Below are 144,179 nucleotides of genomic sequence, written 5' to 3' on the forward strand. Positions count from 1 at the left end.
TTTAATATCCTTTGGACACTTGTACGATTCATGCCGGTCTCATTGGCTAATTTTCTGGTACTCAGCGTACTATCCATGGCAACTTGGCCCAATACGAATACCTCCATAGCTTCATTTACTACAGGATTTTCCCTCTGCCTCTTCACAGCAAGTTCATAACGGAACCAGTTTCGCGAAATTTTGCTACTAACTCGCGAACAATTTTGCCATAAAATTAAAATTTTAAAATAAAGTTCGATTATTTCCACTCTTTCTGCAAGTGGTACACCATAATTGTTAAAAAGTTTAACCATATTGAGAAGAACTTCAACCGTTTCAACGCACAAGTCACAGAACAGCTATAGCAACTATCGCAGCTGATCGTTCAACCTTCTGGCAAGTAAAAAAATGCGTAAACATCTAGAAATAAAAAAAAAACAGCAAATTGGTCGAAGGAATTTATCCTTATCATTTACTCTGATAAATGTTTAAATAAACTTTTTAAATTTCAATCCGAGATTTTTTCGAAAAAAGAGAGAATTTTCTGAAAAAAATACCCTGGCCGTCATGCCTTGCGGAACTTTTTCGATATGCCACCCTGTATATATAAGTGGTATAATATAATTTAAATTATAAAAAGAAATCATATTTTTACACCATATTTCATTTAATATTGATAGGTTAGTTAAATTCCAATACAATAAAAAATGTTACAAATCAAAAACATAATAATTTTTAACATCAGATTTTATTGGTATATACTTAAAAAAAAATATTTAAACAAATTAAATATGTTTTTATATGCGCGTTTTTTGCATATATTGTTTTGTTCATACAGCCCATAATATTTTCTACAATTTATATTATTTAACACAAATTCAAATAATCTAAGAATATACTAATATTTCAAGCCATTTTTTTTCCAGAAAATTTCAATTTAAAATCTTTAAACCTAAACTATTCTAATAATAAAAGTTTTTAATAAAAAAAGTTTTTCTTTTAAATTATGCGAACTTTATTTTTAATAAGGATCTGTTCACCTAATAATAATTAAATCATATAAACTGTAATTATACGAGACTATAAAAGTTAATCTCAGAATTCCCTCAAAATAACCGCATTTTGTCGGATATGAAAATATGTCACACACCTTGAAAAACTTTCCTCAGTATATTTTCCAGATTTATATCTGCTTCTTATCTAAACAAAACACATCAATAAACATGATTTATTTCAATAAAATTTAAAAAACAAATTCTCTTTAGACCGATAAAAATAAAATCGTCTTTATCTCCATCTATTAGCCAGTAGATCAACCGAAGAAAGGTAGAATTCTTTAAAACTCTTACTTTTTTGACAAAACTGTCAAATGAAATGAGGTTATATTTATATTTTTATTTTGAATTTTGATGTGGCATAATTTTAATCAAAGTTTTCATATTGTTTAGTAAATTTGACGACTGTTTTCACAAATATTATTACTAGTCAATACAGATTATGTCACTAAATGCAAATGCACCTACGAAATTTCTGTGTTTTGTTTAGTTTTAGACGACTACATTCCATAAAAAACATCCCCAGAGGTTTGTATAAACAAAGGTATTGATAATGGTTATGTAACATTACACGATTATTAGAATTTTATCGTCTAATATTTCAGTTATTGCGTTCAACTTCGAACATTAGTAAAAATGAGCTGTGCTGCGAACGTTTCTGATGTGTTTGAAGGCAAAATCGACAGATATGAAGGGGTAACAATACATTCAGATAAAGAAACATGTAGCCTCGAAGAATTTAGTGTTAAACTCAAAAGTAATTACGAAAATGTTTGTAAATTAATGTATTATTAAACAAGAAAGCAATTTATTTGGTTTTAGGATCACTAGAAGCATGGATATCTAGTGGTAAAAGGGGTGTATGGTTTAGAGTACATTTAAATCAATGTGATTGGGTTCCGATTTTAGTGAAAGTATTTAACTGTTGTTAGCAAACGTAGTTATTCTTTATATAAATTTATTAGTTTTAGAATGGATTTAAATATCACCACGCAAAGGGAGATTACGTTATGCTGTATCACTGGTTGCCTAAGCACGAGACCAATAACGTACCAAATTATGCACATACGATGGTCGGTGTTGGTGGTGTAGTTGTTAACGATAAAGACCAGCTTCTTGTTGTACAAGAGAAGCATTTTTATAAACTTCCCATGTGGAAATTACCGGGAGGTTACGTAGAGCCAGGTATTTATTTATTTTTTATGTTTGTGTGTTTTTTTTCAGTATATTATAAATAATGATTTTAGGAGAAAATTTACTTGATGCGGCTGCAAGGGAAGTTTTTGAAGAAACTGGCATAAACACCGAATTTGAGTCACTTCTAACCATAAGGCAGACGCACAATGGCATGTTTGAATGTACTGACTTGTATATTGTTATGAATCTTAGGGCTTTGAATACTGATATAAAGAAATGTGAAATGGAGATTGCCGAATGCAGGTGGATGGATATTGAGGAATATCTAAGTCATCCGAATGTACATGATCTAAATAGGTTGAATTTTATTTGAGAAATATAACTGAAAGTGTAAAATTTAAAAAATCATTTGCAGGTTTTTTGTTGAAAAAATGTTGCATCACAGGAAACACAATATTAAGATTGACTGTCATCATGGTACCCATCAGCTATTGAAAAGGCCATATACTGTATATTATGCCTCGAAAATAGAAGAAGAATTATTACATGATGACCAAAATAGTTAAAAATTGTTAAATTTTTTTGTTATTATTATGTAAAATAAAGGTTTATTGTTAAGCTCTTTTTATTAAAAAAATCCAACAATCATTTTCCTAGTAGTTAGAATCGTTTTCTGCGAAACAGCAACTGGGGTTTCCAAAATGTTTCCAAAAAGGATAAATTCCTTCGACCAATTTGCCGTTTTTTCTTATTTTATTTTTCAACATAGTCCCCTTGTAACTCTACACACTTTTCCCAGCGATGCTCCCATCTCTGTAACCCGTCCAAATAGTACTCGGCGTTTTTCTCTACAAAATAGTGGTTCACGAAGATGATTGCCTCTTCATTTGACGAAAATCTCTGTCCTCCCAGCGCAATTTTTAAATGAGGGAACAAAAAGAAGTCGCTAGGGGCTAGATCTGGTGAGTAAGGCGGATGGTCAAACAGTTCAAACCGTAATTCGTGGATTTTCGCCATGGCAACCGCTGAGGTGTGAGACGGTGCGTTATCTTGGTGAAACAGGATTTTCTTTTTCTATAAATGTGGCCGTTTTTCCGTAAGTTCTGCTTTTAGCTTGTCAAGTAATGATGCGTAGTATGCTCCTGTGATGGTTTTTCCTGTTTGAAGATAATCAATTAAAATAACTCCATGACTATCCCAAAAAACAGTCGCCATCACTTTCCCAGCCGAAATAACAGTTTTTGCTTTTTTTGGAGCCGGTTCTCCCTTTGCCGTCCACTGTTTGGACTGTATTTTTGTTTCTGGTGTATAGTCTGTATAGTGGTGTATCCAAGTTTCTTCTACAGTAATTAATCGACGCAAAACTCGGATTTATTGGGCCTAAACTGCGCTAACATAGCGTTGGAAATGTTCATACGAACACGCTTTTGGTCTAACGTGAGCAAACGCGGTACCCAAGGCGCAGACAGCTTTCTCATGCCTAAATCTTGATTTAATATGTGACAAACACGTTCTTTTGATATGTTCATAACCTCTGCTATCTCTCTCACTTTAATTCGGCGGTCGTCTAGCACCATTTGGTGAACTTTGGCGATGTTAACGTCGGTAGTTGCAGTTTTTGGACGTCCCGAACGTTCATCGTCTCCCAAGCTTTTACGGCAACCTTTAAATTCAGCTGCCCAAAATTTCACTGTGGTAAATGATGGTGCAGAGTCCCCATACACAGAATCCAACTCATGTTTAATTCATATACAAACTAAAATATATGGGAAACTGAAATTGAGATCTTTGAAAGGACTTTTTCACCGCAACCAGTTATACACAAATTTGTTAGTTCCGTGACGAACCACCGGTCGCGCTTAAGGCGAAGTTTTTTTGGCACTTCAAATCAAATCAAGTCAGTTCTAATCAAATAATATGCACCGTCAAAAATCGAAAAAAGTTTTACTGAAATTTTAGTGATTGTTTAAGCTTTTTATTAAAAATAATGATGGAATCAGGCCGTAAACCCTTTCACGAGCCCTTTCATAAGTATGTTGTGCCGGCGTCGGCGTGCATGGATTTGTTTTCCAAAAGACATACATTCTCGAAGAACGATCCTACATTATTCCAAAAGTGATATCAAGTGCGAAACCTTAAAATGGAAAATACAACCCAGCAAGATATTTAAAAGAAGAACTTATTTATATGAAGAAGTTAAGTAGAGCAGTGCCGTGCGAGCTACGTCTGAAGAAGAAATTTTATTTATTGTATAATTTGTATTATTTCCTTTTTTTATAAAGTTATTACTAATAATTATTATTAAACATATCCAGTTAATTATTTTTATTTTATTAACTATAGCTGTTTTTTCTATCTATTTCATATTTTTTGATGAGGATAAGTTAATTCTAAATGAAACGCCACCTGCTTGAGAACAATACAATATAATGGAGTGATGTAGCATTTAGAGTAACTTATTCTTATTAAAAAATAAGAAATAGAAGAAAAATTACCTATTTCTGTACAAAAAAAATAAATTACGTTCCAAAAAATTGATAATAGATGGCGCTAGAGTGGACAAAACAACATAGTTACCTGTAGTTAAAATGTAAAGTTTCCTGTAAAATAAAATAAAATTATATCATAAGTTCTGTAACGACCCGATGCATGGCGCCACTGAATTCTCCAACAGACGGTATCATTTCAGTTTCCTACATATTTTAGTTTGTATATGTTAACCAATTGACAGCTAAGGTGGCTGAATTGAAAAAAACATGTAGTATACAGGGTGTGAATGAAGACTTGAACCCACTGTAACCAAGAAACAAGTCAGAATCTATCTATGTTGATATAAAAAATAAATCTTATTTTTAAGTGAGAAATCTGCCCACGAGAGATGACACATGTTTTTTGAAACACACCGTATAAATTAGAAAAACCTGGCTCCTCAAAAAATTGCAGAAATTCCATTCAAACATTGGAATTGCGTATGAAATAAAATAATAATAATAATTTAACATAATATATATGTACATTTCACTTGAGTGTAGATAATATTTAAGTGATAAGAGTGTAGATAGATATTTTAGTTTGTATATGGTTTAATTTGTGTCGGCGTATTGCCTTTCAAAACCAGATATTTAATGACAGCTCGATACTCGATTTTGTATATTTTCACAAAAACACTGACATCAACTCGCTCAAACGACTGTTACATAACCACTGCGCATCCAAAATGGCTGAAACTTTGGTGAATAATTGTCAACAGATGAACAATGAAAATTCACTAGCTTTTATCTGCTTTTATCTACGAGTGCTGCCATCTTCACGTTGAGGTAGGAAACTTTTCAGACCATCCTCGTAGAAGAAGACCAAACTTAAGATGGGACTATGATATCAAGAAATTAGCAGGGATAACTTGGGCTCGCAAATCCAACAATAGACAATAAGGAGGTTATACCAAGAACAGTTAACATGGTTATACCTACTATAATTGGAAATGTTTGCTGGGGATAATGATGATGATATATGGTAGATGCGACTTTCCCCTACTTGGTTTTCATATACTGTCTGAAAAAAAGAGGTAGATATAGAAATAAAACACATTTTTACTTTGCTACCAACAATTTGACAATGATATATTTAAGTAGATAATCTTATACATCAAATTTAAACGAATTCAATAGTATTTGTCGTTTTTTTTTCTATCCGTATTAATCGATATAATGTATACATTTTCTTTTAATAATTTGAATATAAGAATACAATGCTTAACTTTTAATAGACACATCATAAAATATATATATTTTATATATAATTTATCAACTAAAAAACTCGTCAAAGTTTTTACTACTATCACATTTTTGTTTTGGATCGCTCCAAGATTCGTTTCAAACTATTTTATTATACCAAATGCATCAAAAGATATTCGTATTATTGTTTTTTATTCATTTGATCTTTATATCAAGTATATGCTCGGTTGTTTTCTTATAATTATGAAATTAATAAGTGCATTTTTAGGACATTGTTTTAAACACAATCCACATATAGACCCAAGTAGCATTTTCACGACTTGCGACCACATGTTTACTAAACACAACGCTGGATTAGTTACAAAAAATAGTTAGCTCCGTACCTTGGGTATTAAAATAAATGTAAACGTTGTTGTAACGTTGTGCCGACGTTGAACTAGTACTACAACAAAGTAAAAGCTTCTGCGACGTCGAATAAACGTTGTCTTGTAAAATTTTTTGCTTAAGTGATCTAGGTGATTCGGACAACGTAGTTACAATGTTGGGCAATAAAGAGTTTTCCGACGTCACTTTCAGGACCTATTCCAACGTTATGCAAACGTCGTCTGTTTTACTAATTCCAACGTTGTTTAGATTTCCTTATTCTTACGTTGGTAGGACGTCGAGCCACTACCTTTTTGCAACTGTTTTGAACCATAACCAGTTCAATGCTGTTTTTGTCTTTATAAAAAAAACTCAATTAAAATGGGACATAAGAAAGGTACATATAAAACTAAAATTTAAATATACATCGACATATTACGGCTACTTTATCCACTCCCTCGTTTGTTTAGGATATAGAGGGCGGCACAAGCTAGACTCTAGGATGACTAAATTAGATAATCTTGCGACTAGTATACTACCTGTTAAGGCTGAACTGCGACTTTATTAGTCCAGTATGCGACTACTCGGTCTACTCCATCTTAATCTCCAAAACAACAAAGTAAAAGCCGCCATGTTGTTGAATAAGAAAATGTTTCGTTCCTAAAATGGCAATTCCTGCTTTTTGAATAAATTAACTTGAAATATTTGACCATAAACAATACGCGGAAACAATTTTTTCGACTGCGAATAAATTATTCTCATTTTACTAAAAAAAAATCAAGAAATTTTTTAAAACTTCTTTAATTTTAAGGCCCATTGGTATTTTTCAAAGTAGAAACAATACATTTATCAATAAAGTTGTTTGCGTTTAACTTTTTTGCCTTGGGTAACGAGTTACAGAGTCGGTTAAAGTGTTTCAATAATTATGATCTTCAAACATCCTCCACACTTAAATACTTTTGTTTTGTTTTCCTTTACCGCCATCTGGCATATGTCTCTAACTAAATCATAAAAATAATATTTTTACTATAATTATCCCAATTTAGGATAAAACGCGACTTAGACGCCATATTATTATAGTTTTGTATTTCTGTGAATTAGGATTTTAAACAACGTTGCAGTTTGTACTAAATTAGGCTGCTAGCCAACGTCGGTATCCAACGTCGTTTCGACCCAAAAATTATTCTCCAAACTAGTGCACGAGGTTGGGCCGACGTTGCGCCCCGACGTTTGGTCGCGTGACACAACGTTGTCCCGACGTCCAAATGCTGCTTGGGGAACCAAAATGCTACATAGAGTCCCGAATTTCGTAGATTCTCATATGTATATCTGTGCTCAAGACACAACATGTAATTCAGGTGACGTCACGATGTCCATAAAGCACGTTGGTTATATGTGTCGTGGTTTCAAGTAACAGAATTGACATTTTATTTCATGCAGTGACTTTAACAATAAAAAAAATAGATTATCGAGACTAGGCTTGTATACTCTTACCCAAATGGGTAAAACAAGTTAACTCCAAAGTCACATGAAATTAAATCTACTAAATCTAGGGTTGTATATTGTTATTCTATTTTGAAGAAAAGTTTAACAAAATGCCACAAAATAATCTATTTTACCCAGCCCTTTTAAATACGATATATCTTTTGACACATTTATTTTCTACTTAACACTTGAGCTGTAAACGTGAGTATTCGTAGGATACCCTACAATAATTCATTTCAGGTAACTTCACAAGGTATGTCTCATTAAAATACATTTTTCATTAAACTACCTAGGTAACTTAAAACTAAACTTCTTTTAAATAATAACTAAAATACCTCATATAAACACTTTTATGTACAATATTTTTGTGTTTATATTTTTCGGTATTCTATCTAGTAATCTCTTCGTCTAACTGTATATAGGCATTTATAGAATATATTTTAATCCAAACGAAAATATAACAAACAAAAAATAATTAACGTAAAATATACAAAAATAAATAAATAAAAATTTTGATTTTTTTATAATATATTATAAATTCAATTTGTTTTAACAAAACGTAAACTTATACAAAGCGTTAATAAAATTTAATAATATATATTTTATATACACAATATTTTCACACGACTTAACATTTTATAAAAATGACTTAGCGATATATACTATATGGACACCTTTTTTATACAAAAAAATAAAAACTATTTAACTGGTTGTTTTATCTTTATCTAGTAAGTGAATACATCTCTGCATCTAAATTCTACTGCATAGAATATCAGACTTTTTCCGTTCTTTTTGGCAAGGTAAACTATTAAGGTGCGTTCACCCCGGCTGCGCCGCTCTGCTGTACTTTTGAAGTGTATTTTTTTAGCGCGCACAAAAGTATATGTTAAAAAAATGATTTGCGCGGCGCGACGCAGAGCGGCGCAGCCGGTGTGAACGCACCTTTATGATGCATACTTTTTTTCAAGACTATATGCGATATGTGACGTCTCTGGTCCATATATCAAATATATGTTATCTATTATATATGTATTTATACATACAGGGTAGAAAACTCTACGATGTTCTCTATGGGTATTTCGGAAACTACTGGAAATAAAGAGTTGGCTAAATGGGGAAAGAATTGCAGTTTTGTAAGGTCATAAATATGAGCCTTTCAGATTTTTGAAAAAGTTCATGGCTTACTAGATATTTCGAAAATAACAAATTTCTGCTATTTTAAAAATTGTCCTTATTCCATTAGAAGCTATTTTAGACAAAAAGTTTTCAGATAAAAGTTGTAGATAATCACATCCTTAATAAGTCTGTGTCCATCGTTTTTTTGTAAAGCCTGTAATTTTTGACATATGACACAAACATAAGTTTTTTTAAATGGAAACCATAGTTGGCCATGATTTCATAAAAAGCGCCATTTTTTAAACTTTTCAGCGATATAAACTATAGCATGTTTTCTTCGAAAAATTACTGAGTTATAGCCAATTCTTATCATTTTTTAACAATTTCACTTAGTTAGCCATGGAAACAAGTTTAATCTTCTTTGCTCTCAGAAATGTGAAGCTGTCACATCCAAACTTAGTAAATTAAAATAAGCAAAAATTGTAAATATGAATTTTTCAAATGAAGAAAAACGTGTAGGATTATTGGTTCAACTTTTCTTGACCATACATTTTCAATGATACGTTGACCGGTAAATGTTACGTTTTTTAGAAAACGGTTTTCATGACATGTTAGAAAAGTTAAATTTAGTTATAGCCAATTCTTATCTCTCTTGACTAATTTCATTTAGATTGCATGTTATTCTTATTCTGTTATGATTTATAACTTATAAAAAGTCAGAATATATTACTAAACGGTTCCTTACAATTTACCATTATACAAACTAAAACTTAAAAAAATAATATCACTACATACACTTTAAGTTATTTTAGAAAATGCTCAAAAAATCCGCCATTGTTTTGAGTTGCATCTTTTTAAAACTGAAATATTACGACCTATTCTCACAGAAGGACCTGTCGACTTAATTAAACTTCTCCTGCACCGCCTCTTCGAGTGCCTCTCTTAACTGATAAGTTCTTTTGCAAACCTTATTGTTAACCATACCGCTTAAAAAATCTAAAATGGATAGGTCCGGTGATCGAGGAGGCACATACAATTGGTCCACCTCTTCCTATCCCTGAGTTTGCATAATTAGATATGAACAATTTTTAACATTTCTTTCATTATGGGGCGGGGGGACCATATTGGAACTACTCTATTGATGCGCGAGTATCTACACGCTTTTCTTAATTTGAAACATTCATATTTACATTTTTTGTTTATTTTAATTTACAAAGTTTGGATATGACAGCTTCGCATTTCTGAGAGCAACGGCGATTGAACTTGTTTCCATGGCTAACTAAGTGAAATTGTTTAAAAATGATAATAATTGGCTATAACTCAGTAATTTTTCGAATAAACATATTATAGCTTATATCGCTAAAAAGCTTAAAAAATTGCGCTTTTTATGAAATCATAGCCAACTATGGTTTCCATTTAAAAAAACATATGTTGAATGTGACAGGCTTCAAAAATGACAGGCTTTAGAAAAAAACGGATGACACAGACTTATTAAGGATGTGATTATCTACAACTTTTATTTGAAAACTTTTTGTCTAAAATAGCTTATAGTGGAATTAGGGACAATTTTTAAAATAGCCGAAATTTGTTTTTTTTTGGAGTATCTAGTAAGCCATGAACTTTTTCAAAAATCTGACAAGCGCATATTTATGACCCCACAAAACTGCAATTCTTTCCCCGAAACCAAACCAAACCGACTCTCTATCTACAGTAGTTTCCGAGATACCAATGGAGAACATCGTAGGAAACTCACCCTGTATATACTTTATTTTATACTAAAGGTACTTTTTATTTACTCAAGCTGTTTTTGTAATTGTTTATATTCTTTTGATATAGAGGAAGCGTATATAATAAACACCAGACTTGAGATCAGATATACTTGGACAAATGTGAATACAATGTACTATACTAGATAGTTAATTTTTTTCATTAAAAATACAACAATGGCGATCAGAAAAAGATGCTTATGAACAAAACATTTTTTAATTAAATTTTAGTCTTCGAGTTTGTGAAGTAGTCATTTCCGAATCTGAGAATTGAAAAAGAAGGCAGTACAGTACTGCACATGAAAGAACTGGCACAGCTTATTTAATACCAAGGTCTACAGTGTTTCTTTTATGAGCAAGAGCAAATATCTCGACAGATATACAGGGTGATTCAGATTTTACTAGAATAACTTCAAGTATCGATAGAACTAACCGAAATAATTATAATTTGTATTATAAACCATACTCCAAAAACGCTTCCGCTTGGAGTAAAATGGCGCCAAAATTTGATTTAAGTTCTCCAAGGCATGCTGCTAATTAAGTAACATTTTTCGAACGCAGCTGAGCTATGTCCGGAATTTTGTGGAATATCTCGAAAACTAAGCGACATATCAAAAAAATTTTAGAACAAGAAAAGTTAGTAAAAAGACGGAAAGTATCAGAAAAAATACAAAATTATCCAGTGGCGTGAGACAAAAAAGTTCTACAAGGTTCCGTAAATTGACACTCACAAAAACAACACCCTGTATAGCAATTAATCCAATTTTTTTCACACATATCGGCCACGTCGCCCTTAGCATTTAACCAAACACTTGCGTATTTAGATCCTCTGGCTTACGAGTAATAAAATAAAAACCGAAAAATAATTCAAATTTTAGCGCCATTTTACTCCAAGCGGAAGCGTTTTTGGAGTATGGTTTATAATACAAACTATCATTATTTCGGTTAGTTCTTCGATACCTGAAGTTATTCTAGTAAAATCTGAATCACCCTGTATATTCGATACCAATTAAACTTTTAGTTACGTAATCGAGGGCGCGATTTTTTTGATTCATTGTTGCCAAACCTGGACATATTCGGCGCCGAGCTAACTAACTGGAATTTAAATTTCCCGCTGGGGATTCTACTGTAAAAATGGTCAAGTTAGAACCTCTTTTAGCGCGAAGTGTACAATATAGCTTAATAGCCGTAAAAAAACCATCGCAACTTTTTAGAATATCTCGAATGAGAGAGCGGTAGTAATGGTCATTTATGTCCCTTAAGTGCTGTTAAGAAAGTAAGTTTTGCTGATGTAAATAATAACTGTTTATATATTTATAATTAATTTATTTTTGTTTCCTAAGATATTTTGATTAAAAGAAAATATGTAAAAATGGGCAACGCTGTGCCGGTCAATCACGTGACTGAAAGTTTATTTGATATGAACTATAGTTTATATCTACTGACATATTCTTGTCTCTCTCTCTCTCTCTCTTATACTACAATCTATCTAGGACGAGAATATTCATATGCGCAGTAAGTGACAAGAAAATTCTAGAAAATATGCGCTATTCAATTATCTTGCTGTGAATTGAGTAAGCTGTGTTATATTGATTTAGATATGCAAATTACTTTAAATTTTGGTTAAAATTTGCTTGAAATATGTAAAGCTTTGGACATTCGCGATGCCTTAAATTGACGTTTCAAACAAAAATATATTTTGACACATATGAAACTGATATAATTTTCTGCCTAGATCATAGTATGGTCTGTTCGACAAGAAAATACGTGATAGTGACAGTTGTTCCCTGTCATTTTAATTCATAGATAAGTTAAATTTTCTGTCATTATGTTCGATAGACTTTAGGTATACTATCGTAGAATTGTAGATATCTATATAATTTTATAAGTTTTCATACTACTGTGTACCTATATTTGAGGGTTATAGTAGATATTATACACAAAATTATACAATAATATGATCTACGTTGTTATGGCAATATTATAAATTTTATATAGTGAAATGTAACTATCGAATATGGCTGTCAGTTAATATCAAAGCTATAGAATGTTCAACCTGTGGTTCAGTCATCTTTTAACGTCACGTCATATATTGCCGAACTCTCTCAATCACTTGCCAACCAGATGAAAGAGATTGGTGACGTCATTACGGCATTTCGTAAATTACTGCGTATACTTTTTAGTAATTGACATTGTCATTTGATTTGGGGTTATAATTTTACTGACGGACATCGATCAATGTCCAAATTAAAATTTAATTGTTGCTGTAAAACAAAATTCAGTTTTTTTTATTGGAAAACTACCTCAAAAATTTAACCAAAATGAACAAGAGTTTATTGCTAAGCTTATAAATTATTTTACCCGAAAAAGAAACGCTGGTACAATCTTGGTAATGCAAAGGTGTAATATTCCTACATAAAATACAAATTTATAGCGTTTTTAAATTTTTAAAAATTTTTCATTTCAACAGTATAAAAGATTGGAACTAAAGGGTTCGTAACTGATGAAGAGTTCAAGAAAAAATGAATAAATTCCGAAAAAGAAACGGAACTCGCCCAATCAATAATATCGGAACGTACTTAAAATTTTCTGAACTGATCTCAGACACACCCTAAAACTCATATTTGACAAATAATGATGACGTAGCACTGAACGATGGCTGATCAGTCTATAGTTTAGATATCTTAGTGCCAAAATAGTTTTATCCTATTAGAGGTATAATAATATGTCAAATATTCAAGATAAAAATTTATATTAACATGATATATAGCCAGTTGTTCCTCCTCTATTATAATTCATGATCTATTAATACATTTATTCATACATACAACCAAACAAAAAAATCTTAAAGCTTTCAACGCTTTTACATAATAATGATTGTACATAAGCTTTCTTTCTCCATTAATTCATAACATACAATATTTACCCTGTTATATAATTATATATTTCCTGTCTACTTGATGGGTGGGGTGTTGGGGGATGTGTCGGAGAGGTAGTACCTTTTGTCAAGAACGGTCACTCCAAGCGACATAGTCGGGCGGAGGTTCTTGCAACTGGGCCTCACGAGACACCCAACTCTCACTTGTTGGCTCCAAGCGCCACACCCCGGTAAACCGTATTGACCTACGGGCTAAACCAAGTGAGGGTACCCAGATATGGGGAAAATGGGCACTCTTTTGTCCTTAAGTAGAGAAATCGACTCAAAAGGCGGATGAACTAAATAAATTTAGTCAACGGCATAAGGATGGGACGGCAACGGAAACCCGTCACATTAAAGATCCCAGTGATATTCCTAGTAGATCATCATGACTATGTTCAGATCAAATTATTCCGGAGCTAAAAGCTCCTCATTCGGATCTCCGGGAGGAGCGATGTTGAACAGAAACATGAGCAATTTCAAACTTAAGACGAAAAAGATAAAAAGAATAGGCACATGGAATGTGAGAACTATGGCCCAAGCTGGCAAAATACAATGTGCTTTACAAGAAATGGACAGAATGCACATAGAGATTATGGGAGTGTCTGAAATGAGATGGCCTAATGCAAGCTACTGTGACATTGATGAATATCGAGTGTACTACTCTGGATCAACAAATAATCGATATGAAAATGGAGTGGGGATAATCGTGCATCAGAATGTGAGCAGAAGTGTAACTAACTTTGTGCCAGTGAACGAACGTATCATTCTGTTACAAATATCAGCAACACCAGTGAACATGAATATCGTACAGGTCTACGCGCCGACTACAGATCACAGCGACGAAGAAATAATAGAGTTTTATTCTGAAATAAACAACGTTATTAAGAACTTACCAAAACACGAGATGCTAATTCTACTAGGAGACTTCAACGCTAAAATAGGAAGAGGAAAAGAAGGAAGTCATATTGGACCGTATGGACTGGGCGACAGAAATGAACGAGGTGACCTGTTAAGCCTATTTGCTCTTGAACAAAATCTAGTGATCCTAAACACATTCTACAAACTACCGGCTAGACGACTGTATACTTGGAAATCACCAGGAGATGAAGAAAGTAACACAAGGAACCAAATAGACTTCATCCTTGTCAACCACAGATACAGAAACAGTTTTACTAGTGTGAAAACATACCCAGGGGCAGATATTCATTCAGATCACAACCCAGTAGTTGGAGAATACAGAATAAAACTAAAGAAAATCAGAAGAAAAAACACGAGAAGATACAAACTGAGAATACTCAAAGACAAGGAAATCAAAGAAAAAGCCAAGAAAATAATAAACGACCAGATCAACCTGTTGATAGAGAAGGACAGCAACACTGAAGAAACAATACAAACCATCAATAGGACAGTAGAAAACATCAAAGAAGAACTCCTGAAACCAAGCGACGCCAAGAACAAAACATGGATGACCAATGAAATTCTAAAATTAATGGAAGAGAGAAGAAAGCACAAAAATAATAACCCAGTATACAAGCAGATACAACGAGAACTGCAGAGGAAAATCAGGGAGGCCAAACAAAAAGAACTAGAAGAAAAATGCCAAGAAATCGAAGACCTACAAAGAAAATATGACGAGTTCAACGTACACAAAAAAGTGCGAGAGATAACAGGAAAACATAAGAAAAAAGTAGTGGGCAAGCTTCTCAACGATAAAGGAGAATTAATTATTGACCGAAGGAAAATCCAAGAAACGTGGAAAAAATATATTGAAGACCTGTTCTATGACGAAAGAGTAGATCCACCAAGCGTAGAAACAGAAACTGGACCAGAAATAATACCGGTAGAAGTAAAAGCGGCAATATTTGAAACACGAGATGGAAAAGCCGCGGGACCAGACGGGATCCAATCGGAATTTCTCAAACTACTCGACGAAGACTCAATAAAATTCTTATGTAAAATCTTCAACAACATATACAACACTGGAAATATACCAAGAGAATGGCTGTTGTCGGAGTTCGTCATGCTTCCAAAGAAACAAGGTGCCAAAAAATGCGAAGACTATAGAGGCATAAGCCTCATGAGCCATCTACTAAAAATCTTCCTAAAGATCATCCACAAAAGAATATACAAAATATGCGAAGAACGGATATCAGACACGCAGTTTGGTTTCATGAAAGGAGTCGGAACGAGAGATGCGCTATTTAGTATACAAGTCCTGTTTCAGAGGTGCCGAGACGTGAACTGTGATATATTTGCCTGTTTTATAGATTACGAGAAGGCATTCGACAAAATTCAACACGAAAAAATGATGCAAATACTGAAAGACACTGGAATAGATGGCAAAAATCTCAGAATAATTAGAAACCTATACTGGAACCAGTCAGCATCCATTAGATTGAACTCGGAAGAATGCACAGACGAAGTAAATATCCGGAGGGGAGTACGACAGGGTTGCATCCTGTCACCACTCATTTTCAACTTATATTCAGAGGAAATCTTTAATGAAGCACTAGAAGGAGAAGAACATGGAATCCTGGTAAACGGAGAACGCCTGAATAATATCAGATATGCAGATGACACGGTCGTATTTGCTGACAACATCATCAGCATGCAGCGGCTCATAGACAAAATAAGTGAAGCGAGTGAAAGATATGGGCTGAAAGTAAACATCAATAAAACCAAATTTATGATAATAAGCAAGAATACGAACACGCGAGGCCAACTTTTCATTAGAAACATACCAATACAACGGGTATCAGAATTCACATACCTAGGCACAGTAGTCAATGAACAGTGGGACCACTCACAGGAAATTAAAGTTAGAATCGAAAAGGCAAGAAGTGCATTCAAAAGTATGGACAAACTCTTTAAGAGCCACAATCTAAACCTAGAAATAAAAATCAGACTCCTCCGATGCTACATTCTGTCCATACTATACTATGGGGTAGAGTCGTGGACATTAACAAAAGCGACCGAAAAACGACTAGAAGCGTTCGAAATGTGGCTATACCGACGCATCTTGAAAATACCATGGGTTGATAAAGTATCAAACAGAGCGGTACTAGAAAGAATAGAGAAACAAAAAGAAATAATGAACACAATAAAAAGAAGAAAGCTTGAATATCTAGGCCATATAATGAGGAATGAAGGAAAATACCACCTCCTAATCTCCATCCTTCAAGGGAAAGTCTTTGGCAAAAGAGGACCCGGAAGACGAAGAATCTCATGGCTGAAAAATCTCAGAACTTGGTTCACTACAACAACGAAAAATCTATTCAGAGCAGCGGCAAACAAAATAATAATAGCCAGGATGATTGCCAATATTCGAAACGAATAGGCACCTTAAGAAGAAGACTTGATGGGTTCGGGTCGACTTGGATTTCCAAAAATATATTTAATACTATAATATCTAGATTTCATTCAAATAAATTTATATTTTAAATTGACCTAGTCATACACTACAAACTACCGGTAAAATGGAATAAATAGTCTTTTCTTTTAATAATTTCTAAGTATACATAATATATGGAATGTTCAAGTATTTGTGTGTTTATTTATACATATAAATGATGGTTGTAGAGAATAAGTCATTATATTAAATAAGTCTTCATTTGTGTTAAACTTTTTACTACCTTACTAATTACATCTAAAATTATTATATTTTATCGTCGTGTATAAAACAATATTTTTTCCATAGCGAGTTATGTTTTAAAAAATATTCAAAAATTATTATTTCAAGGAATTTATAACGAGTAGAAAAAATATTGTGCTGGGTTGTCGTCGGTTTCTAAGTAATTTGACAAATAAATTAAGCTGTCTCTTTAGTTGTCAGTTTGGAGTCAATATTTTTTAATTCTCTTTCGTGTCGATTGCTGATTGAATTGGAGCCAGAAATGGCTCAAACCCAAATAAGTAAATTACCAACAGATATTCAGGCTAAGGCGACAAACGCCATATCCAAACTACTTCCATTTAAATCCTGAATAACTTATGAAAAGGAATACAAAAATTTTCAAAAATGGAAGCAATTAAAAAACGTGCGAGAAGAAATAAAGTTTTTAACCTATCCTCGCTGTTAAAGTATCATTTAATCTACCTTTGCGGTTAAACTTTGAATAAGAAGACTAAGGAAGGAGCATATCAAAAATCTTAGGTCCACCGCGATGGGCCTCAAATATGGCCGACTTAAATTCCGGTTTATGAGTGCCGTTCTAATTTTATTTAAAAAATGTAAAACTATGATGTAGGGTAGACGTCGGGTAGACTCAATAATTTGTTAGTTTATTTTACGTTGTGAATAAATGTTGGTAGTTAGGATATAAAATTCTAATAAAAATAGTTATAAGTTGTAATAATTATTTATAACCATAAACATCCGATACGCTACTGAAGCAGGTAAGTCAAATTGACGTATCTAAATTCTTTGACATCTAATCTTTGACAAGTAGTAAATAAAAGCAAAAATGCAAGAAAAAATATATAATTAGTTAATTTAAGTGAATTTCATAAATGATCGGTTTACTACACGTATGTAGTGATGTGAGCATGGTCATTTAACATGGTCACGTAACAGTCATAATGAAAATGACCGTCACGTCATTATGCAATGTGACGTTAAAATGACAAAACGGTCATTTTACAGTCAAATATTAAAATGACCACAGCCATTTTCATTATGACTGTCATTTTGATTCAATCAATTAAAAAAAAATAAAGCTCCGGTTCTTTGGACGCCAATAAGTTGGTCCCAACACACAAACTTATCGGTAAGTTAAATTAAAAACCTTGTTAGCATCAATAGCAGTCTACAACAAAACATTGTTTCTTCGAGCTGCAGAAGAGCTGCAAGGGAGTGTCAATGCAATGCTACCACCTTCACATCAGGAACCATTATCAGAAGCTGGTCCTTCTACCTCAGCAGGAGCATCGACAATAATCCTCCATAGTAGCAGCGAGGATTGGTCAAGTGAGTCTACCGATGAAGAAATTGAAATGTGGTCGGAGTCGGACAATAAAGTTGAAACGGATGAGACTCAGGATGACGAGAGCGAAAACGAACTTAGTTAATTAATTTTTTTTTCAGTAATGTTTTGAGTTTCTTTTTAATGTTTATTTGCTCATAATTGTACATATAACGTTATTTTTAAGCGCTGTTTTTACTTGTTTTGAGTTTATTTTCAATGTTTATTTGTTATTTGCCATGAATGTTTTTTTCTTACTTAGTCTACATAATATATTATAATAATTAGAAGAATAAAGTTTTTTTGTCATTACTTTGTTTAAAACTTTATTAAATGTTCGTTTTAAACGTATTTTAGAATTTTATAGTGTGAATTAGCGAGTAAAAGCAAAATGACCCAAAATGACACATTATGACCGTTAAATGACCGTCATATGTCACGAATTATAAATGACGGTCATTTTACATCACTTCACGTATGTATATTATATAGTCACTTACTAGCGAAAAGTTGTTTCATTATTTCACTCGATTTTTGCCGAGATCTACCGCACGCTACACAACCAACAATTTTAGAGTCTTTTTCGATAAATCGCGATAGTGTCACTGTTAATTTAAGTTCTGCCACAATTTCCATCTAGATTTACTACCTTTATACAACTATCAGTAGTAGAATAAATAATAAATAACATAAAATAAGCTCCGTAAAGACTGACAAATCCACAAAATTTCAAATCAAATTCAAATGTGTCAAATGAATCGTCAAACAGAACTGTCAAGGATCCCCACCCTAGAGTGCTTTTTCCGCCCACCATGCATGAATGCATGGATATCATTATGCTCCTTCCTTAGTCTTCTTATTCAAAGCGGTTAAAGTACTATTTTTGATAGATACCTATAAGGCAATTTTAACAGTTGCTATGGAAGAAAGGAACAAACTTCTAGGCTAATTAAAAACACTAATTTATTCCATTAATTGCGAGGCTCTGAATGAAGCTTAAGACAAAAATACTGTGCGATCAAATATTTAAAGCGTATGTAATTTACAATAAAAATGAAAACACAATCTTTCACGAGATAATATTTTGGAAAGATAATCAATTTAACACTTTTTGTTGCTAGATTTTAACCCACTGGTTTAAAAATATCTTTTCTTATCATTATATTTTTATTTGTGCGTTTTTTATACATATAACAACTCATTCTCTACAACCACTTTATTATGCATGTACTGAATAGTTAATTAAGTCATGCCAGCAGGATTGCTCGAGCTGAAAAAAATACAATTTTGGAATGTCTTAGGATAGATACACGTAGACTATCCCCGAAAAAATAAAAAAATACATATATTTCTACATTTTGACACGTATAAATCTTTAATCTTAGTACATTTAATAGGCGCAGAGTCACAACCAAAAACAAAACAACATCGCAGAGCCTACAAATAGGCGTACATTTCCTTAGAAGTCTCACTCTCGATCAAGAACTTCTTTCGTAAAATTAGTTAAGTATATCGAGTTAACTAAGAAAAAAATAGTTAACCGTTTGTATAATATACATACACGTATAGGCTCGTAAGTTCTGAAGTTAGGCCCGTCTTCAGATTTCTTCGTCTAGCGTCATTTTAACTAATTCACTACACGGTTTTCTGGAAAAGTCTCTAAATTTTGTTGGTACATACTGTTGTTGTTGGCCTCTTCTGTCGATTCTACTTCTATGTTGCTATCGCTTTCCGCATCTTGGAATCTAGAAATAAAAACAAATTATAAAAATAACAAAAAAAAAAAAAAAAAATAAAAAAAAATTAAATTATTAAAATCAAATTAAAAATAATCATACACAGAGTTTGAAGCTTTTTGGTTTTACCTTATTAAGTAATTGTTAATTTTGAAGTTTACCTTGATATAAAGTCACTTCAACAGAACGTCAATGGTTTTTGTAGACGTATCTGTTAAAAAAAAAAGTGTTCTGGAATAGTTGTATTTAAGTATCTTAAATAGTTTTTTTCATTATTTTTTGTATTTTTTTTTGCTTCCGACGACGGAAAGAGACACTTTCCTAAACGTTAAGCATATTTATCAAAATAGTAAACGGAAGTTTTGATTATACGTTTGTCAACAATTATGTGTGTATCTATTTCTAGCTATTTAAATTTTTAAAGCGATTACATTAAAGTAAATGTATTAATATACATATACAGGGTGGTCCGAACTGTATTCCGGAAACTTCGGCAGCATATTCTGCAGATAGAAATAAGTAAAAAAGTTCGTATAAATGTTTGTTCTAAAATGCTTAGTTTCGGAGATACTGGGTGTACATGTTTCATTTTTATTTCGATTTTTCCCCCATAGTTTTTGAAGTAACGACAATATTTGAATAAAAATTTGTATCTGGGAGTTTTTTGTCTATTATGTGTAGGGGGCGCCGCATACATGTGTTTTAACTGTTTTGAAGAGTAATAACTTTTTGTCCGTACCTGTATAAAAATAATGGGTGAAAAAATATACATTTTCGTGATTTTCTACCTAAAAAAGTCTCGTTGTAAAAATAGCAACCGTTTTCAAGATATTATACTGAATGACAGAATGGCCATAATAATTCGCAACAACGTACCCCATGGCAGAAGACCTACTGGACGACCACCTAAACGTTGGCAAGACAGTTGGCAGTCAACCTCGCAAGAGTTGCTTAGACGAGGAGGAAACCGGAACTAAACAGACGATACGCCTTCCAAAAGAAGAAGAAGAAGAAGAAGAAGATACTGAATACATGTCATTATTGACAAAAAATAAACATGCTCACTAGATAGTTATTTGATTGAAATGACTGGGAACTTTCTAATTATTTAAATTAGTCATAAATTTTTCTTCGAAAAAATGACGATAAAACAGTTTCTGTTGAACTTTTAGCACCAAAACATTTCAAATTTATTTCAGTCTAATAACTATCTAGTCAACATGTTTAATTTATGTCAATGATGACATAAATATGATGATAATTTAGATTCCAAATATACCCAGAGCCATTACTCGAAGCGATTTTTACCAAGAAACCTTTTTTTACGTAAAAAAAGACGTAAGTAAATTTAAATTTTTTTACTCATTAGTTTTATACAGGTTCGAACAAAAAATTAATAATCTTCAAACCAATTAAAATAAATATAGTTAAAATAAATGTATATAATAAACGAATGTTTGGGAGTGATTCATCGCTTGATGAAGTTAGAATCGACACGCGCGCTATAATTTTTACATTAAAAACGTAAATTTTTACCGCAGACGTAGGTTTTTAAAGGTCCGGTCTAATCATTTGCCTGCGCTCCTCCTACTTATTCTAAAATGTTACCATGATTGACAAAGACGATACTATATCGCGTTTCTTTGATTGATTCGTTTTTGTGTGTCAGTCCATTGGTGTGCTTGCAGTGCGACCAATGGGGCATTCCAGTTTATATTTATAACCAAAAATATATGTTTTGACAAGACTTTGACAGTTATAACAACAAATTAGAACAGATTATATATTGATTATTATATGACTTGAAACACCACGGCACTGGAATTAAGTTTTATGTGACCTTGAACAGATTAGTTCACATGGTAGCGACCGATGCGTCACTCCCAAACATTCGTGGCGTTTACTATAGTCATATTGACCAGGGGGGTGACAGTGAAATAGGAAAATTGGAAACAGTCATTAGTGTCATTCCTGTCATTCTCCTCACGACAAGTATGGCCGCCGAGACAAGGACAGCAATGTTTCTGTCTAACTATTGTCTAACTTCACAGTGTTTAGAATTGACAGAATTCAGTTTCAGAGACAACTTCAGATTTGTTCTAGGAACAATTAGAAAATATTCGACGCCATATTAATTCATTCCGTTTAGTTTCGTTTTGGAAGTTCAATTTAATATTTCGGCTGAAATTTATAAATATAAAGGTAATAAAGTATATAAAATATATATTACATGAAGAATCCCGGAGAAAATGACGTTTCTGCAGTAGTAGGTATGTCCCATGTATATGAAAAATAGGTAGTAAATAAACACGGTTTTTACATTTTTTAGATGCAAGAAAATGGTGTTATAATCTCTTTGATCGGCGATTTTTTTGAAAATGGAAACAATTTACAGCAAGGTAAGATCATTTTTAACTATAGCCAACATTTAGCATTTATTGTCAATAATGCAATAAATCGGACTGATGAATCTGATTATGTTATTCGACTAAAAGTCTCTTTTTGCTTCTTTTTGATTTATAAGCCAGGTCTCTTTGGGAATAATGGACGCTTTTTTAAACAGTATATTTATATTTTATACCTATTGATATTTTTACATTGTTAATTTTAGTATAAAAAAATTTGTTTTTCTGTTTTCAGGTTTTTGTATAAGGCTCCCGTTTTCATGTTCCTGTGTCCGTTTTCTGTCCTTGAAGTCTGCGAATACGTGTGTTTATTTACAAATTACTGTAAGTCATGCTTATACCTTAACTAATTATTTACGTTAAAAGTGCATATAATTAACTAATTGGTATTGAAGCAATACAATCCTCTATATTTTTATATTTATTTAGTCACGTTGTTCCATATTTCAAATAAATATATGTGAATAAATTATTTTTTGGTTTTATTTATGAAAAAGAAAAAATACAAAATACATTTGAACTGAAAGAGGGCCCGCCATTGAATAACCGGAAACGGAAATGAAATTGAAGCCATCATGTCCTTATCATGTCAACCTGTCAATTGGAAAATTAGTTCTCCAGACGACAATGAAGGCTTTCGGTGGCGTATCGTGTTTCCACGATTTAACACAGAGTTGACACTTCTTTCTAGTTAATTATTTTATGATATTGACATTGAAATTAATTTTCGCATGTTAGAAAACCCTAACCAAATTAAGTTCAGAAATTATTAGGAAAAAATCGAAATACAAATGAAACTTCTACACCCTGTATCTCCGAAACGAGGTATTTTAAGACATAAGTTTATACGAAATTTTTTACTTATTTTTATATGCCGAATAAGCCAGAATACAGTTCGGACCGCCCTGTATTATGGGAAAAAATATATTTCTTTTATTCATTATTTTCTATTAATAAGACCAAATTTAAACTAATGTTGTCATTCGACTCATCAGTTCCACAGCAATTTTTTTTATTATTCAACTTTTTGTTGTTTTTTTCATATCAATTACACAGGTAATTATAATTTCCTGTATGACATAACAATAAATCGATGATTTACGCTACTGCAAAAAACAAACATTCGTCAAATACAGTGTAAAGTGCGAATTTGCAACAAATCCCACAATAAAATGAGCGATATTCGTTTAATTGCCCTTTGTAGATTAAGCGGCACAAAATATATTTAGTTATAAAGGCCCTAAAGACCGTTTATTGCTCATAAAATGGATCAATTACGACTGGATGGCTAATAAAAATTAGCCTTCTATATCGCGTAATATACTACACATATACTTCGATATGGCTTTGGAATTAGACAGTAATTGCTTTATTGCATCAAGAAAATAGCCATTATTTATTATTTTATTAAACAAAAATTAGTACCAAATTTTTGTTACAAAAATATACCTGGTGGCCCACTCCTATAACTTTTTTATTTTTTTAGATAAAAAAAATAAAGATATGGTATTCACGATCCTGCTCAAATCACTCAATGTAAGAAGCTCAATTTTAGCATACAGGTTGAATCTAGGGTGTAAAGGTTCGACAAGAAGGGATTTTTCAAAATTCCAGTTCCAAGGGGGTGAAACCACCCCTCAAATATTACAATATTTTTTATTTAAAAAAACGGTGAAGTTTCCGAAAAAACGCTTAAACACGTATATTTTATTTTGTTTTTTTTACATATTTTAAGATTTTTTAAAAATGTATACAGGGTGTTTCGAAAAATCTGCTTATTGATTAATCACGATACTGCTTAAAGCGCTTGACGTAAAAAGCTGATTTTTTGAAAACGGATTGACTTTAGGGTGTAGAGGTTCGATAAGAAGGGATTTTTCGAAACTCGAATTCTAAGGGGGTGAAACGCCCCTCAAATATTAAAATATTTGTTATTTAAAAAACGGTTAGTCTTTCCGGAAAACGCTTGGACACGCATAATTTATTTTGTTTTTATACATATTTTGAAATTTTTTAAAAAATCATACAGGGTGTTCCAAAAAGTTGGGTTATTGATTAACCACGATTCTGCTTAAACTGCTTGACGTAAAAAGCTTATTTTCGGCAAACGGATTTTTCGAAAGTCAAATTACAACGAGATGAAACTACCTCTCAAATATTATTAAGTTATATAATAATATCGCCATGCTGACATAAATGTGAGAAAATTTTATCCAGTTTGTATGTTAATGGAAATTCTTGCTTTGCTTTATCATCACCAGTACAAATGATTAATTCGACGCGAACGAAGTCCCGGGTACACGCTATTTATGTATATGACATAAATCAGGATTGACACATATACACATGGTATATGTCTAGAAATCTTGTCTTAAGAAAAACTCTATCATACGTTTTAAGAATATTTCAATTTATTTAGCTTTAATAGTGTTTCACTCACTTAAAACTGTTATAGAATTATACAAGGTGTGTCTTAAATAAGTGCAAATATTTTCAGGGCTTGTAGATCTCTATAAAAGAAACATATTTTTTCTTTACCGTTTATCAAATTCTAAAAGTCTAAAATAACCGAATTATTTTACTTTGAAAATTTCCAAAAAAAATGATTTTTTGCTTGAATTTTGAGAATCACTGGGTCTTTTCTGGGTTCTCTTTCTTGTAAATTTAATCTACCATATGATCGAAAAAAAACGGCGTCAGCCATGGCTATGAAATGAACATCATTTTATATGTAAAATTATATGGGGAACGTCATCGATCGTCATTTCCAAGCCAACTGGACGCCGTTTTTTTTCGATCATACGGTACTACCTAAAACACTCGTGTGTTGCCATATTATTAAAAAATTCTGTTTTTTAACTAAAATCTAAAAAAAAATTCCAAAATTCTTTATAAAAAAAATCAAAATTACAATCGTGTTTCTGGGGTCGAAATATACTACCCGTAAAATATTTACACTTATTTAAGACTCATCCTGTATAGAAAGGTGATTAACTTACGTGTAGTGTTTTTCTTCACCTCTCATCTCGCATATGACATTCGTTAGTGCCATTATGTAATTTTTTGCTAACGTGAGGGTTTCTATTTTGGATAACTTCCTCTCCATTTTTATGTGTGGGATAACTTCTCTGAGTTGCTGCAAAAGTAAGGAAAAATTAAGGCTGTACTTAAACTGCCGTTAAACGGTAGCTTACTAAAATGCCGTTAATAGGTATGACGTCGTTGATGTGACGCATTTGAGGGCTTTATGAAATATAGGAATTTTATAAGGATTAACCAACGCTATCCACCCCACCAAATAACCAACTTAACCAACGCAACTAACCTCGACACTGATAAAAAAATATAAAAAACAAATATAAATTAGTAAAAACCAATCAACCCCACCAAATAAACAACCAACCAATGAATTAACACCCTCCAAATAATTACGCTAACCAACCCGCCAAATAACTAAACCAATCCAACCAAAAAGAGTGAAAACAATGCAATAAGATATATAAAAAAGTCTTGGTCGGCGTGAGATTTGAACCGCGGACCATTCGCTCACGAAGCCATGGAGCCACAGGTGCTCTTGCAAAATGCTTATAGGCAGGCATTACTTACCGCCGACATGAACGACGTCACATATCTATTAACGGCATTTTAGTAGGCTACCGTTTAACGGCTGTTTAAGTACATCGAAAAATTAATCAATATCATATAAATATAGCTACAGAATTTTATTTAAATAGTTAGTTATTAATAGACCAAGGGTGACAGTAGGACGATAATGCCCGTAGAGCATTAACACGAATGACATTATTGTATACTAATGCCTAAGTACATTACTTTGTTGGCATTGTCGTATACCAATGCCTAATATGTTTGTTTACGCATTTAGTATCTTAAGAATAATGCTGAAATAATGATATACTAAAAAATAAGAAGAAATTTATATTTCTCTTGTTTTATTATTTATTTACTTTATTTTTAAGTCGTTCTTCTCCAATTTATTTTCCCTTATAAATATAAATACATATTATACCAGGTGCGTCTCAAAAGTGGCTCAGCTCTGTAACTTTTTTATTTTTACATATAAAAAAACTACATTTAGTATGTTAGTATATGATATAAATTAGTATTGACTGAGTATTGAATTGTTTTTGGTCACTTCCTGTTTCACCGGAAATGACACTTCTTCTTCTTATCACGCCCTCTCCTGTCGAAGGTTGGCGATCCAAATGGCAATTGTGGCTCTGGAAACTGCACCCCGGAAGATTTCCCCAGACGAACGTTCAAACCATCTCCTTAAATCTTTTAGCCATGAGTTCTGGCGTCTTCCTACTGATCTTTTCCCTTGCACTTTGTTATGAGTTTTACTTTCCTCTATTATGAGGCGCAGTATTTCGTATCTACCACCTCTCACCACATGACCCAGGTATTGCATTTTTCTTTCCTTGATGGTGTTCAGTATCTCTTTTTGTTTCAACATGCGCTGGAGTACTTCATCGTTGGTGATCCGTTGTACCCATGAGATTCACAGCACCCGTCTGTACACATAGGAAATGACACTTTGAATAGAATACCATATCATATGTCAATTTTTGACATTTTTGCTTAAAAAATTTTTTAATCAAGGAGCCTTGGAAAAATAGATTTGATCGTCTAAAGTTTTTCGTGTCTTGTCCTGGCTGGTTAAAAGATGCCCAAATTATATTTTTAATCATATATCACCTTTTTCAAATGGGGCAAGGGTGGCTCATTAGCATATTTGAAAAAAACGATTTTTTACGAATAATTTGGTACCACACACTTGGTATTTCGAGTCAAATTGTCGTTATGAACGTCATGTTACTATTTCAAATAAACCATATCCGAAAATGTCAAAAGTTGACATACGATATGTAGTTCTACTCAGAATGTCAGTTTCTGTCAAATAAAGTACAAAAATACCGCGGGTGCCGTTTAAAAATCAAAACTAGTAGTCATTTCCGGTGAAACAGGAAGTGCTCGAAAATAATTGAATACGTCAATCAATTCTAATTTATGTCGTATACCAACACACCAAATCTCGTATAATTTTATCTGAAAAATTAAAAAAGTTACAGGGGTGAGCCACTTTTGAGACGCACCCGGTATATACTAACTATTTCAGTCTATTAAAACAGTATTACAGAGTATTACATTTCTTTCTGTTTTCTGTTTTTAAATTAATAGAAACTGATTGATATGTATCATTAATATGCATTAGGTAATCATTAGCAATATTTGTTTGTTTTGTAACACTTGTTTCTGACATATATTACTATATACTCGATACGAGTATTAGTGGATTAGATATCAACAAACTATTTTTAGTATATTCGGGAAATGCTAGTTTCCATATTATATTTTTGATCAGGTAAGATTGACAGGTAAAACGTCGTTATGTGTAGAGTGAGCTTAATAAAATTAATTCAATCAAAAGTTTAGGTATTATACAGATGTGGTACTTATTTCATTTTGCTGATAAAAATGTCGCTATGACTTCGGACCTTTAATAGAGCTACGGCGTTGTCAGACTTCATTTTTTTTCTGAATTGCATTGTTGCCTTTTATAAAAGGTGTATTCCCAATTGAAATAATACTTAATATTTTACAGGGCTTTGTATTCGGTCCCTTTAAATAGGATATTAAAGGGTATCGAATGCCTCCTTGTTTTAATTATGTTTCTCCGTCTTACTCATAAATTTGGGGCCTTACCTCGAACGCATCGTTTAGCGAATGCATTCTCATTCTTTCTCTCTCGTTGCTTTCCAGTCTTCGTAGGTTTCTCTCTCTCGCACTTATGCAGGTTTTCCGCCGTCTGTAAGTGGCTGTCGTGCTGGAGGCACTTCCACTTGAGGCACTTCCTGAAAACCAAAACCCGCTGTTAAATAAATAAATAATTGTCAAAAAAATTTACAATTTGTAGACAAAGGTAAACTACATAAAATACAAACAAAGTAACAAGTAACAAAACAAGTAAACAAACAAAAGAGAATACAAAACAAGTATACAAATTACATTATCAGTCTTATTGTTTAAAATAAACATTTATAAATGTTTACAATGTCAAAGAATAAAAAAATAAAAATAGGATTCAAAAATAGTAATAGCAAATATTAGACCAGTGTTTACAAGATCAAATTCGATTATCAAAATATAAGTCATTTACGGCGTAGAAAGCCTGGTCTAGTTTTGTTAAATAAGATTTCAATGCTTTGCGAAATGAAGAAAATGATGTTATGGATTTGATTTCAAGTGGCAGGTGATTGTGCATTTTTTTCAAGTTGTATAATATTGAACTTTTAACTAACTCTGAGCGTGGGGTAGGTAGATAAAGATTTTGCTCCGCGTTCCTGAGTGGATAAGTGTGAGATGGCCTTTCTTGAGAAGCTGATACATGCTTACGTATTAGGCAAACGGATTCAAATATAAATAAGGAAGGAAAAGTTAATATTTTTAATTTAATAAAAAATCCTCGCAATGAGTTTTGCTGGTTAGTCCCAGTGAATATCGAACAGCTCTCTTCTGGAGCTTAAAAATACGGTCAAATTGAGTCGCACAACACGTACCCCAGAATGGAAGGGCATACCTGAGGTGCGACTCAAAAAGTGCATAATAAACAGTTCTAGCCACTGACAAGTTAAGCTCCTTAGAAACAGATCTTAATGCAAAACAGGCAGAGCTTTATTTTTTCGACAAAGCTTCGATATGCATGTCCTATTTTAGAGAATTGTCTACAACAAGCCCTAAGAATTTTACAGATTTTACGACGTCAATGGTGGTGTTGTTAAGTACAAAAGGCTGCAGCGAGTTTTTATACGACAAAGCTTGAGTTTTAGAAATGTTGAGATTCAGGAGGTTCGAATCGCATCAAGATTTAATGGTGATTAAGTCATTTGATATAATCCTATGAAGTGCCGTGACGTCCTTGTTGCCCCAAGTGAAGCTAGTGTCGTCCGCAAAAAGACATATTTTACCACTGATGTCTATATTAGCAATGTCGTTAATGAAAAGAAGAAATAAAGTAGGGCCTAGTACTGAGCCTTGTGGTATTCCCACAAAATTCCCACAGATACGATTGTTTGAATTGTTTTTCAAAAAAGTCATAGAAATAACATAAAAATAAAATAAAATAATAACGATATACTCTTAATAAATTGATTCCTTTAGTATTCCATTAGAATCTAAAGCATTAATTATTAATTAGTAATCTAAAATGGCAATTAGTACGAAAAACCACAAATCAATTCCTATAAAATAATTCCACGAAATAAAACATATTGCTTTCAGAGCTTATGCTAATCTCTGTCATAATAATCATTATTTCTAATAATTTCAGTAGGAATATAATTAAAATATTTCGTATAAATTAGAGCTGTTTAACCATTATACTCATTAATACCCGGCTGTTGAGAGAATATATTTATACTATCCGATATTCAGGCAATGCTATTTAATTTAAATTAGCTATTATAATGTCATTTAGGGAAATTTTGTCACAATTTAGCTTTTTGTTATTACTGGTTTGTTACGATATGGCGATATACAAAATGTTAAATTGCAATTTCTAGAGACATATTATTTTCGTTGTTATGTTATACAGGGTCGCTTTTATGTATGAAAGCGGTCGATTATTAGGTAAAATATAGGAGGTACCGCAAAAAGTTAAATATAAAAGTCATAGGGTTTATAAATATCTATTAGCGGGTAATAAATTTAAGTATACAGAGTCGGTCATAAAGTCGTGGCACATCAAAGTGTCATTTTTTTAAACGGAACCCCCTGTATATTATTGCATATTTCGGTTCTTCCTTCAATTCTAAGCAAAAATCGTAATACACACAATGTACCTCATACTAACTGTTTCCGAGTTATTGACTTTTGAAAATATGACTTAAACAATTTGATTTAATTAATTTCGATATGCTCAGTTTCATTTATATCCCCCGTATAACATAAGCACCCGTGTGGTTGAACAGCCACCACACAAATCTCGTAGACAGACAGCTGAACAACACCATGCGGCTGATTACAGGGACAATCAGATCAACACCTAGTTACTGGCTTCCAGTTCTGAGAATATTCTTCACTTCTCAATCTCTAGCCTATTATGCCCTTTTTGAGTCACATCTTCGTTATGCCCTTCCATTCTGGGGTACTTGCTGCGCAACAAAATTTGATCGTGTTTTCAGACTTCAAAAGAGAGCAGTTCGATATTTATTGGGACTGAACAGTAGAACTCACTGCCAGAATTTCTTTAAAAATTTGAAAATGCTGACTCTTCCTTCTTTATTCAGTTTTGAATCCGTTTGCTTAATCCGCAAGCACATATCTGCTATTCCCGAAAGGCCATCTCATAACTATCCACTTAGGAATGCAAAGCACGATCTTTATCTGCCAACCCCGAGCTCAGAACTAAAGGTTCAATACTGTACAATGCCAAGAAAATGTACAATCATCTGCCTTTGAATATCAAGTCGCTTTCATTCTTTCCCGCATTTCGCAAAGCTTTAAAATCATACCTACTGGAGAGAGCCCTATATGCGGTAAACGACTTTTTTGTTGATGTTTAATTATGAACAATTTTGAATTTTAAAATTTTGATCATCTCATAGTCTGGTCAAATGTCAAGTATTTAATAATTTATAACTCTAAAATTATATCTATTTACTGCGTACTGTTCTAAAATTGTCCATGTATATTCTTTTTGTAATTTTAAAGACTTAAATTTTTTTGAATTGTATTATTTGTATTGTGTATTTTTTGTGATTTTGTTGTTTGTGAGTGCTTTGTCGATGAAGCTGTTTTGGCTTTTTGTACAATAAAGCGTTGTTTGTTTGTTGTTTGTTTGTATTCTACCTCCAAATCTACGCAGAAACGAGGCTCTTCTTAGAGAATTTGATAAAATAATAGCTACCCCAACGCTCCCTGTTCATGAAACACTTCCTGCTTTACAGGTGACAAGACTGAAGTCGAGAAACCCACCTTTGCGAACAGCTGAACAGCTAAAAAGCAGTAACTACAATTCTCGAGAACAGTGGCTAGAACGATTCGCACCTATACTCCTGGTTCGAAAATAACTATTTCCAGTTACCGTGTACCGTCTAAACCGGAAAACATGGTCAACTTTGAATAGGATACGCTCTGGCCATGGAAGATGTGCGGATTCCCTTTATAAGTGGGGAAAAATACCCTCCCCAGAATGTGATTTCGGATCCCCTCACCAAACCATCCACCACATAACTAGAGAGTGCAACCTACGCGCTTATGGTGAAGTCTGGGGGGACTTTCTGGAGGCGTCTCCAGCAGCTTTGGAATGGATGGGGCATCTAGATGGTCTAGATGTCAATATATAGTGTCCGTAAATACGTTTTTTATGTTGTCTTTTTATCACATACTTGTTTTTTTTTATATTTACATTGTAATGTTTTCGTTTACATTGTAGTTTATTTTATGTCTATGTATAAAATTCTTTTTTTTTTGCATGTATGCATGACAAGACTGAACAAAGACAAGACAGTTAACACGTTGCCAAACGTATGAAATAAACCGAGAAACTGTGCACATCGCTAAGAGACGTGGAAGGGGATATAGCAGATTTGTCGCAGTTGACCGGTCGACCCAATCAATACCTCTGTCAGTACTTAAAGTTCTAGGGAAAGGTGTACGTCATGCGTTCAGCTTCACGATTTAATTACGTCTCGTGATACTTAATTTGTTATGCTTACATGCATAAGATAAATAAAATAAATAAAGGCTTACCTCCATGTTTTCGCCTTTTTTTACCCGACGTTTCGTCACTACTCGATTCGGTGAGATCATCAGCTCTTCCATCCAGATTGTGCTTGCCCAACTCCATCTCCTCCACCTCTACGTCTTCCTCTTCGTCTTGCCACGGCGCTGTCATTTCCAATGATCGCATTCTATAACTTCCGTCCTGGAAAGACAAGAAAAAAAAACTTGTTGTTCATTCACAGTCAGTAAGGTCAAATAGAATTTTACATGGATTAATACCACTAGTTAATAGTTATTTATGGTCTTAGTGTGTTATCTTACATATAAGTCACGCTGGGAAATGTTTATTATTTAGTTAATTTTCTCAAGTGACTTATATGTTATAACACGCGAGTGCAATACAAAATTTTATCGAACAGCAGAACTGTTTCATGTCCCATCTCTAAAGAATAATTGATTTAAAAGAATCTACCAGTTCTACTTTCATTGTTGCCAATTAATAAATTATCAGGGTGCGTTTATGTCACTATGCAATATAGATCTGCGTTTTTTGTAAATAATAAATAGCACTGACATTAAGACGTCATTTAGATAAATCGCGATTTTCTAATGATAAAATAGAGAATTATCAACCAGGAAGTCAGATTTAAAAAAAAATGATTCGGGAAGATCTTCCGCAAGAAATTATTAACCAGGCAGAGGCGGCTACAGCACAAATACTGCCAGAAAAGTCTCGTGGCGTACAGTTCGTCTGCTGGATATGTGTCTATGAAAGGAATGCGGACAAAAAACATTTAAATAAACAACAATATATTTTATACGTCGACTTGACGAGTACGTCACCGCAAATCGCTCCGCCCACTCATTTTATTGGCTACTTGCAAATTTGTCGAATTTTTATTGATGGGACGCGACGTCTAATTTTTTACGAAAAACATGGAGAGAATATCGTTTCCCCTTTCACGGATACCCCATAGCTACAGAACGGATAGACGTACTTTATACTAAGGGCTGGCAAAGGTTAGTCATGGGTCGAAATTTTCGTATGTAAGAAGAGTACAATGCGTTTATAATGTACTGAACAAAGACAAGACAGTAAACACGTTGCCAAACGTATGAAATAAACCGAGAAACTGTGCACATCGCTAATAGACGTGGAAGGGGATATAGCAGATTTGTCGCAGTTGACCGGTCGACCCAATCAATACCTCTGTCAGTACTTAAAGTTCTAGGGAAAGATAAACGTCATGCGTTCAGCTTCACGATTTAATTACGTCTCGTGATACTTAATTTGTTTATTTATTAACGAGTCGTTGTAATTTTCCCTATAGCTTGATTTTTTTTTAAGTGCAACCTAGAAACCATAGAATAACTAACTGAAAGAAATGAAAACTCCTATGTTAAAGCCTGGAAACACGCGCTCGACGCGATCCAAGCGGGCTACTGGCAGAACTAAAAGTTCGCGCCATATTTTTAAATGGACCTTTACTGCCAGTTCATAAGTTTTTTACTTATATTTGGTAATTTCAATCTAGATTATGAACTTATTTGTAACAAAACATTTTACAAAATAAAAGTAATGTATTTTGATACAAATAAATTAATAATCTAGGTTGAAATTATCCCTGAAATTAGAATAAAACACGAAACATTTGTAACTTGATTATTTTATTATAACATTGTTAATAAAATTACATATAACACATTCAACACTATACAAGTATATATAAAAGTTATCAGAATTTATACAATCAGTTATAAGTAATTATAAAAAAGGTTATAAATTATAAATAAATAATTCATTATATAAAAGACATATAGTTACCGTGAATATAATTTGGTATAACTTTAATCTCAACTTTAATGACCTATTCAAATAGAAACATCTTACAATTCACATTATATAATACACAAAGCCAAGGGACAAAATTGTTATTAAATCTATTCTCGATGACTCGAAGCATTTTTTTTTCAAATAAAACAGGACATATAGGGCTTATAAATAATACAAGGGTATAGAAAATATATAAATAAGTAAATACAAATATATTTTCAACCTAATGATTAATGATTATACTCGTTTAAATAAATAAATGATCTTTTTAAAATTACTTGTTTGTCTTTGCAAATTTGTATATTTAATATTTATCTAAAAGCGTACACTTACATAAATTACTGCACAACCTTTAAAATTAAGCTTTTAATATGTTATACAAATTCTTGATTCGAATAAATACACTTAAATAAAACTTTAAAATTAATGATCTTCCAAATTTCTGAGACAGCCATTTTGTTGAAAGAATTTGTTTTGATTATGAGAAATTTCATAAAAATTATCACAGGGATTAATTAATCTTATATATGAAACTACTTGGCTTTTAAATTTCACAATCCTATCGTCCAAAATACTCTAAATTCGCAAAAATCCGTAAATATTCCCATAAAAACAAATCACAATTCACTTCCACTTCACAGAAACTGACAGACATTGCCAGATATGGAATGACGTTTATTTTTCAATTTATTTTACTGATCTAACTGATCCGGGTCACTTAGAAATTAAATTTTTATTAAATTATTTAATTATAATTGTTTCTGGCGAAAGCAACTTCATATCAATGTTTATTCATAGGGTAACAAAGCACATCGCTGTAAAATTATCAACATTTTATATAAATATTTATATTTTTCAACTACTCCAACTACTCCAATTACTCCACAGAGAATCAAACGAATTGTTAATTAAACTATACTCTGTGGATGACTTGATAAAATCATGATGAAATTAAAGTCCCTAGATGAATATCTAGGGACTTTAGATGAAATTTCTACGCAGCGCCATCTATCCCTCTACTGGCAGAAACTCCGCCGTGTTTCCAAAATTCAAATGGCAGTTTCATCCGCCTGCTAGAAACACTTGCATTTTTGGTAAAAATAAATGGAATTGAGTGGGTGTTCGATAGTGGTCGCGCTATTAGAACTCTGAATTCAAAAATCGATATCTCGAAATCTATTAGAAATAATAGATTGTAGCTTTTCAAGAACTTTGTTAATATTTCTGCTGTAAATTTTGTAAATTTGTAGACAGTATGTGAAAAATCTTTATCAATAAAAAAATTACACGATTGCTGAAAATTGCTATGCTCTAAAAGTAAATGGATGGATTGTTTACAATTTTTGAATGGAAAAAACAACCTTATCGAATTTTTCTTATGTAAACATATTGTAAAATATCCGATCTTGAAAATAAAAAAAAGTTTCAATATCTAAAGTGGTTCTTGAGTTATGGCCTGTTATGTGTTAAAAAGTTGAGTTTTTAAATTATCGCGATTACTGACGTTTTCTCGTTATAAAAAAAATGACACTTTAACGATATCCTTATAATTCCATTTCAGATGCTCAGAAACATGTCTAATGATTTTATCTAGTTATCTCTTGAGAAAAAAAGTCTTTTAAAAGTAAGCGGTTAGCGATCGTGATTTTACTTTACTTGATAGGAAAAGGCGTATCGGCAACGCCGCAACAGCACACCGTCGCGCGTCGCGCCTGTCGGTCGCATTTCTCTCACTCCGACTTAATAAGATCCCTATGCGATTTACTTCCACACATGTAAATGCCGACCCAAAAGTAACTGTTGCCAGCACGGTATGATAGAGAATTCATAACACACTAGTTTGTTATAACTTCAAAAACTCACGCGTGTGTGTATATGTAGAGTCTGTCGGATAAAATTAATTTCTATTTAAATGCTCTTCAATATACTGTAGCATTTTATTTAAATCACACATAATTCATATAAATGTACAGAATTATTTTATTTAAATAAATCAAGTTTAAGTCCTCGCACCGAGATGGCATTCTAAGTACTGCTATTGTGTCTTTTATTTTTTTTTCTCCAAGTTTATTTCTGTCGAAATATTTCAGTCCGGTCGAAGTTTGTTGGTCACTTTATATCTGACGGTGCATAGTCACACTTGCCTACCTTCCCTCGCCATATTGGTGGTAAAGGCTCAAACCGATAGAGCTATCGGCGTTTGTTGGCATTTTGCCAATTTGTTTGAGAAAACCCTCTGAGCAGAGGTAAGACTTTTATTTTTAACGTAACGTTTCCTAATACTTTTTTTTGACAGGGTTTTATTTTATGGTACGCATTTGGTTTAATGGTAGCATTTTCTGGTGCCATTTTGTTTTTTGTACCTGACATTTGGGCCACGTTTTGTCCCTACAATTCACACCGGGAATAACGGAGGAATCTCCTGGTTCCACAGCAGTTTAGGATCCTGTCTGTGTAGAGACGTTTTTATCACAATCCAGTTCCAGTAGCAGTTCACCACAACCAGCTTGTGACCAGAACGGATAAAAATAGGCCAGATCATTTCTTTTTATATAATTTAAATTCACTTGAATGTATTAAGCCCTTCAGGCATATTATATATTTGATTACTTTAGAGTCACTTTGAAATATTTTATTCATGTTATGCATATTTCTGATATCTACAGAGTACGCTTTTTTTTAATATAAAGAGTCCCTATATTTTGGTACCAAGATCGCCAGACTTTTTGCGGAATAATTAATAAAATATTAATATTCAGAAGCGTGCAGATTTAACTACCATCTTGAGTGATCTATTTTGATACATACTATTTACCAACAAACATTTTCAAACATCAAATTTTTCATAGTCTTATTTTATTCTAATTAATATTTAATTATTAATTACACTTAGTTATTAGTTTATCCCAGCGTTTCATTTGTGTAATTCCTAAAATAAGTAATACCTATATTCTGAGTTGATTTCTCAGTTCTCAGAGTGGCGCCCAGTATATTATAAAGACGTAAGCATCACAATTTAATTTTCACTAGCTTACGATCCATTGCTCACCGGCGAACAGCTCCGTCGCATAGTATTAGTTGTTTTAATATTTTTTTCCAAAAGAAAATTCTTATAATAAAACATTCCATCTTTTTTTATAACTTCTAATGTTACAATACTGTAGATACTTAGTAGAGTAATAATTATTTTATTTAAGTATATTGCTGACATTTTCTCAGCATTATAGCTAGTTTAGTAAGAAAAGACTTAGATATTAGGAAACACTTCATTTTTTTACTCTGAATTTACCTTTCACTGCTCATTCATGATTTTCGCATAATGCTGTCAAAACATAATTAAATATTAATCAAAATAGTATAGTAAAATTGTATATTTTTATTGATGCTACTTAAAGGCACAATTTACATTTTTATTCGAGACTAAAACCAGTTACAGATCCTACTATAATCTCTGAAAATTGAGGTCTAGCTAAATTTAATAATGGTATAGGTACGTATCTTCAACCTTCTTATCTAAAACGTGGTTTTAAAAAAATATCACAATAAACAATTATGTTCCATACCAATTAAACTTTTAGTTACATAATCGAGGGCGCGATTTTTAAATTCATTGTTGCCAACCATGGCTGTGCTGTCAAAAATGTCAAGTTGCCACACTTATTTATTTATTTTCTGACACTGACATTATTTTTACCCCTTCAGTTTTGTAATACGAGTTTTTGGTTTAAATGAATTGTGTTGTGATTCGTCAAGCTTAATTTTTTTACTGCAAGTCCTTGTAGTCGAACGTTGTTCTTTTTAGAACCTCTTTTAGTGCGAAGTGGTAAAAGACAGTTTAATAACCGCAAAAAAATTCATAGTAACTTTATTAGAATATTTTGAAGAAAATTTGTAAGAAAAAAAGGTGAGTTTTGTTGATGTAAATAATAACTGTTTATACAGGGTTGTTCACCACATACGACACGGAGTATTGTAGCTAAACGATGAGATTTTTACAAATTGTAAGTTTTTGGTTCGATGAAGGACTATTAGAGGTACAATTTAAAAATAATTTTACAAGATACAGAGTGTCCCAAATAAGTAAAAAATATCAAAGTTGTATTTTTTTAAATGGAACACCCTGTATATTATTACATTTTTAGTTTCTACGATTAAAATAAAGGTAAATTTGATTACGATTTATTATACTTAAACCTTACCGTTTTTGAAATATTTTCAATTTTGTGAAATCGCAGTAAACATTTTAAGGCTTCATTTCTCCAAGGGTATCAAAGTTTTTAATACTAAATATTTACTGTAGTTTATTTACTGATCAGTTATTGTGTTGCAATAATAAAAATAATACTACCTTATACAGAGTGTCTAAAAATTTATTTTAAATAATTATTAGCTTCAAACGGCAATAACTTGTTTAATTTAAATGGAATACCCTGTATATTTTACGAGAATCAGATGCACAATTTAATTGTCTATAAAATTATATTATACCATTTTTTACCTATCTCTTTAAGTTTCCGTAGAAAATGCATTTTCTTGTAATTTAGAACTTATTTATCAATATACCCATGGACTATTGACATTTTAGATTATTTTTAAAGATGTACCAAATTTTTAATAATTTATCTAATATTGTCGATATCTCTAATATATCTAATATTGTCGATATAATTCGTTTATTTCATTAAAAAATAAAAAAAAACTCTTTAAATATTTGTTAAAGAGGACCAATTTATATGATTCCAGTATTCAAACTACATTAACTGACTGTTTGCGTTGATTAATAATAATTGCTCCAAATACTAAAAAACTGAATTTTGTATGGGCATTAGACAGTGTGATAAAAAGTAACACCTTAAAAATGATATTTCATTTTTTAATAAATGTTTATTTATAACAACAGAGACTTTGATTTGATAACTTATTATTATATTGATTTCTGACTCAAATCCACATTTATTTATAATAATTTATTAACGAACACAATTAAGTATGTCATTAATTAGTATATGGGCGGAAATAATGGTGTTATATTTAATTAATGGTATACTCTTTTATAAAGATTTAAATAGTTTTCTTTTTGCATAAAAATGGGCTAGTAATATTATCGTTTTACTAAAAACGATAATATTACTAGTCAGTACATTTTGTACATTTGTTGCTTTAAAAACAATCTAAAATGTCAATATTCCATGGATATATTGATAAATGAGGTCTAAATTATAAGAAAATGCATTTTCTACGAAAACTTGAAGGGATAGGTAAAAAATGGTATAATACAATTTGATAGACAATTTAATTGTGCATCTGATTCTCCTAAAATATACAGGGCATTCCATTTAAATTAAAGAAGTTATTGCCGTTTGAAGCTAATAATTATTTAAAATAAATATTTAGACACTCTGTATAAGGTAGTATTATTTTTATTATTGCAACACAATAACTGATCAATAAATAAACTTCATTAAATATTTAGTATTAAAAACATTCATACCCTTGGAGAAATGAAGCTTTAAAATTTTTACTGCAATTTCACAAAATTGAAAATATTTCAAAAACGGTAAGGTTTAAGTATAATAAACCTTAATCAAATTTACCTTTATTTTAATCGTAGAAACTAAAAAATGTAATAATATACAGGGTGTTCCATTTAAAAAAATACAACTTTGATATTTTTTATTTATTTGGGACACTCTGTATCTTGTAAAAATATTTTTAAATTGTAGCTCTAATAGTCCTTCAACGAACCCCAAACTTACAATTTGTAAAAATCTCATCGTTTAGCTACAATACTCCGTGTCGTATGTGGTGAACAACCCTGTATATTTATAATTAATTTATTTTTGTATCATAAAATATTTTGATTAAATGAAAATATATAAAAGTGGGCAACGCTGTGCCGGCACAAGCTTAATCACGTGACTAAAAGTTTATTTGATATGAACTATATTAAATTATACACTATATAGAATATTTTATTTCAAAACATGACATTTATCCAAAAAAAAGCATTCAATATAACGTGAAAAATAAAATATTTATTCTATAAATAGACACCGACAGTTTTCCGAAATATACGTGTACTTGTACTTCCTAATAAAATAAAAAAAATACAAAACACGTAAACACAAAAATAAATTCTTTTATTAAAAACGTATAAAAAAACGAAAATGTTTTCGGAATCCTTACATAAATCATGATGCGGTTTCCGTTATTTTCGTCCGCGAACAACGACAAAACGAAACCGGATGTGCGAGGATATACGCGGACGCCATCTTTTATTAAGGCTAGATACGTAAGCGACTATTCATTAAGTCCGCCTGCAGCTTGTTGTCTTTTTTTTGCATCCGATATCTGAAACGATTACTTTCCAAGTGAAAGATATATTGTAACAGTTGCACGACATAACGAATAAAACACATAATCGCTTTCACGAAGGCCAGTGGCTTGCCGACGGGTAATATACCCCTTTTATGCTCTTCAAGAAGTACATTAAATGAAATTCCATCCCAGTAATTTGGGTGATTAATTACATTAAATGTAATAAAATAAATGGGTTTAATCTGGAGATTTTCTAATTTAACTATTGAATAAGTATATTAAAAAATATAGGTTAGGTTAAGTGCTCATTAACGAACTAAATACAGCCAGCAATAAAAAGAGTCTCAGTATAAACTTAGCAAAAATTAAAGTAATGTACAACGAACTAGCGGACAGAAAAATCATTCTAATAAATAATACTGGAAATAGTAGAAGAACATATAGAAGAAAGAGATCAAAAGGGACATCAAAACTGGTTTAAAAAAGTAAGGTCTTAGAAAAGACCAATAGTTTGGTCTTGGAGACATTGATATGCAGTCCAAACATCTCACTATAGTGGACTACGGAATCTATAACGCTGTGCAGTTCTTGTATATCGTTGGCTATTATAACCGTATCATCGTTTATTGGGATTCCATTGGAATTGATTTCGCCCTGGATTCGATCCAGTGCTTCTCTAAATATAGTCTCCGAGTACAGGTTAAACAGGAGCGGAGACAAGACGCAACCCTGCCGAACACCCCGTCTGATTTGTATATCTTCCGATGTTGACTGCTTCATCTCAACTACCGCCGTTTGATGCCCATAAAGTTCTGAAATGAAACGTAGGTCTTGTTCGTCAACTCCGGCTGTTAGAATTTTGATCATCTTCTAATAATTAACACAGTCGAACGCCTTACGATAGTCTATGAAGCACGCAAATACATTCACATTCATGTCTCTACACCTCTGTAGTTCTAATATTGAATAAATAATTAAACAGTGCTCAAAATTGCGATTCTTTATTGGTTAAAAGTTACTTTGCTTAGTACGTTTGATTTCTAACCTTGTTAACATAAGTCCGTGTTTTAAGATTTTTAGATTTATCTGTAAAATAAATTTGGACGATATAGTCATTGTGTTTGCGTCTTCTTGTTAAGTATTACGGTTTTTTTACGAATTTATAAATGATGTCTTTCTACATTAACAAAACATTTTAGTCGCACGCCATTGGATTATATGTCGATTAATTCACCTGGGTAAATCCGGATTATTGGGGATAAATGTAAATTTCAATCTAATCTGGTACTATATCTCTGTGCAGCATTATTTTCTTGAAACTTTATATAATCTCAGCATGTGGTATACCGATCATTTTATCTATTTTTTACCAAAAACCGGTCTAAAGGAATCTACTTCCGGTTATGTGAATTTAAATATGATTAACATGGAAAGAATTGTTTAAATATGGAATTATTTTTGTGTATACTAGGTAATTTATATAAGTTAATAGTTAAAAATTAAATTTTGCACGTCATATATACAGAGTAATTGATTTTGGATTGGTGTTTAGGCATTTATATGTGGAGTAGAATGTAGAATGTTTAGGAGGGGAGTTAATCACCGCGACCTTATAGATCTATTGTGTGTTCCCCTTTCTTGAGTTATAACGAGTTATAACTTATCATACAGTCTCAGGGCTTTAACAAAAGCCAGTATCCGAGACGGCTTCACAGAGGCCAGCTCTCCATCCTCGACATCAGACGTACCAAAGTTCATGGCACGAAAGGTCGTCGTCTCGGCGCACTCAGTGATAAGGTGTTCTGGTATTGCCCCATTTTCCCCACAGAATCTGCATTCGCCGTTGTTTCTCAGCTTCAGCCTACTGAGGTGTTCGTTGAGGAGACAGTGTCCTGTTAGAAACCCCGTGACAATCCGAAGATTGTTTTTACTTAAATCAAGGAAAACCTTTGATTTTTCTTGGTCGTAAGTTCTGAGGAACTTTTTCGAGTGTCTTAGACCGTTGGAGGACACCCATTCCAAGTTACGGATGGAGTCTTCCAGATTCTTCAGTTCCGCTTTCAGTTGGTTCCCGTTTGGAAAACAGAACGGCTCTGGTCCAGTTAGTGGAGTGTTCGCTCCTTTCCTAGCTAGATCATTTTCTTTTTCATTGCCTTCTATCCCTTGGTGAGCAGGCACCCAGAGTAGGAGGACTTTATTTTCTTTGCCTAATTTGTTGAGCTTCTCTAGGCATTCTTTGACCAACGTCGAATTGATGGTTACTGAGTTGATCGCGTTAAGTGCTGCTTGACTATCGGATAGGATGGCAATTTCCTGTTTTGGATAGTTCCTATCTAAGATAAATTGTACGCATCTTTCGATAGCGTAAATTTCTGCCTGAAGGATACTGGGGTAGGTGCCCATTGGTTCGGAGTATTTAGTTTTCGGCCTCCTTACTCCTATCCCTGTCCTTGCTTTGGTTTTAGAAGCACCAGTATACCACGTGATGGTATGGTCTTTTATATGCTGAGTAAGCGTTTCTTTCTTCCCAATCCTTTTTATTACTCAATACTACAGTTAGGTGTTTCTCAAAGTTGTAAATTCTTGGTATGTCATCCACTGGGAATTGGAGAAGTGGAATTTTCTTTTTGAGGGTGTTCCAAGTCCCTGACCTGAAAATTTTCCCAGTACTGTTTCCGTCAATGACCATTCTAATCATTGTCGTATTGGCTTAACTACCGACGACAATATGCAGTGGTGTTAGCTCTAGAATGACTTCCATTGCTGCTGTTGGACATGGCACCTGTGATGCATGTGGAGCATATGTGGAGTAAATTTAAGGTTATGATGGAATACATTTTAGGTTAATTTTGAAATTTCAAATTTCTACAAAAAACATTATATCAACGTATTTGACTTTAAACTAAAAGACTATAATATTTAGACCTGGATATAAAACTCAAACCTAATATAGTTGGTTGTTAGTTCCATATAGCAGCATACAAAACTTTTTTCAAAATCATTTTTTAATGCTGCTCGCATAACCATAAAAAACTTTACCTATCACATCCAAACGACGTTTTATGATTATAATTAAAAATTCTGCAGTGCTTTATTTAAAATTCCTCTTAAGTTTCTTAAGTTAATAAACTAACTTTTTCTATATCAAAGAGTGAATATTAATGGAATATGTATATAATGTACCCTGAAACGAGTTAAGCAGTTTTAATTTTTCATTAAAATTGATTGATTTTTAGTTGAAGTAGAAAGATGAGAAAGACATCGAAGAAAATATTAAGAAAATTAAGAATAAATTATAACCAATTTTCAATTTAAAACTTTCATATTGGGATATACATGGTGTCTCAGGCTGAGCGTGCAAAAATATTTTCAATATGCCGCCAGTCCTATATTGAACATAATTTTAATCGATAGCTCTCGTGAAATAATGGTGTACAATAATAATTCTCCGATCTAGATATTGTAGTTCTCTAGAAATATCTACTGCACGCTCAGTATACAGGGGACACCCTATATACGAGGCATGTTTTTTAAGTAAGTACCGTTTTGCGATTCCGCCGCCGCAGCGCTACGGTCGGCGTTCCGCGCATGCGCGCTGGTTACCTACATCTCTTGTCTATGCACAGACGCCAGTACAGTCTGATTCTTCATTGTATACGTTGTTTATTGAGTGTTTAAGATGCCTCCGACAATCGTGAGCCCCGCCGATTGTGAAGTACGGGCTGTCATACGATTTCTTAGTGCTAAAGGCGTAAAACGGGATCTCGCGTAAAACCGATCGATATTCATCGTGAGATCTGTGAAGTTTACGGACAAAACATTATGAGTGATGGAATGGTAAGGAAATGGGTGAGAGCATTTAAAGATGGCCGCACAAATGTGCATGATGAAGAACGGAGTGGGCGTCCTTCGGTCGTTAATGAAGATTTGGTGCAGAAAGTGGACGAAAAGCTGAAAGAAAACAGACGCTTTACAATTTCATCATTGTGCGACTACTTTCCTCAATGTTCTCGTAGTGTTTTGTATCGCATTGTGACCGAGAACTTGAATTACCGGAAATTGTGTTCACGTTGGGTTCCGAAAATGTTGACGGATTTGCACAAAACCCAACGTTTAGGCAGTGCATTGACTTTCCTTGAGCAGGACCACAATGAAGGTTAAGATTTTTTAGACAAAATTGTTACTGGTGACGAAACATGGGTGGCCTACGTCACACCAGAATCGAAACAACAGTCCATGGAATGGCGACATTCATCATCACCCAAAACAGTGAAGTTTAAGCAAACAATTTCTGCCCGGAAAATCATGTGCACAGTTTTTGGGACAGAAAGGAGTATTGCTAGTGGAGTTTCTGCCTCGTAATGAGACAATCAATGCAGCATCTCATTGTGAGACATTGAACAATCTGCGCCGTGCAATCAAAACAAAAGACGTGGCAAGTTGAGTAAGGGTATTGTTTTGCTGCATGACAAGTCCACATGTGGGCTAATCGGACCAAAGATCTCATCAAATCTTTTAAATGGGAAACTCTAGATCATTCTCCATACAGCCCTGGTCTGGCGCCCAGTGACTACCATTTATTCCTGCACTTGAAGAAACACCTGGGCGGTCAGCGTCTTCAAGACGATAACGAAGTCAAAACAGTTGTGATACAGTGGTTAACCAGTCAGGCGGCAGAATTTTATGAGGAGGGTATTGACAAACTGGTGCCACGTTATGACAAGTGCCTCAATATTCACGGAAATTATGTAGAAAAGTAGATTAAGGTACAGGCTTTCATGTAAAAATAAAATTATTGCGATATCTTTGCACGTTTTTTTTAAATTCCAAAACGGTACTTACTTAAAAAACATGCCTCGTATTATATTGAATTTATCGGATTTGATCAATATATAATTACGGAATTTTCCTGAAAGAATTACAGGTACCTACATACAATGTGTCAATTTTAAAACTTCCCACCCTTAATATCTTTCTTGCAGTTAAAAGTATGAAAAATCGGAAAGATTGCAATATTTTTTATAAACACTAGCCTGAAAACCATAATCTCAATGCAGGCATGTTTAATTGTTTCTGCAAGTTTCAAACTCGATTATTCGGAAACCTCTGGACAAAAAGCAACAAAGTAGGATACCACTGAAAAGAGAATTAAACGTCCTTTAAAACGATGTGCCACTTGACCCCCATTCCCATTTAAAATTGTAAGGGTGACATCTAACTCTCCTAGGGGGTTAAAAGAAAAAGGCTAAAAATATTAATTTAAAGTGTCCCCCTTTCAAATAAAATTGACGTGTCTTTCCGATTTTTCATATTTTTACTGCAAGAAAAGGGTGGGAAGTTTTAAAATTGACACACTGTATATATTCTACGAACTATAGTAAATAATTATTTTTCAGACATCTAAAAATGTTTTTAATCGTAATTTTATCTCAGAAATCGAAGATGAGTTAGGAAAACCTCACAAATATATGTAATTTATATTTATTAGCAAGAATTTATGGTATTTAGTTATTAATTGAATAAAAAGCCATTAATATATACGCTTTTACCTATTACTTTAACTCTAAAGCTGTAAACTTTATTCAATTTCAATCAAAATAAAAGAATATTATATTAACTTTCTATTGTAATTAAAACTTTATTAATTAATTAATTAATGATCTTTTAAATTCAAATAGAAACAAATTAATTAACTATACTTTTTAGGTGTTATGTACCTAAAGTACACCCTCAAAGCTAATACTCTACTACCTGGACCAGAATCGTTCTGTTTTCCAAGTGGAAACAAGCTTAAAGCAGAAATCAAAAACCTGGAAGACTCCATCCCTAACCTGGAATGGGAATCCTCCAAAGGTCTAAGACACTCGAAGAAATTTCTCGACTTACGACCGAGAAAAATCAAAGATTTTCCTTTATTTAAAGAATTTAAGAAAAATTTAAGAACAATGAACATCTTAGCTGATTGAAGCCAATTGAAAACCTCGTACCATAAACTTTGATACGACAGATATCGGAGATAGAGAACTAACCTCTGTAAAACCGTCTCAGATACTGGCATTTCTCAAAGCCCTGAGACTGTATAATAAATTATAACTCAAGAAAGGGGGACACAACACCCTCCTCCTAACAGTCAATAATCTCTACCTAAAGTATCACGATTTGAGTGACTGAAAAATATATTTGAGGAACTGAGAAATTTCAGAGATGCTAAAATCAAACTTTTTTTAAATAATTTTTATGTTCTTTAATTCAAACACTTTAAACATTTCTAGATGTTTTACCCATATAAAATTGGCTGTACTTAAACTGCCGTTAAACGGTAGCTTACTAAAATACCGTTATTAGGTATGACGTCGTTGATGTGACGCACTTTACGGCTTTATGAAATATAGGAATTTTATAAGGACTAACCAACGCTATCCACCCCACCAAATAACCAACTTAACCAACGTAACTAACCTCGACACTGATAAAAAATATAAAAAACAAATATAAATTAGTAAAAATCAACCAACCCCACCAAATAACCAACTAACCAATGAATTAACACCCTCCAAATAACCACGCTAACCAACCCGCCAAATAACTAAACCAATCCAACCAAAAAGAGTGAAACCAATGCAATAAGATCACGCTATAAGCAAAAAAAATATAAAAAACTCTTGGTCGACGTGAGATTTGAACCACGGACCATTCGCTTACGAAGCGATAGCCTCAGCTACTGACCTACAGGAGCTCTTGCAAAATGCTTAAAGCTAGGCATTACTTTCCGCCGACATGAAAGACGTCACAATGTCTATTAACGGCTTTTTAGTAGGCTACCGTTTAACGGCAGTTTAAGTACATCGTATAAAATTTCTCACTTGCATGGTATCTATACTAATGTATAAAATCCTTAAGTGACTGACTCACTGATTAATCACGATCCTGCTCAAACCACTCAACGTAAGAAGCTCAATTTTGGCATACAGGTTGATTCTAGGCTGTGCAGGTTCGATAAGGAGGGGTTTCTCGAATCTCAAATTCCAAGAGGGTGAAAACTCCCCTCAAATATTACAATATTTGATATTTAAAAAACGGTTAGTCTTTCGGGAAAACGGTTGGACACATAGATTTAGGAAGAACAGATATCACATTTTGCATTTTAACCCGATCAAACAATCGGAGGTTGATTACGTACTGTAAAAACCAACTGAGATAGAGAAGGCGACATTGCCACATCTCAAATTTGCGCCTATCTACTTAGTTTGATTTGCAGAAAAGGTGACTTTAAAACCTTCACCGGATATCAATAAATCCCAATTTCTTAATTAAATTAATAGTTTATTTTTAAAGAAGCATGCGTAATAATATGTTATTAACCAGAGGATATATGCGTTACTGTTAAAGGACATGTTTACTGTTTAATGTGCTGAAACGTCTAGAACTATTGGCAACGTCGCTGCTAGTCTTCCAGAATGAAATGAGCCGTCCGTCCCACCACCCCTCGCGACGGCCCTTGGTCCGTTATATCGTACTACGTTTAGCTTACGGTGTGTTTGAAGTCGGAATCAAGTCCGAAGTGAACTTTTCACTGTTTTTCAGTAGTTTTTGCTTTTGTTTAATGTAGTTTTGAATCTGAATTTTCAATATGGTACGACAGTGTCAAATGTGTGGAAAAATAAGCTCAAATTAAATTTGTCTTTTCACAGGTAGGTATTGTTTCCGCCGCGCCGTAATCGCCGTACATAGGCGTCCCACAAGGGAGCCTCTCACAATTAAAATAATTTCTAATTATATTTGTTGAATTTTGAGCTATTAAAACAAGAACGTAGTAGCCGGTGATTGAATTATAATTCGTCTCAATTACTACTGTGTAGGTGTTGTAGATCATAACAAATTTGAATATAAACGTTGCATTTGAAACTTAATTATAAGCCAGAAAGTGACATTTTTTTTCTTAAAATTGCGTCATATTTTGGTCATTATATACGATATTCTAAAGGAATTTTGCTCAACAAATAAACAAAGGTGTTTACCCGCCCTTTTTTACATTTTATTGCATTATTATATCTGCCCCTTCGGCCTCGTTTAAACAATTTTTTACCACCGTACAATTACCTCTTCCTAGAGTTATTTGTACGGTGTGTTTACCTTTTTTTTAGAATGGGACGAACTCTAAATAATTCTTAGGCTACTAGTTTTATACATACCTATATACAGAGTGACCCAGGCCTCCAAAAAAGCTTTTTACCTATTACGTTTTTGGTTTGTAATTTTTATTTCAATTTTTTACATAAGATGGGGGCCATTGTAACGCACATTTTCAAAATATTTTTGTCAACATACAGGGTGATTCTCGGGGTGATTCAAACCGCTATACATATGCTTAATACAGAAAATCAAGCTTCATCAGAAAATCAAATTTTAGTTAATGTCCCAATTTAACTAAAATTTGATTTTCTAATGAAGCTACCTTTAAAAGTAATGGATTTGTACATAAACGTAATATTCATTATTATGCGACAGAAATCCCATACTGTAGCACACAGATTTGATGCTTTTGATGATAAATGCCTTCTATTGAGAACTAAAAGGCAATTGCCTCGTATCAGAGCCATCATAATACAAGAAGAAGACCGAAAGTCAAATCTTATCTTATATTTTCAAAAAAAAACACAATTTTCTCATTAAATATTGATTTTAGGTATAGGAACTTATTACTACTATTACACAGTACTTTACAGGAAGCTATCGATTGCGAACTAATTAAATCGTTACTAATTACTAATTTTAAAAAGTTATTTTTAAGATCAAAAAAGGTAAAACTAAAACCTAAATTATCATTTGAGATTAAACGGGAAGTTCTAAATAATGTTGCCTATTCTAAACAAGAAAAAATTATTTATAAGTTTTATAACATCTCTAATTAAATTTGGACGAAAATAATATTTCTGTTTGCTGTAGGTAATTTTCTCAGGGAAAATACGTAAATAAAAATGACCTTTTAAGTCAAAAAAAGTCAAAAGGACAAGTTATTCCAAAACAGGACTGTCCTTTTCAAAAAAGGACAGGTGGCAACCCTAGGTATTTCTGGAATGGAAATTTAATGGCAAATCTACAACTTTAGTTTGAAAATATGTTCCGGCCACCTACGTTTACAAAAATGTCTAAAATGTGCTTTATCATTGCCTCCATATTCTGAAAAAAAAAATTGAAAGAAAAGTCACCAACCACAAACCTAATATAGAACTGTTTTGGAAGCCTGAGTCATCCTATAAATGTTCAAAAGTAACTGAAAGTTTATATAGAATTAACTGAAAGTTTAAATTGAAAATCGACGTTGGAGCGATTTTCGAAAACTACCTACTAACGTTTCAACATAAGTATATGTGGGATATTAATTATATTATTATATTAGACCTTATAACAAAACTCATCTGACGAAAAAGTGTTAATGTAGTGTATTAATATGGAGTAAACATTTTACTAATTACTTTACTTTTACTTTACTAATTAAATTCGTTCCAAAAAACGATACGCCACTGGCCATTAGAACAATCCAAATGCGCCTAGTTGCCGGGGTCGGAAATTTTAGACTTCTCTGTCTCTTCTGTCCTTGTTTGACACATTGGAATGTTTGATACACTACCAACGAGTATTTATGAATGAGATGTTCGGTCTATATTTATAATGTCTTTGGTTGGACACGCATAATTTATTTTGTTTTTCACATATTTTAAATTTTTTTAAAAAATCATACAGGGTGTTCCAAAAAGTTGTGTAATTTCTTAACCACGATTCTGTTTAAACTGCTTGACGTAAAAAGTTTATTTTTGGGAAACGGATTTTTCGAAAGTCAAATTCCAACGAGATGAAACGACCCCTCAAATATTACCAAGTTATAAAATAATATCGCCATATTGGTTTTTTTCTCATGCTGACATAAATGTGAGAAAATTTTATCCAGTTTGTATGTTAATGGAAATTCTTGCTTTGCTTTATTATCACCATTACAAATGAATAATTCGACGCGAACGAAGTGGCGGGTTTTTTAATAAATAACTTTTATATTTTTTAAATTGTTAAACACCGTTTAGTAAAATTTTTTTCAAGACTCTGTATTCTAGTTAATATAAATGTGAAGGGTCGTAACGGAGGTATCAAACGAATTATTTGTCCCTAGAAATAGAATATAATAAGTTTTCTAAGCCTTTCAAGGGCCCTACTAGCTGCAAGTTTCTTTGATAAATACATCAAACAAGAAAATTAAATCTAGATAAAGATAAAAGGAAGCACAAAATGGGTGCTTCAAAGGGAGAGAAGGAACAGAAATCAACAAAGTTAACATTTATTAAATTAATATTATCCAGTTATTTTTATATTATTGTAGTTTCTTTAGTAGTGTCATAGAAAAATGTTTTTTTCTCTATTATTCTATTTTTCCTCTAAGAAAGGATGTCTTTCCTTTCTTAAAGGAAAATATGTCTTTTCTTGACTTCCACATCCTTTAACAAATTTTCTGAAATTATTTTGTTTTCTAGAAATTTAATTTTTATTTCACTTTGATGAAAATAACAGTCATGTTTAAAAAAAAAATCTAGAAATCAAAGAAAAAATTGTGTGTGTGTGCACTATGTGCTCATATTTGAAGACGAACTTCTTACTAAGAACTATTAAATTGAACGATTTCAAGGATATACGAGTATATTTTTTATGAATGCTTTTTATAAACTTAAAAGTCGATAATTCTCTACATCTCTGGCTACTACTAACACAATTGTTTATTTCTCTGTCTCAACGCCCGTTCAAAAGATCTAAAATTTTTGCATTCTAAAAGTCTCGGGAAATTTATTGAAGAATACAATATTTCTTTAATTCTTGTTAAAATAACACCAGACACTTCATGTAGACTAACCTCTCTAAAACCGTCTCAGATACTGGCTTTTGTCAAAGCTCTAAGACTGTATGATGAGTTATAACTCTAGAAAGAGGGTAGCAAAATTAATAAAGTTTTACTGTAAAAAATAAACTACCCTGTAGATTAGACATCTGTTGCATCAAAAATAAAGCTTTTTGTTATGACATACTGTACAATACAGTTTTAGTATCAAACAATAAAGAAACTGATAATAATATGATGAAATGTCAAGGTCAAGTACATATTTTTGCGTATATCAAATAAAAATAGTATTAATCTCTTTTTTTTTAGTATTTTTAAAATCGAAAGATATGAATTCCTAGAAATTTTGAATAACCAAAATTTCTAATGTTTAAAGTTTTTAAATTGTATATAAGGATCTCTTAGGCTCGTTTTTATCAGAAAATAAATATTTTATTCCAAGCCAAATTTATGGGTTTTCCAGTCTTTGATATTATTCTTTTCCCTTTTCATATGTATATATTTATAAAAAAAAAGTTTTAGAAGTTTTTTTTCAAGACGCGAAACTTCGCAATGCTCCTGATTTATATAAATTTATTTGGAGCTTCCCATTGATGTTTCGCAAACGTAAACAACGATTTGAGGAGGAAAAACAATCGCAAATCGATATAGTCTTCCCTGTTTCCCACTGAAAATGGGAAAGAATATAAATCGGCTGGGAAACAAAGGAAGCAAAATTTTCTTTAACCATAAAAAAGCACACGTTATTCTTTAATTTTCGCCGTCTTATTTTAAGCTTCTGTTTATTTTGAAGAAATATAAAGAAAATAAAAGTCACTATTCCGAAATAGTAGCAAAATACGCGTTCGGCATTTAACGTTTTATGTGAAACTGGCTAGGTATTTTTACACAAATAAAGAAGGAAATTAAAGATAAAGAATTATACTATATCGGTATTGTAGCACATTTTTAGACAACTTCTTTATTTTAAGATATTTATGGTCAAACATCAACAAAATATTTCTTATATTTGGACTAAATTTTCTCGAAAATAAAGACATAATTTAAAATTCCGTTACAATACGGAAATAAATTGCAGTTTTGTGATTACAGTGATATATAATTTAGATGGTTTTGTAACAAATTGCTCGCTTATTTATGGCAAATGCTGAAGCTCTGCAAACCTTAATCACGCCTTAATCAAAGCATGTGTGTTTGGAATTTTAGGTATGGCTTAGGACAACAGGATCAGGCTAAGCCTTAAGCCGCGTACTGACTGGCGAACTGCAACTGTAACTGCAACAGTTGCTGCAACAGAATCATCGCGAAGGTATGCACGTTTATCTTCTCGCGAACCTCTCGATCCGCAGTGTTTGCACAGAGCTCGCGAGCACTATGTCCCATTAAAGAACCAATTTCTGTCCAAGCATCTTCTATAATCGTCTCTTGTAATAGTCTTTATTTTTTGGATCCCATATTATAGGCATGTTTTTGTACTTTTCAATTAGCGCCAAAACCTTTTCTTCGTCTCACGTACTCATATTTTTGTTGGTTGTGAGACTATTGGACGTACACACTGGCGAACGTGTCAAATCGACGTCCACGAACTAACCGAGAATCTCTTTGTGTTCGTCCTGAAATGTGTTCGTCCTGAAAACCGAAACTGGCGCATGGCGGCTCGCTGCGAGCTGTTCGAAGCTGGCTCGCCCATGGGCGCCGGAAGAATGAAATTTAGGGGGGGGGGGGGCAAGGTAAAAATGAATAAAAAATTGAAATACATTTTTGGTAATTATTGGGAAAACTGGAAATCGTCCGATTTTCACCAAAATTGGTATACACCCTATTTTGAAGTCGTAGACTACGAATCTGAACTTTTTCCTTTCGGCGTCTCTCAGAAAAACGGAAAATAATTCAATATCGAATTTTTCTTAATTTCTCATATTTTTAAGGTTTTCTAGCACATATTTTGTTAGGTATTCAATAATCAATGGTGTTTTTGCTATTTTCTGTTGTGTTCTTTTTTAACCAATTCTATGCATAATAGAGGAAAATTTGCTAAAATAAATTTGTAAACAATCTGAAAATGTTAGGTTATAGCTTTGTTCGGGTTCTTGTTATTACCAATTCTGAACCGTCCGAACTCTGCAGCGTATGCGCAAATGAAATAATGTCTTCATATTTCCTTCTGCGCATACGCATCACAGTTCTAGGACGGTTCAGAATCGGTAATAAGAGAAACCCGAAGTAAGCTTATGTATTTCTGGCATTTAAAGCAATGTTGCTAAACCTAAATTTAGCGTGCTTTTTTCGCTCATTCTGGAATTACGAAAGGGGGTCGGCAGAAGAACGGCTCCTTCCCATAAGTGCTATTTTACCAACGGGATCTGACTATTTATACCCACGAAGTTGCACGAAAGAGTTTTGATTGCATTGGTTACAACTTCCATGCGGAGGGTGTTAATCTTTTGTTGTTATATTATATCAAAAAAAGATTAACCCCCTCCGCAAAGAAGTTAAAACCAATGCAATCAAAACTCTTCCGCGTAACTTTGTGGATAGAGGTGTATATTTAATTATTGTCGATCTCATAATAGGTAATTTATTTAATATCCCTAATCGCCTGAAAAAATAGAAGATATGGCAACGTTGTAAATTTTCAAATTTCTAGATTAGGTCTAGAATATATTTGTCTCTCTCATTACATAGGAGAGAGAAAGAAGGATATATCAAATGTCAAACTTCCATCTGGTCTCAATTTTCTTTGTTATTTTGTTAAGAAAAGTGTTTTTCAGTAAAATATTGGACATTCTTCTATCCCCAATCAAATGTGGCTTTTAGATAAACTATAATATAATCAAAATATAGTGAAATTATTACTTCATAGGGCCGAAATAAAGAAAAATTCAATGTTGAAATGATTTTGTTGAAAAGAGGCCGCCAAGAAAAAAATAGATTCGTAATCTACGACCTCAAAATAGTGTGTATAATAATTTTGGTGAAAATCGGACGATTTCCAGTTTTCCTAATAATTACCACATTTTTTATTATTTTACAGGTAACACCTAAATATTTCATAATAATGATTATTTTTTTACAGATGGATGTAAGAAGATAGCTTTTATTTTTATTGTTTCAGTGATCCAGGGGGGGGCAAATGCCCCCTCTTGCCCCCCCTGTCCGGCGCCCATGGGCTCGCCAACCTGGTTCGCAACGCGTCCACGCTATAGAATTTGGTTACAGCAACGGTTGCATTTACAGTTGCAGTTCGCCAGTGAGTACGCGGCTTTAGGCAGATTTCTGAAATATAATATATATTTCCTTCGGCCACACACCCGCTTTACCCGACCCCTGAGAGTCTGAGAGCAACCCGAACGATACTGCCCCTAGGAGATGCCTTGGCTTGGTCTAAGAAGCATCTCACTCATCGTCTTGTCCCTGACTGTAGTGTCGTGGCCAGGGAATTACACCAAGACATATAACGATACCGGGCGGGGCTACGGACAGCCTCAACCTTGGGGCATCGGGGGGCACCCCATTGTATTTTACCACTTACTTCTACATGCGGGGCTCTGTAGAAGTGGACCGACTGTCCCTAGCGACTCATAGGAACACTATGAGATCTGGTAATAATAGTAATAAAAACATCACCAGTGAAGCTGTGGGGAAACCCCCTAGCGACACTGGGAACAGTAACAATGAAAGTTCCAAGGGGTCAAACCCAAAGAGAACTACAGGAGAGGTGGCTGACACTTGCGTGAGACCATCCTCCGCAAGTGGCATACAAGCTACCACCTCCTCCAAGGGTCGGGAGCCTACCTTCTACCTCTAAACCCAACAGGCGACACAAGCTACCGTTTCGTCTACGCGGCCTGGGTCGTAGCTCCTCGACTGTGAAGGGCACGGGTCTCTGTAGGAAGTCCTGGGACTCTATGATGAGTTATAACTCAAGAAAGGGAGACACAATAGATCTCTAAGGTCGCAGAGATTAACCCCCCTCCCATTTATTCTAAATTCTAAATTCTAACCCGAACAATACAGCGTGGACTCTTAGTGGATGGTTACATTGGATGCGGATATGTGCGATTTTTTAATCTTGCGATGTCGTACGATGTTGGAAGTTCAAACAAACTTATTAATTTAAGGTTATGTGGTTACATTACCTGCGTTTAGTCGGATGTTATCGTACGATATCGGCCGAATACACGAGAATATCAAACAGGTTTGTTTTTCTCTGCGATATCGTGCGATCTAAAGTCAATAATTTAAATTTTAATTTAAAATAATCCATTTATAATGGACCTAGAACAATTAATTTTGTGTGTTGAGTCAAGAAAGCCCTTGTGGGACCAAACAAACGAAGTATATCATAATAGAATTATAGTAAAGTAGAGGAAGATTGCCGATTCTACGCCAGGATCAAGGATCAGGCGCACTGCGCATGCGCGTAAATCAGCTAGGAATATGTAAAATGCGCTAATAAACAAGAATAAACAGGTTTGAACCGCTTTGAACAGCTTTTGAACAGCTTTGAACCGCTTTTTAGCTTAAAACAACAGACCTGTTCATTTTTTGTTTAAACCTGTTTATTTCTGTTTTAAAGCGGTTCAAAGCGGATCAAACCTGTTTATTCTTGTTTATTAGCCTATTTTACATGTTCCTAGCTGATTTACGCGCATGCGCAGTGCGCCTGATCCTTGATCCTGGCGTAGAATCGGTCATCTCCCTCTACTTAGTAAAAAAAACATTGGGAAGATGTAGCAAAGGAAATAAGTGAAACAATTAAGTAAATATGCATTTTTATGTTTATTAAATAGAATACACAATTATTGTATAAACTTAAACAAAAAAAAATTAACATTATTGCTCTTAGACAAAAAAATATAATACCTACATACGCAGAGTGTTTATGCGAGAATGCACATAGGCTATTTTTCTTGTTTTCGAATATACCTATACAAAAATGTTAAAAACAAAAGTTTACGCATGCCAACAAATCGCAATCACTATAACCACACAATTCGTACGAAAAATATCTTACGATATCGCAAGACTAAAAAATCGCACGTATCCGCATCCAATGTTAGACCTGTTTCAGACGAGGATTCTGTATCCCAGACGCGCGTATCTCAGATACAGAAAAAGCATATAGTTAAATTGTACCTTACACTTGGCATTCGGCGACGCATACAGTATCGCGCGGCCGAATTTTTGAATGTGGAATTTTCAGTCGCCCGGCGACGAAGGAGTATCCGGGATACAGAATTATCATAGTTATGAACCTGTTCAGACTAGCATACTTTTGCAATACAAAAAGTTCGATTTCAGAGGCGAACAGAATATTTATTGTAGATTTATTATAGTAAAATAATAATTCAGTAGTGAGAGTGAGCTTTCGACAATGAAAAATTTATAACCTTTGTATTATTATACCGTATGATCGATGAAAAAGTGATGGCTATAGAATGAAGATCGCTGTCATTTTATATGTAAATTTATATGGGAAATGTCATCGATGTTCATTTCCCAGCCAACTGGACGACGTTTTTTTCGATCATACGGTATATATGCCAGAGTAGAACGCAGTCTTCAATATTCATTTATATTATTATATTATATTTATATATATAATACAATAATGCGACTGCACCGCACTGAAATTTGTTTTAAACTAGAATATTATTTCGTACCTAAAAAAAAGTATGCCAAAAGAATATCTCGATAGTATTCGACTGTAATTCTGTATCCCGTATACAGAATCTCGCATACAGTATCCTCGTCTGAAAGAGATCGAACCATCCACTTAAGCCTATAATAAAATAGGTACTTTCTGTATACCTACTTTAATAAAAAGATATTAAAAATACATGGCGAGTTATTCCCTTTGAAGTTACTTTTACAATAAAATATTACTGCTGTATTTATTTGTGCAATTGCAAATAAATATGAACTGAAATAATGAAAAACATGAAACAGAGAAATTTTATGTTCTTTAAACCTGACATAGGTTCGTAAAATTTTCCAAATATATATCGAATATTTTTTATTTCTGCTGTATAAAAGAGTTTATGGTTTTGTTAGTTTTCTCTAATAATATTTTTATATTTACACTCGTTTTTATAGGCTTGGTGCATTCTCCGCCGGTGCTGCCACCATCGGAAAATATCGTAAAACTAGTATATACAAATACACTGGTTTAAATAACGAGTATAAAAAAAAACGAAAAATTTATTATTTAATTATTCTAAAAGTGTTAGGAAGAATAAAATTGTGAAAATTCTAAAAATAAAAACCTAAATATTTTGATATCTTCAGAAGGTCTAACTTGTATTATAATTTATTATTCCAGCTAAAAAAGTTTTTAGATGAGTTCAGCTAGGGTAGCGAGCATAGTTTTACGCACCGGTTTTGCTAGTGAGGTCATAATTGTAATTTTAGAAGATGTTAATAAAACATTTAATCACTAGTTAATTAAAAAAGTATGTCATTAATATTGCACAAATTATATTTTATCCTCTCATAGTATATGTTTATTTAATTTTTTGAATATGTAACGAGCACTTTGTTTACTCAGTTGTTTCGTCGAACTGCTTGAATCCATTTTTGCTATTGATCAAATCGGTGTGAGAAACTATGAACCTAAATTCCCTCCATCTTCCACACTCGAATAGAGTGTGCGCAGGAGTATCCTGCTCCTGGCAGTACACACAGCGATCGCTATCTCTTTTGCCCATCCTTTTCAGGTATGTGCCAAAACACCCATGACCTGTGATAGCTTGAGTAAGAAAGTGGTCTACCTCCACCCATCCATTCTTGTGCCACTCCGCCACATTTTCAATAAATTGCTTTGCCCAGCCATCATATCTCTGCCAATCCTCCTGCCATTTCATCAAGATGTTTTCTCTTACTTGCAACCTATGTTCCTTGCCCAGCCTGTAGGTGTCGCATCTTTCCTCTACCTGGTGTACAATGGGCATGACACCAGCCAATGCCAGTACTGCCGTTGTCGGCGCAGTGCGGTAGGCGCTCGTAATACGTAAGGCCAATTTCCTAATCATAGATTGCAGCATATTTTGATAGTGTTGATATTGTATAGCTCTTCGCCAAATTGGAGCGGCATACAATATCATAGAAGTCACTGCCGATGCCATCGTCCTCCTCTTCATAGCCCTAGGTCCGCCAACATTGGGCATTACCCGCGACAGGGTGTTAGTTGCACGTGTGGCCTTTTCCACTATTCTGCGGACGTGGGTGGTCATACGCAGACCGCTGTTCAACCACACTCCCATGTACTTTACAGCTTTGCAGGGCATAATAGTCACTCCCATGATATCAGCGCTCCAGCCTTCTAATTTCCGCTGTCCCACCAAAGCAAGCAACTCCGTCTTCTGTTTTGCTAAGCTGATACCCATGCTATCCAGCCTGTTGTCGATTATCAACGCCGCAGTCTCCACTCTTATTTTCAACATATTGGGCGTTGAGGCTGTGATCAAGACTGCCAGATCATCTGCGTAAGCAAGAATCTCGCACCCAGTTCCTATGTCCAACCTCAGCACCTAGTCATAGAAGACGTTCCACAGCGTCGGGCCAAGTACTGATCCCTGAGGAACCCCGCAACTCATTTTATAGGTTTGGCCGTCCTCCGCCTCTATTTTCCTGCATGATAAGTAGGACTGGATAAGAGATCGTAGATAAAAGCTAGTGAATTTTCATTGTTCATCTGTTGACAGTTATTCACTAAAGTTTCAGCCATTTTGGATGCGCAGTTGTTTTGTAACAATCGTTTGAGTGAGTTGATGTCAGTGTTTTTGTGAAAATGGACAAAATTGAGCATCGAGCTGTCATTAAATATCTGGTTTTGAAAGGCAATACGCCTACACAAATTAAACATGAGTTGGATTCTGTGTATGGGGACTCTGCACCATCATTTACCACAGTGAAATTTAGGGCAGCTGAATTTAAACGTGGCCGTAAGAGCTTGGGAGACGATGAACGTTCGGGACATCCAAAAACTGCAACTACCGACGATAACATCGCCAAAGTTCACCAAATGGTGCTAGACAACCGCCGAATTAAAGTGAGAGAGATAACAGAGGTTATGAACATATCAAAAGAACGTGTTTGTCACATATTAAATCAAGAATTAGGCATGAGAAAGCTGTTCGCGCGTTGGGTGCCGCGTTTGCTCACGTTAGACCAAAAGCGTGTTCGTATGAACATTTCCAACGCTATGTTAGTGCAGTTTAGGCGCAATAATCGGAGTTTTGGCATCGATTAATTACTGTAGATGAAACTTGGACATACCACTATACACCAGAAACAAAAATACAGTCCAAACAGTGGACGGCAAAGGGAGAACCGGCTCCAAAAAAAGCAAAAACTGTTATTTCGGCTGGGAAAGTGATGGCGACTGTTTTTTGGGATAGTCATGGAGTTATTTTAATTGATTATCTTCAAACAGGAAAAACCATCACAGGAGCATATTACGCATCATTACTTGACAAGCTAAAAGCAGAACTTACGGAAAAACGGCCTCATTTACAGAAAAAGAAAATCCTGTTTCACCAAGATAACGCACCGTCTCACACCTCAGCGGTTGCCATGGCAAAAATCCACGAATTACGGTTTGAACTGCTTGACCATCCGCCTTACTCACCAGATCTAGCCACTAGCGACTTCTTTCTGTTCCCTCATTTAAAAATTGCGCTCGGAGGACAGAGATTTTCGTCAAATGAAGAGGCAATCACCTTCGTGAACCACTATTTTGCAGAGAAAAACGCCGAGTACTATTTGGACGGGTTACAGAGATGGGAGCATCGCTAGGAAAAGTGTGTAGAGTTACAAGGGGACTATGTGGAAAAATAAAATAAAATATTCAGAAAAAATGTCTTGTATCTTTGTTAGGTCGGAAACTTTTCAGACCACCCTCGTATATAGAGCGTCGGCTACCTCTCGCATGTACTTGTGATGTGTGTCATCAGTGTTTCACAAGTACACGGGACCTACAGTTAATTGCCGAATCCGAACGGCACTATTTGAGAGGCTGTACAAGGCAAATATACTCACGGTTGTTTGCCATTGCCTTCCTTGAGGTGGCGACTCGTTGGTCGCTCTATTTAAATAAATAAATATTTTTATTTAAATAAATAAAGCGACCGTACTGGCTGGGGATCGAACCCAGTACCTTCCGCTCAGCAGATCGACATACTAACGCTGGAGCTACGGCCGGCCACTCTATTCATTTACATGATATAATATTTTATGTAAACGGAAGGTAGCTGATACGGAAGGTATAGTAAGAATCAACATTCAAGAGGTTGCACTGTATTGTCATGTAGGTGAGGGCAGCTCGCTTCCAAAACCAAAACAGGGAGGATAAGAGTATTTGGGCCGAAAACTAAATACTCCGAACCAATAGGCACCTATCCCAGTATCCTTCAAGCAGAAATTAACGATATCGAAAGATGCGTACAATTTATCTTAGGGAACTATCGAAAACAGGAAATTGCCATCCTATCCGATAGTCATGCAGCACTAAGCGCGATCAACTCAGTAACCATCAATTCGAAGTTGGTCAAAGAATGCCTAGAGAAGCTCAACAAATTAGGCAAAGAAAATAAACTCGAAACATTCGAAAAAGTTTCACAGAACTTACGACCGAGAAAAATCAAATGTTTCCCTTGATTAAGAGAAGTAAAAACAATCTTCGGGTTGTCACGGGGTTTCTAACTCTGTCTCCTCAACGAACACCTCAGTAGGCTGAAGCTGAGAAACAACGACGAATGCAGATTCTGTGGGGAAACTGGGGAAACGCCAGAACACCTTATCACTGAGTGCGCCAGGACGACGACCATTCGTGCGCCATGAACTTTGGTACGGCTGATGTCGAGGATGGTGAGCTGGCCTATGTGGAGCTGTCTCTGGCTTTTGTTAAAGCCCTGAGACTGTATGATGAGTTATAACTCGTTATAACTCAAGAAAGGGGAACACACAATAGATCTGTAAGGTCGCGGTGATTAACTCCCCTCCTAAACATCCTACATTCTACAAGGGCAGCTCCCTACACTTTTAGTATTATAAAAGAAATATACTAAGCAATTCTGACAATGAACCAAGTTATGTAGATCCACATCATCCGCCAGACATATATATTATTCGCCGACTACGAAATATACCGACGCGGCCTTTTATTCCCCGCACAAAGGTTGTTCTTTTTCTCCGTCATTTTGACGCTTTTCGCAGATATTATTATGCCTTTAGCATCTTGTTTACCGTATGCTGTGACGAATATAAAGGCGGGTAGACGCGAGCAGCCGCAGCCTACTCTGTAAGAGTTGCTTAGCAAAGTCAAGTGTCTAATGATATTATGGCATCCGAGTTGAAAATGGGCCGCAGCCATGAATATAAAGTGCGAGAATCTTTGGAAAATAGCTTTTCGATTATGTGGCAAACGGCTTTATGCATATTTTATGTAATAAGTTAAAAATAGATTTTCCACCGAAGTAAAAAGTCAATTTTTCTTGTCACCGAAAGGGGAAGATATTGCTCGGTTTTGTTTTAATGCGTGTTACACTCAGAAAAATAAATAAATCTAGAGAAACTTATAATACAGGGTGAGTTTTCTAAGATGTTCTCTATGGGTATCTCGGAAACTACCGGAGATAGAGACTCCGTTAAATGGGGAAAGAATTGCAGTTTTGTGGGGTCATAAATATGCGCCTTTCAGATTTTTGAAAAAGTTCATGGCTTACCTACTAGATATTTCGAAAAAAAAACAAATTTTGGCTATTTTAAAAATGGACCCTAATTCCATTATAATCTATTTTAGACAAAAAGTTTTCAGATAAAAGTTGTAGATAAGTACATCCCTAATGAGTTTGTGTTCTCCGATTTTTTTCTAAAGGCTGTCATTTTTGACATATGACACAAACATATGTTTTTTTTAAATAGAAACCATATTTGGCCAGGACTTCATAAAAAGCGCCATTTTTTAAGATTTTCAGCGATATAAACTATAATATGTTTTTTTCGTAAAATTACTGAATTATAGCCAATTCTTATCATTTTTAAACAATTTCACTTAGTTAGCCATGGAAACAAGTTCAATCGTCGTTGCTCTCAAAAAAATCAAACTGTCACATCCAAACTTTGTAAATTAAAATAACTAAAAATTGTAAATATTAATTTTTGAAATGAAGAAATGCGTGTAGGATTATTAGTTCAACTTTTCTTGGCCATACATTTTCGAGGATACGTTATACATACGCGTTTTAGAGAACGGTTTTCAAGAAAAACATGTTAGAAAAGTTAAATTTAGAGACTCGCGCTTTAATAGAGTGGTTCCAACATGAATTTCATTATGACGCTCCCATTGATAATTTGCATGAGCCCCCTCGATCACCTGACCTAACTACTTTAGATTTTTTTTTTATGCGGTGTATTTTTGAAACATTTTCTAAAATAACTTAAAGTGTATGTAGTGATATTATTTGTTTAAGTTCTAGTTTGTGTAATGTAAATTGTAAAGAACTATTTAATAAAATATTCTGTCTTTTTATAAAATATAAATTATAATAATTAAATAAATAGCATAATAAGAATATTATGCCAACTAAGTGAATTTAGTCAAGAAAGATTCGCTAACTCAGTAATTTTTCAAAAAAAATTATTATAGCTTATATCGCTGAAAAGCTTAAAAAATGGCGCTTTTTATGAAGTCATGGCCAACTATGGTTTCCATTAAAAAAAAACATAAGTTTGTGTCATATGTCAAAAATGACAGGTTTTAGAAAATAACTGAAAACACAATCTCACTAAGGATGTGATTATCTACAACTTTTATCTGAAAACTTTTTGTCTAAAATAGATTATAATGGAATTAGAGACCATTTTTAAAATAGCCAAAATTTGTTTTTTTCGAAATATCTAGTAAGCCACGAACTTTTTCAAAAATCTGAAAGGAACATATTTATGACCCCACAAAACTGCAATTCTTTCCCCATTTTCCCGTCTCTATATGCAGTAGTTTCCAGGATACCCATAGAAACAGTACTCAAAGAGGCCGATCATGCTATATCCTTTTAAAATTCTTCTATTTCGTATCGTTATTAGAAAAATCGTTATCTGAAACTAATAGGTTTTATTATGCACTTAAATCTAGATTAGAACTTTCTCCTAATTATAGCATACTTACGCAAGTGGCTTATCTACATATCGGCGGTTGCAGCTTACCTGAAAAAATCGAATAAAAAAGCACTATTAGAAATCTTGTTAACAGTTAGTACGACTAATGATAAAGTCAAGGCTGTATAGTGTAGACAAGAATGCTAATTAGTAGTGTAATTAATTACAATGTTGCATTGTTACAATTAGAAGAAATAAAGAAATCTAACACATGTTTAAGTCGTAATGGTCACAGGTTTGAGTGAAATTTATTATCTGTTTAATCATTTCATTATTAGGAAACAGGAAATATCCTCTGTTATTTATGAGAATCGTTTTATAATACAGGGTGAGTCTTAAATGGGTGCAAATATTTTCCGTGCTGGTAGATCTCGATAAAAGAAACATAGTGTATCTTTACCGTTTTTGAAATAAGTCCAAAATAACCCAGATATTTTACTTTAAAAATTAAAAAAACAAATGATTTTTCACTTAAATTTTGAGAACTACTGAATCTTTTCTGGATTTTCTGTTTTGTAATTTCTGTTACCTATATTGCCATATTATGGAGATATTAGGTTTTCTAACTTAAAAACTAGCCAATCTTATCCAATGGATAAGATTGGCTAGAGATCGCGAAGCATGGAAAAACCTAGAATAGGCCTATATCCAAAACTGGATGGAACCAGGCTGAGAAAGAAGAAGAAGAAGAGAACTTAAAAACTAAAAATTAAAAAAAATCGTATGTAGAAGTTCTACGTTCTACATACTAAAAGGTTTCATAGTATATTGTGTAATAAGTGTTCCTGTAGGGTTCTATACAGGGTGTTTCAAAAACCTTATGCCTTCTCTCGTAGGGAGATTCTTCGACAGCATATTCTGCAGATAAAGATAAAGTAAAAAATTGGGTGGGCGTCACCTACATATTTTTTAACTGGTTCGAAGAGTAATAACTTTTCGTCCGTACCTGTATAAAACTACTGAGTGAAAAAATATATAATTACGATGTTTTCTACGTCAAAAAAAGATCTCTTAGTAAAAATCGCTACAAGCAGTGGTCGTCATTAACATAAATTAAACATGTTGACTAAATAGTTCTTCATCTTCTTTCTCAGCCTGGTTCCATCCAGTGTTAGATATAGGCCTCTTCTAGGTTTTTCCATGCTTCGCGATCTCTAGCCAATCTTATCCATTGTCTTCCCGCCACTGCCCTGACGTCATCGACCCATCTCTTTTTTGGTCGGTCCACACTTCTTGTTGTTCCCCATGGTCTCCATAGGATTGCTTTTTAGGGCCATCGGTCTGGATCCTGTTTTGCCACATGTCCTATCCATTGCCACTTCAGACTTGCCACTCTTTTAACGACATCTATTAATTTTCTTTTTTGATGTATGTGGGTATTCCGTATTTTTTCCCTAATGGTGACTCCCAACATGACACATTACATATGGCTAAGCCATACGTAAGCACAGGTTGAATGCAGCTGTCGTAAGCCTTTTTCTTTAGGTTCATGGGCACCTTTTTATCCTTGAAAATATCGCTCATATTTCCAAATGCTACCCATGCCAAATGGATCCTGCGTTTGATCTCCGTATTTTGGTTTTCCTTGCCCAGCTTGATTTTATGACCTAAATATATATAATGGTCTACGTTTTCAATAATAACGTTGTCAACGGTAATGTTATGGATATTGTAGCTCATTATCTTGGTCTTCTTCAAGTTCATTTTAAGGCCAATTTTCTGGGATTGGTCATTTAGCTCATTTAGCATGGTGTTCAGTTCCTGAATGTCGGTGCTCAGCAAGACAATATCGTCTGCGAACCTCAGATGGCTAAAGTGTACCCCATCGATGTTTAGACCTCTATTTTCCCATTCTAATTTCTTGAAGACATTTTCCAGTGCCAGTGTAAATAACTTGGGAGAGATGGTATCTCCTTGTCTCACGCCCTTGCCGAGTGGTATTTTTTCTGTTTTGAGGTCATCATCTAATTTAACTTGGAAGGTTGCACTATCATAGATATTTTTAATAATGGAATAATATCTGGAATCAATTCTCGCGTCCTCCATTGCAGCTAGAAATGACCAGGTTTCGATTCTGTCAAAGGCTTTTTGGTAGTCTACAAAGGCCAAATGTAGAGGTATATTGTATTCTGTTGTTTCTTCAATGACTGTTTTAATTGTTTGTAGATGATCGATGGTACTAAAACCTTTTCGAAAGCCTGCCTGTTCTATGGGCTGATAGGAATCTAGTTTCGTAGACAGTCGGTTATTGATAATTCTAGGGAAGAGCTTGTATAGATGCGAGAGAAGGCTTATTGGTCTATAATTCTCTATATTTGTAAAATCTCCTTTTTTGAATAACAGCACAACTTCTGCGTTTTTCCATGCGTCCGGGATTCTACCCTCCATCAGACATTTATTTAACAATACTTCCACGGCATCCACACCGGTTTTCCGCCCATCTTTAGCATTTCAGGTGTAATACGATCTTCTCCTGGGCTTTTGCCATTTTTTATTTGTTGAAGTGCGTATTTAATTTCTGTGGTTGATATTTCTGGCATATCTTCTGATCCTACGTTTGTGATGTGTTCTTGTACTCTATCTTTATTTGGTATAACAGACTGATAAAGTTGTTGGTAGAATTTGTGTATTTCATTTCTAATTTCATGTTTGTCTGTTGTTATAATGCCCATGTGTGTTTCTTATCTTTATTATTTTTATCTGCAGAATATACTGCCAAAGTTTTCGGAATACAGTTCGGACCACCCTGTATATATTAATACTTTTACTTTAATATAATCGCTTCAAAAATTTAAATAAATAGCTAGAAATAGATACACACATAATTGTTGACAAACGTATAATCAAAACTTCCGTTTACTATTTTGATAAATATAGAATATGCGAATAACTAATGTTGAAAGCGGAAGTTTGAGACATCGAGGTGTGTTGTATCGCTGCTTCGTTAAGAATGTCTGCTGTCTTACGGTTAAATTGTTATTCAGGCGACAAGAATTCGAAAGAAATCCCGTAATTTATTCGGCAGGAGGCGTGTCCATCTAATTAGACCCGTTTTTCGATTCCGAGAATTCGTTTATTGCGACGAAATCGTCGATTGTGGCATTGACACGTCTATCAAATCGAGCTTTGCAAATAGTGTACGTATGTAATAGAATGCATTCTGGTTCAAAGCTATCGACAAACAGAATGTAGAAACTTTAGTTATGATATAGAAAGAATCTACAACAATATTCAATATACATGAAGGATTATAAGTAGAATTACCGTTAAAATTTACCATTAAAATTTACCAGAAGTGGAATAATCAGACAAGGTAGCCCAATTTCTTAATCATTAAAATCAATGATCTCTGAAAACTGTAAGTGTGCAATTCAAAGAAGCCTCACTGTAATAATTAATGCTGAGTATGTATGTAACGTTTTTAGTCGAACATGTCTTTTTTATATATAATATATGATGTCTGGCGTAGCATCACCGGATTCCCTATCGTTCAGGCCGGATAATTTATTTGACGCGCTTGGCGTAATTTTTACGTTCTCTAGTCCACAACCCCGTTATCGTTTGACCCAACCCTGTTATCGCTCTGTGGAGGCGCTGTCAACATCGCTTCTGTCAACTTTCTGTGCTGTGGACTCACTTTTGCTTTTAGCGCTCTGTAGCCTAACCTAACCATCCCGGCTTTTAGAAATGGTGATTATTTAAATCTTGCTGTATAATCTGAATCAGCTGCTATTTCAAAGCAACAGGTAAAGATGAAATATTATCCTTTCAGATTCGATATTATTACGGCATATTTTTAGCGATGGTATGGAAAACACTAAAAGAAAAAACTGTTCCGGAAAAACTAATTAACATAATCAAGGAACTCTACAGAAACACAGAATGCAATGTGCTGCACAACGGTAGAACCAGTGACAGTTCTAACTTTTTTGACTAAAGCCACAGCAAGAAGAATAGGCAGGGATCATCGGCATCCTATCTTGGTCCAGAGCCAGTACTGGGAATACCCAAATGTATGGCGCGTAGCGCACTAAAACTCTGGATCAGGGAAAAGCACAATGTCCATTGGAAGGATCTAGCTCTAAAACCGCAAAAGAACTGCTAATGCTTAACAGGAATAAAGTGCGGATTACAACAGGCCTCTTGACAGGACACATGGTTGTCAAGTGTTACCTGAACAAGCCCAACCTGTATCAAGGAAGTCTTTGCTGCAGACTCTGCGATAAAGATTCTGAAACAGCGGTGCACATAATATGTCATTGCGAGGCTCTGGATCGCAAGCGACACTTTTTATTTGGGAAAGCTAGGCTAGAACCAGAGAAATTATGCTCCCATCCTATCAAGGACCTGCATAAGCTAGTGCAGGGCACAGGGATAGGGGAATGGGTGCAGATATAGAAGGGGGACAAACACAATAGGCCTTACAGGTCGCAGTGTTTCCGGCAGAGGACGGTCCCTTGTTATGAAAAAAAGCCACAGTAAACAATGGACTCTGACATCGCATCTGACGGATCTTGATTATGTTGATGATATCTCTCTCACAACACAATCCTTCAAGGACATGAAAGTGTTGCTCAGACGCCTAAAAACAGAAGCAGACAAAGTAGGACTAAGTATAAACATCGACAAAACAAAATCAATTGGCATCAACACTAATAACACAGTTATTGTCAGCAGGGACAGGCACACCGAGCCTTTGATCAACTAAAATCAGTTTGGACCTCCCTTCAACTCTCCATACAAACAAAAAATTAAGAATATTCAGTTCCAACGTCATACCAGTTTTACTATATGGCTGCGAGACATGGAGAGTGACAAAAATATCTATCAACCGCCCGCAGATGTTTATCAATCGCTGCTTGAGAAAAATACTAAAAATCTTTTAGCCACACACCTCAAAATCAAAGATTTTCCTTGATTTAAGTAAGAAAAATCCTTGTCTTGGGCTTGTTTCTCTCTATAATTTCCTGTCTCACAATGTACCGTTTGTGTCCGAGAAGGGTTCATAATTTCATAGTTGGCGATTTTCGAAAGAAATCAGTACATGTATATTATTTCATATATTTTTCATTTTATTAATTTTATGGAAAGCACTGTTCATTAAAATGTTGTATCCTGTGTTATAGGGCTTGTTTCTCTCTACGATTTCCTGTCTCACAATGTACCGTTTGTTTCCGGAAAGGGTTCATAATTTCATAGTTGTCGATTTTCGAAAGAAATCAGTACATGTATATTATTTCGTATATTTTTCATTTTATTGATTTTATGGAAAGCACTGTTCATTAAAATGTTGTATCCTATGTTATAGGGCTTGTTTCTTTCTACAATTTCCTGTCTCACAATGTACCGTTTGTGTCCGAGAAGGGTTCATAATTTCATAGTTGTCGATTTTCGAAAGAAATCAGTACATGTATATTATTTCGTATATTTCTCATTTTATTGATTTTATGGAAAGCACTGTTCATTAAAGTGTTGTATCCTATGTTATAGGGCTTGTTTCTCTCTACAATTTCCTGTCTCACAATGTACCATTTGTGTCGGGGAAGAGATCATAGTTTCATAGTTGTCGATTTTCGAAAGAAATCAGTACATGTATATTATTTCGTATATTTTTCATTTTATTGATTTTATGGAAAGCACTGTTCATTAAAATGTTCTATCCTATGTTATAGGGCTTGTTTCTCTCTACAATTTCCTGTCTCACAATGTACCATTTGTGTCCGGGAAGGGTTCATAAATTCATAGTTGTCGTTTTTCCAAAGAAATCTGTACATGTATATTATTTCGTATAATTTTCATTTTATTGATTTTATGGAAAGCACTGTTCATTAAAATGTTGTATCCTATGTTATAGGGCTTGTTTCTCTCTACAATTTCCTGTCTCACAATGTACCGTTTGTGTCGGGGAAGGGATCATAGTTTCATAGTTGTCGATTTTCGAAAGAAATCAGTACATGTATATTATTTCGTATACTTTTTATTTTATTGATTTTATGGAAAGCACTGTTCATTAAAATGTTGTATCCTATGTTATAGGGCTTGTTTCTCTCTACAATTCCCTGTCTTACAATGTACCATTTGTGTCCGGGAAGATCCTTCTTAATGAACACCTAGGTAAATTGAAGTTAAGAAACAACGGCGAATGCAGATTCTGTGGGGAAAATGGTAAAACACCAGAACACCTCATCACTGAGTTTCTCTAGACGTCATTCATACCATAAAATTTGGTACGACTAATATCGGAGATGGAAAACTAACCTCTCTAACCGTCTCAGATACTGGATTTTGTCAAAACCCTGAGACTGTATGATCAGTTATAACTCAAGAAATGGGGACACAATATATTTAATTAACTTACTCCCTCACATACAATCTACAAACCTTCTCTTAAGAATATTCATTTGTTCCATATATTCTTATATTTATCTGACTTTCAACCATACCACATCTGGGCTACTTTTGTCTGTCAGGATGATTAAAATAAATTGAAATGGAACTGGATCTTTTCCGGTTCGGTTTTATCAAATTAATATCGCAACTAGTGAAAGTTTTTTGTGCCACAGGCTACATTTATTTGTTCTAGATTACCTAACTCTCTCTGATCGATCAAGCGTAACTAGATGAACATAGTTAAGGATTTAAAACAATATAGATTTTCTAGCAGAAAAATATGAATTTCGCAAGCCTTAAAGTCAACTTATATAATAAATAGATTTAAAACAATGAACAAGTTATTAGTGCGTTAAGAGTTTGACATGAAGATTTAATGTTTGAGTAGTTTTTCTTCCAAAATGACATTTTGTTAATGAAATAATGATTACATCACAAGATACACACTCTTGCAACTAATATTACGCAGAGCCATATTAAAAATTACAATAAATTTTCTCGTATCTCTGATAGTTACAAAGTTATTGGCGAATGAACTTTTTTTTGCTAAAACCATGTTTTTGGATTCCTGGGGCCTGAAAATGTTGAGAAAAGTGTTTTTAGCCATAGTAAAATTTCGCCCTAAACCAATACTTTTCTTATCATAAATTATGAAAAGTAGAAACATGTAGAGAAACATGTATAGTTCAACAGGCCGAATTTAGTGCACCTAAAGAGCATTGGATGAATTTGTGAAGGCTTTCGGGATGTTCCACACTAGCCAGACTATATTTGCTGCTGTAATCGATCCTGCTCAAACCACTCAACGTAAGAAGCTCAATTTTGGCATACAGGTTGATTCTAGGGTGTAGAGGTTTGATAAGAAGGGATTTTTCAAAATTCCAGTTCCAAGAGGGTGAAACCACCGCTCAAATATTACAATATTTTTGATTTAAAAAACGGTCAAGTTTCCGAAAAAACGCTTAAACACGTATATTTTATTTTGTTTTTTACATATTTTAAGATTTTTTAAAAATGTATACAGCGTGTTTCGAAAAATCTGGTCATTGATTTATCGCGATCCTGCTTAAAGCGCTTGACGTAAAAAGCTGATTTTTGGAAAACAGATTGACTTTAGGGTGTAGAGGTTCGATAAGAAGGGATTTTTCGAAACTCGAGTTCTAAGGGGGTGAAACTATCCCTCGAATATTAAAATATTTTTTATTTAAAAACCGGTGAGCTTTTCGGAAAAACTCTTAAACACGTATATTTTATTTTGTTGTTTTACATATTTTAAGAATTTTTATAAACTTATACAGGGTATTTCATAAAATATGACCATTGAGTAATCACGATTCTGCTTAAACTGCTTGACGTTTAAAGCTGAGTTTTGGCAAACGGATTGACTCTGGGGTGAAAGGAGAGGGTTCTCGAATCCCAAATTCCAAGAGGGTGAAAACGCCCCTCAAATATTACAATATTTGTTATTTAAAAAACGGTTAGTCTTTCGGGAAATCGCTTGGACAAGCATAATTTATTTGTTTTTTTTTACAGATTTTGAAATTTTTTAAAAAACATACAGGGTGTTCCAAAAAGTTTGGTAATTTCTTAACTACGATTCTGCTTAAACTGCTTGGCGTAAAAAGCTTATTTTTGGCAAATCGATTTTTCGAAAGTCAAATTCCAACGAGATGAAACTACCCCTCAAATATTACCAAGTTATATAATAATATCGCCATTCGCCATATTGTTTTTTCTCATGCTGACATAAATGTGAGAAAATTTTATCCAGTTTGTATGTTAATAGAAATTCTTGCTTTGCTTTATCATCTCCATTACAAATGATTAATTTGTAATAAACTCCCATCTGACAAATTTTTAGGACTGTGGAAATAAGGGCAATTCTTTCAATCATTTTTATCCAATTTTTTACCTGCCAGACATATTACCCATTTTCCCAGATTTGCCAGACTATTTTTCCTTAACTAAAAAAAAGTGCAGAATATTTGTACTCTTCTTAATGCATTGAACTTTCCACATATCAAATTTGCTTACCGAATAATTCTATCGGTGTTTAGATAATATGTGTAATAAAAATTTAATTCTGTTATAAATTATATAATCAGAATTTACACAAGAGGAAATTTATTGATTTTATAAATCGACAAACTAAAAATAAACCACTTTTGGAGATAAATTACGTATAGCAAATACTCTCATGTCATTCGCGTTATCGACATATTCAAAATGAAGTACTACTACGGCACGCAACGACATGGAATTTAATGGTAGAACAAAAAAGATGAAAACGGCAGAATCCCTGTTTGTAGATTTATTGGTCATAATTAAAATCGAAGCGACTGCTCTAATCCCAAAGCTAGAAATTCGGGTTTTTACACGGCGGAAATTCCAGATCTAACCGGATCCGGAGTTGCAATTATTCATTATTTCATTTATTTCTTGTGCAGTGGGTCGAAACATTAAATCTGCGACCAAAAAACTAGACAAATTGAATTGTGTAGATCTTGTGTTGATTGCTTCCCATTTTTAGCCCAATATAAGGGTGTTTCAAAAACATGTGCCATCACAATATAATATTATACCGGGTGCGTCTTAAAAGTGGCCCACCACTATAACTTTTTTTATTTTTTCAGATAAAAAACGAGATTTGGTATGTTAGTATACAGGGTGGTCCAAACTGTATTCCGGAAACTTCGGCACCATATTCTGCAGATAAAAATAATTAAAACAGTTCGTATAAATGTATGTCCTAAAATGCTTAGTTTCGGAGATACAGGGTGTAAAAGTTTCATTTTTATTTCGATTTTTTCCAAATAATTTCTGAAGCAACGTCAATATTTGGATGAAAATTGGTGTCTGGGATTTTTTTGACATGAGCTATTTGATTTTGATGTCAATATGACTCCTACTAGTAGAGGGCGCCACCTACATATTTTTTAACTGGTTTGAAGAGTAATAACTTTTCGTCCGTACCTGTATAAAACTACCGAGTAAAAAAATATACATTTATGACGTTTTCAACGTGAAATAGGTTTCTTGGTAAAAATCGCTACGAGTAATAGTTTTCGAGATATTTGGAATCGAAATTATCAATACCTGTCATCATTGACATAAATTAAACATGTTGCCTAATTAGTTATTGAACTGAAATCATAAATTTGACATTTTTTTGTGTTGAAAGTTCAACAGAAACTGCTTTATCGTCATTTTTTGCAGAAAAATTTATGATTAATTTAAAAAAAAATAAAAATTTCCCAAAATGATTATTTCAGTGAAATAACTATCTACTCAACGTGTTTATTTTTCGTCAATAATGATATGTATTGACTATTTCCATTCTAAATATCTTGAGAACGGTTGCTCGTAGCGATTTTTACAAAGAGATATTTTTTACGTACAGAGTCAAAGAGATGTATATTTTTTCACTCGGTAGTTTTATACAGGTACGGACAAAGAGTTATTACGCTTCAAAACAGTCAAAACGCATTTTTAGGTGGCGCCCTCTACGAGTAGGAGCCATATTGACATCAAAATCAAATTTCTCATGTCAAAAAACTCCCAGGCACCAATTTTCATCCAAATATTGACGTTACTTCAGAAATTATTTCGAAAAAATCGAAATAAAAATGAAACTTCGACATCCTGTATCTCCGAAACTAAGCATTTTAGGACATACATTTATACGAACTTTTTTACTTATTTTTATCTGCAGAATATGCTTCCGAAGTTTCCGGAATACAGTTCGGACCACCCTGTCTAACATAAAATAGGATCGATTGACGTATACTGTTTTTTGTCACTTCCTGTTTAACCGGAAATTACTACAGCTTTTGATTTTTTTAAATGGCACCCTCGGTTTATTTTTACTTTATTCGATAGAAAATGACACTCTGAATAGAATGACATATCATATGCCAACTTTTTACGTTTTAGCTTAAAAAACGTATTTTAAATTTGAATCTAGAGTCCCATTTGCTGTATTAAAACACTAATTTTTAATCAAGGAGCCTTGGAAAAATATAATTGATCATATATAATGTTTTTCGTGTTTTGTCTTGGCCGGTTAAAAAATTCCAAAATTGTATTTTTAATCATATCTCATTTTTTTCATATGGAACAAAGGTCGCTGATTAGGATGTTTAGAAAAAAAAAACATTATTTTACGAATAATTAGGGCACCACACACTTGGTATTTCGAGTCAAATTGTTGTTATAAACCTCACGTTACAATTTCAAATAAACCATATGGATTTTGAATTGTACAGGGTGGGTCAAATTCGACGCTTTTAAATTGAAACACCCTTTTCTATAGGAGATAGAGAAAAACTAATATCGGTGTCTGGAGCTCAATTTTTGTCAAAAACATGATTGTGAAAACCGCATATCGATATCTGTTACCGTTTCGGAATTACGGGGTGTTTTTCAAAAATATGCATTTTTAACAAATCGCTGTAACTTTTTTGCTATGGGAAATTTTGTATTTTTATGAAAACATTTCCAAAGCACCTTTTTACGTAGAATTTAATGGTTTAAGTATAATTTTTCTAAAATTAATAAGTTAAGAATTATCAACAGAAAATTTGATTTTTTATACGGGACACCCTGTATATTTTTCATTTATTGAAAAGAATTTAAAATTACCTTTCCAAAAATATAACACACTTGATATTTTGCTCGATTCCTCTTCGAGATATAGAGTATATAAAAATTCGCCCGCTTTAAATAAGTAGGCTTTGAACGGCACCGGCTGTAATGCAAAAAAAATCTAGCTGTGAGAATCAATTAAAACGAAAATAATATTTGCTGTGAGAGATGCAGAATTTTATAACAATTTAAAATATATTTAACCAACATCAACACATTTAAACTATATCTAATAACAATAAAAATAAATAGCAAACCAAGACTGAGATTTTGCTACAAGTGTTCGACATATCGACCGTCAACTGTTACGGACAGACGGGGCAGTTTTTGAACATTTCTCGCGGAATTCATTAACTCAGTGGGGGTGAAAGATACCCTCTCATAACTGCTAAGTATTTCTAATTCTTGTCTAGATTATATGGAAGAATAAGGAACCTTTATTCTTCCTCAAATATATCCATAGGATTAGATCCATGAGCACTAAGTCAGGCGGCCTCGACGGCCAACGGCTGGGATCTTGGTTAGCTATTCAATTATTCTTGAAATTGGCTGCAAAAATTTGCTGATAGCTTCAGCGTTCAGAGGCGCTGCGTCGTCTTGCTGGAAAGATATGTTTTCCATTTCCATTAAGGGTATATCATCAATAAGGGGTCCAAAGCCTACTAGTTAAAAGTGGCAAACTTTTAAAAATTCTGTATTTCGAAGGGGATTATAACAAACTATCAAGTGTGCTATATTTTTGGAAAGGCAATTTTAAATTCTTTTCAGTTAATTAAAAATATAGAGGGTGTCCCAAATAAAAAATCAATTTTTCTGTTGATAACTCTTAAATTATTAATTTTAAAAATATTATACTTAAACCATTAAATTCTACGTAAAAAGGTGCTTTGGAAATGTTTTCATGGAAATACAAAATTTTCCATAGCAAAAAAGTTACAGCGATTTGTTAAAAATGCACATTTTTGAAAAACACACCCCGTAACTCCGAAACGGTAACAGATATTGATGTGCGGTTTTCACCATCATGTTTTTGATGAAAATTGAGCTCCTATAGAAAAGGGTGTTTCCATTTAAAAGCGTCGAATTTGACCCACCCTGTACACTTGACCATGCTTCGCTCATTTTAACCCATTGTAAATTCCATTATCGTGCCGAACAAGACTACTTACATATTTATTACTTGTGTATACTTTCCTAAGTCAATTTTGATGAGTAAACCGAATTGTTTTCTAATTTTAGAATTGTTTTTCGACAAAAATGAATTCTGCTGCTTTCTTATTACGTGGAATACATGAAAATTGAATAGACAAAAATAATAATTGTAAAGAAGAGGTCACTTTGATTTGACACCTGAGAAGCAAAAACAGAAAAACTGCAAATTTCGTAGTAGGTCTAGTAATAGGGCATTGCAAGCTGAATTTACTACTACTACAATCATACTACAATCCACTGAGTTATTCATTGATAGTGTCCAGGGCCGGCGGAAGGGCCGGGTGACCCGGGCGGCCGCACGGGCCGCCGCATGCGAGGGGCGCAACGACGGCAACTAAAATATTAAAAAACACTGATTTAAACAAATATAGTAATAAAAAACCAGATCAATAATTACTCGGTACTATTCCAACCACATTTCCACATTAAAATATTAGCAATTACCATACCATATAGGGAAGAAATATCCGACTAAACATTATAAACACTTCTATAATAATAAGGAATGCGTCTACCCTATAATAGGATGCGTCTATCCTATCATAGTTTACTGAAATTATGCTCAAAAAAAAATCCTGAGCACGAAAGCTTTGGGATAGTTTTGATTTCTCCTTTTCAGTTAAGCCTTTCTATATGTATTTTGGGTGCTCTATTCGAAACTGGGATTTGCGAAATCATTTTCGGGGAAGAATCCTAAACAAAATAAAATAAAAAATATAAATTTGATTTGTTCGTGGTATTTTACTTAAAACTCACTAACAACTTTTTGTAAATAACCCTTCTTTCTATAATTCTCGTTTTTATCAATTTCTAAACGAACTGTTTCGAATCAAGGACCAGCAAAGACTGACCGGTCAAAATCGCACTTTTTCTACTACCCACAACCTTTATTGGCTGTTAATGGTTGGTGCCAGTGATGCCCTAACATTATATGAGGTAAATATTCATTCGCAAGAAGCTGAAGAGGATCCCGATATCTTTAATATCAAAAAAAGCTTATAAGTTTGTCTCATTAATTAAATTAATTTATTAACAGTAGTGGGAAAAGATATCAATCTTTTGGTGGTTTTGATTGTTCCGGATTGAATATGTAGTAATATACGAAAAATGGTGGCAGAATCGTAGAATTTTCTCATTAGAGAAATTACACAAAGAAAAATTTCTCACAAAGAAATGCATCTCAATACTGGCTGATTCTCATTAAGAAGCCGACAAAACTGTCTTATCATATACTGATTCTGCACGAAATAATTGATTGTGAAAAAGAAAGGAAAATTTTCTTAAATTCTTATAGAAAAATAATGCAACTGCTTGCAACTAAATATTACTGTTTTCAAAGATCACTTATACCAGAACGAGACTGCCGAAGTTGGAATTCTATTTCTTATATCTCTATATATCGGGTGCGTCTCACAAGTGGCTCATCCCCTATAACTTGTTTATTTTTTCAGATGAAAAAACGAGATTTGGTAGGTTAGAATACAACATAAATTAGGATTAATAATTGACGTATTCAAAAACTTAGTCAGTAGTCAGTAGTAGTCAATTGACGTATTCAATTGACTACAACTTTGTATTGTTAAATAGCACCCTTGGTATATTTCTACTTTATGCGATAGAAAATGACACTTTGAATAGATTGACATATCATATGTCAACTTTTGACATTTTCGCATATGATTTATTTGAAATTCACCGGTTCATAACGGCGAACAATTCATAACAATTTGACTCGAAATACCAAGTGTGTGGTTTCAAATTATTCGTAAAAAATGCTTTTTCCAAATTTACAAATGAGCCACTCTTGTTCTATTTGAAAAAATTAAGATATGATAAAAAATACGATTTAGGCATCTTTTAACCGGCCTGGACAAGACACGAAAAACATTAGACTATCAAATCTATTGCTCCTTGTAAATTAATAAATCAGTGTTTTTAAAGAATCATGGCACTCTCGATTGAAATTTAAAATACATTTTTTAAGCGAAAATACGTCAATCGAGCCTAATTTATGTCATATACTAACATACCAAATCTCGATTTTTTATCTAAAAAAAAATAAAAAAGTTATAGGGGGTGAGTCATTTTTGAGACGCACCCAGATATGGTACTCGCCCGGTCTCAATATTTTTCTTCCGCCGGCCCTGATAGTGTCTTGTTAAAATTTCTTTGTAAAGGTGATGTTAAGTCACTGACAAAGAGCTATAAGGCAAATTCAGTCTCTATGGTATTATAGTTTGTGAAAAGCTTTTAAGGAATGTAATCTAGGAATAGGGCAACAGCCACCTCAAAAAATCTACCGACCTACCTAGGTAACTAGAGCTTTTATTTTTTTAAATCAATAATTTCTATAGTAACTTTTCTCTTAAATTCTGGTTAATTACATTATAAACAACTAAGCACAATAATATTTATGCTTCAAAGGTGTATACTTGTAATCATAAGACGACTAATTTATTTATATACAAAACGAAAAAGGTTATTACCATTTTGGGCAATTTAATTTTAATGGCTTTGTGTATGACGACGTTTTTAACCTTCGACCTTCGCCCACACCCATTTTGCGATCCTATTTTGAGGGGGTTGTACCCTAATGCAGCGTTCAGAGCCCGAAGTTTCAGCCCTCCCTCATAAATATACTAAAATTAAAAATAAAAATAAAATAGAGCACCTAAAATTGCAACTCGCTCCGGTGCAATTAGTTCAAAACACTGCACAGAGCGGTTTTCGATATTTTGAAAATCGATCATCTCTGGTAATTAATATTTATAGGGAAAACGGTTAAAAGGTTTCAAGAGGGATCATTTACACGCGCATTTAAAAAAAATATAAAATAGATTAGTACACCACGAAAGAACACTATGACGGTGTTTTTTTTATCGAATATAAAGGTAAGAAGTAAAACATTTAACAAAGAAAAAATAGGATAAGTGTTATAAATATAAAAAATATCATTTTATTTGTAAATAAACCGTTTTGAGAATCAAATACCAATAGAAAAATTATCATATTATTTTTATGAAAACAGCCCCGGAATCAATATACTAAGGAGAGTCTTATATTATTTATATTCATGGATTAGAGGCGGACTCGACATGTTTGACAGTTTTATTTGACGTTTCAATTGATACGTTTGAATTTGATTTAAAATTTTGCGAATGAGTTGGCCGTTTCTGAGTTTATTTTATATTATTTATTATTTATTCTGTAATTGTTTTTTTTTCAGAGGTAGTTAATCTAGAAAGATTTAAATTAACAGTAACGTTATTGCAAATACACAAATACAATTATTATTTTTCAACGATATATCATGTTCCTATACCTAAACCTTCTGGTTTCTTCAGTAAAGCTATTTAAAATATAATATTAATTCTTTTATAATTGTTTCATTTTTGAAATGAGACTATAATAATATTAGAGCTATTTAAAAATTATTGACCATTATCGATCATTATTATTGATCATTATTGTTGTGCAATGCGATAGGGAAAGGCGTACCGGCAAAATGTGGCAACGCTGCTACAGCACACCGTTGCATTCTTCGACTTAATAAGATCCCTGTGCGATTTACTTCCACACAACTAAATACCGATCCAAAAGTAAGAGTTGCCAGCACGGTATAATACAGGGTGGCCCATCGAAAACGTTCCGCAAGGCATAACGGCCAGGATATTTTTTTTTTCAAAAAATCCAAAAACACGTCAATTTTGTTTGTGAGGGGGACAACTTTTGCCCCAAAAACGATTGCAAAATCTTCAACCCTCTAAGCGGGGGTGTCATCCCCCAACTTTTTTCAAATGGGAAGGGGGGTCAAGTGGTACCGCAATGAAAAGGGCTTTCTATTCTCTATACTTTCCCGCTTCGTTTTTGAAAATCTGAAGGATTGAAATTTAAAAAGTTTATTTAAATATTTATCAGAATAAATGATAAGGATAAATTCCTTCGACCAATTTGCTGTTTTTTCTTATTATTTCTAGATGTTTACGCATTTTTTCACTTGCCACAAAGTTGAACGATCAGGTGCGGCAGTTGCTAGATAGCTGTTCTGTGACTTGTGCGTTGAAGTTCTTCTCAATATCGTTAAACTGACCCAAAATGGAATTTCCAAAAATACCAGCCCACACGTTCAATTTCTGAGGGTTTTGTGTGTGCACCTCGTGAAAAACCCCTCAGCCCAGTACCGACAGTTATGCCGATTAACTAAACCGTTCAAAAAGAAAGTACACTCATCCGAAAAACACACATTAAATAGGAAATCATTATCATTCGTCACTCGTTCACAGTTTCACAAAATTGCAAGCGACGATCAAAATCGTCTTCGTTGAGTTCTTGTACCAACTGAATTTTGTACTGGTGGAACTTGTGTTTTTTTAATATCCTTTGGACACTGGTACGATTCACGCCGGCTAATTTTGCATTGGCTAATTTTCTTGTACTCAGCGTACTATCCATGGCAACTTGGCCCAATACGAATACCTCCATAGCTTCATTTACTACAGGGTTTTCCCTCTGCCTCTTTTTATTCATAACGGAACCAGTTTCGCGAAATTTTGCTACTAACTCGCGAACAATTTTGCCATAAAGGTGTTTTTCAGGATGGCATTCATTGAATATTTGCGGAACCCGATTGCTACATTCATTATTTTTAAAATAAGGTTCGATTATTTCCACTTTTTCTGCAAGTGAGTACACCATAATTGTTAAAAAGTTTAACGATATTGAGAAGAACTTCAACGCACAAGTCACAGAACAGCTTTCTAGCAACTGCCGCACCTGATCGTTCAACCTTGTCACAAGTGAAAAAATGCGTAAACATCTAGAAATAATAAGAAAAAACAGCAAATTGGTCGAAGGAATTTATCCTTAGCTTTGTTCGCGGAGGCGATTCCTGACTAATCCCTGACAGGCGCGTCGGCGCGCTTTGCATATGCGCGTTCGCGGTACAATAAGTTCCGGATTCTGACAAACAATCAGTCGTTCGCGGAAGAGCTTTATCGAATCCAGGACTGGTACGGGATCGATCAGAATAATCAGCGGATAGATACCTGTACTTCTTGTCAGGTGCATGCGTATTGCGGACTATTGCGTTTGTTGACAAAAGCACTTCTCTGTGGGGGCATTTTTTTAGTTATGTGTATTTATAGAGATCCAAAAAAGTAACGTATCACCATGAGTCCATCTATAAAATTCTTCTGGAATTAAATTCCAAAAATTCGCTTATCTCTGTAGCAAAAAAATCATCGGTTAGGAATATAAACAAATAATTTAATAATTTAAAAAATATAAAGGTTCTATATTATTCATTCCACGTTCTATATCACTGATCATTATTAATCAATGTATTTTGTGGATATGATTAATAATTACCAAGAAGTTTTGTGAATTTTACTGCGATTTTAATTAACTGTCGTAATTTTATCCGTATGTACAAAACGCGTTGTACACAACAATTGTACAAAACGCGTTCGCGGAGAAGTGTCAATCCCAAACCTGTTTTGAACCGCGCATGCGTAGTTGATAAATCAGTTATTTGTCGCGGATTTGTCAGGGGTTAGTCAGGGATCGCTACCGCGAACAAAGCTCTTACCATTTACTCTGATAAATGTTTAAATAAACTTTTCAAATTTCAATCCTTCATATTTTCTCAATGACTCGACCGATTTTCAAAAACGAAGCGGGAAAGTATAGAGAATAAAAAGCCCTTTTCATTGCGGTACCGCTTGACCCCCCTTCCCATTTGAAAAAATTGGGGGATGACACCCCCGCTTAGAGGGTTGAAGATTTTGCAATCATTTTTGGGGCAAAAGTTGTCCCCCTCACAAACAAAATTGATGTGTTTTTGAATTTTCTGAAAAAAAAATTACCCTGGCCGTTATGCCTTGCGGAACGTTTTCGATGGGCCACCCTGTATACTGCTGATATGATGCTGCTGTAGTATAAATATTAAAGAAACTACATGCTAATACATGTAGCACTTAGCCAGGAAATATGACAATTCCAGCCACTTTCCTTCTTAGTTCATTTTCTTTGCTAAAACGTACGAACTTTACGCACGCCCTCTCTAGGTGCTCTATAAGCTGAATCTTAAAAAAAAATTACCTATAAGCAAGTAATCGTTGTATAAAAAGGAATCTAAAAATATAGAATTATAATACTATATGAAATACGCAAATTTAGTTTAGATTTTGCAATCATTTTTGGGGCAAAAGTTGTCCCCCTCACAAGACGACGAGATGACGACCATTCGTGCCATGAACCTTGGTACGTCTGATGTCGAGGATGGAGAGCTGGCCTCTGTGGAGCCGTCTCAGTTACTGGCTTTTCTTAAAGCCCTGAGACTGTATGATGAGTTATAACTCGTTATAACTCAAGAAAGGGGAACACACAATAGATCTATAAGGTCGCGGTGATTAACTCCCCTCCTAAACATTCTACATTCTGTCCCCCTCACAAACAAAATTGACGTGTTTTTGAATTTTCTGAAAAAAAAAATTACCCTGGCCGTTATGCCTTGCGGAACGTTTTCGATGGGCCACCCTGTATACATTACATGTAGTAAACCAATCAATGGATAAGCAAAACCTTTAAAAATGTGTAAAAATAGTTAAAAATGGGCATATAATATCACTAAATGTTAAAATCATCAATTAATTCCATATTTCATTATTTAAATAATTATCAAGAACTTAAAATTTATACTAGCGTTTTACGGTAAGTAGTCGTATAAAAAATGTGAAACAACTTTCAGAGCTTGACGAAAAATGCAGATTACTTTCGTATCTTATTTTATATTGTACCATTCACGAATTCGATTACAAAAGTAGACTAAAGCAAGAGATAATACAAACCAAACCACTAATGCTTCTATAGAAGTATTTATTTAAGAGATGTTTTATTACTTGGATGTTTTAAAGGAAAATACATGAATAAACATTTATGCAAATGGCCTTTTCTTGGAAATCCTGTTTGTATTGTATTTTGTTATTCGTGTTATTTTATGTTCTAATGTCGTTCTTTATGAATAAACTTATTTTTATACAACAATCACAAAAAATAAATAGTATTATGTAATGATCTTTTAATGTTTTAATTAATGGCATTAATTAATTCAAGCAGTGTTGTTTAAGTATATATATATATATATATATATATATATATATATATATATATATATATATATATATATATATATATATATATATATATATATATATATATATATATATATATATAATATATATATATATATATATATATATATATATATATATATATATATATATATATATATATATATATATATATATATATATATATATATATATATATATATATATATATATATATATATATATATATATATATATATATTAGTAAGGTTTCTTTCACTCATCGCTTTGTGTACGCTTTTTTGCCATTCCAGTTTTGGTCTTCCCTGTTTTCTTCTGCCCTTTGGTTGCCAATTGATTATTTTCTTGGGCCATCTAGTGTCCTTCATTCGCTCTACATGTTCTACCAGATCAGCTGCTTTTTCTCTATATCCTGTGTTATCGTACCTTCCATACCCATTTGTTGTTTTATGGTATTATTTCTTATTCGTTGTTGTCTTGAAATTCCCATTGATCTTCGAATGGCATCCATTTCTACGGCCTCAATCCTCTTCTTGTATCTCTCAGTTATTCTCCATGTTTCTGCTCCATACAGGAGGTTGCTCTTTATCATGGTTTTATATATATTGAATTTTCTTCGCTTTGTTATTGATTTGCTCCATAAGATTCCATTTAGACATCCGATTATTTTTTTCGCGTTGATAATCCTTTTCTCTATTTCTCTGCCGTTTTCAGTGTTATCAAATGTAATTCCCAGGTACTCATACTCTTGACACTGCTTAATTTCGTGACCGTTGTCCAAGTTCAAGTTTCCTTCTTGTGCGCCTATAGATAGATATTTTGTTTTGGCTATGTTAACTGTCAAGCCCCATTCTCCGTATTCTTCAATAAGTTTTCTTAGCATATATTGCATATCGTCTTTGTCATTGGCAACTATTATTTGATCGTCTGCGAATTGAAGTGTGAACAAACATTCATTGTCAATCTCTATGCCCATACCACGGATCTTTCTTTTCCAATTTTTTAAAGCGACTGCAATGTATATTTTAAAGAGAGTAGGGGAGATGCAACAACCTTGACGCAAGCCTTTTAAGTGTTAAGTGAGTGTAATTGTTTAAGTGAGAAGTGTAATATAAACAAAAAAATATAGGGTGACGACAATTTCGATGCTCAACGTTGGTATTTCGGAAACTACAGAAGAAATTCGATACACACTGTATGTCAAAAAATGAAAATAATGCGTTTATTTTAAAAGATGAATTTTTTCAAAATTATTGTATCAATTACAACGTTTTGATCTGAGCCAATTAAATGCCGTTTTTAAAAAGTTTTTAAGCCTTCTAGAGTTTGTACAACATCAGTCAATATTCTGTTTTCTTACGGCCTGTTAAAGACTTGCAAGCTGGTTGGCAAGAATCTTGCAGCAAGACCAAGACCAAATCTAGTTATTAGACTGCAAAACCAAGATTAAGACCAAAATCAAAAGATTCTTGGTCTTAGTCTTGCGTTTGCTTACCATTTTCACCAAAATGTATTTTGTATGTCACATATTTTGGTTGCCATTCAATATTTTTTTGGTATTGATATATCCCAACCATGTTATATGGAAGCGAAACCTGAGTGCCATATCGCCGGCACATAAATGCATTAAACAAGTTGCAACAGAGACATCTTGGTGGTACCATCAAATGGTATCCTATGTTATAGGGCTTGTTTCTCTCTACAATTTCCTGTCTCACAATGTACCGTTTGGGTCGGGGAAGGGACCATAGTTTCAGAGTTGTCGATTTTCGAAAGAAATCAGTACATGTATATTATTTCGTATATTTTTCATTTTATTGGTTTTATAGAAAGCACTGTTCATTAAAATGTTGTATCCTATGTTATAGGGCTTGTTTCTCTCTACAATTTCCTGTCTCACAATGTACCGTTTGTGTCGGGGAAGGGATCATAGTTTCATAGTTGTCGATTTTCGAAAGAAATCAGTACATGTATATTATTTCGTATATTTTTCATTTTATTGATTTTATAGAAAGCACTGTTCATTAAAATGTTGTATCCTATGTTATAGGGCTTGTTTCTCTCTACAATTTCCTGTCTCACAATGTACCGTTTGTGTCGGGGAAGGGATCATAGTTTCATAGTTGTCGATTTTCGAAAGAAATCAGTACATGTATATTATTTCGTATATTTTTCATTTTATTGATTTTATAGAAAGCCCTGTTCATTAAAATGTTGTATCCTATGTTATAGGGCTTGTTTCTCTCTACAATTTCCTGTCTCACAATGTACCGTTTGTGTCGGGGAAGGGATCATAGTTTCATAGTTGTCGATTTTCGAAAGAAATCAGTACATGTATATTATTTCGTATATTTTTCATTTTATTGATTTTATGGAAAGCACTGTTCATTAAAATGTTGTATCCTGTGTTATAGGGCTTGTTTCTCTCTACAATTTCCTGTCACACAATGTACCGTTTGTGTCGGGGAAGGGATCATAGTTTCATAGTTGTCGATTTTCGAAAGAAATCAGTACATGTATCAGGAAGCAGCGCACAACAGAACGCAATGGAGAAGAATTGTAAAGTCAGTTAACAACCAAAAAACAAAAAGTAAAGAGGAAATTTTTGAATGTCCGGAGTGCGGAAAAGAAATAACATCACGTATCATGCTTTTCAGCCACAGAAAAGCTCATGAAAGAAAACGCCTTGCGTGACCATCTTCTGATGCGTGTCAAATACTCGTCAGCGAGTAATGGCAGTAAGGTAAGTTTTGGTATTGACATATACTTATTTTGACGTATCTCTTCCCACTTGAAAGATCTAGTTTTTTTAATCAAAAATATTTTATCTCTGTTTTCTAAATTTATTTATCAACTAGGAAATGAAATATATACTCCTCGAAATATTTTTTACTTGTCCTTTAAATTTAACAATTCTGGAATATAATACCGTCGTTTCACTTACCAAATTATATATTTTTTTCCGAAATATGTCTTGTATGGAACAAACACCTTTAGAAATGAGGTAGGAATAGTCTTCTTCCTTTCAGTCACTGAACTCGAGACTAAATTAAAGTTCAACTTTGATCCTTACAATTCGAGGCACCCTGTATATTAAACCGCGGTCTAAGAACTTATCTGAATCACCAGATTTAGTATACTCACGAGTCCGACAAGATAAAATAAAACGAAAAACAAAACCGGTGATACCGTAGTGGACAAAATAGTAATAATTTCGATACAAACACACGCTACAATGTTTAATCGGAATTTACTAAAATAATAAACGAGTGTTATCGAAACTTAAGTCCCCCTTCCCCCCTTTTAAAATAATAATTACATATATATCTCGGCGGGTGATAAGATAAAAACTTCTTAAAAAGATACACTTTGAAAATGTTACGTCACAATGTCGGCCAGAAGTGCAATTAAAATGGGGACGTGAAATCTATTCATTTTTGAATTACCAGGAAATAGTTTTATAATTCTCAGAAACAGAAAACAATTATTTATGTGTGTTCTACAACAGTAATGTATGTTTAAGAATTTTAGTATTAGTTACTGGTCTCTATTTAGTTTTATACAGTCAATGATATTACAATGGAAGTAGTACAGTTCATACTAAATCAAGTTTTAGTGACGTGATTAAGCTTGACCGGCACAGCGTTGCCCACTTTGATATATTTTCTTTTAATCAAAATATTTCAGGAAAAAAATAAATTAATTATAAATATATAAAAAGTTATTATTTACATCAACAAAACTATGCTATGCCTCAACCTATCAAAAACTAAAGTTTTGTCGTATAAAAGTACTATACAACCTTTTGTACTTAATAACACCAATATTGACGTCGTGGACTCTGTGAAGTTCTTAGGACTTGTTGTAGACAACTCGTTAAAATGGGACTTTCACATCGAAGCTCTATCAAAGAAACTAAGCGCTGCCTGTTTTGCGCTAAGATCAGTTTCTAAGGAACTTAACTTCTCAACCTCTAGAATAGCCTATTATGCCCTTTTTGAGTCACATCTTCGTTATGCCCTTCCATTCTGGGGTACTTGCTGCGCAACAAAATTTGATCGTGTTTTTCAGACTTCAAAGAGAGCAGTTCGATATTTACTGGGACTGAACAGTAGAACTCACTGCCAGAATTTCTTTAAAAATTTGAAAATACTGACTCTTCCTTCTTTATTCATTTTTGAATCCGTTTGCTTAATCCGCAAGCACATATCTGCTATTCCCGAAAGGCCATCTCATAACTATCCACTTAGGAATGCAGAGCAAGATCTTTATTTGCCAACCCCGAGCTCAGAACTAGTTAAAGGTTCAATACTGTACAATGCCAAAAACATGTACAATCATCTGCCTTGGAATATCAAGTCGCTTTCATTCTTTCCCGCATTTCGCAAAGCTCTAAAATCATACTTACTGGAGAGAGCCCTATATGCGGTAAACGACTTTTTTGTTGATGTTAAATTATGAACAATTTGGAATTTTAAAATTTTGATCATCTCACACATTGTTCAAAGGTCAAGTATTTAATATTTTTTAACTCTAAAATCATATCTATTTACTGTGTACTGTTCTAAAATTGTCCATGTATATTCTTTTTGTAATTTTAAAGACTTAAATTTTTTTGAATTGTATTATTTGTATTGTGTATTTTTTGTTGTTTGTATTTTTTTGTGATTTGGTTGTTTGTGAGTGCTTTGTCTATGAAGCTGTTTTGGCTTTTTGTACAATAATGCGTTATTTGTTTGTTGTTTGTTTGTTTGAACTCACTTTCTTAACAGCACTTAAGGCTTTCTCGTTCAAAATATTCTGATAAACTCGCGATGAGTTTTTTTATGGCTATTAAGCTATCTTGTACACTTTGCACTAAAAGAGATTCTAAAAAGAAAGATTCTGTGCGCAAAAGATGTTTATTGTGTATTCAACAAGGGGGTGCTCAGTTTGAACACCTTTGATGATTTTTTTTAGAGAACTATATTCGTCACTCAAAAAATACTTTTTTTTAGTTTTATTCTTTGTTTATTGTATCGATTTCAATTGTAATTACTAATACTAATATAGAATGTTAATTTACCTTTTCAAAAGTCTTTAAATTATGCAGATAAATAATTTTGAAAAGTCTTTAAATTATGAAGATAAATAATAATATAGAATATTAAATTGTGATAAAAAATAATTAGGCAAATAGGTCAACACAAAATCAAGGCCCGCTTCGATATAAAATTCAAAAACCTAATATTTCTCTTATTCTTACAAATAGATGTCCATAACTTTATATCGTTGGAAAGGGTTAAACGCCAGCATTTTTTTAAGTTCATAGCCAACTATGATTTCCATTTAAAAAATTATATTTTTTATTATTTCTGAAAAAAAGAGCAAGCATAGAAAAAAACTGACTACGCCACTGGATTGTGCCTAAAAAAGTGCCTTAATAATGTTTTTACAGAATTTTATTATTCCGCAAAATAAAAAAGTTATGAGCAATTTTCAAAATGGTAAAAAATTCAAAAAGACCCCGTATCTCAGTTGGCAGCGAAAATATCAACAGGCGGTTTACGCCATTAAACGTTTCTCAGAAATCGAGCCCATGACATCTATGTCGGTTTTGCTCTATCTAGTCAGGAAATAGGTTTTTTCTGTTAAAACAGACCAATTTCGACCACCCTGTACATTGGTTCATTTTCAATCTGCTTGTATTGATCAATGCTGTAATCGTAAACAACGTGTCAGTGAAAATTTTGACAGGTGACTTCCAATCTACACTCGCTGGACAAAAATACTAAAAAAGTCAGTTCAAAGAAATGAGAACATGATTCATGTTATTGTTAATACACAAGTCTATAGTAGATTACCAGAACTAAAATTCCCCAGACGATTTCTTGCGATTTAAATGATTGTTTTTGTTTTTTTATGGCGAGATGATCAAATATAATTATTATGTTTATTTATAAACAAAATAGACTAGTAATTATACTATCCGGAATATGTAAATTACCATGATAAGACGATATAATTTTTATTGTTAAAGAGGGATTTACAAACATTGTTTGATCTGTTAATAGATTATTATGTTGGTAAATCAAAATATTTTTAGTTAAAAAATAGAATAAATATAAAATAAAATTAAATAATATAGTTATGTTTTTAGTGATATTTTCAATATTTTTTTTGTGTATAAGTGAATGAATTTAATCCTTTCATAATATTTTTATCTATTCTGTTAATCTCTTAACTTTGACATGTAACATGTGTATAATAAAAATTTTCAATTAAAAGTAGTCAGAATTAGTGGTTTATTGATTTTGATGTAATATCATTAAATGTTCTTTATTGTAGAGGATTTATTTGGCATGGTTTTAAGAGAATTATTGTTGAAATTTAATTTTATCAATAAATCTGATAGAATTCTAAAGTATTTCCTGATACAAGTATCATTTTTAGTAAACTGTGGTAAGAACTATTTATACCTTTTCTCTGAGTTGTTAAAGAATCTTTTATTTCTTAATTCAGTAATTGGTAGATACTACTAGAGTTGTTAAAACTAGAGAATTTTGTATAGTGTTTAAATAAAGTGGGAAATCCAATGTAATCTTCCATCGGTAATTGTTTTTTTTTCAGGGAAATATTATAAATATACAAAGTGTACTGTACAACCAAGATATCCAAGAGATACAAACCAAATGTTAATAGAAAAATTCTGGGTTGCCACTTATCTATTAAGAAGTCATCATCATCATCATCACTTTCAGCTTATTCAACCATTTCCAATTATGGTCTAGCCTCATAGTCTCTTTTTAGTTGGGTCCATTGTTGTCTATTTTTGCAGGCCAAAGTTATCCCTGCTAATTTCCTAATACCAAGTGCGTGGTACCAAATTATTCGTAAAAAATGCTTTTTCCAAATATGCTAATAAGCCACCCTCGTTTCATTTGAAAAGAATGAGATACGATTAAAAATACTATTTGGCCATCTTTTAACAGGCCAGAACAAGACACTAAAAACATCAGATGATCAAATATGTTTTCCAAGGCTCCTTGATTAAAAATTAGTGTTTTTAACACAACCATTGCACTGTAGATTGAAAGTTAATATACGATGTTTTCTTAAGCAAATATGTCAAAAGTTGACATATGATATATCATTCTATTCGGATTGTCATTCTCTATCGAATAAAGTAAAAAAATACCGAGGGTGCCAATTAAAAATCAACAGTTGTACTCATTTCCGGTGAAACAGGAAGTGACAGAAAAGAATTGAATACTTCAATCAATTCTAATTTATGTTATATACTAACATACCAAATCTCGTTTTTTTATCTGAAAAAATAATAAAGTTATAGGGTCAGCCACTTTTGAGACGCACCCGGTATAGCATTGATAAATTTTGTGATTCTGTAACATATTAAAACAGCAAAAAATATGACTTTAATTAAAATTCTATCATTAACATTCCATAGATATATATTTCCATAGAAACGCCTTTTGTTTTTCCGAACGCCAAAAGTTTTTCGTGAAACGCCAAAAGTGTTTTTCCTCTTGTAAAGACAATCCGGGGACATACTGTAGATATTTTCTTGTAATATCTCATATTTACATAATATATTTTATTTCAAGTAATATAATCGTCTACAGATTATTACCTGCTTCTTTTTCTGTAAGCAGTTAATTAAATAATTTTCAACAAGAGTTCAAGACCACTTTGATAATAATAATTAAACTAAACAAATCTAAAAACACCGGTTTATCATTAAATACGAAATCCTGTTTTTGTTTGTACTGCACTTACTATCGTACTACCAAATTGTCGATTCATCGAAAATAGAGCCGTTTTGATTTGTTATACGTAATTTATAATACTTATTTAATATTTACCAGTAAGCTAAATTATACTGTACACGAGTTTACAGTATTTGTTATTAATTTCAATTTCTTAATAATTGTCTATACCGTGCTGGCAACTGTTACTTTTGGGTCGGCATTTACATGTGTGGAAGTAAATCGCATAGGGATCTTATTAAGTCGGAGTGAGAAAAATGCGACCGACCGACGCGACGCGCGACGGTGTGCTGTTGCGGCGTTGCCGATACGCCTTTCCCTATCAAGTAAAGTAAAATCACGATCGCAAACCGCTTATTTTTAAAAGACTTTTTTTTCAAGAGATAACTAGATACAATCATTAGGTTTGTAATGTTTCTGAGCATCTGAAATGGAATTATAAGGATATCGTTAGGGTGTCATTTTTTTATAACGAGAAAAGGTCAGTAATCGCGATAATTTAAAAACTCTAACACATAACAGGCCATAACTCAAGAACCACTTTAGATATTGAAACTTTTTTTTATTTTCAAGATCGGATATTTCACAATATGTTTACATAAGAAAAAATCGATAAGGTTGTTTTTTCCATTCAAAAATTGTAAGCAATCCATCCATTTACTTTTAGAGCATAGCAATTTTCAGCAATCGTGTAATTTTTTTATTGATAAAGATTTTCACATACTGTCTACAAAGAAAATACAGCAGAAATATTAACAAAGTTAACAGAGTTCTAATAGCGCGACCACTATCGAACACCCACTCAATTCCAGTTATTTTTACAAAAATGCAAGTGTTTCTAGCTTGCACTTAAAAAAATTCAAGCTATAGGAAAAATTACAACGACTCGTTAATAAATAAACAAATCAAGTATGACGAGACGTAATTAAATCGTGTTTGCTAAAAAAAATCGTGTTTGTTAAATCCTTTCCCTAGAACTTTAAGTACTGACAGAGGTATTGACTGGGTCGACCAGTCAACTGCGACAAATCTGCTATATCCCCTTCCACGTCTCTTAGCGATGTGCACAGTTTCTTGGTTTATTTCATACGTTTGGCAACGTGTTTACTGTCCTCTCTTTGCTCAGTATATTATAAACGCGTTGGCCTCTTCTTACATACGGAAATCTCGACCCAAGACTAACCTTTGCCAGCCCTTAGTATACACTGAGCGGTACGAAAAACGGGCATCTTAAAAGTTTCATGTTTTTTAATTGAATAGTTCTATAATATACTGTGTTCTAGTGGACTGATATCGATTTTTTAAAGAAATTTGTAGCTAAATTATTTGACTTTTTAGTATCTCTTTCTAAATTAAAAACGAAAGTTGCCACATGTCAATTATACGAGGGAAAACAAAATGTTGATATGTTGGTGAAAGTTTGAAACACCAAAACAAGCAATTCAACGTCAATGACTTAGATGTTTCAGTAGCATGTCTGATATTTTTGTTATTAAGTTATTATTATAACTTACCTGTATCTATAAATAGCAGGTTTAGGTTAGCGTGTATCTATAATAGCAGCCTTTTTTATTTATACATTTTAGAAACTGCCCTGATGACGGGAATAAAATTCTCGACAGCTTGACAAATTTGAAAAAGTAGTTTTATTAGCCTATGTGGTGATTATTGACTGCATCCTCACTTAAATTTTGAGTTTTTTGTATCTATAAAAATAGATAATTATTTCTAATAAAAATTAGAAACATATTTTTTTAAGAAGTTTGATTGCTGATAACATTTATTGACAACTAAACCAACAAGTTATTGAGTCACAGGATAAGACTAAAAAGCTTAAATTGTCAGTATATACAGGATGAGTCTTAAATAAGGGCAAATTTTTTCGGGTTGGTAGATCTCGATAAAAGAAACATATTTTCTCTTTGCCGTTTTTAAAATAAATCCAAAATAATCGACTTATTTTACTTTAAAAATTTTCAAAAAAAAAGATTTTTGCTAAAATTTTGAGAACCACTGGATCGTTCCTGGGTTGACTTTCTTGTAAATTAAATCTACTACCTATGTTGTCATATTATCAACATATTAGGATTTCTTAACCAAAAACTAAACATTGTCAATTTTTTTTAAAAAATTCCAAAATTTATTTTTTTTTCGCTAAAAAAACTCATAATCGTGTTCCTGGGGTTGAAATATACTATCCCTAAACATATTTGCACTTATTTAAGACTCACCCTGTATATATTTTTTTTATTTTTATATACTTACTAAGATGTACATATATGTATGCAGTTATTTTTATTTATCTTATGTACCAGAAGCCTTCAAAGAATCTCTTCATGTAGTTTAGCTACAAATACTTAATCAAAACCATGTTTAATGCTATTTTTGTGTTCATTAGTATTTACCAAAGTTGTTAACCTTTAGAGCAGATTTATAATTCCGGTTCACAAATAAATCTCTATAAGATTGTGCTCTGATTAAAACTTGAAATTATGAAATAACAAAAAAACTAACATTTCAAATAAAATATTGAATTATTCAAAATGTTAATTTGAATTCAAAGAAAAAGGATATCTAGTTGTGAACTTGTGAACACTTTTATCTTGACTGACTTAACAGTAACACACAAACACAGATAATTGAGGTAAATGTACTAGAAAAATACAAACCAATTTGTTATTTCTTTTTTCATTTATCATCAAAATATATTTATTCGAATATATAAACAATATTGTTGTTATCAATTAGTTTATTTCAATAAAAACAAGTTGTATATCTTAATTCTTGCTTAAGTTAAAGTAATGATGATTAATATTTCAAAATTTGTAATAAACTATGTAATTATCTAGAGAAAAAAGTAACGATAGAGGCAACTTAATATATATAAATAGGCCTTGATTTGGATTTAATTGCAAAGCATCACTAATTACTAAATCAATCCAGTTGAATTTTTAAAGTGAATTTTGAAGTCGTAGACTTATGTAGGTATATAATTTTACAATTTTGAGTGCCATTATGGATTATTGACACAGAATCAAATAAAGATCATATATCAATAGATACAAATAAGTGTGGCAAAGAAAAATTAAGTTAGCATGGGATACTTATGGAAGATACTCAATCATATTCAAATCTAGAATGCCACTTTATATATTTTTTTTTATTATATGATTGCAAGCCTAATAATATTGAAAACTATTTTAAATCTTTTTAGTTATGAGCTAATTAATTCTCGGAGCCCCCTGAATCGATTTTACAATTAATTATTTTTTATATAAATTTAAAAATTAACGAGACCCGAGGAACGTTTCTCAATTTGTTCAATTAAAAATAAAATTCCTGCGATAGTATTTGTGTTTCGAGACGGCGTAAAATCTCAATAATTCGCAAGTGAAAGCCGAGAAGAGCAGCCTCGTTGGCCAATTCTTATTATTCGGTAATTGGCGATCGATTCGGCATCGTCGCTCAGGAATTAGGAGAAAGGAATGACTGGAAAAACCGGCCACAGATCAAAATAAAGTGGTCTTTGTTCGGGCAATTACCAGAAGAATTTAAGAAAATTAAAAACGAGGTAATAAAAAAACAAGATTTAAGAAGAGTTTTAAAGAAATACGAGCTAATTAGTGTCATCTAAATGAACAGAAAATAACTAAATTAACGAAAATATTGCTTCTGAATTTGTGAAAAAATACGAAAATTATTTCTCTACGACCAAGGGTAATCAATCTATACAATATCAACGAATAATAATATCTAATATCTATATCCTTAAGTGACTGACTCACTGATTAATCACGATCCTGCTCAAACCACTCAACGTAAAAAGCTCAATTTTGGCATACAGGTTGATTCTATGGTGTAGAAGTTCGATAAGAAGGGATCTTTCGAAATTCCAGTTCCAAGGGGGCGAAAACACCTCTCAAATATTACAATAATTTTTATTTAAAAAACAGTCAAGTTTCCGAAAAAAAAACTAAAACACGTATATTTTATTTTGTTTTTTTAGATATTTTAAGATTTTCTAAAAATGTATATAGGGTGTTTCGAAAAATCTGGTCATTGATTAATCACGATCCTGCTTAAAGCGCTTGATGTAAAAGCTGATTTTTTGGAAAACGGATTGACTTTAGGGTGTAGAGGTTCGATAAAAAGGGATTTTTCGCAACTCGAATTGTAAGGGGATGAAACCACCCCTCAAATATTAGAATATTTTTTATTTAAAATCCTGTGAGTTTTTCGGAAAAACTCTTAAACACGCATATTTTATTTTGTTGTTTTACATATTTTAAGATTTTTTAAAAATTTATACAGGATGTTTCATAAAATATGACCATTGAGTAATCACGATTCTGCTTAAACTGCTTGACGTTTAAAGCTGCTTTTTGGCAAACGGATTGGCTGTGGGGTATAGAGGTTCGATAAGGAGGGGTTTCTCGAATCTCAAATTCCAAGAAGGTGAAAACGCCCCTCAAATATTACAATATTTGTTTATTTAAAATACGGTTAGTCTTTCGGGAAAACGCTTGGACATGCATAATTTATTTTGTTTTTAATAAAATAAACGCTACATAAAATATGTAGCATTTATAGTAACTTTTACCCTTAAAATTTGATTCGAATCACTAAAAGTACTTGGAAGAAAATTGTAATAAATCGGAAGATTATTAAGACTTTAACACCCTGTAGCTACGAAACAAAACAGAATCGGACCTAGTATGTTGATATGAAAAATAAATCTTATTTTTACGTTAGGAATCTCCCCACGAGAGATGGCACATATTTTTTGCAACACCCCGTATAATAAGAAATTATAGATAAAGTAATAAACTAAAGCATCAAATCATGGAATAATAGTGCGTTAATTCAAAAGTAAAAAAAAACTTTAAGTAATAAAAGGTCAGTCTGTTAATAACGCTTTAATGTTATTAATATTTATAGGATTTTTTGGCCTTGAACTTAAAGAACCTACTTAACCTATATAGGAGTCATACAGTCTTACGAAAGTAACATTCCTTTGTATTTAGGTGTATCAACCTCACGTTCATAGACTAGCCCATTAATGTCGTCTTCGCGCAGAAGACGATATTAAATCACCAAAGGTTATAATAATAAAGTCTATCGTTTGTTCTCAATCTAATTAACTTGATGGAATAGCAATAAAATAAAGATTTGTTATATTATTAAACGATTTAATTCCACCATAAAGAAGGTTTTTTATTCAACAGAATGTTTAGATAATGTGAATAAATAACTGTGGTGTTGTCAAATCGAATTTTGAAAGCCAAAAATGACCTATATTTCATATCAATTAAACTTTCAGTTACGTAATCGAGGGCGCGATTTTTAAATTCATTGTTGCCAACCATGGACATATTCGGCGCCGGGCTGACTAACTGGAATTTAAATTTCGCGCTGGGGATTCAGGTGGTAGCTTTGCTGTAAAAAACGTCAAGTTGCCGCATTTATATATTTTTTGTTGATGTTGTAGCGTTTTTTAAACAACTACCACTGCGAACGGCAGCTTTTCATCGGAGAGCAGTCGTGGATAAGGTATTTCACTGGAAAGAAACCTAATTAAGAACAATAAACTAAAAAATAGATATTGGGCGCCAGGCATGTACAGAGAAAGAAAACACAGTTGTATATTACTTAAAACTAATGACTATATTTATTCATGATGAATTCTGATGGTAAATAGCATTGTACAATTTTAATAATTATTATAGTGGTTATTTGTTGAGTAAAACTATGTATGTAAATAATATTAAATATGTTCTATGAAAAGACTATGAAAAAATACAATGCGTGTAACGTTATAGAAAATATAAGAAAAGTAGCATTACTTTATTTAAATTGTTAAATTTTATGCGGTGTTAAATCTGATATGTTGCAACCTGTAGATTCTAAAATCTATGTTTCGTTATTCATCTGTTAATATAGCGCAATAATAATATCTATAGAAAGTAATACTATTACAAGGCGTAATATAATGAAACCTAAAATCTAAATCACATTGTAACTACTGAATCGACATAAATGTTCTTAATAATCTAACCACTAAATATAGTCCGTACGATATTATTTAAAATGTACGTTACTGTTTAAGACTGAAAATATAGAAAATCTAAAACATAAAAACTAGAACGTAAATCTACACTTAGCTGTTCTTTATGTAATCTTGCTTCAAACAGTAGCAGCGTGAGGTGGTCTCGCATCTCTGTACTGTCTGTCGGCGATCCTGTTGGTCAAAACAACAAAAGGGGCCAGATTGAGAACACCATGAATCCTTACAGCCGTAGCTACTGACTAGGCTTAGAAATGGGAGTGAAGCAGCATGGGACTCAAGCTACATCCACGCTGTGGCACTTAGATGTAAGAAAAAATCGTTCTTACTGGGGACACTCGTCCACAGGACATCTGTACATAAGATAATGTCTGTACATAAGGCACTACCCGTACCTTGGACACAGTCCGTACCTTGGACACAGTCCGTACCTTGGACACAGTCGGTATCTTGGAAATAGTCCGTACCTTGGACACAGTCCGTACCTTGGACCCTAAAAATATGAAACTCTTGTTTAAAACCAAACAAGGTCTAATAAACAAAATAAACCTACCTCGAAATACTTCCGAGGGCTCAATAAATAATAAACAACATGTCCTTTCTTCCATGTGACATTCTGGAGGACAAAAAGAAAAGGGACGCCAACGTGCCAGCAAAACACAAATACAAGTTGGGACATCCGTAACTCTACCCTAAAAATATTCAATAATAATATCGAATCTATAAAAGGTAATAACTCATCTTTACCTGTAGCCTCGAAATAGCAGCTGATTCAAATTATACAGCAAGACTTAAATAATCACCATTTCCAAAAGCTGGGATACAACAGAGCGTCAAAACAAAGTGAGGTTAAGCACGGAGACAGTTGACAGAAGCGATGTTGACAGCGCCTCCTCAGAGCAATAACAGGGTTGTGTCGAACGATAACAGGGTTGGCGACTAGGGAGCGTAAAAATTACGCGTCAAATAAACTAGCCGGCCTGAACGAGAGGGAATCCGGTGATGATAGGCCAGACATCATATATTATATATAAAAAAGACATGTAACGAACTAAAAACGTTACAATGTAAATAATAACTGTTAATATAGTTATAATGAATTTTTTTTTCCTAAAATATTTTGATTAAAAGAAAATATATTAAAGTAGGCAACGCTGTGCCTGGCAAGCTTAATCATGTGACCAAAAGTTTATTTGGTATGAACTGTATATGATTTTTCAATTAAGATTTACCATATTATTAATTTATTGATACAGAGAGAAATAAGTGTCACGTATGAATAGACAAAAACCTATGAATCTTTAAAAAAAATCATCATAATTTCAACAATTTAACAAAACATGACAAGCATTATATTATAATTATATGATCTTGGATAGTAAACTTTTAAATAAAAAAAGTGGTGTAAATTGTATACCATAATGTTGGATATCTTATTCGTCTTGTGCAGTCTGTTTATAATATTCGCTTGATCTGTTTAAAATTGTTTTTATCCAGTTTTTTATTTTTTATGTCCGACATTAAAGACCGAAGATGGAAATCGAAAGACAATTACATAAGGGAACTGTTCGATGACGGTGGCCCCTCTTTTCACTCCCAAATAGAAACTGAAAATGGTCCAGATATAATGATCTCAGAAATCGAGAGAGCTTTAAAGAACACCAAAAACGGGAAAGCAGCTGGACCGGACAACATCTACCCAGAATTGATAAAACTAATAAACGGAGACAATTTAAAGTTATTGGTAAACCTCTTCAATTCTGTATACAATACCGGAAACATACCGCAGGACTGGCTAAGGTCGACATTTATACCTATTCCTAAAAAAACTGGTGCAAAAAGATGTGATGAGTTTCGTTTAATAAGTCTGATGAGTCAAGTCCTAAAGCTGTTTTTAAAGGTTCTGCATAATCGAATCCGAAGAAAATGTGAGCTAGACATAAGTGAACAGCAAATGGGATTTCGCGAGGGACTGGGGACGAGAGAAGCCCTGTTTGCGCTATCGGTGCTTTTGCAGAAGTGCAGAGATCAACGAAAGGAGGTACACCTATGCTTCATAGACTACACGAAGGCATTCGACTGCGTCAACCACAGGGAATTGCTGAGCATCCTTGAAAGAAGAGGCCTGGATACCCAAGACCTGAAAATTATCCAAAAGCTATACGAACAACAAGTAGCGACAGTAAAACTACAGGACACTGAAACAACAGCAATACCTATCAAGCGTGGAGTTAGGCAAGGATGCGTATTGAGCCCTATGCTCTTCAATATGTACTCCGAACTAATATTTCGAAATGCGCTTGAGGGATCAGAAGACGGCATAAAAGTGAATGGCAGGCTGATTAACAACATGAGATATGCTGATGATACCGTCGTTATTGCAGACACCACTGAGGGCCTGCAAAGACTTCTTGATAGACTGTCCTCGGTGGGCGACTCAATGGGTCTCAGGATAAATACAAACAAAACAAAAGTCATGGTGATAAATAGAGATGCAAGACAGGCAACGGAGGTAGTCGTAGGTGGGACACCAATAGCAAGAGTCTCAAAGTTTAGATATTTGGGCAGTTGGATTAGTGAAGACCTAAACCCAGACATTGAGATCAGAGCTCGAATTGAGATGGCTAGATCAAACTTCCTAAAATTGCGGAACCTACTGTGCGATAAACGTCTCAACATCCATATAAAAGACAACTTCGTCAAGTGCTACGTACTTTCCACACTTCTCTACGGGGTTGAGTCGTGGACACTCAAAGTAAGCGCAATGAATAAGTTGGAAGCATTTGAGATGTGGGTATATCGCAGAATGCTGAGAATACCATGGACTGACCGTGTCTCGAATGAACGAGTTCTAAACCAAATGAACAAGGACCGAGAACTCCTCGACATAATAAAAAAGAGGAAAGCAGCCTATTTGGGCCATATCATGAGACATAGCAAGTATGAATTCCTTCAGCTCATCATCGAGGGTAAAACTGAGGGAAAGCGCGGACCCGGACGACGGCAATGCTCCTGGCTGAAGAACATCAGAGATTGGACAGGCCTGGACTCACATACTTTGCTGAGAAGAGCGAAAAATAGAGAGGAATTTGCCATGGTTGTTGCCGATCTTCACTCAATGGAGAAGGCACTTTAAGAAGAAGATGTCCGACATTAAAGACCGAAGATGGAAATCGAAAGAGTGCAAAAAAAATATTTAAAATCATAGTATAAAATAATGAATTAATCTATTATTAGGTAGATTGTAAATTGTACAGGGTGGCGCCTCTCATATGCCGCGGAGGCTCCAAGGAGAACGGCAGTTTGTATTGAAATGAAATTTTGTGAGCATATGTAGGTTAATTCAGAACACTTAAAAATATAGAGAGTTCTACAGGGTGTCCTCAAAAAAAGTTACATATCAAAGTTGTGTTTTTTGTAATGGAACACCATATATATTAATTGGTTTTCGGATTCTGGAAGAAAAATAAAGGTGAGTTTTATAAGAGAAAGTATATGACTAGAATGTAAGGTTTTTGACATATTTAACATTTTCTAGAAATAAAGAACAATTTCTAGATTACAATAAAAGCTACTTAAATTGGAATTTACCCGGTATAGCCCAATATGTAGTTAAATTAACTATTGGATTTTAAATCAAATTAAAACTTGATCCAAAAAGTTACACAGGGTGAGATAAATTTTATATTGAACATGCCTTTAAAAGCATGTTACTGTTTTATTTTAAATGAAACATCCAGTTTATTATTCCGATATTCAATGGCGAATTCATGTCTCCTCAAAATACTATTAAGGTTGTAGTTTGGTTTACCCCTCAAACAAAGATTTTTCTAGATATTTTCACTTATATGATTTGATCTGAATAGATTAAACTTTATTATTTTATAAAATCTAGGTGGCTGTGATATGTTTGACGTTACTTCAACATAGCTGTCTTGTAACGTTTTTAGTTCGTTACATGTCTTTTTTACATATAATATATGATGTCTGGCCTATCGTCACCGGATTCCCTCTCATTCAGGCCTGATCATTTTGTTGGTACGCTTGGCGTAATTTTTACGTTCCCTAGTCGCCAACCCTGCTATCGTTACACTATTCTGTGGAGGCGTGCGCTGTCAACATCGCTTCTGTCAACTCTCTGTGATTTAACGGCACTTTTGGTTTGACCGTTTGGCCTGTCAGACGCCATTAGTCCCAGTTTTTTTAGAAACGGTGATTATTTAAATCTTGCTGTATAATCTGAATCAGCTGCTATTTCGAGGCTACAGGGTAGAGTTACGGATGTCCCAACTTGTATTTGTATTTTGCTGGCACGTTGGCGTCCCTTTTCTTTTGTCCTCCAGAATGTCACATGGAAGAAAGGACAGGTTGTTTATTATTTATTGAGCCCTCGGAAGTATTTCGAGGTAGGTTTATTTTTTTTATTAGACCTTGTTTGGTTTTAAACAAGAGTTTCATATTTTTAGGGTCAAGGTACGGATAGTGTCTTATGTACGGACATTATCTTATGTACGGATGTCCTGTGGACGAGTGTCCCCAGTAAGAATGATTTTTTCTTACATATAAGTGCCACAGCGTGGATGTAGCTTGAGTCCCATGCTGCTTCGTTCCCAGCTATAAGCTAGTTAGTTACGGCTGTATCAATTCATGGTGTCCTCATTCTGGCCCCTTTGGTTGTGTTGGATGGCTGAGTACAGAGATGCGAGACCACCTCACGCTGTTACTGTTTAAAGCAAGATTACATAAAGAACAGCTAAGTGTAGATTTAAGTTCTAGTTTTACATTTAACATTTAAAACATTTACAGTCTTAAACAATAACGTACATCTTAAATAATATCGTACAGACTATGTTTAGTGGTTAGATTGTTAAGAACATTCATGTCGATTTAATATTTAATATAATAATTAATACTAAATATAATTTAGATCTTAGGTTTCATTGCATTACATCTTGTAATGGTATTACTTTTATAGATATTATTATCGCACTATTTTAACAGATGAATAACCAAACATAGATTCTAGAATCTACAGGTTGCAACATCTTCGATTTAGCATCATATGGAATATATCAAATTAATTAAAGTATGCTACATTTCATATATTCTCTTAAACTTTACATGTCTTGTATTTTATCGTAGTTGTTTTCATTGATATTTAGTACGACTCTTACCACCACTTTCTTTGACATATAACCACTATATATTTATTAGAACTCTACAATGTCATGTACCATCTAAGAACATCATGAATAAATATAGTCATTAGTTTTAAGTAATATACAACCGTGTTTTCTTTCTCTGTACATGCCTGGCGCCCAATATTTATAATTTCGAGTTATTATTGTTAATTAGTTTCTTTCCAGTGAAATACCTTATCCACGACTGCTCTACCAACGAAAAGCTGCCGTTCGCAGTGATAATGTTTTAAAAAAACGCTACAGTCTAATTAGTCCAACTTTAACAACTAGTTATCATTTTGTGTCAGTTAAAACAAAAAAAATTCGCCGAAAATGCAAACTTATCCTACATCAGAAAGAATTGATATGATTCTATCAGTTGGTAAATGCACTGTGCATTTTCGAGGTAGAACTCCACATATGCCTTTTAAAATAAAAAGATCCTTTTGAAAAGACAATCATTTTATGCAGTTAAGAGGGAAGGAAGCATTTTGAGCATTTGATTTCATCTCGCTAATTTTTGTCACATAATTATAGGTTTATATCTAGTTTTAATTCTGTAATTGATCGCTCTTAAAGTTGCTTGACTAACGGATAATATGGGTTGATTTCTGCCTGAAGAATGCTGGAGTAGGTTCCTATTGGATGGGGGTATTTAGTTTTCTGACCAAATACTCCTACATCTGTTCCTTCTTTGGTCTTGGAAGCATCAGTGTACTACGTTATAGTATAGTCTTTTACCTGCTGAGCAAACGTTTCTCTCTTCAAATCCTTTTTATTGCTCAATACTACAATGAGGTGTTTCTCAAAATTGTACGTTCTTTTGAGGGGTGGAGGGGGAGGAGTGTGACCCCTGTGCTGACAATTCTCTCTGTACTATATTATTAGGTAGGTAAATAAATAAGGTAAATGAAAAATTCAAATTTCTTTGATAAATTTTAAACAAAAATATTGTTGTCAAATACAAGGAAAAACCTCTATAGCCAATACCAGCAAATTAATTATATCACTCGTTAATCTTCTATTACATCTTTTATTTAATAACTCTACACACACTCTCACATTTCAAATTTGTTTGCTCACACTTTGAATAACAGAGATAAAAATAGGAAAAAATATGGGATTTTCCATATAAACACGTATGTATGTGTGTACAAACAAATAGACAATCTAGCATTCTCAATTACCATCAATTTATTATTTATTCTTTTCTAAAATTCTACTCAAATATTATATATTTTAATATAATAGCAAACAACAATAATAGATTATGAAAATATTTTTAAAAAATATTTATTAAAAATTCAGTTTAAATTGTTTAAAAAAATCTTGTTAAACAATATAATGCGATAAGATAATAAAATCGACATAATCTTGCCAGCTGATTTTTTATGGCTTCTCAGAAATAGCCTACTTCATATTATTAATACATAATACTAACCTATTAAAAAAATAATAAATTTATTAAGATTTTTTTTAAGAATTCTACTTGTTTTGTTGTTATATAATCACAATAAAAGCAACAATAAAAGTTGCATAATATTAAAAACAATTTTAATTTTAGTTTCATTACCATTATTTCTATTTTTATAAATTAATTTATAACTTAATTTATTTAAGAATCAAAATATTATTATTAAATTATTGATTATATAAGAGTATTAGCACAAGTTTTAATAGAGCTCAGAGCCAGACTTCCTATATAATTTTACAGATACAGTATTGGCCATAAGTGGATGAACTTTGTTAAAATAATGGGTTTTTCCTAATATGTTTAAAATTAAAATTTGAGCTATATTTACTTGAAGTCTAGTGTCAGTGCTATAAAAATAAATACCATCGTTTTTTTAAAATTTGCTTTAATAAGGTAGCAAAAAATTTAAATTGAAAAAACTATTGGACAAAAGTAGATGAACAAAATATATATTTAATAAAAAAAAATCTTATGTTAACAAAAACTGAAAAATTAACTTATAATTTACTAGTATTTAGTGTAATAACCCTTATTCTTAATTACTTTCAGACATCGCTTAGGCATGGATCCCAGAAGATTTTCACTTATAGAAAAATCGATATTTTTCCAAGACTCTTCCAAAGCTGCAAATAATTCTTGCTTATTTTTGTAGAATTTGGTCCTAATGTGTTGATCCAAAATTTCCCATAAATTTTCTATTGGATTCAGGTCTGGGGATTGCGATGGCCATTTGAGAACAGTCACCATTTCATCTTCCAAAAACCTTTTAACCAATTGTGAGGCATGTTTCGGGTCGTTATCATGTTGGAAGTAGTGTACAACTGGCATTTTTCCTCCAAATAAGGCACTAAAGGTTTTGTAAAATGTCTCTGTAGCCAAACCGATCCATTATGCCCTCAATTTTATGGAGAGGCCCCATCCCATACCCAGAGAAACACCCCCATACCATGATTGAGCCCCCACCATGTTTTACAGTGGGTCGCGTGTACTTTGGTAGCAATCGTGTTATGGGAGGTCTTCTTACATGTTGAATTCCATCTGATGACACCAAATTAAACTTTGATTCATCACTAAAACAAACTTTTTTCCATTGTGCCACAGACAAGTTTTGATATTCCTTGGCAAATGCTAATCGGACCTTCAATTTTTTTTTGATAGCAGTGGTTTCTTGGCGGGTCTTCGGGAAAACAACTTCTGGTCAACTAATTTACGTCGGATCGTCCTTGTACTCACTGGTGGATAGCCCATTTCTTCAAGTTTTGCTTTTATCTTGGTTGACGGCAAAAATGGATCTTGTGAAGAAATTCGTTTTATGGCTTTTATCATATTGGGACCAACTTTTTTGGGTCGTCCTGGTTTTCTTTTTATAGAGACATCTCCTCTCTCATTATATCTCTTTAAAATATAATGTACCGCTGATTTTCCAAGGCGTAATTGCTTAGCGATTTCCGATTGCTTCAAACCATCCTTAAAAGCATTCACTACTCGCAACTTAAGATCTGCAGACAAGTTAATTCCACGTGGCATGATATATCACAAGAGCTCAAATGTTTTTAAATCGCAATTGTTCATAAAAGCAGAACAAATGAAACTAACGATTTTTAAAAATATTTGGTTCATCTACTTTTGTCCAAGACAAAAAAGCAATATTTGCCAATACTTATCTATAAATGTTAAGACTAACAGAAGAATTTATATTTGTTTGTAGTATTTTGGTGAGAATGTTTTAAACTTTTAACATACAAAGGTACATAAAATAATTTTGATATTTAACACCTCAAATCTGATTTTCTTCGCAATTATTGGTATTGGTTCATCCACTTTTGGCCAATACTGTAGGTAGAATGACAGCGATCTTCATTTCCAAAGCATCTCTGACGCCGTTTTTTTTTCGATCGTATGGTACTATCGTAAAAATGTACAAATAAAATAAAAATAATTTGAATATTTCCATAATAGCAAATACACAGCTATATTTTTCTTGACACGTATCTTTTCTTTATTGATAGATATAGATATTTATATTTATGTTTCATAAATTTGCCAAATCCTGAACTGGAATCGATTTTTTAATTCTCTGAGTGTATCAACTTATTACGTTGTCTTTTAATCATACCACACATCAACAAAAGATTAGGAAATATTTTTAAAAACACTTTTAAATAAATCTTTGAACAATATATTTTAAAAAGATAATAAATGCCACCTAATCTAACAGCTGATTATACGATTTTTTTTTAAATTTTGAATTTTTATTTATTAAAGAAAAATAAGAATATGTATAAGTATCTATACAAATTAAAATCAAAACTGTTTCGAACCTGTGTATTAAAGTTAAAAAAATATGACACAATATCAAAGCTATTATTTTTTTTATTGCTTTCTATGAGAATAAAATTTCGACACTTCAGAGTGCAGTTGTTATAGTGCTATAAAATCTTTCATTTCGAATAACACAAAATTTATGGTTAAAAAATATTATAAAATAACAGCTACCTTAAAACAGAGAGTAAAATTTTGAATCAAGAAATCTATTAAATAAAATAAAAATAGTTCAATAATATAGCTATTCTTGAAGTGTCAATATAAAACAAAAATATGTAAGAATAAAATTTAAATTAAAAATATCTTTTGTTGGCAAAATATCACAAGTTGGCAAAAAAATGGGATATACTAATAATGAGAGTACTTTATAAAGAACAAATTAATAAATGCATTAAAAAAAAGAAAGATACTTTATAGATAAAAATTAATCCATATTATCCTATTAATTTTAAGAACAATTCTCAAAAAGCTGTCTAGACCAAGTAATTGGATATTAAAGATTGCAATTAAAATCTAATTAGCAAAAACAGACCTGTTAACTCCTAGTGCATTTTCATAAATATTTAATTATTTCAGTAATATTTTAGTATTAGGAAATATTTGTTTTAAAATTGTTAGTTTAAATTACTTTTTTATTCAATTAATGTAAAAACAGTTATAATACCTACGACTTATTTAGAGAGACATAATACCTATTTGTTTAATAAGTTAGCAAATCCTTTTAAATTAATTTTGTATAAACCAAAATGCAATAAAAACTAAGATTGAAATTTTCGGCAGTTTTTTTTTACATACAATATTTTTTTAGAAAAGTTTTATAAGTATCATAATAAAATTAATTTTTGATTTGAAATGATTAATCAAAAATCTTTTTAAATCAATAATTTATTCAATTATTATCATTATAATTAGGTTTATTAATAGAATGGTTAAATATCGTAATAGTCAAAAAATGATGAAGAAACTCCTAAAATGGAGTAATGAAGTAAAAAACAGTTCCTGTAATTAAGTTAATAAAAAGATATAACAACAAAAATTATCCTAAAAAAGAATCATTAGTTGCCTTTAACAACTTGGTTAGTAAATAACAACACCTTTCTAACCAAGAGACGGCAAAAATAGCACAATAATATCACAAGTATCTTATACACTGAGATAAATTAATAATAGCCTCTGGACCAACAAAAATATACTGAGCTATTCTTTTTTGTTTGTAGTAAATTGTGTATATGTATTTTTTATGTAAAAAACATTATATTGGCTATTGTGGTCCTCCACTGATCCCTAGGTAACTTGTTCAAAAAAGTCTGACAACCTGGAAACTGAAGGGATTTGACTGTGTGGATGATATCTATTACCTGGGTCCAGTGGCGAATTAAGACATATTTGCGCCCTAGGCTAATAAAAATTTGGTACCCATAACCCCCCGAGAATTTTATTCTTAAACAATTTATTGTTATTGAGGAGTAGCTACAAAAAGAATATTTAATTTTTCACTACTTATTTAGAACGGGCTTGCATTTAATTCGTGTGGATTAGCTCAGTGGCGGACTAAGGATATTTCTGACCCGGGGCGGACTTTATGTGGAGCCCCGTACAACCTCACAAAGACGCCGGTATTTAGATTTTTGCTTAGAATTGACGGAAGAACCGAAATATGCAATAATATACAAGGGGTTCCATTTAAAAAAATGAAACTTTGATGTGCCACGACTTTATAACCGACCCTGTATATTTAAAAACCCTATATCTTTCATATTTAACTTTTTGAGGTACCTCCTATATTTTACCTAATAATCGACCGTTTCCATACATAACAGCAACCCTGTATACTATTCTTCTACTATATCCAGTGTTTTTTTATTGGAATTTCTTTTCTGGACACTAGTTTTTTATTAACTTGATTTAAATACAAAATGCATCAAAAGTAAAATACATATTATCTTACACTGAAAAACACAAAAAATGGTGACGTTGGTAAAAGTTCCTGTATTTTATTAAATTTAAAATATTCACGATTTACAAAAATAAACCAGTAACTGAATGAAACTAACTACCAAATCTAGCAAGAAAAAAAAGTTTTTTAAGCACTTACCTTTAATAATTCACCCTATACATTCAAGCACCTTTCTAACCAACAGCGGACTAACCTAAAGTAGCACAGTATCACAACTATCCTATACACTGGGATAACTACCGAACCGAAAAGGCCAAAAATGTCTTTACGCCTTTCTTTTCGACTTTTTTTTTTGAAACTCTTTAACGCAATTCGTGCATGTATGTGTCTGCACGGCAGGCAAGTACCTCGCGAACCGCTCCGGGTACGACCAATAGTGAAACTGAATCGCGGTGTGCTTTCCCGTTACATCGGTGAATGGCTGGCCTGGCTGGTTGTCGCTGCCGCTGGCCGCAAAATCTAGGTCGCCGTGAAATAATATGTAGATTGGGGTGCCCCAAGGCTTCGAGGCATGGGCCGCTTCGGTCCGAACCATGCGAATAATATTCGGGGCTTGTTAAAGTTTTTCGTACTGATTTTCGCGTCATTGTGATGAATTGGTAAAGGGAAACCCCGTCTCAATCTTTTTACATTGACCACCACGACTATAGTCTGTCCAACGACAAGATTCTTGACAGTGATAGATGTGTCTGTCATTTTAATTTCAAAGTAGTGTAGCGTTTTTTATAAACATTACCACTGCGAACGGCAGGTTTTCATCGGAGAGCAGTCGTGGATAAGGTATTTCACTGGAAAGAACTAATTAACAATAATAACTCGAAAATATAAATATTGGGCGCCAGGCATGTACAGAGAAAGAAAACACAGTTGTTTATTACTTAAAACTAGTGACTATATTCATTCATGATGTATCCTGATGGTAAATAGCATTGTACAATTTTAATAATTATTATAGTGGTGAAATACTATTACAAGGCGCAATGTAATGAAACCTAAGATCTAAATCATATTGTAACTACTAAATCGACATAAATGTTCGTAATAATCTAACCACTAAATATAGTCTGTACGATATTATTTAAAATGTACGTTATTAAGTTAAGACTGAAAATCAACTGAAAACCAGAACCTAAATCTACACTTAGCTGTTCTTGAGGCAATCCTGTTTCAAAGAGTAGCAGCGTGAGGTGGTCTCGCATCTCTGCACTCGGCCATCCAATACTAATAATATATTCAAACCCATCCATAGTTAACTTAAAAAATATTAGAAACTTTTTTTAGTAAAATAAATAGATTGGTATGGGACGTCATCTGCCTTTCTTCTCTCATCGTCTGTCGAAATCATAACTGAGAAAAAAACAGAGTAAGACAGGAAGACAGGAAGACTGTTAATACAGTAGTGGGTCTACTAACTACTACTAAATGGGCATTACAAGCCCCATAAGCATCTAATGCTGATGGAATTGACAGACAAAGTCAGCGCAAAAGCTTAAAAAATGTACTGTGATTTGTACTAGGTACCTAGTGGCAAGCCATTGGCAGAAACTGTTATGAAGGATAACAGCAATAATGGAGGTCATGCTAGACCTAATACCACTGTACAATGTGGTCGGTAGATATGCCGATAAACTTTGATAAACACCTCACTGTAGTATTGAGCAATAAAAAGGATTGAAAAAGAGAAACGTTTGCTCAGCATGTAAAAGACCATACCACAACGTGGTATACTGATGCTTCCAAAACCACAGCAGGAACAGAGATAGGAGTATTTCGTTTTCCGACACCTAACCTCCACTCTTCTCTATCTAGCCAGAGATCATCAGGTATTCCTCTATTTTTAAGTTCTTTCTCCACACCCTCCCTACAGCTTCGTCGTGGCCTTCCTCTTTTATTTCTGCCTCACGGTGTCCACAGTAAAATTTGTTTTGGTACTCTGTGATCGGGCATTCGTTGCACATTAGCAAACTATATGAGTTGTTTTGTTCTTATGTCGTCCACAATTGTGTGTTCTGCTCCCATAATCTCTCTTACTCTGATATCGTTGGTTATTTTTTCTCTTTTCGTATTTCCAGCAGATCTCCTCCAGTAATCCATTCAGTCGCTAATAGCATGTTCTCCGTTCTACTTTTCAACTGCCATAGAAATTCCTTGATCCCACAGTACACGCTTCAGCATAGATATTACCCTCCTGCCTTGCATTATTCGATCTTTTATACCCTCATCGAGTTTTTCACCGTTAGTTATTTTTAATCCAAGACATTTATATTTATCACAGTTTTTTATCACGCTTCCATCCTCTAAGACTATGTTCTCTTGTGTCTCCTACAGTCATACATTCAGTTTTTGTAATATTTACCTCCAACCCCCATTTCTTATACTCTTCTGCCAGCTTTCTTGCCATATATTCAAGGTCTTCGTTGGTCTTGGGGTAGGACTATCTGGTCGTCCGCACAATAGGGTGTATAGGGTGTCCCCATTTATTAGGGGGATTCCCATTCCTCTACACTTTAGCATCCACTTTTTTAGTGCTTGTTGCAGGTATATTTTGAATAGTATAGGAGGTAGGCAACATCCCTGCTTGAAGCCTTTTGTAATTTTTTATGTTTTCTGACAAAAACTACCTTGTCAGCTAGGAATCTTCGCTATCAAAAGATGAGTACTATATACTTATCTTAGATAGGAATTATCGAAAACAGGGAATAGCAATCTTATCCGATAGTCAAGCAGCACTAAAAGCGATCAACTCAGTAACCATCAATTCGAAGTTGGTCAAAGAATGCCTAGGGAAGCTGAACAAATTAGGCAAAGAAAAGAAAGTCTTCCTACTCCGGTTCCCTGCTCACCAAGGGATAGAAGGCAATGCAATGAAAAAACAAACGATCTAGCTAGAAAAGAAGCGAACACTCCACTAACTGAACCAGAACCGCTTTTTTCACTCAATTTTTTGTTTTAGTCTAACTTTTTATGTTTTATTTCAAAAACGAACTAAAAATTCAAGAACATTCAAGTGAAAATAGTGCAAAAATTCAAAAAAGTCTGCAATAAAAATAGGCCCAGTGAGGGCACTGATATGTAAATTTGGCGATAAATATTTTTTCTTTCGTTTGGCTTTACAACATTTAGATAAAATTATCTTCCAATTTGCTTTTAAGCTGACTAAATTGCTTATAGCGGATTATTTACAAAACGTAATTATTAAAATATTGATTATCGTGCTACTGAAATAATGCTAAATGTTATTATTAAAATATTATTTATGTTTTAAAACGATTTCATTTATTTAAAACAATTTAACAATAACACGACAAGTCGAATTATTACATTTTTATTTATTTATTCTAAATATGCCATTGCTATGAAAAAAATACTAAAATACAATTTTTAATGTAATTTATTGTTACATACATGTTTATTACGGAAGTAGAAATACATGTATAATACAAAATTAAAGCTGTTGGTAACGTTTTCTGTTATTACCTCATATCTTGTTGATATGGAATCGCAATCAATGTCAACGTGCGTTAAACACATTATGTTACATAACGTTTTTGAAATTAAACGAAAAAAAAAACAATGCTTTTTTGGATTTCCGCCCATTAAGGTGTTTTAGACTTGCGTATTTCAATATAATATAAATTACTCAAAAATTAAATAAACTTTATGATAAAATAATCTACACCACTTTGCACACGTCATTATAATACAGGGTGTCCCAGAAATAAGTATTTTAACTGGTAGTATAGTTCATCCCCAGAAACACGCTTATGAGATTTTTTTGGCGAAAAAAAAAATTGAAAATTCGAAATTTTTTGAAATATTTTTTGGATTTTTTTTAGTTTTATAAGAACGAAAAAGATAAGAAATTTTCAAATTAAAATAACTCCGTTATTTTGGACTTATTTGAAAAACGATAAAAAGAAAATATCTTTCTTTTATCGAGATCTACCACCCCTTAAAATACTTGCACTTATTTCTGGGACACCCTGTATATCACATCGTTATAATATATATACCTATGATAGAGGCAAATTAATAACTTCTGGTTAGGTGTGACTTAAGAACCCCATAGACAGCCAGTTTTTTCGTAGAGGTTTCCCGTGCAAATTTGATTGTGCAGACCTGTTGTTAGCCTGACTAAGCGAAATGAGACTGCTTGAATTTGACCTGCGCAAACTTCCAGGTCTGAACGTGTGTTTGCTAGTTCAATTCATTATTTATATTGATAAAATTCAATCAAACTTAAAATAAATAGCATTTATGGCAATTTCTAGAATTATAAAAATGCCTGCCATGTTAGAAAAAAAACTTGAATGGAAAGAGCCAAACGTTTGCTCAGTAGTTAAAAGACCATTCCATAACGTAATCGATGCTTCCAAAACCAAAGCAGGAACAGAGATGGGAGTATTTGAGTTTGAAAACTATATACTCCGAACCAATAGGCACCTACTCCAGCATCTTTGAGGCAGAAATCTACGCTATCGAAAGATGCGTACAACTTCTCTTAGATAAGAACTATCGAAAACAGGAAATTGCCATCCTATCCGATAGTCAAGCAGCACTAAACGCGATCGACTCAGTAACCATCAATTCGAAGTTGGTGAAAAAATACTTAGAGAAGCTCAACAAATTAGGCAAAGAAAATAAAGTCCTCCTAAAGTCCAGTAACACGTTTCCATCTAACTGATTTCAGTTATTTTAAATTCGGAAAAACAGCAATTATGCATTTCCGCAAAGAAATTTTTACGATTTTGTGTTTGGGGAAGCTTCTATATACGGGATGTTTTTTTTATACGTAATTTCTAGTAAAAAAATTGGCGCCGGGAGGCACGTATCTTCTTCTTCTTCTTTCTCAGCCTGGTTCCATCCAGTGTTGGATATAGGCCTCTTCTAGGTTTTTCCATGCTTCGCGATCTCTAGCCAATCTTATCCATTGTCTTCCGGCCACTGCCCTGACGTACTCGACCCATCTCTTTTTTGGTCGGCCCACACTTCTTGTTGTTCCCCTAGGTCTCCATAGGATTACTTTTTGGGGCCATCGGTCTGGATCCTGTCTTGCCACATGTCCTATCCATTGGCACTTCAGACTTGCCACTCTTTTAACGACATCTATTAATTTTGTTTTTTGACGTATGTGGGTATTCCGTATTTTTTCCCTAATGGTGACTCCCAACATGATTCTTTCCATGGCTCTTTGTGCTACTCGTAGTTGTTCTGTTGTTTTTCGAGTAATTGCCATAGTCTCTAAGCCATACGTAAGCACAGGTAGAATGCAGCTGTCGTAAGCCTTTTTCTTTAGGTTCATGGGCACCTTTTTATCCTTGAAAATATCGCTCATATTTCCAAATGCTACCCATGCCAAATGGATCCTGCGTTTGATCTCCGTATTTTGGTTTTCCTTGCCCAGCTTGATTTTATGACCTAAATATATATAATGGTCTACGTTTTCAATAATAACGTTGTCAACGGTAATGTTATGGATATTGTTGCTCATTATCTTGGTCTTCTTCAAGTTCATTTTAAGGCCAATTTTCTGTGATTGGTCATTTAGCTCATTTAGCATGGTGTTTAGTTCTTGAATGTCGGTGCTCAGCAAGACAATATCGTCTGCGAACCTCAGATGGCTAAGGTGTACCCCATCGATGTTTAGACCTCTATTTTCCCATTCTAATCTCTTGAAGACATTTTCCTGCCACAGCCGCAGTTACGATACAATTTTTATTTATTTTTGGTTTAATCAATATTATGGATTTAAAAAATAAGACGTTCTGGGAAGACTTTATTGATTTATATAGAGAAAATAGATGCCTATGGGATGTGAAATCAAAATATTATGCAAATAAAATGAAAAGAAATTTCAGTGTTTGTTTATTATTTTTTTAATATTTCTTTCTCTCCAGCAACCACTTTTACACCATTTTCGCTTTTTGATTTCTTTTTGTTCATCATCTTCATCTATTAGCAATACCGCGGCTACAAGCACAGCAGCTTTCTTCTTTGAAATTCTTGACATAACGGTAGCCCTTCTCAACAAAAAGTGAATAATCTGAACCGCGGCAGTACAATGTGTTGCATCGTGTGTACAAAAAATGACTGTACTGCAAGCCGTACGATTTTCTTTACGATATGCAGTTCAACGCGCAGTACTTCTGCGCGTTTTAGAATGTTGTTACGTTTGTGGCTAAAAGTATCTACAGTCTGTCTGAACGATTTTTCGTCCAATCTATCGTACGATCAATTGTACAACCGATTGTATCATCTGTGGGCCCCTTTACAGACAGACGGACAGACAGACAGACACCATGAAAATATTTTGTATTTAGATAATTTATGACCCAAATAATTAATTTTGAGTGAAATTAAAAAAACTTTTTTTTTGCCGATCTTAAAAGCCTACCATTCCTGTTAGAATTTAGAATTTAGAATAAGTGGGAGGGGGGTTAATCACTGCGACCTTACAGATCCATTGTGTCCCCCTTTCTTGAGTCATAACTCATCATACAGTCCCAGGGCTTTGACAAAAGCCAGTATCTGGGACGGTTTTATAGAGGGTAGTTCTCCATCTCCAGTATCAGTTGTACCAAAATTCATGGCACGAATGGTTGTCGTCTCGGCGCACTCAGTGATGAGGTGTACTGGTGTTTCCCCATCTTCCCCACAGAATCTGTATTCGCCGTTTCTTCTTAGTTTCAATCTACTGAGGTGTTTATTGAGGAGACAGTGTCCTGTTAAAAACCCCGTGACAATCCGAAGATTGTTCTTACTTAAACCCAGGAAGATCTGTGATTTTTCTTGATCATAAGCCCTCAGAAACTTCTTCGAGTGTCTTAGACCGTTGCGGATGGAATCTTCCAAGTTCATGAGTTCCGCCTTGAGTTGGTTACCACTTGGAAAGCAGAACGGTTCTGGTCCAGTTAGTGGAGTGTTCGCTCCTTTCCTAGCTAGATTATTTGCTTTTTCATTGCCTTCTATCCCTTGGTGAGCAGGCACCCAGAGTAGGAGGACTTTGTTTTCTTTGCCTAATTTATTCAGCTTCTCTATGCATTCTTTGACCAATTTCGAATTGATCGATACTGAGTTGATCGCTTTTAACGCTGCTTGACTATCAGACAAGATGGCTGTTTCTTGTTTCCGATAGTTGCTATCTAAGATAAGTTGTACGCATCTTTCGATAGCGTAGATTTCTGCCTGTAGGATACTAGGGTAAGTGCCCATTGGTTCGGAGTATTTAGCTCTCGGCCCAAACACTCCGATCCCTGTTCCCGTATTGGTTTTGAAAGCATCAGTATACCAAGTTATGGTATGGTCTTTTAACTGCTGGGCAAGCGTTTCGCTCTTCCAATCCTTTTTATTGCTTAATACTACATTGAGATCTTTCTCAAAGTTGTACGTTCTTGGCATATCGTCCACTGGGAGTTGCAGGAGTGGTATTTCCTTTATGAGGGTGTTCCAAGCCCCTGATCTGACAATTCTCCCAGTACTAATTCCGTTAGTGACCATTCTAATCATTGTCGCATTGGCATATCTACCAATGACAATGTGCAGTGGTGTTAGATCTAGAATGACCTCCATACCATTCCTGTTGGTATAGTCGGCTAAAAAAACTATACCCCTGTCTTTAGCCATGTCATAAAATGCAATCTGTCTTAGTGTAGTTCTGTATAAATTTCTCATGCATTACCGTTGACTGCATTACGTAAATATTGAAAAGAAGAACTTATTAACCTATTCGCGGCGAGTACACAATATAAAAATCGCATAAACCTAATCGTAAATAACGTACGAACTTTCGCTTTATTACCTACATATCTAGATATCGCCGTTCACAACCGAACGCATTTAATAATCGAAAAAGAACTTCCTTTATTGAAATTAACCGATGCAAGGTCATTTAGAAACATTCTTAATGCGGTTCATATGAGTTTAACAATGCAACAGCCTTGTCTTGGGATCGGCTCATGTACACGTTCTACGGACTTTCTTTCTCCGCTGAAACTAACACATTTTTCGATTCAGTAAAAGGTTATTTATTACGTAGTAGGAGCCTTAAAAATGACGTAAGACTGTGTGCAGAACCGAGGCATAGAATAGGTTTTTCGTAACTGAAAAATGCAGTTTTTATTGGACCCGTTCCGAAAGGTTAGTTGAATATAAGGTGAAGAACGGGGAATTACATGATTGGCTAATTTATATATGTATAAACATCATCGTCATCATCATCATCATTTTCAGCTTATTCAACCATTTCCAATTATGGTGTAGCCTCCTTCACATACTCTCTTTGTAGTTGGGCCCATTGTTGTCTATTGTAGGCTATGGGCACAAATTACCTATAACTATGGGGGCCCAAGTTATCCCTGCTAATTTCCTAATATCATGGTCCCATCTCAGGTTCGGTCTTCTTCTAGGAGGATTTTAACAGGTTCGGTCTTCTTCCACTTGAGGGATTTAACTCTGTGGAGGGCATCCCTTATCTGGGTCTTTTGTCATATCCACTCTATTCATTTACGGTCTCTCTTGGTAATTTCCAGCATATTTCGTTCCATTAAACGTTGTGTGATCTGCTGTTTCCTTATGATGTTGGTTTTAAGTGTTCAGGTTTTGCATGCATAGGTCAAGACTGCTAGTACACATTGGTTGAATGGTTTCTTCTTTAGATAGAGTGGGCATTCTAGATTTGAATATGATTGAGTTTCTTCCATAGTATGCCGTGCTAACTTAATTCTTCTGTTGATTTCTGGTAGTGGAGATGCCGAGCTTGTATTAGGTGTTCCAAATAGATATATTCTTCTTCTATTTCCAGTCGTTGTGTTATTTATTAAAATGTATTTTCTTTTCACTTTCGTTTTTGCTACATAAACATACTAGATATATTTAAAAAATAAAAAGGGAGCAACCACACAATTAATTTTAACAGTAATCGTCCATTTTTTTAAATATATATATTTTTTTAAAAAGATGCGCTTATATAAATTCTTTGTTACTATCTAATGAGCCGTGAAATTAGAATTTATAACTACCAAAAGAGATAGAAAAGAAAGCATGTCCTTGTCAGTACACTTGTTTATTTTTCTAGAGTACAATTGTGTCAAAAACACACCGAGCTTCAACAAGTGATTACACCGGAAAAAATACATATAATTCAAAACAAATTAACTTGAAAAAATTCAAATATTATTCATTAAAAGTATAGTAGGTAATTTATTTTAAACTTCAGTTATCACCTTTTGGTCAACCAGTTATCACAGAAATTAATGAATAAAACAGAATAAATTTAATATTGTTTTACATGTGTGTAAAGTCGTGATATTTTTTGTTCAAAATAAAGACAATTGAAGTTCAAGGTAATGCGGTTTATAATAAATAAAAATAAAATATTATTCAACTATTATATATTTTTGTTCAGACACATATCTATTTACCCTTGACATAATAAAAAACAATCAAAATATACTATAGCGCGTCTATTTTTAAATAATAAACTTAATTCTAGCAGTAATACAACATAGTGTAATTAAACAAATTTGATAATTAATAAAACAAGAGTTCAATGGTATTTCTAAAAATTCGTGTTTGTGTTTTGAAATAATTGAATTAAAATACATTGTATGGGTGAATAGATTTCAATTTGACGTCAATAGACTATAAAGCCTATAAAAAATATTTATACCTAGGCTATTTGCTAACTTATTATAAAGGCACTTATTCGGCCGACTATTTAGTTGCAGATTTGTCCCACATACGTGCTGAAATGTCTGTACAACTTAACTTAGATAGGAAGTATAGGAAACAAGAAATAGCCATATTATTCTATAGTCAGGCATCATTAAAAGCGACTAACTCAGTAACCCTTAATTCGAAGTTGGTTAAAGACTGCCTAGATTGCCTAGAATTAGGCAAGAAAAATAAAGTCCTCCTACTCTGGGTAGGTTAGAAGGTTAGAAATATTACTCAGTCACAATTTATTTATTTAATTTTGAGACCAGAAGATGGCCATTTTATTACTTGAAATTATTACAAGATAAAACCTACCAATAATCCTACTAACCTACTAAGGATCAAAATGCCTACCAAAGCTTCTGGGAACCCAGTAGATGTAGTAGGATTGCTAGTGAGTAGGCAACACTGACTGTCACTAGTATAGTAAAGGGAAGAGTGTTAAACTGTTACAATGTTTATAATATATAAAATTCTCAGTTTTAGTAACCATACGGCTCCAAAATGGCTTGACCGATTTTGATGAAATTTTATAGGTATATTCAGTAGGTTTAAGAATAGGTTGTTATTTATTTTTTATACCCCTAAGTGATACCGGTGGTCCCCCTATTTTTTTAATTTTTTGTGCAAAATGTTTTATTTTAATTTTTATGATGTGGCTTTAAAAAATACATACAACCCTTAAGACGTGCTCAACCTGCAAGAGGATAGTGAAAAACCAAGTGCTGGAAGATAGTGAAAAAGCAAACGATCTAGATAGAAAAGGAGCGAACACTCCACTAACTGCTGCTCAACCCAACCCAACAGTCTAAGACACTCGAAGTAATTTTTCAGGACTTATGACTAAGAAAAATCAAAGATTTTCCTTCATTTAAGAAGATATCCCGAAGATTGTTCTTATAATCTTCGAGTTTTTAGCAGGACACTGTCTCCTCAATGAACACCTCAGTAGATTCAAGCTAAGAAACAACGGCGAATGCTGATTCCATGGGGAAAATGGGAAAACACCAGAACACCTCATCACTGAGTGCACCGAGACGACAACCATTCATGCCATAAACTTTGGTACGACTGATATCGTAGATGGAGAACTAACCTCTGTAAAACCATCTCAGATACTGCCTTATCTCAAGGCCTAGAGATTATATGATGATTTTTAACTCAAGAAAGGGAGATACAATAGACCCTTTAAAACCTGTTATTTTTTTTAATATACTCTATACCAAAACTAAACCCGTAACACTTTTTTTCTGATTTCTCATGAATGTCTTCTAAACGAATAAGCCCGACAAAAAATCTAGGTCTTCAAAGTCGGTCGTAATACTTTTAAAAATCCATTAAGCCGATTCGAAAAATAAAAGAGTGGCTGTCGTACCGAAAAATCATTTTAATTATGTAAAAACGATCAGTCGAAATGAAATGAGCGATCCATCAGAAATTACAGTTACGTAACCGAGACAGAGAGACAAAAAAGACCGGAGAAGAAAAGGATGAAAGATTTTTCGGTTCATGTTCAAGTTGTAACGAACTGGCTGTGTGTGTAATCAGTGGCGGGTTTGTGAATTGGAAATTAGGGTGGGCAAAATTATTCCTGTTATGTTCAATTCTTCACATTAACCCAGGGTTGCCAACTTTTAAAATAAAAAATTGAGGACGAGAGGATAAAAAAGAGGCACAAGCGAATCATTTTTTGAAAAGCCCAAATATCTAGAATTTACAAAAAGTTATGTCAACGGTATGCGATTGATGGCCCTTTCATACTTTCTTAAAAATATTTATACTGAAAACTTGTTAAAATAAAACAAACCATTTTCAACAAAACTTTGTCACTCTAAATCGCTGTCTTTTTTAGACAGATGCCACTTGTCTTGTCATTAGGTATTCAATTCTTTATTCGAATTCTCAGAATGTTGTTAACAAGTTTCATCTTAAAATAAAATTTTAATCAATCACAATTGTTTATCTCCATCATTTACCGAATTAATAATACAGAAGTTACAGCTCAATTACAAGCAATTCATTATTTTTAGTAATTTACAGTTATTTTATTAAATTATATGAATATTCTCGTTGATTATTGGTTTGAAATAAATATGACGGTGTTCTCCAATGAAAATGCGAGTTACTAACTCTAAATTCTAATTCTGAGCTGGCAAATGAGCTAGATGCTTTACCTAGACCGTTATTCAGAAGCTACAAACTTATCGATGAAAATATGCATGAAATCAAGGTTGGTACAGTTTCAAGTTTATTATAGTGAATTTTGAAAATTGCTAGAGATAAAAAAGAGAAAATACAACAGAGAAAAATATTTAAGGAGCTAAAGACCTAAAAAACGTCAATTTTATCCAATCCATTCCATTATTTATTATACTAATAAACCACATAAAACTTTCTTAACTAACTATTAAAACTTTAAATTTCACGGTTAATAATAAATATTTTTTATGCAAATTCGGATCAAGGACACGAAATTGATCAGCTTACAATAAATAAACGGCTTTTACCAGAACTTTTATATAACAATTTTTTTTCAGTCGGTCATTGTTTGGTATGAATTTCTAAATAGATCTTATTTGTCTCGTATAGATACTGTTAAATCAAATATCGTTTTCTAATAGCCTTTAAAAACTGGGTTGCCTTCAGACGTACCCATAAGATACAGTTTTAAAGCTAGATATTAAAATAAACTTACAGGGTGGCTAAAATAATAGTATTTTATGTTGTCCTACTTTCTGTCGGAATATTTGATTAGATTGTGGTCCTCCACTGATTTCTAGGTAATATTCTCTAGTACTAGTACTATCCTTTTCGAAGGACATGAGATTGGTATTAGAAGGGATAATCAGACCCACGAAATTCTACGAAGAATAGGTTTGTCGTGGGCGGCATTCGGTAAACTAAGGCATAGTCGATGGACAGATGATATTAAATGGGTGGCTGGAAACTGGATTCAAGTGGCACAAAATAGAAAGAAATGGCTAGAGTTAATGGAGGCTTTTGTTCAGCAGTGGACGGTATTTTTTTTGTGAGGGGAAGAATCTTCGAAAGACACCTGCCTGATGTTTGATGGCAGGTAGTGTGGAATTTTTACCCACTAAAAAACGCCTCTAGTTTCGTTTCTGCCAGTTGAGTGAGGAACCACCGGTAGGTATTACTTCTCACTCTCTGGCTGTTGCCTTAGCTGCGTTGCCTGCTCTCCAGTCTGTTCTTCTGTTTTTGTGAGATTACTTTTTTCGCCATGTCCAAGTTTCCAGTGCTTTTCGCTTGCCAACATGAGCCTGAGGAGACTATCAGGGGTAATCTTTTCTCCTATTTCCACTTCCGTGGTAGTGCGCAGTTCCTGCCATCGGAAGCATTGAAAAAATGTGTGCTCTGCGTCATCAAAATCCCCACAGTAGAGGCATTCCGGTGTATCTTCGAGCTTAAATCTACAGAAGTAGGCCTGAAAGCAACCATGTCCAGTCAGTAGCTGACCGAGGTGGTAGTTAACCTCACCATGTTTTCTGTTCATCCACAGTATTAGGTTTGGTATGAGGCGTTTAGTCCACTGAGCCACTTCACGCATGGCCTCCCACCTATTTTGCCAACTGTTCACCGTCTTTTGTCTGGCCTTAGTTTTTGCGCATTTATCTGCTCCTATTCCCATGATCCTTTCCTCCACCTGAAGTTCGATTGGAGCTATTCCTGCAATAACAAGTACAGCCTCAGTAGACACAGTACGGAAGGCACAGCACACCCTGATAACCATTCTTCTCAATACATGTTGACATATGTCTCCATATTTGCGATAGCGCATAGCTCCACCCCACACCGGTGCAGCGCAGAGCAACGTGGGAATAGCAACATTTGCAAGTAGTCTGCGTTTGCCCGATGAAGGTCCTCCTTTGTTCGCAATTAACCAACACAGTGATGTGACGGTCTTTTCCGCCTTTCTAGTAACATATTCGACATGTTTGGTCATTCTAGCCCCTCGGTCGAAAACAACATCAAGATATTTGATGGTCTCCCTGGTACTGATTTCCATATTTAGAACATCAACCCCAACATGTCTAACCGCCCTCCTGCCTGTGAGCAGTATTGCCTCTGTTTTCTCTAGTGCCAGTTCTAACCGTTTCTGCCTGGTCCACTCCGCTATCCTATTGATGGCAATATTAGCCTTGGTTGTCACTATAGTCTCCGTTGCACCTGTAACCACAACCGGAAGGTCATCCGCGAAGGCTAGGAGTCCCACGCAACCGTCGAAGTAGATGTTCCACAGTAGCGGCCCGATCACCGATCCTTGCGGAACCCCGCAGGTAACCTCCATGCATTTTCCCTCTCCAATGATCAGTTTCCTATCGGACAAGTAGCTAGTCGGACAAGTAGCTAGTCGTATGATATAAGGTGCAACCTTTGTTTGGGGTGAGCACCTCGTCGATCTGTCTGCAGGCGGCGGAATTGAAGGCATTTTTTATATCTAGGGTTACTAGAAGGCAGAATTTCCTGTTGGCATGTGCAAAGGCCTGAGCTGCCCTCGCATTGTCTAGTATTCTAAGCATTGCTGTCAACAGTGGACGGTATAAGCTAAATGATGACGATGATGATGATGACTATCCTTTTTAGAAAGTATAATATCTTGTATCTTGCAAAATGAAGTCTTTGTCAATGGATTATCATTGTCTAATACAAAGAACCACATATTTACAAGGTTGTCGTCCTGTCTTTATTTGTCGTACTAGGGAAACTCTCGTAACCGTATACACCAGCGTATACTAATGTAAACTGCTTCACTGGTGGCCTTCCAGCCTCATCAGTTCGGTAAGGTATCAGCAACGATGAAGTCGATTCCCAAAAACAGATACCAGGAAGCATACGATGCACGAGGCACCGTTTACAACCTTGGAAATGGAGCAAAAATAGCAAAATCCCGAGTCGCTCAAGGTTGTAAGCTTCGTCCAGGACAGCTGCGGAGGTAGCCAAGAGCACCCCACTACAATGCCCTTTTTCCCGAGTGCAATATACAAAATAAAAGTTGAAATAATGAGGGAAAATATACAAAATAGACGGAAAATAGCACAATGACGGCATAGCCCTCAACAAACTCGTAAGAATAATTACTATATTAGTGAAATGTTTTATTTCCATCTTTTTTTTTTCGAGAAATTTATCCACCACAAAGGTATAGGCATGATTTACGCCTATTCTCTGCAACAATAAATTGAATATAAATGTGTTTGGGCAACAAAATATCTGAAACGCACACTGGCTATCGAAGCATAAAAACTTTGCAGAAAAGCGGCATCTATGGTGCGTCTAAAGCAGGAAGCTTTCAGCATTTACAATACTCGGTATGGTCAGGTCATTCACACAATATTATTTGGGGGTTTTTAATCGTTTTTTATCAAGGACGAATTAATAGTAAAGGATGGACATTCTATGAAACAATATCATCTTAATGCCTTATTTTAAAGGTTTCTTTTTTTTCTTTTATCAGCTATAAATAAAATCTTATTTTTATATTTTATTCAATTCAAAAAACAAAGTTTTTTATTCTCTATTGAAAGTTGCAATAAATATGCAAATAAAGCTCTAAACAGCAACTTTTTAGAAGCTTTTAGCAAGAAGTGAAAAGAATATATTATCACTGAAACTTTTGCTGTATTATATCTCATTGCTGAAACCTTTTTAGGGAATTTGGTTGTAGACACGTGCTTATCTTGCGGTCAAAAAATCTGGAATTAATGTTAAATTTAATTTATTTTCTTAAGTAAGCCTTAAAAATACCCCTTAAGATGATCTGTTGAGATGTGAAAGATTACACAGATGTATATCACTGGTTTACCTCAAGATTTCATCAAGTCAATATACTTTTTTCCATATCAACTGTTAAAATTGTCTTATATCTATCAAAAATAGTAGATAAAATAGTACTTTAACCGCAAGGTAATAACCGTCTTGTATAAAAAATAACTATTATTTAATTGATATGATTTATAGAAATTGAAGAACCTAAATTACTGATTACTACTGTGATAATCTGACACAAAAAATGACTAAAAAATTATTAAAACTTTAATTATGGATATTTCAAGGAGACCACCCTGTACACAGAACTTGAATACAACGCATACAAATATATTTTTGCATCAGATCAAATTTACCTCCGAAGACCACACCCATACCGAGTTATTATGAAAATCGTTCAGATCAGGATATAGCGAGATAATGAAGAAATTAAGCTCTGTTGGCTCGCGTTCTTGTTCAGCTTTAGATCGAGTTCATTGTCGTTCGGAACTTGTTACTGCGGATTAGGCAATAGAGAAATGTCAAATATAGAGGGCATCTGATAAATCAACTTTTCGTGGAAGAAATGAAATGAGAAAAGCAGTGGCGTAGCATTAGAATTTTTCAGCACTGTTCTTATAAGCACCGCGGCCTTATAGATCAATTGTGGCCTCCTTTCTTGAGTTATAACTCGTCATACAGTCTCAGGGCTTTGTCAAAAGTCAGCATTTGAGACGGTTTTATAGAGGTTAGTTATATCACAGATTATACAGATTATAATCTTTGTTTTTTCTTTATTGTTTTTCGTGGTTCCCATTTTCGGAATCGGGCACTAGTTAGGTGACTAGTTTGCGCACATAGCACGCCCACTTATGGCCTCTAAAATTGTGCACAGCGCCTGACCGGCACAGTTATTAGAGAGATATCGGAAAATCGAACAGCGTCATCCAGTATTTACGCGTACCTTATCATGGTTACGATATGCGCGAGTCAATTTTTAACGCAACACCCGCTAATAACGTTACCGCCTGACGTAATTTGCAGATAAATTACACCAAGCGCTCTTTCTAAATAACCTCTGATAATGTTTAAAAATTGCTTAAATGGGCATGTGCGGGTATTTGACAACCGGAGCCTTAACTTGGCCGGCGAGATCTTTTATATTAGGTTATGTTGGAATTGTTTTGAATTATTGCTTTAGTTTTATTAGGTAATTTTTGATATTTAAGTAGCTGGGATTAGTTTTAATTAAATAAATATGGCCCAAAATATGGATTATACCTCTTCCAATACTAAAGAACCTATAAAGAGTCTTAGGTTTACAGCAGATGACGACTTAGCCCTTCTAAGAGAATTTGTTGCTTGTTGCCCTAAACCCACTGGCAGACGTTGAACAATAAAGCACTGGAAATAAGCACTTTAGCCCTTTAGTTTTAAAATACCTAGTAAACAAAACAATTTCAAAGTTTAAAATTCAAAGTTAGGTTAAGTTTAAATAACGGACGCGACGCGATCAGAATTCTTTCCGATCCGATAACTATGAAGAGAGTTAATACCACCTCACGTAAAGGAAATAACACCTGGCTTTTTATCTGTATACTTATAGGATACCTAATCTGTGGTTATATCATCGTACTTAAGAACCCCACAGACGCCTAGTTTTTTTCGCAGAGGTTGCCCGTGCAAACCGTGTGTAGGCTGTTGTTGGCCTGACTGAGCAAAATGAGACTCTGCTTGAATTTGACCTGCACAAACTTCGAAGTCTGAACGTGTTTGTGCTCGTTCAATTTATTTATATTGATAAAATTCAGTCAAACTTAAAATAAATAGCATTTATGTCAATTTATAGAATTATAAAAATGCCTGTCATGTTAGAAAAAAAAAACTTTAAAAGAATGGAAACCAAACCATAACGTAATCGATGCTTCCAATACAAAAGCAGGAACAGAGATGGAAATATTTGAGTTGAAAACTATATACTCCGAACCAATGGGCACCTACTCCAACATCTTTGAGGCAGAAAACTACGCTATCGAAAGATGCGTACAACTTCTCTTAGATATGAACTATCGGAAACAAGAATCTATAGCAATATGACAATCACATATTCTTGTACAGAATTGAACGCTCTACAAAAAAGATCTCTTACGTTTTCAACTTTTTTGACAAAATTATGATTATTTTTGAAAAATGTAATCTATTACTGTAAAAGTATACAATTATTCTGATGGTGTTAAGTTTGGGAATTAAGAAATCTTCAAGTCTAATGAAGTTTAAACCATAGCAATAGCTAATATAGCTGATTTATTTTAATAAACATTCTTGGTTCGGTTTTTAAAAGTTGGATTAGTTGGTTTTTTATTTTTTTTTGTATGTTGGCAAGAATGTTTGTAAAAAAAAATCGTCAACTCAATAGAAAAAAAATGTTAGGAAAATGACAGAAATTTACCCAACTTACTTAAAGTTAGTTAATTAAGTACTGTAAAAGAATAGAAGCTCAAAAATAATAAGTATTAGAATTAACAACCTGTCATGCATTCAATTGTTTTCCGTAATTCAAAATTGTTTATCATGGTATCATGAAAATTCCTTTTTTTCAAATAATAGATTAAATTTTCCAAAAATAATAATTTTTTCAAAAAAATTGAAAAATTTAGGAATTTACCGAGTGATTAAATTTAGCCGAGAATAACTTTCGAAGGAGTAGGTTTATCGAAAAATTGTAAGAGATCTTTTTTGTAGAACGTTCAATTCTGTATAAGAATATGTGATTGTCATGGCAGCAAGAGAACAAGATCTAGAGAAAAAAAATGATTTGCAAAAAGTGGCAAATTCCTATTTAACTTAAATGGGGAAAATTCGTCTTTGGGGCAAGGTTTAATGTGAATATTAAGGGTTTACAATGATCTGTTTTTTTAGACAATAAACTAAAAATTTAGAGAGCGTCGTGAGAGAAATGATCAACTTGGTAAATAACGGACACCCTAATCTACATACTAGAATAAATATTAAAATTAAAGCATTTTTTTATTATATACAGGGTGTTTCAAAACAAATGCGAAAAACTTCAGGGGGTGATTCCTTGTTCAAAATAAAGGGTAGTTTGCTTCATAAACGTTGGGTCAGAAGTCAACCATTAGGGAGATATCGCGGTACAAAGATGGCGGAAAAATAATATTTTTATTTTTTTATCTTGAAAACGAAAAGAGATAGACTAATAAAATTTTATGGAAGCATTACTGTTATGAAAACACACTTTCTGTGACATGTAATGCTTTACATTTTATTTTTTAATTTCAAATCGGTGAGTTTTATAAAAAAACTACAAGAGATAAAAAAGTTTCTAAACAAACTAAACTATCCAAATTAATTTTTTTGCATGTGTTTGATAAGATTTTTCTTTAAATTTCGTTAACAAGAATGATAGGGGTAGTTTATTTCAACCCCTTCTACTCATTCTAAAAAAGTGAAAAAATTACCAGAAAGTGTGTTTTCATAACAGTAATGCTTCCATAAAATTTCATTAGTCTATCTCTTTTCGTTTTCAAGATAAAAAATAAGAACATTATTTTTCCGCCATCTTTGTACCGCGATTTCTCCCTAATGGTTGACTTTTGACCCAACGTTTATGAAGCAAACTACCCTTTATTTTGAACAAGGAATCACCCCCTGAAGTTTTTCGCATTTGTTTTGAAATACCCTGTATATATGTATAAGTAACGTCATAAATCAAGAACGGTAAACTAATAGGAATGCTCATTGCTCATCCTAATAAGACGTTCGCCTCTTCCCGCGCTTCAACTGGCAGTTATGACGTCATTGTAGTCCTTGTCATGACAGTATGTATTGTTGGTTGCCTATGGTAAACTAATAAAAATAACAGGTGAGAAATTTTGAGTTAAATATTTTGTCGATTTTAAATGTGAAAAAGGTGTTTTTAAAGTTTTAAAGCTATATAGTTTATAAATACGTTCATTTTGTGTTGTGGATTGTGACTAAGTGCTTACTAAGTGCCTACGATATTGTTTATTAATTATTTTAAAGCAAAATATGGAAGTACTCTATAAAAAGAATGCTTGCAAAAGGTGATGCTGGGAACTGCTGTTCTTAAAAATGCATTATCCGAATATTTAATACGATTTATACAGTTAATTTTTTATACTGCATACATAAAAAGTGTTTAAATAAATAAACTAAATAATGAAAGTTTTGCATACGGCAACCAATAATACACACACTATCATGACAAGGACTACCGTGCAGGGCCTATTTTACCATAAGGCCCATAAGGCCCGGGCCCTGGGCCCGGTGGTCTGGGGGGTCCGTTAAAGGTTGTAAAATATTCATAATTTCAAATGTAAATTTACATAGCAGAGAGAAAAAAAACAGTTACCTCTGATAAGGAAAATATAATTAAATAAAATAAGCTTTAGATTGATATAATTAATGCATTTTTTTAAATTATTTATAAATTTATATCAAAGATACCGGCATCGGCGATTCCCCAATCTAAAAATAACGTATTTTTTTAACCCAAACTAACAAGAGAATTTTTGAATTTTATTGGAAAAGAGGGCCCGAATTTTTGCTGGGGCCTTAGGGCCCGACCAGATGAAAAATAGGCTCTGCTACCGTGACGTCACAAAGCGAAGAGTTTTCGCATGCACCTGGCAGACACTTTCGGCTGAATGAGCAGTCATATTAGGTTAACTGTTCTTGGTCATAAGTAACAAAAAGTAATGCAATCCAAAGCATTTTCATAGCGTTATACATTATTTTGTACCGGATGGCCAATTAACTACTTATCGTATAATTTATTAGCAGCAGAAGCTAAGAAAAAACGACAAATGCAGATTCTGTGGGGAAAATGGGGAAACACCAGAACACCTCATCACTGAGTGAGCCGAGACGACAACCATTCATGCCATAATCTTTGGTACGTCTGATATTGGAGATCTTTGTAAAACCGTATCAGATACTGACTTTTCTTAAAACCCCGACATACGAAAATGCTAACCCGGTAGGTATAATGAATCTGCTTCTATTAAATCACTAGTACGTATTATCTAATATTTTTGTATGGTTAAGTTGCACTAATATACTAAGGCGCGGTCTCTTCAGTTATAAATAAATAACTTTTATCTAACAAATAACCATCTAAAAGATAAACAATCTAGAGTCTGATATCTATAGGATATAACATTTGGGTATTTTCATACAAAATAATCCAATAGATAAGAATTTGGAGGACGGCCGCCTACGGACCGGTATAGACACTCCGTAGAGAAAGTGTTGCCAATATAAGATATCTGAAATTGAGATGGTTATATATGAAAAGTCGATACAACAGACAGAGACAGAAACTCGGAATTTCAAATCGTTAGATTAAAAAGTGAGGTTATTGTTCAGTTGTCGAAAGATCGTCAAAATGAAAATAAAAACAATAAAATTCAACTAAAATATATTTTGTGTTCAACTCCAACTAGTCCTATTATGGTATAGGCTATTTAAATTTACCTTTATGGAAAAAGGGAAAGATAATTCAATTTCAGCAGTGGTGGTGGTGCAATAGATCTATTGATGGAATGCGATTTATAAGAAATTAAAACAAGAAAAAATAATCTGTAAGTAATTTATAGTTTAATTACATGATATTACTGTTATATTTATTATATTAACATTTTAGTACAATTGATAATAGAAAATATGGAAGAAGCTGGTGAAGTGCAAGCAGAGATTTATAAACCAATCCTAAAACCACCATCTGGTAAGTTATTAATATTGAAAATTAAAAATAGCATAAGACTGTTAGTAATAACAAATATGTTGTTCTAGGGCTTCTCATAGTAAAGAAATAGGTAGGATAGCATCGATGATAGTAACTAAGGTGAGTTTTTATTTTATAAAATAGATAAATGCACTTATACTTTTGTCTTAATAATAATAAATGAATGGTACCTATAATAATTGTTACATTTACACATTATATGTACAAATTATTTAATAAAAACAATTAAATAAAAACAATTTTGTCATATTACTAAGCCAAACCAAACCAAACCAAACCAAGTGATGGAACTTCAAAAAAAAAAGAAAAAATAAAGGAAAAATCTTGTCTAAACAAAGTTGAACTAACTGGAATTCAAAGGACCACAATACAAGTGTTTTAGCAAGGTTTAGCTAGAGAGATACTTAAAAAACAGCATGGAGAAGAGATGTACCGTATGATCGGAAAAAACGGCGTCAGCAATGGCTATGAAATAAAGATTGCTGTCATTTCATATGTAAATTTATATGGGAAATATCATCGATCATCATTTCCCAGCCAACTGGACGCCGTTTTTTTTTCGATCATACGATATAAGGTATATAGTGCAAGAAATTAAACTAAAATTGTAACACAAAAGAAATAAAAGCAAATGTGAGTTGAATAACAGGTTTTATAAGGTTCCTGTTATAATATTAATGAATTAAGATATGCGAATTAAAAATGAAATAAATAGTTTGATTTAAAAAGTTTTATTTATGTTTTACCTACTATAGAGCTTTATTAAAAACTAGTTAAAGCCTGGCGCATCCGCCACGAGATCAGGAAAAAGAAATACTCTTTATTTTTTTTTTAATTAAATGAAAAACAAAAAATCCGGCGACGACAGTTTTTAGAAGAGCCATTTAGCTGTCTTTTAGTAAAACAAGCAACTTTCTAGAGCAAGTCGTTACTTCAGTAGAGACGACACAGATAAATATTAGCATTTTATATAATATGTGGTAATGGTTTATAAATGAAAGGATTTAAATAAAATAATTTATAAATTACTGTTTTATCACTATTATCCTAACTTAATGCATTCTCTTCGTTCTGATGCTCTAACAGAACAGAGACTCTCTTTATTTTGTAACAGTCCTTATAAAGTCCGGCACTAGCAACAATAGTTTTTTGCACCATTTCAATGTGTTTATTGGTGTTTATACGTTCTAAAATGATTATAGCCTACATACTCAGAATAGGTAAGTCTTTTCCAAATAATCTAAAATCGAATTTATTGGAATAAACGAAATCTTCAATAATAACAATGTCTTGGTTATGTTAAGCAAGTTTGTCAAATATCAAATAAAATCAATATCTCCTCATGCCTTTGCTCATGCGTTAAATTTTTATCCGACAAATAAAGCACTATTTGGCAGTTCGGGCGCCAGATAGGATATCTGGGAGATAAGTTTAATTTATCTAATAGATACTGTTATCTATAGGTGAAGATACGCGTTTTTCTGCTATCCGTCAAATAAAATATATCTGGCAGATTATAACACGCTATCCGTACCTGAAAACACCGAGGGTAACTATAATAGCATCCCCATCAACGTTTAAATATTTATTCATCTCTCATTTATTAAACCTCTGGATCCATATTTGCTCTATTTATTTACTAAACTCTACATAATTTATATTAAAATTACAAAATTTATTAATATATAACATGCAGTATTATCCTTTTCATATTTTATATATGCCAACCTGATAAATTATTACATACATTAAATTTCGGTAAAACTAAATAATCCTTTATTAATTCCCTTTACAAACAAAACAACCGGTGAACCTTCCACAAAGAGGAGGTTAATTTCATAAAATAAAGCTTGACATTTTCCATGATTGAGGATATTTCGTGGAATTCCATTCCATTTACAACACAGCGTCATCAAAATGAATCTAACGTAATATTCACACGACAACTAAATTTCGTTTTGTGTTTGTGTATGTATGTTCATAATGCTTATTATGTTTACTACGGTATATTTGTAACAAATAGACTATTTATGTTTTAGTGCATGAATAAGCGACAATTAAGTCGTGAAACATCGCAAAAAACGTAATTGTTTCCTTCTAAGCCTTTCCAAATACTCACTATTTTTCTACTAGTTACTGAGAACAAACATTAATCATTATTATAAATTTATTTGAATTGAATTTTGCGCAATAACAACGTAAACTAGAAGATAACACCTGTATATATCGCCCTGCGCCATTTTCCATAATCCTGATCAGAATTCACAACGAATAGAGGTAGGCAGCCTATACTATCTTTTCCGAACTTAACAAAATTATAATTTTCACCAGTATTGCGGCAGGCAGGAGTCATTGACTTGAATTATGTAAATTTTACGCAGGTGTAACTTTGTACTTACTGCGGTATGTACAATCAGAAATTTGCATTGAAAAGGAATATAATTTACTTTTTTATTTTCTCAAATAACAACACGTGCATAACATACTACTTGAAAATCACTTTTCTTTAAAATTATATGTTTATATTATTGACCGTAAAGGATATTTAGAACTAAACGTTTATTATTACATATTTCAGATTTATCATCTTGAGACATAAAGTTTTGTTTGTTTTGTGCAATTCTTTTTGAACCCTTTTCCTGATACACAATTAAAGAAATTCCAACTACTATAACACTACCAACTAGTGTCCTGCAGTGAAAGTACAATTTTCTAAGACCAGTTAATATTTTCAAACCATGTTATATGACACACTCTGTATAAAAATATTTTATTGAAAAAATACTCAAGACAATTGAATTGCAGATATAAGTACAGGGTTGCTCAGTCAATAATACGAATAAAATAAAGAGCTATTAATTTTTGTGTGGTGAAATGATATGTGATTTTTATTTGCGAAATTTTCTGTAAATTTAAAGCACTCAAAAAATTTGGCAAAGAGAATAGTCTTCCTACTTTAGGAGCCAGCCTACCAGGAGATAGGAGGTATCAAAAAGCAAACGATCTAGCTAAAAAAGGAGCGAACACTTAATTAACTGGACCAAAACCTTTTTGTTTTCCAAGTGGAAAGCAATTTAAAGCAGAACTCAAAACCTGAGAGAATCCATTTGTAACCTGGAATGGAAAATCTCTAACGGACTAAGACACTCAAAGAAATTTCTCAGGGTTTACGGCCGAGAAAAATAAAAAATTTTGATTCATTTCAGTAAAAATAATCTTCGGATTTTCACGGAGTTTTTAATAGGAACTCTGCCTCTTCAATGAACACCTTAGTAGCTAAGAAACAACGGCGAAAGCAGATTCTGTGGGGAAAATGGGAAAACACCAGAACATCACATCACTTAGTGCACAGAGACGATAACCATTCGTACCATAAACTTTGGTACGACTGATATTGCAGATGGAGAACTAACCTTTGTAAAACCGTCTCAAATACTGGCTTTTGTCAAAGCCCTGAAATTGTATGTTGAGTTATAATTCAAGAAAAGTGTAACTATAATTCAAGAAAATGACGCAATAGATCTATACGCTGATTTTCAGCACAATGCTTAACAAAATATAAAATTGAAAAAAAACTGTGTGGGTTTTTGATAGTAAACACAAGGAGCAGACTTATTACAACAAATAATAATAATAATAGCTCCCGTATATAGCGTTTGACACCTTGGGAGTAGCAAGGTACAGCTTGCCATGCTAGAGCCGTTCGGTATACAAGGAAGGTAATGTGGCTAGCACTACGCTTCAACCGCCTATTTTACCTCAGGATTGTGAATCCCAAGTACTCATTTAAGGCTGAGTCGATCTAGGTACCCAAACTATTTTTATTTTAATAAAAATAGTCGGCTGATGAAATGCCAGGTGTAGGATTCGAACCCACTACCTTGAGATTGGTAGAAGAGAGCCTGTACCTCTACGCCACCGGGTACACCAAAACAAAAGAAAATAAATAGTAAAAGACAAAAAGCAACTAAAATTTCGCTTTATTAGTCTCTAAATAAACATGCCACGATAAAATCGCTATCTGTGATCTAATAATCTGCCAATAATGTTGAATCGACCGTTGAATTAGAAATGGTTTGAAAGAGACGAGACGCACCTTAAACGTGTTACATAGCAATTGAAAAGGTGAAGTGGCAAAAAACGATTGAAATTATTTACTTTCACTGTGTGATCTTAATGTCAAGTATATTTGCAACAATGTACAGAATTTGGGACGAGATGACTGCGAAATCGAGTCAAACAGTTAGGAGAAAAATATATAAAATGAATTAAAACAAAACAAAGAAATACCAATGCATTTAGGGTTAATATCCCAAAAAAAGCGTAAAACATTTATAATTTCATTATTTCTGAAGAAACTGGATATTATGCAGTTGAAACAAAAATCTAACAAATAAAGGTATTTTTGTTACAAACCACTACGTTGTGTGTTTTTGTGACAAACAGATTCTCACGAAGAAGGAGATCTTAAACCGTTCGTTGGGAGATTCCCATTCCAGGTTACGGATGGAGTCTATCCGGTTCTTGAGTTCCCCTTTAAGATGGTTTCCATTTGGAAAGGCAGAACGAAGCAGACCTATAAGGCTTAACTGCAAGAAGACCAAAATTCTAATAGTTAGTAAAAATGATGAGACACAGTACACCAGTTTAGGGCCAATAACGAAACCTCGGTATTTGGGCTGCAGCCTGAACAAGGAATGGGATCACTCACGAGAGATCAGTTGCCGCATAGAAAAAACCAGAACCGTTTTTAACCGTCTTAGAAAGATCCTATGAAATATGCACCTAAATATTGCTATAAGAACACAGGTCCTAAGGCGCTACATATTCTCGACGCTACTATATGGAATGGAAGCTTGGACCTTGACAGTTGCTGCATCTAAACGCTTGGAAGCCTTTGAAATGTGTTCTATCGCAGCATGCTCAGGATTTCATACACTTACCATGTCACAAACAACACCGTGGTACAAAGAGTGCAAAAGAACTAGAAATTATACATAGTGTGAAAGTGAGAAAAATGGCATACCTTGGGCATGTGATGTGTAATGATAAATGCCAACTTATCCAACTAATATTGCAGGGCCAAATAGATAGTAGAAGAGGTCAGTGACACCGACGAACATCATGGCTGAAAAATATTAGACAGTGGACGGGAATGACGGCCGTACATTTATTCAGGGCGGCTGTCAATAGGATTATATGGACCAACATGGTTGCCAACATCCATAGAGGATAGGCATTGAAAGAAGAAGAAGCAGAACTGTAGAACGGTTCTGGTCTAATTAGTGAAGTGTTTCTTTTGTAGCTAGATCGTTTACTTTTTCATTACCTTCTATCTTTTGGTGAGCTTACAGCCAGAATAGGATGACTTTATTTTCTCTAGGTATTCTTTGACCAACTTCGAATTGAGGGTTACTGATTTGACTGTTTTTAATGCTGTTTGACTATCGAATAAGATGGCTACTTCTTGTTTTCAATAGTTCCTATCTAAGAGAAGTTGTACGCATCTTTCGATAGCGTAGATTACTGTCTGAAGGATGCTGAGGTAGGTGCCCCGTGGGATACTTCATTTAAAGAACTTTGTTCTTTTGTGGACTTGATAATTTCCCTTGAAGACTAGTAGTCTTCTATATAGAAGCTAATCTTAACATTACAATTAAAAACATATTTGCAAAAATATACTGCTTATTAAATTATACATACTGTTTCCGTTTAGCTATAACTATAATTATTTTTATAGAATTTTTGAATTTGATATGCACACTATGTCCGTGACATTTTCTTTCAAACGTCCTTTATTAAAGAAATTATATTTTCTTGACGCGTTTATTCCTGTGCAATGCAAATGTTTGAAAGTTTATTTTAATTAAAATAAATAGACAATATTATTCGTCATGTATAAAGTATAATAACCTAGAGATGTTATATAAATAATTATATAAAGTACATGCCTAGAATACTTTTTTGTTGCATATTTGAAATTAAATTTAACAGGTATTATAATACACTAATATTTTCCCAAGTAGCATCTATCTGACTTCGAACTAAATCTGACCTGAAGCGACGTCAGACTTTGTGCAAATTTAGGTCGGGTGCTGGTGTTACGACTGGTGACGTCGCTTTCCTATTAAAAGTGACGTCGTTGGATTCGAGTCGGTAAATTCAACGATCTGTCGACGTACAAAATAACAACGTACCATTTTTATTAATTTCCCAACGTCGTTCCAACGTTGGCTTGCACGACGTACTTATACTTGAACTAGCCCGACGTCTACCCGTTGTCCGAATAGGATACGTCTCACTGATAATCCCTAAAGTAACGTCCAATTATTATATTTTGTTGTATTTTAAGGTGCGTATTCATTATCCGCACGAACGAACGAACGAACGAACGAATGTTCGCTAGTGGTATGGACGGGGACCGCACGATAGAACCGCACGAGAAGACCGCACGCATTTCTTCATTCGCGCGCCAGTTCAAATCGTCAAGATATTGTTATAAACCTGTTTTTTTTGTTTATATACCGTCATTGAATTATCGCTAAGCAAGTTACTATGGAGCAGTGCATAAGGAGTCGGGCTAGGAAGCGAGAGACCGGAGTTCGAATCTCGGCCGTAACATCACTTTTTATTTTTTTTTTAAATACTGTTGTATTCTATAGTTTATTTTTGTAGTATAAGAAAAAAAACTATTTATTCTGTTATTTTTTAATCTCCGTTATTAATATAAATTGATTGTTAGTACAATACCTCATTTAATATAAAATAATATTCTACTTTTTGAAATGTATCGGGCCCTAATTGTACCTAAAAGTAATATATTTTTAGTGATATACCATATTGTAAACTATTTAATATTTTAGTCACTTAAAAAGTTAATTTGCATTGAATAATTGCCTACCATTAAAGGAAATTTGAGCTATATAATCCTTGATGGGCATATTCTGGGTATGCAAATACTTCCTTTAAATTTTGGGTGTCGTTCAACCGATTTATTCTCAAAACCAGAAACTTCTACATATAAAAAGAAGCAGAGGTCACTAATTATAATAAACTTCACCCTTGGTATTACTTCCACTAATTATAATAAACTTCACCCTTAGAATTACTTCTATCACAATTACAATACGTTCATCTGCATTGGCATTTTCTACTTTTCGATGGGAAACAATAAACTTCCCAATATTTTTTAAATGATGTAACAATTCCTCTTGTGGTTACTTTTCCATAGATATCCTCAACTCTGTCCTCATGTGAATTCAGAGGCAATGAAAATGAAAATTATTTACCATAAACATCGCAAACTAAAAACCTAATAAACAATTTTATACCGAATATAGAAATAAATTCAGTATTCTTACCTATCGTCCAAATCCATGTTAATAGATAATTATTATTTTTAAATATATTTTTGGAACTGCTGGTTTTAGTAATTATTAAATTAAACGAACTAAAAAGTCTTAAAATAAACAATTCTTAACCATAACCCCAAAAATTGCAGATCTCCTGTCAACTTTCTTTATTTTTTATTTATTCATTATTTTCCTAGTGACGTCACAGGTGGTATGCGCGAACTGAACGAAATTGGAGCCGCTATCGATCATACCTTGTATTCTTTGTACCATGACATCTAAACGCCTTTGATGTACCGACTCGAAGCGGATGGTCGAGCGCACGAACGAACGAACGGCCGCATGCGTTCGGTCCCCGTCTAAATATACCGCACTTTCATTCGTTCGTTCGTTCGTTCGTTCGTTCGGATAATGAATACGCACCTTAAATCTGAAAGCGCACGCAGGCGAACGCCTTTGATGTAGCGACTCGAAGCGGATGGTCGAGCGCACGACCGAACGAACGGCCGCATGCGTTCGGTCCCCGTCTAAATATACCGCACTTTCATTCGTTCGTTCGTTCGTTCGTTCGTTCGTTCGGATAATGAATACGCACCTTTATGTTCATATTTTTAACCTAATTTACTTATCTCTATTTATGTCCGTAAATACAACCCATTAAGTAGCATTTGCGGCCTAATAAACATCATGAACATAACCTAATAAAAAGTTTTTGTAAACAAGCTTAATTTTTTTTATTATGCCTAAAAAACATTAAAAAGGCATTTAGACATTCATCTACATTTTACAGAAAGAGGTCGAGGCTTTTTAAATAATAATAGTAGTAGTGATGTCTTCCTTCCGCCCACGAATGCTTTTTATCCGGAAGAGATGCTGCATTACACTGGTGCATCTTAATTTCATTTTTTTAGCTTAGGAAACTAGCAGACACCATACTCTTCCCACATGTGAAGTACTGGTTCCAATTCTTTTAAATTTTGTATATACTATCTTAAAAAAGTGGCTGCCCATTGTTTTAAAGAGAAAACAAAAACTAAAATATAGTTGCACAAATCCACAAATCACTGATACGCAAAGTGAGGTTACGTGGCGTACGTTGGAAATATATACGTCATAATACGATTGCTGGTCGTCCGGTTTGATGATTTCGGTCGTGTGAGACGACTAATGTTGGAGACCCGGTCGGAATTGGTATATTGGTAGTTCATATTAAGTCGGACACAGAAATCCGCCATTCTTAACAGGTATCCGATTGTCAGCCATTTTAAAATCGTTTTTTGTTTTTAAAATTTATATTCACATTCCGATTTCTAGTAGAATAATATTGATAAGGTTGAGTTTGGGGGGAACCACAGTACAGTTTTATGATAAACCAGCTAGAAAATAAAAAAAATATTTTGCGAGTTACTTTTTTATAGATATTTTTATTTCATAAATCTACCTACTTTTGAAGGCGCTCATTGTTTTCCGGAGTATTTTAATCAGATAAATCAAAAAAGTGACTTCCGTTGACAAAACTGATGTCTGGATTAATGATTCAGAATTATTATAATATGAAATTAGATAGGCACTTATAGTTCTATTCGAGGAGTGATTATGAATCCATTTGTAATTAGGTAGTTTGGTTAGGTTTTTATGTATTCTTGGTAGCGAATATGAAACCAAACGTAACGTAAGTGCTTAGCGACGAATTTTAAGTGACTAAAATCCAACGTAATATGACGTTGGTAATTGGTAGAATTACATTCCCTATTAGGTCAGATACCGACGTCGAGGCGACCCGAATCTGTATTCCCCATTTAGGTGCAAATAAGGGTCGTCAAGCGGTCGAACCGACGTTGGTACCCGACGTCGGGTTTATTGAACGCGACGTATACCCGACGTTAGATAACGTCCAAATGCTACTTGGGTTGTCTTTTAATTTTTGACAGTTACGTCACAGATTGCCATTCTTTCTCTTGTCAACCTAGCATTTTTCTGCTTACATCTGCTTTATATATCTTCGATACTTTCGTTTTGTACAATATTTGTCTGTTTATATTTATTGTCTAAAATTGAACCGCAATTTTTTATTTATTTATTTCTTTAATAATTTTTTAATATTTTTTTTTAATTTATTTATTTTATTTTTTTTTAATTTTTAATTTTATATTTATTTTATTTCTTTTTTTTTTATTTAAATTAATTTGACCGGTCAATTTCACAAAATGATTCCAACAAATTTATAAAAATTTGAGATGTCACTAATTATATAAAACAAAAAACAAAAAGGATAAAAAACATGCCTCTCTTAAAACATAATCTTAATTATCCCTTAAAAACATTGTAACAATTTTGTGCGTAGTAGAAAGCACGAAATAAAAGTCATTTAGGGGTAGAATTCCGAACGTTTCAGTGCCAATTAGGCCTGTATTTTTCGTTTGAAACGAAACATCAGTAGCATTATTGTAACATTAGCAAAAGGTAAGAAAGACGTTTATTTAAAGACGTTTATTAAAAGACGTTTATTTAAAGACGTAAAATTATATTAGCGCGTTTGGCAAGTTTGTTTCTGTCTGAACCGTGTTCGGGATTGGAGATTGCGAGAAAGAGCGAAACAAGATGGCATTTCGTCGAGCGTCTGTCATAAAACGGTGCTTAACGAGAGGCGATTTTGTCAGACAAATGTGAGCAATTGCTCTTTTAAAGCTTGTTGTATAACTCCATTCGAACTGAATCTCTTATTTCGTAATTACATGTATATAAATATAAAGTAAATGATGTCAGTAACGATATCATTTGAGAATAGAATAATCAATGTGGTTAAATTCTTGTTTAAAATCTATACTAATACTAAGGGCTGGCAAAGGTTAGCCTTGGGTCGAAATTTCCGTATGTAAGAAGAGTACAATGGGCGTTTATAGTAGTAGTGGGAACTATCGAATGAATACTATCGAAACATTCGATAGTTGCAATTCATTCGAATAATTCGATAGCTAGTAAGAAAACATTCGTCGAAAACTATTCGAATAAAAATTATCGAATAGATGCATCATCTGCCTTGAAATATTGTATTCTAGTAATTCGGCAGCAAAAAACATTCATTTATAAAATTCATTCATTTATCAAATTCATTTATTCGTCAGGATTGATTTTAATAAAATATAAACTGGATTTTAGTTGTCGTCCGGCGACGTAGGTTTCTTTCCTAGAAACCCGACAGCGGTCGGTGGCAAGGCTATGAAAGAAGCCGGCATCTTTGATTTTTTGCGGATTCAAATAAAGATAAGGACACATTATTTTTTTTATTGAGGTGCTAGTACTTATTTACACAGAAAATATATTATGAAGGGCGCTGTTGCCATATATTCGTATTAGTTGGTATTAGCAAAGAATATTATTCTTTAGCATTAGTTAGTTAGGGATAGTATGTCTATATGTTTTGCATTTTTTTTATTAATATTCTGTTGTTACACTACAATAATACTTTTTATTTTGGATGTAGGAAAATGATGATTTCATGAAATGAAAGGATGATGATGTTTTTAAGCAAAGACTAGTTTAATAAATAATAATTACAGTTTGTTATACCTATTAACAACAAAATATACAATCATTTAATAATATAAACATTTTTTTAAGTAGTAGCAAAATATAAACAACAAATAGAAGTCAAAAGTATTTATATTAGATCCTATTTAAAAATAATATAGTCTCTAAATGTGTGGCAACGTTGGTTTATTAAATAATAATAATTACAGAACTAATTTGTTATATTAACAACAAATTTTAAAATCATGAAATATAAACATTTATTAATTTTCTAAGCATGCAGTGTAATGGAAGGAAAATATAAATAAAAAATTAGAAATCAAAATTATTTATATTACTTTTCATTACTTTATATTACTATTTAAAAATAATATTTACTTTTGCTGGCATTTACTTTAAAAAATAAATGAAATATTTCTTTGCAAAAAACTACATGTAAGATAATTAGCTTAAACAAAATACAAACATTGTTAACTTTTTTTTTAAATTGGCACTTGTAAAACTTTCAATTTAATTTTCTCACCCCAAAATTTGAGTTCGATAACCATTTACTTAACCACATTACTTAAATATGATTATTAAGTGCAACTAATTCATACTATTAAAACATCTAAAATACAAATATGTATTTTTAAAATTAATTGTAAGTTCATCTCATCTCTCTTAAAAATTGCTACTTCTCAAAATTTCCCATTAAAAAAATGCAATCTAACCTAACCATAATATACAATATAAAATTAAATAATTGAAAGATCGGGCTACGGAAAATCACACAAATTTTCGGAAAAATTTTGACCACTTCACACACAATCGTCAATTAAAAAAAAACTACTATTTTAGTATTTTAAATATTTTAATAAACGCAAAAATAGCATAGTATTTACAAGGCGAAGTTATAAAAATTTCGAAGAACTAATAATGCACTGACGCACACAAAAATCAAACGAATACTAAATTTCATTTATCAAAAGCATTCGATAGTCGTGGCGCAACGATAACCATTTAGTCGCACGGCGAGGTTGTCACATATGCTTTAGTATACAAATGAATGAATGATTTTATTCGAATAAAACCATTCGATAGTTGAAATCATTCATTCAGTAACCATTCGATAGTCTAATTCATTCGATAGTTCCCATCGCTAGTTTATAGTGTACTGAACAAAGAGAGGACAGTAAACACGTTGCCAAACGTATGAAATAAACCGAGAAACTGTGCACATCGTTAAGAGACGGGAAGGGGATAGAGCAGATTTGTCGCAGTTGACCGGTCGACCCAATCAGTACCTCTGTCAGTACTTAAAGTTCTAGGGAGAGAGGTGTACGTCATGCGTTCAGCTTCACAATTTAATTACGTCTCGTGATACTTAATTTGTTTATTTATTAACGAGTCGTTGTAATTTTCCCTATAGCTTGAATTTTTTTAAGTGCAAGCTAGAAACACTTGCATTTCTGGTAAAAATAAGTGGAATTGAGTGGGTGTTCGATAGTGGTCGCGCTATTAAAACTCTGAATTCAAAAATCGATATCACGAAATCTATTACAAATAATAGATTGTAGTTTTTTCAAGAACTTTGTTAATATTTCTGCTGTGTTTTCTTTGTAGACAGTGTGTGAAAATCTTTATCAATAAAAAAATTTGACACGATTGCTCAAAATTGCTATGCTCTAAAAGTAAATGGATGGATTGTTTACAATTTTTGAATGGAAAAACCTTATCGTATTTTTCTTATGTAAACATATTGTAAAATATCCGATCTTGAAAATAAAAAAAAGTTTCAATATCTAAAGTGGTTCTTGAGTTATGGCATGTTATGTGTTAAAAAGTTGAGTTCTTAAATTATCGCGATTACTGACGTTTTCTCGTTATAAAAAAATGACACCCTAACGATACCCTTATAATTCCATTTCAGATGCTCAGAAACATGTCTAATGATTTTATCTAGTTATCTCTTAAAAAAAAGTCTTTTAAAAATAGCGGTTTGCGATCGTGATTTTACTTTACTTGATAGGGAAAGGCGTACCGGCAACGCCGCAACAGCACACCGTCGCATTTCTCTCACTCCGACTTAATAAGATCCCTATGCGATTTACTTCCACACATGTAAATGCCGACCCAAAAGTAACAGTTGCCAGCACGGTATATAAAATCCTTAAGTAACTCACTGATTAATCACGATCCTGCTCAAACCACTCAACGTAAAAAGCTCAATTTTGGCATACAGGTTGATTCTAGGGTGCAGAGGTTCGAAATTCATAATTTTTCGAAATTCCAGCTTCTAGGGGGTGAAATCACCCCTCAAATATTACAATATTTTTTATTTAAAAAACGGTCAAGTTTCCGTAAAAACGCTTTTTTTAACACGTATATTTTATTTAGTTTTTTACATATTTTAAGATTTTTTAAAAATGTATACACGGTGTTTCGAAAAATCTGGTCATTGATTAATCACGATCCTGCTTAAAACGCTCGACGTAAAAAGCTGATTTCTGGAAAACGGATTGACTTTAGGGTGTAGAGGTTCGATAAGAAGGGCCTTTTCGAAACTCGAATTCTAAGGGGGTGAAACCACCCCTCAAATATTAGAATATTTTATATTTAAAAACCGGTGAGTTTTTCGGAAAAACTCTTAAACACGTATATTTTATTTTGTCGTTTTACATATTTTAAGATTTTTTAAAAATTTATACAGGGCGCTTCATAAAATATGACCACTGAGTAATCACGATTCTGCTTAAACTGCTTGACGTTTAAAGCTGATTTTTGGCAAACGGATTGACTGTGGGGTGTAGAGGTTCGATAAGGAGGGGTTTCTCGATTGATTTTTCTCATGCTGACATAAATATGAGAAAATTTTATCCAGTTTGTATGTTAATGGAAATTCTTGTTTTGCTTTATCATCACCATTACAAATGATTAATTCGAAGAGAACGAAGTCGCGGGTACACGCTAGTATTCTTATATTATAGTACGGTCGAGATATTATAGATACTTTTTTTTGACACCTTGTATAATATCTAATAATAACTAATATCAAATAACTTACCCGAAAATATCGATACTTGTTTCTTCTTTTTACTCTTCTTCTTCTTCTCACACGTTTTAGTTGATTCTATCCTGCAAAGACAAACAAAGGCTCCTAAAGTAAGCACAAATATCAATAAAATTCAATAATCCGCAACCCCACTTTGTCCCAAACTTTTAAAAAGCTAAACAAGGTATCGATATAAACATTTATCCGTTATTTCACTAGCTGGGTGTTTTTGAAATGTCCTGCACAGTTTCTGCGAGGCTTTCGTTATACTATTTTATTATGATTAGACAATTGGATATTGATTTCTAGATAAAACTCTGGGGATTATCTCTACGCGAATGCAGAGAGAATAAAGCGCTTTTCGTGAAAAAGATGTTTGCACAGTTGCAATAATACCAAACATTCGAAAAAAAAACGGCGTCAAAGACGGCTGGGAATGACAATCGATGGTAATTTTGGCGAGGTCAAGCCCTATACGTCATTTACTTGGCCGGTAATCTTCTGAATATAACCTTCAATAACTTTCAAACAAGTCGATTAAATGAAAATTCATATCGGACCTTTTTTGAAGATAGTTCAATTTCCTACAAGAATAAGTATTGATTTTTACAAAACACTGATTTGTTAGGACACAATATAAAATAATAATAATAATAAACAATGCTTTATTGCACAAAAAGCCAAAATAGCTTCATCGACAAAGCATTTACAAAACAAACAAAAGCACAAAAAATATACAAATAATAAAAAATATCATTCAATACAAATAAATCAATTCAAAAAAATTTACGTCATTAAAATTACAAATAAAACATACATGGACACAAAAAAAGGCGTATCAATAAAATTTTACAATAAGAAAATTGTAAATGGATATAATGATGTAAGAGTTATAAAATATTAAATATTAAATACTAGACCTTTAACCAGTGTGTGAGATGATAAAAATTTTAAAATTCAAAATTGTTCATGATTAAACATCAACAAAAAAGTCGGTTACCGCATATAGGGCTCTCTCCAGTAAGTATGATTGCAGAGCTTTGCGAAATGCGGGAAAGAATGAAAGCGACTTGATATTCAAAGGCAGATGATTGTACATTTTTTTGGCATTGTACAGTATTGAGCCTTTAACTAGTTCTGAGTTCGGGGTTGGCAGATAAAGAATAGAAGAAGAAAAAATCGTGCTCCGCATTCCTAAGTGGATAGTTGTGAAATGGCCTTTCGGGAATAGCAGATATATGTGCTTGCGGATTAAGCA

The 144,179-nt window shown here is 33.4% G+C and overlaps 2 protein-coding genes across 5 annotated transcripts; one reads left to right on the forward strand and one right to left on the reverse strand.

Annotated features, from left to right (window-relative positions):
• Positions 1-1,346: 1,346 nt before the first annotated feature.
• LOC115891669 (nudix hydrolase 8) lies at positions 1,347-2,783 on the forward strand. 2 transcript variants are annotated; one of them, XM_030912215.1, is made up of 6 exons: positions 1,347-1,578; positions 1,640-1,791; positions 1,857-1,948; positions 2,006-2,219; positions 2,282-2,528; positions 2,587-2,783. In XM_030912215.1, the coding sequence occupies exons 1-6, from the start codon at positions 1,487-1,489 to the stop codon at positions 2,735-2,737; spliced, it is 948 nt and encodes a 315-aa protein (XP_030768075.1). In that variant the 5' UTR covers positions 1,347-1,486; the 3' UTR covers positions 2,738-2,783. The 2 variants fall into 2 exon arrangements, with proteins under 2 accessions (XP_030768075.1, XP_030768077.1); XM_030912217.1 differs by having other exon boundaries at positions 1,358-1,562.
• Positions 2,784-19,658: 16,875 nt separating this feature from the next.
• LOC115891671 (class A basic helix-loop-helix protein 15-like) lies at positions 19,659-108,125 on the reverse strand. 3 transcript variants are annotated; one of them, XM_030912218.1, is made up of 5 exons: positions 107,875-108,125; positions 32,429-32,603; positions 28,382-28,530; positions 25,657-25,793; positions 19,659-20,261 (listed from the first exon to the last, which is right to left on the reverse strand). In XM_030912218.1, exons 2-5 carry the CDS (start codon positions 32,586-32,588, stop codon positions 20,144-20,146), a joined length of 564 nt encoding a protein of 187 aa, XP_030768078.1. In that variant the 5' UTR covers positions 32,589-32,603; positions 107,875-108,125; the 3' UTR covers positions 19,659-20,143. The 3 variants fall into 3 exon arrangements, with proteins under 3 accessions (XP_030768078.1, XP_030768079.1, XP_030768080.1); XM_030912219.1 differs by lacking the exon at positions 107,875-108,125 and adding an exon at positions 85,915-86,244; XM_030912220.1 differs by lacking the exon at positions 107,875-108,125 and adding an exon at positions 63,605-63,642.
• Between the last annotated feature and the right edge of the window lie 36,054 nt (positions 108,126-144,179).

Source organism: Sitophilus oryzae, unplaced genomic scaffold (genome assembly GCF_002938485.1).
Source record: "Sitophilus oryzae breed Bouriz unplaced genomic scaffold, Soryzae_2.0 scaffold_1189_pilon_pilon, whole genome shotgun sequence".
NCBI lineage: Eukaryota > Metazoa > Arthropoda > Insecta > Coleoptera > Curculionidae > Sitophilus > Sitophilus oryzae.

Excerpts from the sequence above, each read along its gene's own strand:
- LOC115891671 (XM_030912218.1), bottom strand. The coding sequence starts at position 32,588 with ATGCGATCATTGGAAATGACAGCGCCGTGGCAAGACGAAGAGGAAGAC. Across the intron at positions 28,531-32,428 it reads AAAAAGGCGAAAACATGGAG|GAAGTGCCTCAAGTGGAAGT; the intron begins GTAAGCCTTTAT and ends TTTGGTTTTCAG. Across the intron at positions 20,262-25,656 it reads GGTGAAGAAAAACACTACAC|ATTCCAAGATGCGGAAAGCG; the intron begins GTAAGTTAATCA and ends TTTTATTTCTAG.
- LOC115891669 (XM_030912215.1), top strand. The coding sequence starts at position 1,487 with ATGCAAATGCACCTACGAAATTTCTGTGTTTTGTTTAGTTTTAGACGA. Across the intron at positions 1,579-1,639 it reads AGAGGTTTGTATAAACAAAG|TTATTGCGTTCAACTTCGAA; the intron begins GTATTGATAATG and ends CTAATATTTCAG. Across the intron at positions 2,220-2,281 it reads GGGAGGTTACGTAGAGCCAG|GAGAAAATTTACTTGATGCG; the intron begins GTATTTATTTAT and ends TAATGATTTTAG.